This window comes from Ciona robusta, chromosome 5, assembly GCF_009617815.1.
Source record: "Ciona robusta chromosome 5, ASM961781v2".
NCBI lineage: Eukaryota > Metazoa > Chordata > Ascidiacea > Phlebobranchia > Cionidae > Ciona > Ciona robusta.
In genome coordinates, this window is record NC_143239.1 from 3,037 (window position 1) to 126,548 (window position 123,512).

General features: G+C 32.8%; 11 protein-coding genes across 19 annotated transcripts; 4 read left to right on the forward strand and 7 right to left on the reverse strand.

Annotated features, from left to right (window-relative positions):
• The first annotated feature begins 17,668 nt into the window (after window positions 1-17,668).
• Window positions 17,669-18,866, forward strand: LOC149735219 (uncharacterized). Its single transcript, XM_089877715.1, has one exon. The coding sequence runs from the start codon at window positions 17,796-17,798 to the stop codon at window positions 18,705-18,707; it is 912 nt and encodes a 303-aa protein (XP_089733841.1). The 5' UTR covers window positions 17,669-17,795; the 3' UTR covers window positions 18,708-18,866.
• Window positions 18,867-23,497: 4,631 nt separating this feature from the next.
• LOC149735220 (uncharacterized) lies at window positions 23,498-25,343 on the reverse strand. Of its 3 annotated transcripts, none has more exons than XM_089877654.1 (5): window positions 25,019-25,343; window positions 24,719-24,768; window positions 24,526-24,570; window positions 24,207-24,379; window positions 23,498-24,049 (listed from the first exon to the last, which is right to left on the reverse strand). In XM_089877654.1, the coding sequence occupies exons 1-4, from the start codon at window positions 25,341-25,343 to the stop codon at window positions 24,365-24,367; spliced, it is 435 nt and encodes a 144-aa protein (XP_089733780.1). In that variant the 3' UTR covers window positions 23,498-24,049; window positions 24,207-24,364. The 3 variants fall into 3 exon arrangements, with proteins under 3 accessions (XP_089733780.1, XP_089733779.1, XP_089733781.1); XM_089877653.1 differs by having other exon boundaries at window positions 24,207-24,407; XM_089877655.1 differs by having other exon boundaries at window positions 24,207-24,420.
• An 875-nt stretch (window positions 25,344-26,218) lies between these two features.
• Window positions 26,219-31,218, reverse strand: LOC149735221 (uncharacterized). Of its 2 annotated transcripts, XM_089877658.1 has the most exons (7): window positions 30,660-31,218; window positions 30,168-30,443; window positions 29,965-29,994; window positions 28,867-28,920; window positions 28,646-28,699; window positions 28,497-28,535; window positions 26,219-28,294 (listed from the first exon to the last, which is right to left on the reverse strand). In XM_089877658.1, the coding sequence occupies exons 2-7, from the start codon at window positions 30,257-30,259 to the stop codon at window positions 28,153-28,155; spliced, it is 411 nt and encodes a 136-aa protein (XP_089733784.1). In that variant the 5' UTR covers window positions 30,260-30,443; window positions 30,660-31,218; the 3' UTR covers window positions 26,219-28,152. The 2 variants fall into 2 exon arrangements, with proteins under 2 accessions (XP_089733784.1, XP_089733783.1); XM_089877657.1 differs by having other exon boundaries at window positions 30,168-31,218.
• A 731-nt stretch (window positions 31,219-31,949) lies between these two features.
• On the forward strand, window positions 31,950-33,643 carry LOC149735222 (uncharacterized). Of its 5 annotated transcripts, XR_016384996.1 has the most exons (4): window positions 32,030-32,170; window positions 32,894-32,969; window positions 33,037-33,152; window positions 33,253-33,424. XR_016384996.1 is itself a non-coding variant. In XM_089877651.1 (3 exons), exons 1-3 carry the CDS (start codon window positions 31,950-31,952, stop codon window positions 33,486-33,488), a joined length of 573 nt encoding a protein of 190 aa, XP_089733777.1. In that variant the 3' UTR covers window positions 33,489-33,643. The 5 variants fall into 5 exon arrangements, 2 of the variants coding, with proteins under 2 accessions (XP_089733777.1, XP_089733778.1); XM_089877651.1 differs by lacking the exon at window positions 32,894-32,969 and having other exon boundaries at window positions 31,950-32,170; window positions 33,253-33,643; XM_089877652.1 differs by lacking the exon at window positions 32,894-32,969 and having other exon boundaries at window positions 31,950-32,170; window positions 33,249-33,424.
• Window positions 33,644-43,791: 10,148 nt separating this feature from the next.
• Window positions 43,792-47,767, reverse strand: LOC149735223 (uncharacterized). Its single transcript, XM_089878601.1, has 3 exons — window positions 47,592-47,767; window positions 47,133-47,530; window positions 43,792-47,086 (listed from the first exon to the last, which is right to left on the reverse strand). The coding sequence occupies exons 2-3, from the start codon at window positions 47,430-47,432 to the stop codon at window positions 46,622-46,624; spliced, it is 765 nt and encodes a 254-aa protein (XP_089734727.1). The 5' UTR covers window positions 47,433-47,530; window positions 47,592-47,767; the 3' UTR covers window positions 43,792-46,621.
• Window positions 47,768-48,072: 305 nt separating this feature from the next.
• Window positions 48,073-49,938, reverse strand: LOC149735224 (uncharacterized). Its single transcript, XM_089878602.1, has one exon. The coding sequence runs from the start codon at window positions 49,936-49,938 to the stop codon at window positions 48,073-48,075; it is 1,866 nt and encodes a 621-aa protein (XP_089734728.1).
• Window positions 49,939-50,165: 227 nt separating this feature from the next.
• On the reverse strand, window positions 50,166-51,406 carry LOC149735225 (uncharacterized). The gene is made up of 2 exons (XM_089878639.1): window positions 50,921-51,406; window positions 50,166-50,873 (listed from the first exon to the last, which is right to left on the reverse strand). The coding sequence occupies exons 1-2, from the start codon at window positions 51,404-51,406 to the stop codon at window positions 50,166-50,168; spliced, it is 1,194 nt and encodes a 397-aa protein (XP_089734765.1).
• Window positions 51,407-66,020: 14,614 nt separating this feature from the next.
• LOC149735226 (methionyl-tRNA formyltransferase, mitochondrial-like) lies at window positions 66,021-68,756 on the forward strand. The gene is made up of 3 exons (XM_089878642.1): window positions 66,021-66,922; window positions 66,980-67,264; window positions 68,112-68,756. The coding sequence occupies exons 1-3, from the start codon at window positions 66,773-66,775 to the stop codon at window positions 68,685-68,687; spliced, it is 1,011 nt and encodes a 336-aa protein (XP_089734768.1). The 5' UTR covers window positions 66,021-66,772; the 3' UTR covers window positions 68,688-68,756.
• LOC149735227 (outer mitochondrial transmembrane helix translocase-like) lies at window positions 68,684-72,240 on the reverse strand. Its single transcript, XM_089878640.1, has 8 exons — window positions 71,969-72,240; window positions 71,677-71,776; window positions 71,373-71,501; window positions 71,203-71,294; window positions 70,766-70,893; window positions 69,804-69,981; window positions 69,337-69,509; window positions 68,684-68,985 (listed from the first exon to the last, which is right to left on the reverse strand). The coding sequence occupies exons 1-8, from the start codon at window positions 72,152-72,154 to the stop codon at window positions 68,850-68,852; spliced, it is 1,122 nt and encodes a 373-aa protein (XP_089734766.1). The 5' UTR covers window positions 72,155-72,240; the 3' UTR covers window positions 68,684-68,849.
• Window positions 72,241-85,428: 13,188 nt separating this feature from the next.
• On the forward strand, window positions 85,429-99,892 carry LOC149735228 (beta-1,4-galactosyltransferase 7-like). Its single transcript, XM_089878643.1, has 7 exons — window positions 85,429-85,659; window positions 92,632-92,805; window positions 94,382-94,508; window positions 97,078-97,176; window positions 97,373-97,456; window positions 98,428-98,532; window positions 99,353-99,892. Exons 1-7 carry the CDS (start codon window positions 85,508-85,510, stop codon window positions 99,509-99,511), a joined length of 900 nt encoding a protein of 299 aa, XP_089734769.1. The 5' UTR covers window positions 85,429-85,507; the 3' UTR covers window positions 99,512-99,892.
• A 356-nt stretch (window positions 99,893-100,248) lies between these two features.
• Window positions 100,249-110,243, reverse strand: LOC149735229 (RING finger protein 145-like). 2 transcript variants are annotated; one of them, XM_089878638.1, is made up of 7 exons: window positions 109,048-110,243; window positions 108,554-108,615; window positions 103,742-103,860; window positions 102,562-102,716; window positions 101,919-102,160; window positions 100,627-100,796; window positions 100,249-100,430 (listed from the first exon to the last, which is right to left on the reverse strand). In XM_089878638.1, the coding sequence occupies exons 1-7, from the start codon at window positions 109,992-109,994 to the stop codon at window positions 100,407-100,409; spliced, it is 1,719 nt and encodes a 572-aa protein (XP_089734764.1). In that variant the 5' UTR covers window positions 109,995-110,243; the 3' UTR covers window positions 100,249-100,406. The 2 variants fall into 2 exon arrangements, with proteins under 2 accessions (XP_089734764.1, XP_089734763.1); XM_089878637.1 differs by having other exon boundaries at window positions 100,249-100,410; window positions 109,048-110,230.
• Window positions 110,244-123,512: the final 13,269 nt, after the last annotated feature.

Below are 123,512 nucleotides of genomic sequence, written 5' to 3' on the forward strand. Positions count from 1 at the left end.
TTCCCAAAGGAATTCAAAAAAATGTTTTAATTAAAATTGTACAGTTACTTGTTTTAAACAATAAAAAAATTAAATTTGGTTAAAAAAAAATTTTTAACATTAGTTTTTACAACAATTTTTTTTTTTGCAAACTTTTTTTAAAAAAATTTTAAGTTCATAATGGTACAACTACAATTTTTATGCAAAAAAACAAAAAAAAAATCATTTTTTCATGTTTCCCAAAGGAATTCAAAAAAATGTTTTAATTAAAATTGTACAGTTACTTGTTTTAAACAATAAAAAAATTAAATTTTGTTAAAAAAAATATGTAATATTAGTTTTTACAACAATTTTTTTTTGCAAAATTTTTTCAAAACAATTTTAAGTTTATAACGGCGCAACTACAATTTTTATGCAAAAAAAACGAAAAAAAATCAATTTTTTCATGTTTCTCAAAGAAATTCAAAAAAACATTTTATTACAACTGTACAGTTACTTGTGTTAAACAATAAAAAAATTAAATTTAAAAAAAAAAAATTTAACATTAGTTTTTACAACAATTTTTTTTTGCAAATTTTTTTCAAAAAAATATTAAGTTTATAACGGTACAACTACAATTTTTATGCAATCAAACAAAAAAAATCAATTTTTTCAAGTTTCCCCAAGGAATTTAAATGAATGTTTTAATTAAAACTGTACACTTACTTGTTTTAAACAATAAAAAAATTAAATTTTATTTAAAAAATATTGTAACATTAGTTTTTACAACAATTTTTTTTTTTTGCAAAATTTTTTCTAAAAAATTTTAAGTTTATAACGGTGCAACTACAATTTTTATGCAAAAAACAAAAAAAATCAATTTTTTCATGTTTCCCAAAGGAATTCAAAAAAATGTTTTAATTAAAATTGTACAGTTACTTGTTTTAAACAATAAAAAAATTAAATTTTGTTAAAAAAAATATGTAATATTAGTTTTTACAACAATTTTTTTTTTGCAAAATTTTTTCAAAACAATTTTAAGTTTATAACGGCGCAACTACAATTTTTATGCAAAAAAAACGAAAAAAAATCAATTTTTTCATGTTTCTCAAAGAAATTCAAAAAAACATTTTATTACAACTGTACAGTTACTTGTGTTAAACAATAAAAAAATTAAATTTAAAAAAAAAAAATTTAACATTAGTTTTTACAACAATTTTTTTTTTGCAAATTTTTTTCAAAAAAATATTAAGTTTATAACGGTACAACTACAATTTTTATGCAATCAAACAAAAAAAATCAATTTTTTCAAGTTTCCCCAAGGAATTTAAATGAATGTTTTAATTAAAACTGTACACTTACTTGTTTTAAACAATAAAAAAATTAAATTTTATTTAAAAAATATTGTAACATTAGTTTTTACAACAATTTTTTTTTTTGCAAAATTTTTTCAAAAAAATTTTAAGTTTATAACGGTGCAACTACAATTTTTATGCAAAAAACAAAAAACCTTTTTTTTTATGTTTTCCAAAGAAATTCAAAAAAATGTTTTAATTAGAACTGTACAGTTACTTGTTTTAAACAATAAAAAAATTAAATTTTCAAAAAAAAAAATTTTTAACATTACTTTTTACAACATTTTTTTTTGGGCAATTTTTTTTCAAAAAAATATTAAGTTTATAACGGTGCAACTACAATTTTTATGCAAAAAACAAAAAAATCAATTTTTTCAGGTTTCCCCAAGGAATTTAAAAGAATGTTTTAATTAAAACTGTACACTTACTTGTTTTAAACAATAAAAAAATTAAATTTTATTTAAAAAATATTGTAACATTAGTTTTTACAACAATTTTTTTTTTTGCAAAATTTTTTCAAAAAAATTTTAAGTTTATAACGGTGCAACTACAATTTTTATGCAAAAAACAAAAAACCTTTTTTTTTTATGTTTTCCAAAGAAATTCAAAAAAATGTTTTAATTAGAACTGTACAGTTACTTGTTTTAATCAATAAAAAAATTAAATTTAAAAAAAAAAAATTTGAACATTACTTTTTACATTTTTTTATCGCAAATTTTTTTCAAAAAAATATTAAGTTTATAACGAACAACTACAATTTTTATGCAAAAAAAACAAAAAAAATCATTTTTTCAGGTTTCCCAAAGGAAATCAAAAAACTGTTTTAATTAAAACTGTACAGTTACTTGTTTTAAACAATAAAAAAATTAAATTTAAAAAAAAAAAATTTTTAACATTAGTTTTTACAACCATTTTTCTTTTTTTGCAAAATTTTTTCAAAAAAATATTAAGTTTATAACGGTACAACTACAATTTTTATGCAAAAAAACAAAAAAATCAATTTTTTAGGTTTCCCCAAGGTGTTTAAAATAATGTTTTAATTAAAACTGTTCAGTTACTTGTTTTAAACAATAAAAAAATTAAATTTTATTAAAAAAATATTGTAACATTATTTTTTACAACAATTTTTTTTTTTGCAAAATTTTTTCAAAAATTTTTTAAGTTTATAACGGTGCAACTACAATCTTTATGCAAAAAAAAAAAATTTTTTTCATGTTTTCCAAAGAAATTCAAAAAAATGTTTTAATTAGAACTGTACAGTTACTTGCTTAAAACAATAAAAAAATTAAATTTAAAAAAAAAAAATTTTTAACATTACTTTTTACATTTTTTTTGCAAAATTTTTTCAAATCAATTTTACGTTTATAACGGCGCAACTACAACTTTTATGCAAAAAAACAAAACAAAATCAATTTTTTCATGTTTCACAAAGGAATTCAAAAAAATGTTTTATTACAACTGTACAGTTACTTGTTTGAAACAATAAAAAATTAAATTAAAAAAAAAAAAATTTTAACATTAGTTTTTACAACAATTTTTTTTTTGCAAATTTTCTTCAAAAAAATATTAATTTTATAACGGTACAACTACAATTTTTATGCAAAAAAACAAAAAACAATTTTTTTTATGTTTTCCAAAGAAATTCAAAAAAATGTTTTTATTAAAACTGTACAGTTACTTGTTTTAAACAATAAAAAAATTAAATTTTGATCAAAAAAAATTTTTAACATTAGTATTTACAACAATTTTTTTTTTTTTTTGCAAAATTTTTTTAACAAATTTTAAGTTTATAATGGTACAACTACAATTTTTATGCAAAAAAACAAAAAAAATCATTTTTTTCATGTTTCCCAAAGGAATTCAAAAAAATGTTTTAATTAAAATTGTACAGTTACTTGTTTTAAACAATAAAAAAATTAAATTTGGTTAAAAAAAATTTTTTAACATTAGTTTTTAAAACAAATTTTTTTTTTTGCAAACTTTTTTTAAAAAAATTTTAAGTTCATAATGGTACAACTACAATTTTTATGCAAAAAAACAAAAAAAATCATTTTTTTCATGTTTCCCAAAGGAATTCAAAAAAATGTTTTAATTAAAATTGTACAGTTACTTGTTTTAAACAATAAAAAAATTAAATTTTGTTAAAAAAAATATGTAATATTAGTTTTTACAACAATTTTTTTTTGCAAAATTTTTTCAAAACAATTTTAAGTTTATAACGGCGCAACTACAATTTTTATGCAAAAAAAACGAAAAAAAAATCAATTTTTTTATGTTTCCCAAAGAAATTCCAAAAAACATTTTATTACAACTGTACAGTTACTTGTGTTAAACAATAAAAAAATTAAATTTAAAAAAAAAAAAAATTAACATTAGTTTTTACAACATTTTTTTTTTTTGCAAATTTTTTTCAAAAAAATATTAAGTTTATAATGGTACAACTACAATTTTTATGCAATCAAACAAAAAAAATCAATTTTTTCAAGTTTTCCCAAGGAATTTAAATGAATGTTTTAATTAAAACTGTACACTTACTTGTTTTAAACAATAAAAAAATTAAATTTTATTTAAAAAATATTGTAACATTAGTTTTTACAACAATTTTTTTTTTTTGCAAAATTTTTTCAAAAAAATTTTAAGTTTATAACGGTGCAACTACAATTTTTATGCAAAAAACAAAAAAACTTTTTTTTTTATGTTTTCCAAAGAAATTCAAAAAAATGTTTTAATTAGAACTGTACAGTTACTTGTTTTAAACAATAAAAAAATTAAATTTAAAAAAAAAAAAATTTTAACATTACTTTTTACAACATTTTTTTTTGGCAATTTTTTTTCAAAAAAATATTAAGTTTATAACGGTACAACTACAATTTTTATGCAAAAAAACGAAAAACAATTTTTTTTTATGTATTCCAAAGAAATTCAAAAAAATGTTTTAATTAGAACTGTACAGTTACTTGTTTTAATCAATAAAAAAATTAAATTTAAAAAAAAAAAAATTGAACATTACTTTTTACATTTTTTTATCGCAAATTTTTTTCAAAAAAATATTAAGTTTATTACGAACAACTACAATTTTTATGCAAAAAAAACAAAAAAAAACATTTTTTCAGGTTTCCCAAAGGAAATCAAAAAACTGTTTTGATTAAAACTGTACAGTTACTTGTTTTAAACAATAAAAAAATTAAATTTAAAAAAAAAAAAATTTTAACATTAGTTTTTACAACCATTTTTCTTTTTTTGCAAAATTTTTTCAAAAAAATATTAAGTTTATAACGGTGCAACTACAATTTTTATGCAAAAAAATAAAAAAATCAATTTTTCAGGTTTCCCCAAGGTGTTTAAAATAATGTTTTAATTAAAACTGTTCAGTTACTTGTTTTAAACAATAAAAAAATTAAATTTTATTAAAAAAATATTGTAACATTATTTTTTACAACAATTTTTTTTTTTTGCAAAATTTTTTCAAAAAATTTTTAAGTTTATAGGGTGCAACTACAATCTTTATGCAAAAAAAAAAAATTTGTTTCATGTTTTCCAAAGAAATTCAAAAAAATGTTTTAATTAGAACTGTACAGTTACTTGCTTAAAACAATAAAAAAATTAAATTTAAAAAAAAAAATTTTTAACATTACTTTTTACATTTTTTTTGCAAAATTTTTTCAAATCAATTTTACGTTTATAACGGCGCAACTACAACTTTAATGCAAAAAAACAAAATAAAATCAATTTTTTCATGTTTCCCAAAGGAATTCAAAAAATGTTTTATTACAACTGTACAGTTACTTGTTTGAAACAATAAAAAATTAAATTTAAAAAAAAAAAATTTTAACATTAGTTTTTACAACAATTTTTTTTTTTGCAAATTTTCTTCAAAAAAATATTAAGTTTATAACGGTACAACTACAATTTTTATGCAAAAAAACAGAAAACAATTTTTTTTTTATGTTTTCCAAAGAAATTCAAAAAAATGTTTTAATTAGAACTGCACAGTTATTTGTTTTAAACAATAAAAAGAATTAAATTTAAAAAAAAAAATTTTAACATTACTTTTTACATTTTTGTTTTCGCAAATTTTTTTCAAAAAAATATTAAGTTTATAACGGTACAACTACAATTTTTATGCAAAAAAACAAAAAAAATTCAATTTTCCAGGTTTCCCAAAGGAAATCAAAAAACTGTTTTAATTAAAACTGTACAGTTACTTGTCTAAAACAATAAAAAAATTAAGTTTTAAAAAAAAAAAATTTAACATTAATTTTTACAACCATTTTTCTTTTTTTGCAAAATTTTTTCATAAAATTTTTAAGTTTATAACGGTGCAATTACAATCTTTATGCAAAAAAAAAAATTTTTTTTTATGTTTTCCAAAGAAATTCAAAAAAATGTTTTAATTAGAACTGTACAGTTACTTGTCTAAAACAATAAAAAAATTAAGTTTTAAAAAAAAAAAATTTTAACATTACTTTTTACATTTTTTTTTCTTGCAAATTTTTTTTTAAAAAATATTAAGTTTATAACGGTACAACTACAATTTTTATGCAAAAAAAACAAAAAAAATCAATTTTTCATGTTTTCCAAAGGAATTTAAAAAATGTTTTAATTAAAACTGTTCAGTTATTTGTTTTAAACAATAAAAAAATCAAATTTTGTTAAAAAAAATGTAATATTAGTTTTTACAACAATTTTTTTTTGCAAAATTTTTTCAAATCAATTTTACGTTTATAACGGCGCAACTACAACTTTTATGCAAAAAAACAAAATAAAATCAATTTATTCATGTTTCCCAAAGGAATTCAAAAAATGTTTTATTACAACTGTACAGTTACTTGTTTGAAACAATAAAAAATTAAATTTAAAAAAAAAAAAATTTTAACATTAGTTTTTACAACAATTTTTTTTTTTGCAAATTTTCTTCAAAAAAATATTAAGTTTATAACGGTACAACTACAATTTTTATGCAAAAAAACAGAAAACAATTTTTTTTTATGTTTTCCAAAGAAATTCAAAAAAATGTTTTAATTAGAACTGTACAGTTACTTGTTTTAAACAATAAAAAGAATTAAATTTAAAAAAAAAAATTTTAACATTACTTTTTACATTTTTGTTTTCGCAAATTTTTTTCAAAAAAATATTAAGTTTATAACGGTACAACTACAATTTTTATGCAAAAAAACAAAAAAAAATCAATTTTCCAGGTTTCCCAAAGGAAATCAAAAAACTGTTTTAATTAAAACTGTACAGTTACTTGTTTTAAACAATAAAAAAATTAAATTAAAAAAAAAAAAAAATTTAACATTAATTTTTACAACCATTTTTCTTTTTTTGCAAAATTTTTTCATAAAATTTTTAAGTTTATAACGGTGCAATTACAATCTTTATGCAAAAAAAAAATTTTTTTTTTATGTTTTTCAAAGAAATTCAAAAAAATGTTTTAATTAGAACTGTACAGTTACTTGTCTAAAACAATAAAAAAAATTAAGTTTTAAAAAAAAAAATTTTAACATTACTTTTTACATTTTTTTTTCTTGCAAATTTTTTTCAAAAAAATATTAAGTTTATAACGGTACAACTACAATTTTTATGCAAAAAAATCAAAAAAAATCAATTTTTCATGTTTTCCAAAGGAATTTAAAAAATGTTTTAATTAAAACTGTTCAGTTACTTGTTTTAAACAATAAAAAAAAAAATTTTATTAAAAAAAAATTTGTAACATTACTTTTTACAACAATTTCTCTTTTTTTTTGCAAATTTTTTTTTAAAAAATTTTAAGTTTAAAGCGGTACAACTACGATTTTTATGCACAAAAACAAAAAAAAATCAATTTTTTCATGTTTTCCAAAGGAATTCAAAAAATGTTTTAATTAAAACTTTACAGTTATTTGTTTTAAACAATAAAAAAATCAAATTTTGTTAAAAAAAAATGTAATATTAGTTTTTACAACAATTTTTTTTTGCAAAATTTTTTCAAATCAATTTTAAGTTTATAACGGCGCAACTACAATTTTTTTGCAAAAAAACAAAAAAAAAATCAATTTTTTCATGTTTCCCAAAGGAATTCAAAAAAATGTTTTATTACAACTGCACAGTTACTTGTTTTGAACAATAAAAAAATTAAATTAAAAAAAAAAAACTTTTTAACATTAGTTTTTACAACAATTTTTTTTTTTGCAAAATTTTTTCAAAAAAATTTTAAGTTTATAACGGTGCAACTACAATTCTTATGCACAAAAACAAAAAAAAATGTTTTATGTTTTCCAAAGCAATTCAAAAAAATGTTTTAATTAAAACTGTACAGTTACTTGTTATAAACAATAAAAAAAAAAATTTATAAAAAAAAAATTGTTAACATTAGTTTTTACAACATTTTTTTTTTTGCAAATTTTTTTCAAAAAAATATTAAGTTCATAACGGTAAAACTATAATTTTTATGCACAAAAACAAAAAAAATCAATTTTTTCAAGTTTTCCAAAGGAATTCAAAAAATGTTTTAATTAAAACTTTACAGTTATTTGTTTTAAACAATAAAAAAATCAAATTTTGTTAAAAAAAAATGTAATATTAGTTTTTACAACAATTTTTTTTTGCAAAATTTTTTCAAATCAATTTTAAGTTTATAACGGCGCAACTACAATTTTTTTGCAAAAAAACAAAAAAAAAATCAATTTTTTCATGTTTCCCAAAGGAATTCAAAAAAATGTTTTATTACAACTGTACAGTTACTTGTTTTGAACAATAAAAAAATTAAATTAAAAAAAAAAAACTTTTTAACATTAGTTTTTACAACAATTTTTTTTTTTGCAAAATTTTTTCAAAAAAATTTTAAGTTTATAACGGTGCAACTACAATTCTTATGCACAAAAACAAAAAAAAATGTTTTATGTTTCCCAAAGCAATTCAAAAAAATGTTTTAATTAGTACTGTACAGTTACTTGTTTTAAACAATAAAAAAATTAAATTTAAAAAAAAAAAAATTTAACATTACTTTTTACAACAATTTTTTTTTTTTGCAAAATTTTTTCAAAAAAATATAAAGTTTATAACGGTACAACTACAATTTTTATGCAAAGAAACAAAAAAAAACAATTTTTTCAGGTTTCCCAAGGGAATTCAAAAAACTGTTTTAATTAAAATTGTACCATTACTTGTTTTAAACAATAAAAAAATTAAATTTTATTAAAAAAAATTGTTAACATTACTTTTTACAACAATTTTTTTTTTTTGCAAATTTTTTTCAAAAAAATATTAAGTTTATAACGGTACAACTACAATTTTTATGCAAAAAAACGAAAAAAAAATCATTTTTTTAGGTTTTCCAAAGTAAATCAAAAAACTGTTTTAATTAAAATTGTACAGTTACTTATTTTAAACAATAAAAAAATTAAATTTAAAAAAAAAAAATTTAACATTAGTTTTTACAACCATTTTTCTTTTTTTGCAGAAATCAAAAAACTGTTTTAATTAAAACTGTACAGTTACTTGTTTTAAACAATAAAAAAAATAAATTTAAAAAAAAAAAATTTAACATTAGTTTTTACAACCATTTTTTTTTGCAAATTTTTTTTTAAAAAATATTAAGTTCATAACGGTACAACAACAATTTTTTATGAAAAAAACAAAAAAAAATCTATTTTTTCAGGTTTCCCTAAGGAATTCTATGTTTTAATTAAAACTGTACAGTTACTTGTTTTAAACAATAAAAAAAAAATTTTATAAAAAAAAAATTTTTAACATTAGTTTTTACAACATATTTTTTTTTGCAAATTTTTTTAAAAAAAATATTAAGTTCATAACGGTTCAACTACAATTTTTATGCAAAAAAACAAAAGAAAATCAATTTTTTCACGTTTCCCAAAGGAATTCAAAAAAATGTTTTAATTAAAACTGTACAGTTACTTGTTTTAAACAATAAAAAAAAAAAAATTTATTAAACAAAATTTTTAACATTAGTTTGTACAACATTTTTTTTTTGCAAATTTTTTTCAAAAAAATATTAAGTTCATAACGGTACAACTACAATTTTTATGCAAAAAAAACAAAAAAAAATCAATTTTTTCATGTTTCCCAAAGGAATTAAAAAAAATGTTTTAATTAAAACTGTATAGTTACTGGTTTTAAACAATAAAAAAAACTAAATTTTATTAAAAAAAAATTTTTAACATTAGTTTTTACAACATTTTTTTTTTTTTTGCAAAGTTTTATTAAAAATGTTTCAAGTTTAAAAGGTACAACCACAATTTTTTTGCAAAAAAACAAAAAAAAATCATTTTTTCATGTTTTCCATAGGAATTTAAAAAAATTTTTTAATTAAACCTGTACAGTTACTTGTTTTAAACAATAAAAAAAATACATTTCATTAAAAAAAATATTGTAACATTAGTTTTTACAACAATTTTATTTTTTTTGCAAATTTATTTCAAAAAAAATTTAAGTTTATAACGGTGCAACTACAATTTTTATGCAAAAAAAACAAAAAAAAAAACAATTTTTTCATGTTTCGGAAAGGAATTCAAAAAAACATTTTAATTAAAACTGTACAGTTACTTGTTTTAAACAATAAAAAAAAAAAAAATTTTTAAAAAAAATTTTTAACATTGGTTTTTACAACAATTCTTTTTTTTGCAAACTTTTTTTTAAAAAATATTAAGTTTATAACGGTACAACCACAATTTTTATGAAAAACACACACAAAAATTAAATTTTTTAAGGTTTCCCCAAGGAATTCAAAAAAATGTTTTAATTAAAAATGTACAGTTACTTGATTTAAACAATAAAAAAATTTAATTTTACTAAAAAAAATTTTTTAACATTAGTTTTTACAACATTTTTTTTTTTTTTGCAAAATTTTTTAAAAAAAATATTAAGTTCATAACGGTACAACTACAATTTTTATGCAAAAAAATAAAAAAAATCATTTTTTTCATGTTTTCCAAAGGAATTCAAAAAAATGTTTTAATTAAAACTGTACAGTTAATTGTTTTAAACAATAAAAAAATTAAATTTTATTAAAAAAAAATTTTTAACATTAGTTTTTACAACATTTTTTTTTTTTTTTGCAAAGTTTTATTAAAAATGTTTCAAGTTTAAAAGGTACAACCACAATTTTTTTGCAAAAACCAAAAAAAAATCATTTTTTCATGTTTTCCATAGGAATTTAAAAAAATTTTTCAATTAAAACTGTACAGTTAGTTGTTTTAAACAATAAAAAAAAAAAATTATTAAAAACGAATTTGTAACATTACTTTTTACAACAATTTTTTTTTTTTTGCACAATTTTTTTTAAAAACTTTTAAGTTTATAACGGTACAATACATTTTTTTATGCAAAAAAAACAAAAAAAAATCATTTTTTTCATGTTTTTTAAAGAAATTCAAAAAAATGTTTTAATTAAAACTGTACAGTTACTTGTTTTAAACAATAAAAAAAAAAATTTATAAAAAAAAAATTGTTAACATTAGTTTTTACAACATTTTTTTTTTTGCAAATTTTTTTCAAAAAAATATTAAGTTCATAACGGTAAAACTATAATTTTTATGCACAAAAACAAAAAAAATCACTTTTTTTATGTTTCCCAAAAAAATTCAAAAAAATGTTTTAATTAAAACTGTACAGTTACTTGTTTTAAACAATAAAAAAATTCAATTTTATTAAAAAAAAATTTTTAACATTAGTTTTTACAACAATTTTTTTTTTTTTTGCAAAATTTTTTCAAAAAAATTTTAAGTTTATAACGGTGCAACTACAATTTTTATGCAAAAAAACAAAAACAAATTTTTTCATGTTTTTCAAAGGAATTCAAAAAAATGTTTTAATTAAAACTGTACAGTTACTTGTTTTAAACAATAAAAAAAATTAATTTAAAAAAAAAAATTTTTTAACATTAGTTTTTAAAACAATTTTTTTTTTTTGAAAATTGTTTTCAAAAAAATATTAAGTTTATAACGGTACAACTACAATTTTTATGAAAAAAACAAAAAAAAACAATTTTTTCAGGTTTTCTCAAGGAATTCAAAAAATGTTTTAATTAAAAATGTACAGTTACTTGTTTTAAACAATAAAAAAATTAAATTTTACTAAAAAAAACTTTGTAACATTAGTTTTTACAACATTTTTGTTTTTTTTGCACAATTTTTTTTAAAAATTTTTAAGTTTATAAAGGTACAACTAAATTTAATTAAAATTGTACAGTTACTTGTTTTGAACAATAAAAAATTAAATTTTATTAAAAAAAAATTTGTAACATTACTTTTTACAACAATTTTTTTTTTTGCACAATTTTTTTTTTTTAAATTTTAAGTTCATAACGGTACAACTACAATTTTTATGCAAAAAAACAAAAAAAATCAATTTTTTCATGTTTCCCAAAGGAATTCAATTAAATGTTTTAATTAAAACTGTACAGTTACTTGTTTTAAACAATAAAAAAATTAGAGTTTATTAAAAAAAAATTTTTACCATTAGCTTTTACAACATTTTTTTTTGCAAATTTTTTTAAATAAATATTAAGTTCAAAACGGTAAAACTACAATTTTTATGCAAAAAAATAAAAAAAAATCATTTTTTTCATGTTTCCCAAAGGAATTTAAAACATTTTTTAATTAAAACTGTACAGTTACTTGTTTTAAACAATAAAAAAAAAAAATTATTAAAAAAAAAATTGTAACATTACTTTTTACAACAATTTTTTTTTTTTTTTTGCAAAAAATTTTTTTAAACATTTTAAGTTTATAACGGTACTACTACGATTTTTATGCAAAAAAACAAAAAAATGAATTTTTTCAGGTTTCCCCAAGGAATTTAAAAGAATGTCTTAATTAAAACTGTACAGTTACTTGTTTTAAACAATAAAAAAATTAAATTTTATTAAAAAAAATATTGTAACATTAGTTTTTACAACAATTTTTTTTTTTGCAAATTTTTTTTTTTTTATTTTAAGTTCATAATGGTACAACTACAATTTTTATGCACAAAAACAAAAAAAAATCAATTTTTTCATGTTTTTCAAAGGAATTCAGAAAACTGTTTTAATTAAAACTGAACAGTTACTTGTTTTAAACAATAAAAAAATTAAATTTTTAAAAAAAAAATTTTTAACATTAGTTTTTACAACAATTTTTTTTTTTTGCAAAATGTTTTCAAAAAAATATTAAGTTTATAACGGTACAACTACAATTTTTATGAAAAAAACAAAAAAAAATCATTTTTTTCAGGTTTTCCAAAGGAATTAAAAAAATGTTTTAATTAAAAATGTACAGTTACTTGTTTTAAACAATAAAAAAATAAAATTTTACTAAAAAAAAATTTTAACATTAGTTTTTACAACATTTTTTTTTTTTTTTGCAAAGTTTTTTCAAAAAAATATTAAGTTCATAACGGTACAACTACTTTTTTTTATGCAAAAAAACAAAAGAAAATCAATTTTTTCACGTTTCCCAAAGGAATTCAAAAAAATGTTTTAATTAAAACTGTACAGTTACTTGTTTTAAACAATAAAAAAATTAAATTTTATTAAAAAAAAATTGTTAACATTACTTTTTACAACAATTTTTTTTTGCAAATTTTTTTCAAAAAAATATTAAGTTTATAAAGGTACAACTACAATTTTTATGCAAAAAAACAAAAAAAATCAATTTTTTCATGTTTTTCAAAGAAATTCAAAAAAATATTTTTTTTAAATCTGTACAGTTACTTGTTTTAAACAATAAAAAAATTAAACTTAAAAAAAAAAAAATTTTTAACATTAGTTTTTACAACAATTTTTTTTTTTGCAAATTGTTTTTAAAAAAATATTAAATTTATAACGGTACAACTACAATTTTTATGAAAAAAACCAAAAAAAAACAATTTTTTCAGGTTTTCCCAAGGAATTCAAAAAATGTTTTAATTAAAAATGTACAGTTACTTGTTTTAAACAATAAAAAAATTAAATTTTACTAAAAAAAAATTTTTAACATTAGTTTTTACAACATTTTTTTTTTTTTTGCAAAGTTTTTTCAAAAAAATATTAAGTTCATAACGGTACAACTACGATTTTTATGCAAAAAAAACAAAAAATAAATTCTTTTCATGTTTTCCATGGGAATTCAAAAAATGTTTTAATTAAAACTGTACAGTTACTTGTTTGAAACAATAAAAAAATTAAATTTTATTAAAAAAAAAATTTTAACATTAGTTTGTACAACATTTTTTTTTTGCAAATTTTTTTCAAAAAAATATTAAGTTCATAACGGTACAACTACAATTTTTATGCAAAAAAAACAAAAAAAAATCAATTTTTTCATGTTTCCCAAAGGAATTAAAAAAAATGTTTTAATTAAAACTGTATAGTTACTGGTTTTAAACAATAAAAAAACTAAATTTTATTAAAAAAAAATTTTTAACATTAGTTTTTACAACATTTTTTTTTTTTTTTGCAAAGTTTTATTAAAAATGTTTCAAGTTTAAAAGGTACAACCACAATTTTTTTGCAAAAAAACAAAAAAAAATCATTTTTTCATGTTTTCCATAGGAATTTAAAAAAATTTTTTAATTAAAACTGTACAGTTACTTGTTTTAAACAATAAAAAAAAAAAATTTATTAAAAACGAATTTGTAACATTACTTTTTACAACAATTTTTTTTTTTTGCACAATTTTTTTTAAAAAAATATTAAGTTCAAAACGGTACAACTACAATTTTTATGCAAAAAAACAAAAAAAATCAATTTTTTCAGGTTTCTAAAAGGAATTCAAAAAAATGTTTTAAATAAAATTGTACAGTTACTTGTTTTAAACAATAAAAAAATTAAATTTTATAAAAAAAAATTGTTAACATTAGTTTTTACAACATTTTTTTTTGCAAATTTTTTTCAAAAAAATATTAAGTTCATAACGGTACAACTACAATTTTTATGCAAAGAAACAAAAAAAATCAATTTTTTCATGTTTCCCAAAGGAATTCAAAAAAATGTTTTAATTAAAACTGTACAGTTACTGGTTTTAAACGGTAAAAAAAACTAAATTTTTTTTAAACAAATTTTTAACATTAGTTTTTACAACATTTTTTTTTTTTGCAAAGTTTTATTAAAAATATTTCAAGTTCAAAAGGTACAACCACAATTTTTATGCAAAAAAACAAAAAAAAATCAATTTTGTCATGTTTCCCTAAGGAATTCAAAAAATGTTTTAATTAAAACTGTACAGTTACTTGTTTTAAACAATAAAAAAATTTAATTTTACTAAAAAAAAATTTTTAACATTAGTTTTTACAACATTTTTTTTTTTTTTGCAAAATTTTTTTAAAAAAATATTAAGTTCATAACGGTACAACTACAATTTTTATGCAAAAAAATAAAAAAAATCATTTTTTTCATGTTTTTCAAAGGAATTCAAAAAAATGTTTTAATTAAAACTGTACAGTTAGTTGTTTTAAACAATAAAAAAATTAAATTTTATTAAAAAAGATGTTTAACATTAGTTTTTACAACATTTTTTTTTTGCAAAGTTTTTTCAAAAATATTTTAGGTTCAAAACGGTACAACTAAAATTTTTATGCAAAGAAACAAAAAAAAATCAATTTTTTCATGTTTCCCAAAGGAATTCTAAAAAACGTTTTAATTAAAACTGTACAGTTACTGGTTTTAAACGGTAAAAAAAACTAAATTTAAAAAAAAAAAATTTTTAACATTAGTTTTTACAACATTTTTTTTTTTTTGCAAAGTTTTATTAAAAATATTTTAAGTTCAAAAGGTACAACCACAATTTTTATGAAAAAAAACAAAAAAAAATCAATTTTGTCATGTTTCCCTAAGGAATTCAAAAAATGTTTTAATTAAAACTGTACAGATACTTCTTTTAAACAATAAAAAATTTAAATTTTATTAAAAAAATTTTTTTAACATTAGTTTTTACAACATTTTTTTTTTTTTGCAAAGTTTTTTCAAAAATATTTCAAGTTCAAAACGGTAAAACTACAATTTTTATGCAAAAAAAACAAAAAAAATCATTTTTTTTTTATGTTTTTCAAAGGAATTTAAAAAAAAAATTTAATTAAAATTGTACAGTTACTTGTTTTGAACAATAAAAAATTAAATTTTATTAAAAAAAAATTTGTAACATTACTTTTTACAACAATTTTTTTTTTTGCACAATTTTTTTTTTTTAAATTTTAAGTTCATAACGGTACAACTACAATTTTTATGCAAAAAAACAAAAAAAATCAATTTTTTCATGTTTCCCAAAGGAATTCAATTAAATGTTTTAATTAAAACTGTACAGTTACTTGTTTTAAACAATAAAAAAATTAGAGTTTATTAAAAAAAAATTTTTACCATTAGCTTTTACAACATTTTTTTTTGCAAATTTTTTTAAATAAATATTAAGTTCAAAACGGTAAAACTACAATTTTTATGCAAAAAAATAAAAAAAAATCATTTTTTTCATGTTTCCCAAAGGAATTTAAAACATTTTTTAATTAAAACTGTACAGTTACTTGTTTTAAACAATAAAAAAAAAAATTATTAAAAAAAAAATTGTAACATTACTTTTTACAACAATTTTTTTTTTTTTTTTGCAAAAAATTTTTTTAAACATTTTAAGTTTATAACGGTACTACTACGATTTTTATGCAAAAAAACAAAAAAATCAATTTTTTCAGGTTTCCCCAAGGAATTTAAAAGAATGTCTTAATTAAAACTGTACAGTTACTTGTTTTAAACAATAAAAAAATTAAATTTTATTAAAAAAAATATTGTAACATTAGTTTTTACAACAATTTTTTTTTTTGCAAATTTTTTTTTTTTTATTTTAAGTTCATAATGGTACAACTACAATTTTTATGCACAAAAACAAAAAAAAATCAATTTTTTCATGTTTTTCAAAGGAATTCAGAAAACTGTTTTAATTAAAACTGAACAGTTACTTGTTTTAAACAATAAAAAAATTAAATTTTTAAAAAAAAAAATTTTTAACATTAGTTTTTACAACAATTTTTTTTTTTTGCAAAATGTTTTCAAAAAAATATTAAGTTTATAACGGTACAACTACAATTTTTATGAAAAAAAACAAAAAAAATCATTTTTTTCAGGTTTTCCAAAGGAATTAAAAAAATGTTTTAATTAAAAATGTACAGTTACTTGTTTTAAACAATAAAAAAATAAAATTTTACTAAAAAAAAATTTTAACATTAGTTTTTACAACATTTTTTTTTTTTTTGCAAAGTTTTTTCAAAAAAATATTAAGTTCATAACGGTACAACTACTTTTTTTTATGCAAAAAAACAAAAGAAAATCAATTTTTTCACGTTTCCCAAAGGAATTCAAAAAAATGTTTTAATTAAAACTGTACAGTTACTTGTTTTAAACAATAAAAAAATTAAATTTTATTAAAAAAAAATTGTTAACATTACTTTTTACAACAATTTTTTTTTGCAAATTTTTTTCAAAAAAATATTAAGTTTATAACGGTACAACTACAATTTTTATGCAAAAAAAAACAAAAAAAATCAATTTTTTCAGGTTTCCCATTGTAACGGGCAGAAACAAAACAAATCACCAGAAACAAATAGTCAGAAACGAAAATTTTGTTTCTCAATAAATCTTTTTGTTTCTAGAGCATTTAAATTTAATTGTCGGTAGTTGGCAGCATGGAGCTATTTTGAAAAAAAAAATAAATTTTACTCGGTCGCTCAATAAAGAACGCTGGGTTATATTTTGTCCATACTGAAATGTGTAACTGATTCATATCGTTGTTAAACCACGATTGTTCCATTTCACACACCTATTTACAGCCAACATGTTGTGAACAATAGCCTCACTCTAAATTTTAATTAAATTTGTCGTTGCGGATGCCAAGGCGCGTCTTAAACTTCGCTGGTCATGCGCTGGTCTTTTAGTTCATTTCAGTGTGAGCTCTGTAGCGGTAAGTTTATTTTAATTTGGTTGTTATATGTTTTAAGTTCCAATTTAACCGTTTTATTTTCTATTTGAATTAGCCGTACAGAGTGCCAACATTGTTTCGTCAGTAATTAAAAAACGCTGCTTTAAAACTAGCATTCTGTCCTTGTGTTAGATTTTTGTGCAGCTGCGTGTCATCGTTTATGTCTGCATTACAGCTGATTTCTAAAGTACATGTCGTGCAATAAATGTTTTTGGGCTTGTTTGTTTAAATTGGGGCTTTGGCTTGATGTGACTGCCTAATCGGTTACAAAGTTACATCGTTTATAACCGTGCGGGTAATTATTTTTATTACACTTTTATCAACCTCATAAGACTATTTGACAATTACACTTCAGCCTTTCGAATTCCAACGTCCTACAGAGGTCGCCCTCATCAGGGTAAATAATAGTGATCACACGTAGTACGGCGTAGACATCCTGGGATGGGTACCTATACCATTTCCTGACCTTTTAATAACCGAATTTCTGCAACATAACCATGGATCAGTAGATAAAATAGTTCAAAAGACCGACAGAGATGGGCTTAAAACCGGCGTAAGGATAGCAGTAATGAAAAAAGAGGACCTGATGAAGCACCCAATACCAAGCTATATCTCAATAAATAATATGGAGTTTTACGTCACTTACAATGGGCAAACAGTAACCTGTAAATATTGTAAAGAACCTGGGCACAAACAAGCCGAATGCTCCAAAAGATTGCAGGATTACCCAAGATTAGAACATAAAACAAAACAAAGTGATAAAGATCAACTCACTGGCACTACAGTCGACGATATTCTTCCGCGTGACGTCACATCTACGCCTAAGGAGAAGGTGCGCGGCAGTCTAGATCGAGACTCACCAAGCCTCGAGGTAATGCCTACAGCAAATCATCCGAGAGAAGCAGTACTTGCTGAGAATATAGAGGCAAGTAGCAAGTCGGGTCAAGTGAAATCTAGACCAAAAAGGCCACTATCGAGCCCGGAAGAGTGTAACAAAGCCAAGATGCACTCTGTCAGTCTCAGTGAAACAAAACTCCCTGTGAGCTGTCTGAAGTGCAAAAATGAAGGATTGTCCACAGAGAATGCTACGTCATACCACTGTTGGGGTTGCTCGCAGGAGTTTGTCGTGGCTCGCACTTGTTGCTCAAATGACTTGTTTCTGGAATCAATGGAAGTAGAAGATACAACCTGCCCTTTATGCCAGAGGAGATTGAAGAAGATGGCTTGCTGCAACACCTTTCAACCAGAGTCTCGGTTGGACGACGGCTGCTACGAGTGCGTCACTTGTCAAAGGTATTCTAGACTTTGTAAATGTTCAAATTTTAGCTGTTTCGGCAATAGAAATACCAGTAAAGCTTGCAAAAACATTGCGTGTAAAAGTAAGCTAATTAACTGTGAATGCGGGAAGCGGTATATCGAAGAACTTGACGACGAACCATTTGTATGTCCTTGTGGTTGTGTTTATAGATGTGAAGCGTAACTATTGATTTAGCAAATCTGGACGACTTTTATTTTAACTTTTTAATGTCACTTAATATTGCTATTTATAATGTGGCTGGTTTGCGGGATAGCAAAAAGCGCAAAGCAGTGTTCAACTTTATCCGAGGTAAAAAACTTAATTTCACATTTCTACAAGAAACACACGGCTGTGCAGTCTCTAATAGGCTATGGGAAATGGAATGGGGAGGACAAATTCTTTGGGCTAATGGGTCAAACAGAAGTAGAGGGGTGGCGATACTTTGCGATAAAAAAACTTCTTACACTTTGGGAAGCACTAATGCAGACCCAGAGGGAAGATATATAACCGCTGAAATTCGAATAGAATCTCGAACGCTGCTGCTGGCAAACATATACGCCCCTAACAGAGATGACCCGATATTTTTTGAAGATTTATTCCAAACAGTTTCTCGCACGATAACCAGCGCAGATATAATTTTAGGCGGTGATTTCAATCTTACACTTGACCCGCACTTAGATAGACATAATCCAAACGCCGAAAGAAACCATAATGCGCGAGAGACTGTCCTGGAGCACATGCAAACTCTTGGACTAGAAGACGCGTTTCGATTAAAAAACTGTAACCTTAAACAATTTACTCGCTACCAATCTAATCCATATTCAGCCGGTCGAATTGATTTGTTCCTACTATCCCAACAACTCGTGCCAAAGTTAAGTAATTGCGTTATTCGTCCAAGCATTAGATCTGATCACAGTCTTGTGATACTGTCCCTGCGTTTATCCCCTATTAACAGAGGGAAGGGTTTGTGGAAACTTAATAACTCGTTACTGCAAGATGAAGCGTCAGTTACTAAAATACGGAAACTAATCAGGGACTTTGGCGCAACCAATCCTCGCGGACATGTCAATGCTCATGTTCGATGGGACACTTTAAAGTGTGTGGTTCGTGGAGAATTCATTAAACTAAGCGCACAATATAGAAAATCGATACAGAAGACTCAGACGAAACTAGAAAATAAACTAGCCTCTGTAGAATCCGAAGTCACCGATGCTGGGTCCAACCCAGATGAAAGTCTTCTGGAGCGTAGACAACAACTGCGTAACGAACTGGATTGTTTAATTGAACATCGCACACATGGCGCTATAATAAGAAGTCGTGCGCGCTGGGCCGAGAGTGGTGAAAAATGCTCCAAATTTTTTTTAAACTTAGAAAAACGTAACTCTGAGAAAAAAACGATATGGCGTCTTAAAAAGTCAAACACCGTGCTAACCGACCAATTGGAATTAATTAATGAACTCCGTACTTTTTATAAAAATCTATATGATCCAGGGCCGCAACCGATACCAATATCCGATATCGCCAATCACTTAAACTCGCTATCGCTACCAAGACTTAGCCATGACGACGCTCTCAATCTTGAGCAACCTATAAGAGTAGAAGAAATACACTCAATTATAACGTCCATGCCTAATAATAAAACGCCCGGGAACGACGGACTCACAGCAGAGTTTTACAAAACCTTTTGGCCGGATATTAAAGTATTCCTTATCGACTCGATTCGACGCACTGAAGCTACAGGCATGTTGTCGAATTCCCAGACCGAAGGCGTAATAACACTGATTCCGAAAGAAGGTAAAGATCCGTTGCTTGCTACAAATTACCGACCTATCACGCTCCTCAACGTTGATTACAAAATATTTTCTAAAATAATTAACTCAAGAATTAAATCCACGTTACCTGAGCTAATACATCCAAATCAAAATGGCTTTATGAAAGGGCGTTTCATTGGTGATAACATAAGACTGTTGTTTGACGTAATCGACTACTGTGACTCAGAAAACATCCCAGGAACGGTGGTCAGCCTCGATTTTTTTAAAGCCTTTGACACGTTAACCTTTAACTATATACATGAAATGGTAAAAAACTGGGGTTTTCCGAAGTACATACAAAAATGGATCAACATTTTTTACAATAATCCGCGGTGCGCAGTAGCAAATAACGGGCATGTGTCTCCCCTGTTTAGGGTCGGAAGAGGTTGTAGGCAAGGAGATCCAATATCTCCTTCACTTTTTGTTCTTGCCATTGAAACGTTAGCTGCAGAAATTCGTGCAGCTGACTTTAAAGGTATTGAAGTCAACGGCAATCAGATCAAAGTATCGCTCTTTGCAGATGACACCGTTATATTTACAGACGGCACGCAGAAAAGCTTTGACAGTATCTTTAAAATTTTACATGGGTTTGGGGTTAAATCTGGTTGCACAATTAACCTTCAAAAATCTCAAGCGTTTCACATCGGTAGCAAACGAAAGTGTTTAAGCAGGCCAATGTCGGGCCAGGGACTTAGGTGGCCTCAAGATCATATGAAATACTTGGGCATTGAATTTCCTATTCAAAATGAAAGCGATAAAAATTTAATAAAATCCAATTTAACAAAGCCGCTAAATAAGATTGCAACTCTTCTAAACATTTGGTCAGGCAGAGCCCTTACATTGCTCGGAAAGATTACGGTCGTGAAATCTCTAATAATCCCGATACTAACATATAAGGTAAGCGTGCTTCCAATACCAATCCCGACACAAATTATAAAGTCCTTAAACACGAGAATTTTTCGGTTCGTTTGGGGATCAAAATGGGAACGAATAAAAAGAAAAACGCTGTGCCAAGAGATAAAACGGGGAGGTGCAAGCATGATCGACATTGAAGCTTACACTCTAGCCCTACAGTCCAAGTGGTTAAAATTTCTCATAAATCCAGCATATGAGTCATCGTGGAAACTTATTGAATCCCGTTACTTTAACTCAGAGATCTTACTGGCTACATTACTATCAACTATACGTGAAACGTCCGTCGAATTCAAACGAATGTTACCGATCCGATCGTTACGAACCACCTTACTAACGATTAAACGTATTTATAACTGTGGAGCGTTGGGCGAGAAAATTAATAGCAATAGATGTTTATGGTTAAACGCAAAAGTTAAGTGTCGCTCTCATCCGTTTTTCATCCAAGAGTTTGCAAGTGCCGGGATAATAAACTACTGCCAAATAATCAATGAAGTGGGTAACTATATGAGCTATTCAGAAATTGTCGAAAAATATAGGGTGAAAGACAGTAATACCGATTATAAATGTTACAACGAACTAATAAAATCTATACCAGACAGTTGGGACAAGGGTAATGTCGAGATAGAGAATCATGCCGCTGACGCAGCAAAACTGCTAGATGGGGTTAAAGAACTTAAAGCAACAAACTCGATTTACCGAGAAATAACTGGCGCATTTAAAGATCCGAACCCCAAAACACAACAAAAATGGGCCTTAATAGTGGGATACATTGAAAATTGGGAGAAAGTGTATTTAAGAAATTATTTCTGCACAGTCGAAACAAGATTACGGTCATTTCAAATAAAACTACAAAACCACGGTATCGTAACTAATGAACTACTATTTAAATTGGGATTTAAAGACAATGACAGCTGTGTTTACTGTAGAGATGAAACTGAAACGATAATCCATGCTTTTTATAATTGTCCAAAAGTTAAAGACTATTGGTATAAAGTTGAAAACTGGATTTGCGCAAGGGTCCGTAGACCATTTTGCTTTCACGTAAAACACTTTTTATTCGGTGTTAATGATGTTCTTGTGAACTGCTTATTGTTGTGTGCTCGATTTTGTATTTATCGCTGTAGAGTGCAGGAGAAAATTCCCGTAGTAAAAATTTTTGTTCATGAAGTGGAAAGGATCCAAGCCACTGAATATCAAATAGCCAAAATACGTGGTCTTACTTCCACACATTTTATGAAATGGGGTGCAGCCGTTTGTTAATGTTGTTACTACAATCGTACTGTTGTTCGTAATTTTTATTGCAATAAAAAAAAAAAAAAAAAAAAAAAAAAAAAAATAGTACGGCGTAGAAAATAAAACAAAGAAAAAAAGTTTTAAAAGCAGGCATGTTACAACCTTATGAAACCAAACACGCGAAAAACAATGATTGGCCCCGAATCTCTGAACAAGTGGCTGCAATACACTGAAAGTATTTTGATGTAAATTCAGAAACAAAAATTATTTTACAGTAACAAAAATATTGTTTTTGGTTGTGTTTTTGTTTCTACAAAGTTTTTTTAAAACTCGGAAACAAAAACCATTTTCCAGAATCGAAAATGTTGTTTTCTGCACACTTTTTCGTTTCTACAATGTATTTTTATTTCAGAAACGAAAATACTGTTTCCCAAACGCGTTTTTGTTTCGACAATGTATTTTAATTTTAAAAACAAAAATCGTTTTACAGACATAAAATATTGTTTCCCGAAAGCGTTTTTGTTTCTAGAATGTAGGCTATCTTAGTTTCAGAAACAAAAAATATTTTACAAAAACAAATATATTGTTTCCCGAAAGCGTTTTTGTTTCTATAATATATTTTAGTTTCAGAAACGAAAATCAGTTTTCAGAAACAAAAATGTTGCTTCCCCAACGCGTTTTTGTTAATAAAATGTATTTTACTTTCAGAAATGAAAATCTTTTTTCAGAATCGACATTATTTTCCGAATGCACTTTCCGTTCTGCAATAATTCAGAAACAAAATTATTTAACAGAAACGAAATTATTGTTTTCCGAACACGTTTTTGTTTTTACAATGTATTGTAAATTCAGAAACAAAAGTCTTATTCCAGAAACGAAAATATTGTTTCCCAAACTCGTTTTTGTTTCTACAATGTATTATCAACGCAGAAACGAAAGTTATTTTACATAAACGAAAATATCGTTTTCCGAACGCGCGTTTTGTTTCTATAATACATTCTGAAATAAAAATCATTTTTAAAAACGAAATTTTAATATCAAAACGAACACAATTGAAGTAACTTAAACTAACAGAAGTGAAATTTATGTTGAAGCGGGCAAGACAGGGTACTGCATGAGTGTACAGTTAATAATCGTACAGGAATATATTAACGCAAATTATAGTAGGGTGGGGAAAGATGGGGCACCTTTTTATTCGATTTGCTCGTCCCATTTTGGAATAAACAAGTACATTCAAAGAATTATAGAACCGTATTTTCACGACTCCCATAGACTGTTAATTGTTTAAAACACGATCAGGATATTTAGATAATATGTGTCATTGCTGTCCCATCTTCCCCAACCGTACTACATAACATTGTTTTTGTTCTATTGTATACATTTTTTATTTTTTTCAAAGTCAGAAAAGAAAATTGTGTTATGCCTTGCTTGTGACATATTGGAAATTAAAACGCTTGAAGAATGGTGGTTATAAATGTTTTCTCCTCTTTTTAACAAGCTTCAGAGGAGAAGAGTGTACTTCCTCTGGTTCAGATTCAGCATTCCTCGTTGTTTTTTGGGGAGTATCTGTAAATTTACGAAAATAAGTAAACAGTTTAGAATCATTATTGTGAATATTTGCCTTATTAACTATGTTTTATCTACCTTCTGAAACTGAAATTTAAAGTATTAAAGAATACTTTAAAAACATTGCATAAAGCTACAATAATAATACAAAGCATACATGGTAATGAAACCGGTTCCGCAGCATAAAAGCACCCGTTGTATGGCCACCTTGCCTTGTATGGTTGGCCGAATATGACATCATCTAGTGATCGTATGTGTTTATGCTCCATAGTTCTTACATCACGAGTCCGAAAAATATCGCGAACTTCACCATCTTCAACGAAGATTACTCTAATGCATTTTGATTTTGAAGATTTATCTTAACAACAGTGCTGGAAATGTATTAAATTACTTTTGGAATGAAGTTAGTTAACTGTACACAAATAAAATTATAGTGCAATACACTGGATCACATTTAAACACTAGTCAGTACTAACCAATCTCCGCATTTTTCTTTGATGAAACGATATCATCAGCAGTCTCTGTATAGAAAATGTAAATTAGCATTTTAGAAAACACTATAAAAGTGATACAATGCCATTTATAAAACCAATAATTTTATCATTGAACTTTAAAAAAACAGAAAATGGATGTTTCTTTTGGTTGTAATTGGTTGTAAACTTTACTTACCATCACCGTCCTCTCTATTATCGCTTGTTCAGACAACACATCTTTGGACTCTGTAAAACAAACAAGTATGCATTTCAATAACAACGCATATAGAGACAATAATATTAACAGATGGGTGGGGTTAATACCAAACTGAAGGGTGGGGTTAATACCAAATTGAAGGCGGAACAGAAATTAAACATCATTATGAAATTCAATGAATAAGACTATACTCATTTATGAATATGTTTAATTACAAAATAAAATAAGTTAATCATAAAATGTGTATAGCGGATAACATGAGCCAATCAACTTACTAACCAGTTGCAAGTTTCTCCAAAATATTTCTGCCCTTTTCAACCAGCTCATGTGGATGGGATATATGATACACTTTTTCGGCCATCTGTAAAGAGTGTCCTTCTGCTCTGGCAATAGCAAGCTGTACGTCTTTTGGTTGTTTGGAAACAAAAGAAGTTATCAATTTTCTGACATCTGTAACATTTACACTTTTTCCAATGAACACTTTCTTGATAGTTTTGTTCCAAACTTTGTCAAATTCAGAAGAGTCCATTTTTTCATTTCCATTTAGAAAAAAAAAAGCGTTATCACCAGATTCATCTGACTGTTGTTTATAGTTCCACACCATCTTGGATGCAGCTTGCAGATCAATGAATTCATTTTCACTTATTACTAAACATGCATAATCCCGCTTTTCCTTTTGGTTTTTTATGTATATGCTGTAGTTCCCTTGATTTGTTTTTCCGCTGTTTTTAGCTCCTGACAAGTTAAACCGGTAAGAACAGAAGATCGGCAACCAACCCAGCAGATGATACGTACAAATATGTCGCCACACACCCGTTCTAGATCTATTTTAGTAGGGTTAGGCAACTTGTTCTTTCTCAATTCACTAATTTCTTGTGAATGTATTTTTTCATATTCCTGAACTGCTTTGAATGGTAGAGGAAGCCCAGAAAGTTTTTTCCCGCTCAATTGCTTAACAAACTGTTGACGTTTCTCTTTTTTGGAACGCTGACGCATTAACCATGATTCCACATATTTTATTAATTTTCTTACAGATTCCATAAGAAAACTGGAGTCTTCCACATCTACAAATTGTAGAAAATGTTTTAATGTGGCTAAGTAAGCATACTTTGTCCCATCTTTACCACTGCCTGTCAGATTCTGTTCAAGCCTCTGGTAAACACCCTCAGGATTCTCTATATCTTCCTTATCAGGTATCATGATCTCTACCTGCTTTCTGTATGTTTTTGACTTACCTGCAGTCACAGGATTTCGTTTCCCAACACCCATTGTTTGCAGTTTTGCTTCATAATCATCAAGGATGGAGTTGTATTTAAGAGCTTCTGTATCACAACTTTCTTTCATTTTTTTAAAGGTCTCACTTTTCACATCAATATCTGGGAGCCTTTTAAGACAATGCTGCTTCAATGATTTCACAGTGAATTGGCAAATGCTACATGTGAAACCTTTATAGTTTTCATACTGCCTCTTCTTTTCTGCTTTTAACTTACTATCATACAATAAAAAACTCTTCGACTTAACCTTATGGTGATTGGCAAAATGTGTAGTGACATTATAAAACGTCATTGGACAATGTGGACAATTTCTCAACTTCCTGCAATAAACAACATTTAAAATTTTACTTATGAATAGAATTATACAATTTCTATGGGCTATGTCATACATTCTAAGTTTCAGTGTAATTAAACAATAATTCCACATGCTGCAACAGAAATAAATAGTGGCAAATCAAAGCCTATTACAAACTCTGTTTTTAAAGGTAATTAAACATAAATTGCTTATTAATGGAAACAACAACCAAAATACAATACATGCATTATATAGTTACCGATGATGGTGTACATGCATTATATAGTTACGGATGATGGTATAAATGCATTATATAGTTACCGATGATGGTATATATGCATTATATAGTTACAAATGACGATATACATGCGTTATATAGTTACCGATGATGTTATATATGCTATCTATAGTTACAAGTGACGGTGTACATGCATTATATGGTTGCAGTCCTTATGGATGATGGTATATAACAAAAAATATAGTTACGGATGGTGGTAAACATGCTTTATATAGTTATGGATGGTAGTTTATATGGAATAAATACTTACAGTCAGCAGGATGGGGAAAGATAGGACACATGTTAATTCTATCTGCTCGTACAATTTGGCAGTAAACAAAAAACATTCACCCTAATCAGGATATCGGATATTATGTGCCAAACGTGGCCCATCTTCCCCCACCCTACCATATATGTATTATAAAGTTACAGATGGCGGAGGATAAATGCCATCTGACCCTATTGCTTGACAGTATCAAAGCATGATAACAGCTTCAAATTCTAAACGTTATCACAGGGTAGTCGATACATTGGGTATACTTTTTTGATGGTTTATGTATACATGCAAATAGGCATACTTATATTTAAAGTGAATGTTTTTTTAAATTGCATACTGCGGGGCAAGAAAAATCGACATCTGTCATTATAGCTAATTTTTAAATTAAACTTTCAAAATTTTAAAAAGAACAACTACAGTTTGAAAACGAAATATCAGCACAAACATTAATGGAAATTTACTAACCGTTGAGTATATGTACATTGCTTGTGCATAAAAGTTAAAACTTATAGCAGAGTGAAGGAAAACAGGACACTTCCTGCAATGATCTGTAACTATATAATGCATATATACCAATACCATCATCCGTAACTATATAGTTCATGAATTATATAGATACTCAAAGGTTAGTCAATTCCCATTAATGTTTGCGCTGTAGTTGGTATCTTTATCCGTACTTTTACGCATCACCTTAGTCAAAGCCAAATTTGAAATAACATGTCCTGTGGTTAATCATTTCTCAATGTAATCAATGCTTCTCTTATCTCTTATAATTTCTCACCAAGTTTACTCAACTACTATTTTGAACTAACTCCATTAAAAACTAAAAATACTTTCTATATAAGACTGGAACAAAGGTGAAAGGCCTAAATGATTTATACTATATAAACTTAAGGCTGTTTAAAATACAAAGAACATCCTGCTAAACTAAATTAAGTAACATAATAAAAAATATTTTTAAATCCGATTTTTAGCCTGATTAACAATTTAGAATTTACCAAAGACTGCACAACTTCAGGCAGTTGGAAAAGTGGTCGTTCGGCAATTAAAAAACTTGTAAATTAAATACCTGATAAATTTAGCTATAATAAGAAATTACAGTATAGGGTACTCGAACATAAAGCATGCGCAATATGCTTATGGCAATTGTCCCTATGTTAAACTTTAGTAAAATAATAAAATGAGTTTTTTTGTCACTTTTTAACTCTATGAGTAATTTCTTTGTTGGACGAAGGTTGCTTTTGTAACACCAAGTTCCCCATTTTGGCAAGCTTGACTATAAGTCTGTACTTATAATAAAAATATTTTGAAATTAATTTTTACACCCAAAAGTCGATTAGGCCTATATGTACAGATACTGATATACATGATTGACAAACCTAACCTGCCACTCTTCGATCTTTTTGTCTTGGTAATTTTGGCACTGGCAGCACTAAAAAAAAATGTTTCTTTTTACTACATACACATATGATACTACATGTACAGAAAAGGAACTAAGGTAAATTATAATTTGTGTTTAAATATTCCTTACTTACCTGGATTTAAGAATATTAATATATTTGTTCTTATGTTCAAAGAAATATTAAATGAATAGCATTTAGAAGCAATAAACAAAATCTGAAAACAATATTTACCATGTGCTTAACTTCGCTTCTGTTTTTTCATCAGGGTTCCTACAACAAAAAAGTCTTATTGCCTGCGCTTTGCACTGTATGTATTGAGACTGAGTAAAACATAAAAAAACACACAAGTCATCAAAAATTAGCATCCACAACAGACTTACGACAATGATGTACTTGAATTGGTCATTTGATCCGGAGAAATATCATTGAAAAGTCTAAAAACATAAGACTAAAGCTTCAATAAACGAGATCATTCATGAGGCATATGCATATCATAAATTAAATCAAGTAAAACAAATATAATCATTCGAATACTTTTATTTTCATGTGCGAGGCAAATATTTGATAGTGAATAATTCCAAAACATATTAAACTTTCTTACTCTTGTATACTGGATGTCAAATATTGCAAAATTTCATTGACCCTCTTGATTTTTCTGGAACATATCACAAGTATTTAGTGCAAAAGTTTGCATAAAAAATAAAGGCAGTAAAAGGCAACAGAAAGTTAAGCAGCCTTTGCATGACTGTTTGGTATGGTGAAAAGGCCCCGTTTACTGGATTGAAGTGTCAATGCATCCACCATTACTGGCAAAGTTTTTTTAAATTTTATTAACCCTTTGTTTTTGTAAACTTGCTTAAAATTAGACGTATCCAACAACTGTCTTTTTTTCTGTTTTTATTTTTTTTTCTTCCCCAATCAATATTAACATTGTGATAAAATTAATTTTAAAGTGGTGTATGTAAATTATTTTAATCTAGTTAATGATTTAATTGATTATAAAGGTAACCAATTATCAAATCAGATGTTTTGCAACTTTGCCCACATTTTCTGATAATGCAGTTTATGTTTTAGGTTAAGACTGTTTCGTTACAGGTCACTTTTATAGGTATGTTGCTGAATTTAGTTTAGATAAAGTCAAGATGTCATTTTAGATTTTCAAAGGCCTTTATAATTTAGTTAAATCAATTGTAATGCTTTGGTCACTTCTTGTGCTTTATAAAGAATTTGAAACTTGTTTTTAGTCTAATAAATGTTATTTGTGGGTATGCTTATGTTCAAAAAGAAGTAGTGAAGTAAAAATGATAAACTATAAAAAAAGGCTTTAGAACAAGGCTGTTAAAAGTATGTAGGAGAAGTTGAGGTTTCTGAGAAAATATAGACTGCATAACACCTAAGTTGTATGACTAATATTTGTATTATTACCATGTACTTCCATTATTAATTTTTTTCTTTTAGATTAAGGTAAGTTGATTTTGAAAACAATGTTTTTTTTGCGCCGCGAATGTTTTTTGTTACTACAAAGCCCAAAGCCTGAGAAATAAGAAACACCTGGAGAACAAAAAAACATTTTTTTAGTTTATTACTGGAGGAGGAAATCGAAATTTTATGTTTTCTGTTTTTTATTACCCCACTTGACTTAATTATTTATTTTTTAATAATCTCAACAAAATTATCACAGTACATGGCATACGCTTACCTTTCGGTAGAAAATGGTTCATAACTTGAACTGCAAAGAAAGAAACTTATACTAATTATACCACATGGCCCAATATCCTATATACTTATAATATGGGTATAGCCTATATAATGATTAAAATGCAGAGATGTTTATCCCAGATTACTTTTGGAATTATTTAAATAATGTACAAACTTCTAACTTTAAAACCCAAACAAGCCTACCTGTAACTGCAACCTGGTCCATCTTCCAAGTTATAAGCATTTGTACTGAAATAAATCAAGAATAAAGAAAAGCAAAACAAGATTTTCAACATTACCAAAATAAACTAAATGACCGTTCAAGAAAAACAAAATCATGTCAGAAGCTAATAAATTGACTGCTAAACTTACAGCCAATGATGACTTACATCTCAACTTCTAAAATGACAAACTAACCTGCTTGACTTTGTATTTGAACTACAAGGTAATGGACTTAATTTTCTCTTCCGGACCTTCGTTCTATAAAAGGTAGCCTATCAATTTTAGGCAAAATATTTTACACAAAAAAAAATATATATATAATATATATCTGTTATAAAAAATTAAACTAATATAGATTTTGTAAATTCAAACATGTTATAACAATAAAAGTTAATAAAGAGTGAATTTTTAAAATGGAGGTTAGTAGGTAGGCTATACCAGAGTACTCTGGGCTATACTGTTTACATTTCATACCTATTTTCCTTCCAATCAGGCAAGTCGTATTCATCAGACGTTGTGCTGATTGATTCGTGCCTACTTTAAATTATATTTTTGTTAATTGTAGATAGTGTCTTGATGGACAATAAAGTTTCGTCTAAAAAAGTCTTTACAATATGCTTCTTCAACGTAATTCGCCGGGATCGGGAAGTCAAATTATTGTTTTATTGACGAACGATAGCATTAGGTAAATGTACACGCTATATAATAGCACATGCATGCTATACCATAAAGGAAAGTTTTGCAATGTTTTCGGTAAATATATAGCTATGTTGTCCGTAAGCTTGTATGACATGAAGGATTGTAAAAGTTGTAAATTCGGACGTATTATGTTTTACGTGCGTCTGTCACCCAAGCTACCAAATCTTGTTATAAAGCGTATTACTAACCATCACCACATAGAAACGGTTGTTAAAGCTGCGATCTAATGTTTTATGTTCGTCGCGTGTTCGTAATTATCAGCTACGAATTCGATGGAGTAACAAACATTGCCGTGCTGCACTTTGGTCATTTTGCGCTTAATTGTTACGTCTTATTGTAACATAACTATAAACTATGACGTTTTATTACGTAACAATCGGGAGGAATGTGCCCACTGCCCAACGAACCACGGGATCGAAACATCATGTATTAGCGTCACATTTTTACGCTCTGCGCCGGCGTAGGAAATAAAAGAAGACGCATGCGGTAGCATACAATTTAACACATCACAAGCGAAGCAATCGTTGTGAATTTATTCTCGTGAAAAATGACGTAATGAAACTCTGGTTCTCGTGCGGTGCCGACAAAGATGTTTTTTGGCTTCTGTCCAAGCTCAGCCGGGAAGATACTTTGTAATAATATATATTACAATTTGCGTTGGTTTCAATTTACTGAGCGTCGCTCCTCGCTCTTATATTTGCACCAATTAAAATTCACATAAACGCAATATACCTACATTCAAAGTTTAAACTATTCTTGGTTGCTGCATAGTACTCTAAACACTAGTAGGACAACGCTTGGCAATTGTTTGTTTGTTCTTTAATGACGTAATTTTTGGTCACGCATGAGTGGCTAGGTTAAGGCGGTTTTGTTTCTGATCGAATCAATTGAGCTGTGTGTATCGTGAATATTTATTTGGTTTGTACAAAATTACCTGGTAAGTGAATTCGGCAAAATGCTATGGTAAAAGCTTTTGTTAAATGTTATGTTTTAATTAAAATGCTTTATTAAATAGTGGATTGATATTTAAATAAGCTAAGCAACTTTTATATAAACTTTTCAAAAATGCCTGCTACCCACTGCGCTGTTCCTGGCTGCAACTGGTCGTACCACTTGGGTAAACGAACGAATGAAACCCGAAGTATCTTCACTGTAAGAAGACCTTCTTTTATAAAAGTCCCAACCGAAGCTGAACATCACACAATGTTAACAATTTTTTTGTTGAGTATGCGGTGTTCCACAAAGGCTAGTGGCGATAAAATAAAAGAAATGTTACACAAAGAATCGTAAGTAAAACTGTTGTAAAGTAAAAATATACCTATGTTTTTTATTACTGTAGTCTATTCATTATTTAATAAATGTTTTCATTACCCATTCAAATAGTACCGTCAAGTTTGCGCGAACAAATTATGGCATAGTTTTACATAACACTTTAAAGTTAATACCAAGCTTAGTATAATTTTTCAGAGCTGGTATTTGTGAAGCACATTTTTTGAAAGAGCACGTTATCAGAACCAGTGCCCGTTCAAAGTTAAAAGTAGGTGCAAGGCCATGTTTGAATCTCCCGAAGCAGTCCTCGTTTTCTCAGCCTTGCAGAAAAGAACCATGCTTGCGAAAGGCATTACCACAGAAATTGAGGCATAAAAATATTAGTGACCTTCAAAAGTCAATAAATAATCTGAATGCTGAAGGTTTGTAGACATATATATGTGTAACAGTAAGGTTAAGTTGATATAACAGAGCAATTGTCAATGAAGTGCTGTTCAGATTATCAGTTTTTTTATAAAGCTCTCACAGTTTCAAGGATGTGTAGAAATTGAGTACAGATCATAATAATAATCAGTATGGTCTAATGGAAACCTTGTAAAAGAAGATAAAAATTAACCCAAAGTACAGGCAAAATGTCAGAAAAAAGGTTTAAATTTTCCAAATTGTAATTGCTGTGTGTGATTAATGATAATACATCTTTAAACCGGAAGTATCAGTAGCCTAATATCATTCTTTAACAGGGGATTGGATCTTTTATAATTGGAAAGATAATCTTGTTGGGGAGTTAAAGGGAGATTATCTTATTCCTTTGATTAGGTTAGTAAACCGCTATTATCAGTAATAAAATATTTTTTTGTTAATTTCCATATTTCTTGCCTTATAGGGTGACATTTTCTCCAGATGCCACAATTGAGGAAGTTTTATATGGGGGCTGGCATGTTCCATTGGATAGATTAAACATTGGAAACCCCCGATATGAAACCCTCTACTCAATTTCAGGTCAGTATTTTATTGTTAGTTTGTAACTTTTTGTTTTAAAAATTAGCTTAGCAGCATGTGCATTTGTCAGTTGATTTTTAAAATACTCTTTTGCAGAAAGGCACACCTTTGGATATCGTTCCAACAACTTGGCTGACTGATGGGTTTGTCGGTACAGCGTCAATTAAAGTTTCCCCGGCAGATGTCAGAGACAAACCAGCTTCCACTAACTGTACAATATCATTAGGCCCTGCTTGCATGACATCGCTACATTCTGTCACAGTTGCACTTTCTTCCTCAACAAAATCCGTCAAAACTAGTTGTTGTATCGCATCCTCAGAAATACTCTCCCAATAATTTTCTGCCATCGCTATATAATTCACCTTATTTCTATTTAATTATCCTAATAAATACAAAATGTTTTGATATTCGCTATATACTTTTTTGTATCCAAAACTGAAACTTATATAAACATTACTGAACACAATAAATTATACTTGCGATTGCTTAAATTGGTGCAGGAACAGCTTACAAATGACTCAGGGAACTACATTTTCTTGGTATTAACCAACAATCACGTATTATACAATAATAACTTTTCTTAAACGCGTTTATTCTTAATTGGTTGGTTTGCCAGTCAGTCACTCTTCCTGTCTCATATACCGGTAAATATTATTAGAATTACACTGTATAAAAAAGATTCTCTTCAGAAGCAAGCGATATTCCATAACTAAAACCTCACTACGCAACTCTGCAATATCAATCATTTCGAGATTTATTACGTAACTCACTACAAAAAAATTAGCAAGACATTACTATAACCAACGCTGATACAATATATTACAATAAGACGACAGTATAATGGCGCTTCTAAAATCATATCCTAGTCACTCATGCGTGACGATTGTCTCGTTGTCCTACTACTGTTTTAGAGTACTATGGTTGCTGGCTTAAAATATGTCGGGATTTATCAAAGGCATTATGACGTAATCATCTTTGCATTTTTAATCCACGATGAACCTGCGTAAAACTTTTCAGTTGTTTCTGCCGATTGGATACGTCGTTTTAAAAAATGTAATATCATTTTAAATTCACCGCATCAAGGTTCCTTGTGACATGATTTGTGTCAAAATTGGTATAGTGGGTGTTAGGAAAATGCATTTTTTTAATATTTCCACGAACCGTTCCATCATTTTAGCTATTCGCGGTGTTCTCGCAGGGTAAACGATATACGATTAAAATAGAGCGCACGTTTATGTCGTCAATACTGAACTAAGAAACCAAAGAGTATATTGTTGGCCGAACGTAAGAAGGTTAATTTTAATATAATAGGATTTGTTTCTATTAAAAAAATCCGGACGTTTTTCGACGATCCGGACGGTGACATTATCACCGAAAAAGGGGTATTTTTACAACCCTGGACCTGTATAATAAACGCGTCTTTTGCGTTTATGTCGCATGTTAACTTAAGAATTTTGATTGGAAAGTAAAAATACAAATTTCAATGTCTGTATTGTAACAAACATTGTGTTTAGCCACACAAATTTTTTGACTGTATTTTATATTGTGTTCTCGAAAACAAACTATATAAGCAACAACGGGCTTATATCATAATAGGGATTAAGTAACAATTAAATTACTGTGGCACAGTAGAAACTGATGCATTGATTATTTGTCACAATAGCCATTATTGCATTCGGCTTGTTGGATTGAAGTTTAACGATTATTAAACATTTGTCTTCGTAACTTAAAATTGGGCTTATCAAGATCGCCGTTAGGACAAAAAGTAAACGTAATGAATTCAGCTGTTTATTAGACGAGAATTTGACAACCTGATGTCACGTCAAAGGTCAAATTTACAAATTGGTAATACTGCCGCTAGTGACCGGTGAAAATTTTGGTCTCAAAATGTTCCGTACGTCTTCCTGATACCCGCTGTATATTTTTTTTTGAAAAAACTCGAGCATTTGTGTTAAAAATTAACTTTGAAAGAGCGCAAAAACGTTCTGCGTCACCGTAACTCGCCTGACTTGCGTAACGTTAACGATTTATTACGTCACAATAGGAATATGTTACGTTACAGTAGTGACATATTACGTACGTTAGAGCAGGTTATAATCCTGATTTTGCACCGTTTTATGCTAGGGAAAACCCTAAGCCATAATTCTTAACCCAACCATAACCCCTACTTTCAACCCCCCAAAAAACCTAACAAATTACGTAATCTGTAATGTAGAAAACGAACGTGGTGATTCGCATTCTATGTCGTAATAATCTAACCTTTGACGGCTCGTGTGGAAAATACGGTGACGCGGCACGATTTCGCGCATTTTCAAAGTTAATCTTCGATACGAACGCTCGAGTTTAAAAAAATATATATACAGCGGGTTACGGGTATCAGGAAGACGTAAGAACACTTTAAGACCAACATTTTCACTGGTTACCAGCGGCAGTATTACCCTGTTCGTTTAATAAAACGAGTTTAAAATCAATAAGTGTTAGAGTCGTTAAGCGCGCATGCTAAGGGAAGAGCTGTAGCCCTCGCGTTTGGTATACGACCCTTGGTATACGTGGGTCAATTTGGTATTCAACCAAGATGGAACAGCTTTATTATTAAGTTTAACAGAAAAGTCATAACCTACAAAATACTATATATAACTTACGTGGGTAATCCTTTAGCTGGTGGCCACCTAAAATTTTGGTTTAAAAATGTTTCTTGGGTCTTACTGATACTTACTGTGAAACTTTTTTTGGAAGACTCGGGCGTTTATGTCGAAAATTAACTTTGAAAATGCGCGAAATCGTGCTGCGTCACCGTGTTTTCTACAGGAGCCGTTATGAATTAAACCAAGGTTGGATTATTACGTCATAGAATGAGTATTGTTACGTTTGATTTCCACGTTACAACAGTGGGAAATAACAAGGCTATAACGTCTTTTAAAGGGCCTAAACACACCCCACGTTACTTTTATTTTTTATGGTAAATTCATAAAGCGACTGTTTTATTGATTCCAAAAATACTTTGCTTATTAAAATTGGTCCAGTATAGGCGTAGATATTCGTCCTCAAACAGTGATCTCTAGCGCTACTCTTTTTTTACTACGAGCTTCGTGATTGTGACGTAGGAACGTACTAGTCACGTGACTGATTCATTCGTAAAAGCGAAACCTGCGTTTTTTTTGTGCTTTTTTGCGTTTTTTTTTTGTTCTCTCGTTTTTCGCTAAAAACACTGCCTCTCGCCTTTCTCAGTGTTTCTGAATGAGAGCGGCCACGCTTCAACAATTTTGTGACGTGTTTGTCACGTGGGTAGTACACTTCTCAATTTTTTCGCCACGCAACTTTCAAATCAGTTTTATGAATTTCACGGTGTTTGAGCTGGAATATCTTTGGTTATACAAAACCGATTAAAACAAGTAAGGTGTCGTTGGAATTAGAAAAACACACTCTATCTATTAAAGCGATGTACATTTGAGTGTGTTTAGGCCCTTTAACATACGTAATATACCACTATTGTGACGTAACAGACCACGATTGTAACGTAACAAATCGTTAACTTTACGCAAATCAGACGAACTACGGTGACGAAGCATGTTTTCGCGCATTTTTAAAGTTAATTTTGACACGAACGCCCGACTTAAAAAAAACTATATAGCAGGTATCAGTGAGGACTATAGAACATTTTGAAACCAAAATTTCAGGTGGCCACCAGCTAAAGGATTACCACTTACGTTGGTTCAAACTCAGATATTGACACTTCATCCAAACTTTCGGGTGATGCATCACTTGTTGTAATGGTCTTACAATCAGACATAGTAGCTCCTGTATCTATTTAATCGAAATTTATATTCAGCAAATTTTCATTCACTTTCGGCCTAGCAAGCAGTTTAGTACAAGAGTCGCAGAAACTAAAATGAAAGTTGAGTTTGACACTGATTGCAGTGATTGGTTGTTCAGTTTGCTCCTACTCATTTGGTTTCTCTTATTTAACGTCATCACGTCTCAACGCTCGCAATGCAGTACTCCGTACAGTTTATAAGCAAACAGAAAATTACGATAATAAAATTCGCTTTATTGTCTTAAATTAATAATGCATGATAATTATATTCGTTTGCGGTGCTGATGTATTTAAGGTTCATTTCATTTGACATTTTGTCACTGCATAAAGATACATTAATCAAAGCCAACATTTTAAACTTAACAATAAACCTTACAACACAAGTCATATTGATGAATAACATGGGACAGCTAAACAAGCTACTTCATATCGGGGTATAAACGTTTAAATCGCATTGGTAAATGTCCGGTTTTGAAGGTTATAACGGTTTTACCCATTATAGAGGTGAAGCATTTACGTCATAAACACTCTCTTTCAACAGACACACATGTTGAAATTATGAGGGAGAAAAATTCCGTTTCTCTCTTTTTTATAATGTTTTATCACACAGCAAAGTTACATTGGTTCGTATGTTAGGGCAGTGCTCTTCAACCGGTGTGCACGGTGCACCTAGGGTGCACCAAAATAAGCCAGGGGGTACACCAGAACAAAAGGGTATACAAGGGTGCATCACAAACTTCAACAATTTTCAGCAATAATATTCAGTTTTGAACATTTTTAACAAACTTAGCCACTTTCCTACAGTTTTTTTTATATGAATTCTATATCTTGTTTCACTGGTAATCGAGAAACGTCATGAGTTTTACGTTAAAACAATCAGGGGTGCATGAGTTTGTCGCAACAACTTTAGGGGTTCAACAACCCAAAAAAGGTTGAAGAGCACTGTGTTAGGGCAATCATTTATTGACATGTCAAAAAAGCCAAAATTGTTTTTAAAATCCTTTTTTTCAAACTGCATTGTCGTGGTGCAGTAGAAGTTGCGTTGTCAGTGAACTTTTCATTTTACATGTACACTTTGTAGCTTATTTTATACTGTAGTGTAGTACATGGTGCAATCATAATTCATAAAGTGAGATTATTAGGTTGATATTATGTGATGCTCAATACGCATAAAAAAGTATAAAAAAAGAAAACTAGTAAAAAATATTAAAAAAATCGCCTATTTTAAAAAAAAATATTTCTACAAAAATGCGTTATTTACCTACTTATTTTTTCCAACGTTACAATTTGTCAAAATTCGTTATTTAATGTCATATGTTTTAATTTATGTCAATTCTGGATTATACCAATTTTTATTTTACGTTTCGATTCTGCAATATACCAATCGTCATGTTGCTCTTTCACATATTGGGCCTGTGGTTCAATCGTTTTACACTTTGTAAACATTACAACACAAGTCATCGTGTGACAGAACATGACAAAGCTGGACAAGCGACATTAATTGTACCTGATTATAAACCTAATACAACTAACTCCCCTCGGTGCATATGATGTTCAACAATTTATTACACAAGATCAGTACCAAAATGCAGTTCTCTAATGATTAAAAACTAAATTCACAAAACCTAGATTAAAATCTAAACTCGCAGAACAGGACAAGCCAAGTGCCGTAAATGCCCTTACATTAAAATCGCGTTTAACAATACTAAAAAATGTCTAGAGTAATAAAATTGGTGTTTTACTAAACGTTTACCCTTTATAAATACATAGTAGGATGGGGAAAGATGGGACACTTTGTCAGACGAGCCATTTTTTAATCTTCTTTTTACGAAACTCCATTTAATGATAATCAGAAACATTACAAAACTATTCTACAGAAATATCACGACATTTTAAATCGCGTCAAAGCCAATTACCAATGTTGAATATTAAAAAAAATATGTTAAATAGAAACAGTTTTTTTGACGAGATAAAAAATGCAAAATAGTAAGGTGCCAATTTTAAATGCTCACTATAAACCAAAGTTGAGCCGATGAAATCTTGTAGTTAGCGAGTGTGAACGCTTAAACCAGTTTCATGGTTCATAAAAAAAACACTTAAATATCTCGTGAAGTTTGTTTTTGTCTAGTAAAACTAGTTTTCGTTTTTTTAAAAAAAAGGATATAAACATGAGGAAAATAGGTATTTCAATTTTGTGTCCCATATAGCCCCACATTGCAGTTTAGGTCTTATTGTCAAGCCCAAAATATTTGCTTTTAATTTAATAATTTATACCGCATGGGAAATTCAAATATAACAAACTGATTGAATAACTGGATAATATATGAAAAACATGATCAAAATTCAATCACTTTTACTTGGACATAATTTATGAAATGTGGCTTGTGAGAAAAATATGCATTTGTAGGATACAACATTTATACATATGTTCGAACAATACCCATTATCCATTAAACAACACCAGTCTTTCATACATTAATATACCGACAAAATGTTTATTTCCCGAACAAAAACGTGTTCGGGAAACAATATTTTGTTTCTGGAATATGATTTTTGTTTTTGCTTTTACAATACATTGTAGAAACAAAAACGCGTTTGGGAAACAATATTTTCGTTTCTGTAAAATAACTTTTGTTTCTGAATTTAAATTAAATTGTAGAAACAAAAACGCGTTTTAAAAACAATAATTTCGTTTCTGCAATATGATTTTTGTTTCTGCCTTTACAATACATGGTAGAAACAAACACGCGGCTGGAAAACAAAATTTTTGTTTCTGTAAAAATATTTTGTTTCTCAATTTAAATAACATTGCAGAAAAAAAAACACGTTGGGAAACAATAATTTCGTTTCTGTAAAATAACATTTGTTTCTGAATTTAAATTAAATTGTAGAAACAAAAAAGCGTTTTGGAAACAAAATTTTTGTTTCAGTAAAATTAATTTTGTTTCTGATTTTACAATACATTGTAGAAACAAAAACATGTTCGATAAGCAAAAATTTCGTTTCCGAACAAACATTTTTGTTTCTGAATTTATAATACATTGTAAAAACAAAAACGTGTTCGCGAAACAATAATTTCGTTTCTGTAAAATAACTTTTGTTTCTGAATTTCAATTAAATTGTAGAAACAAAAGCGCGTTTTGGAAACAAAATTTTTGTTTCTGTAAAATTATTTTTGTTTCTGATTTTACAATACATTGTAGAAACAAAAACGTGTTCGATAAGCAATAATTTCGTTTTCGAACAAACATTTTTGTTTCTGAATTTATAATACATTGTAGAAACAAAAACGTGTTCGGTAAACATTATTTTCGTTTTTGGAATATGATTTTTAATTCTCTATTCAAATTACATTGCATAAACAAAAACAAGTTTCGGAAACAATAATTTTGTTTTTGGAATATGATTTTTGTTTCTTTTTTAATATACATTGAAGAAACAAAAACGCGTTTGGGAGACAAAATTTTTGTTTCTGTAAAATTATTTTTGTTTCTTAATTTAAATTACATTGTAGAAACACAATCACGTTTGGGAAACAATAATTTCGTTTCTGGAATATGATTTTTGTTTCTGAATTTACAATACATTGTAGAAACAAAAACGAGTTTCGGAAACAATAATTTTGTTTTTGGAATATGATTTTTGTTTCTTTTTTAATATACATTGAAGAAACAAAAACGCGTTTGGGAGACAAAATTTTTGTTTCTGTAAAATTATTTTTGTTTCTTAATTTAAATTACATTGTAGAAACAAAATCACGTTTGGGAAACAATAATTTCGTTTCTGGAATATGATTTTTGTTTCTGAATTTACAATACATTGTAGAAACAAGAACGAGTTCGGTAAACATTATTTTCGATTCTGGAATATGATTTTTGTTTCTCTATTCAAATTACATTGCAGAAACAAAAACAAGTTTCGGAAACAATAATTTCGTTTCTGGAATATGATTTTTGTTTCTGAATTTATAATACATTGTAGAAACAAAAACGTGTTCGGTAAACATTATTTTCGTTTCTGGAATATGATTTTTGTTTCTCTATTCAAATTACATTGCAGAAACAAAAAACGAGTTTCGGAAACAATACTTTCGTTTCTGGAATATGATTTTTGTTTCTGCTTTTAAAATACACTGTAGAAAAAAAAGCGCGTTTGAAAAACAAAATTTTTGTTTCTGTAAAATTAATTTTGTTTCTCAATTTAAATTACATTGTAGAAACAAAAACTCGTTTGGGAAACAATAATTTCGTTTCTGGAATAAGATTTTTGTTTCTGAATTTACAATACATTGCAGAAACAAAAACGAGTTTCGGAAACAATAATTTCGTTTCTGGAATATGATTTTTGCTTCTGCTTTTACAATACATTGTAGAAACAAAAACTCGTTTGGGAAACAAATTTTTTGTTTCTGTAAAATTATTTTTGTTTCTCAATTTAAATTACAATGTAGAAACAAAAACTCGTTTGGGAAACAATAATTTCGTTTCTGAAATATGTTTTTTGTTTCTGCCTTTACAATACATTGTAGAATCAAAAACGAGTTTGGGAAACAATAATTTCGTTTCTGGAATATGGTTTTTGTTTCTGCCTTTACAATACATTGTAGAAATAAAAACGAGTTTGGGAACTAATAATTTCGTTTCTGGAATATGATTTTTGTTTCTGCCTTTACAATACATTGTAGAAAGAAAAACGCGTTTGGGAAACAATAATTTTGTTTCTGAAATATGATTTTTGTTTCTGCCTTTACAATACATTGTAGAAACAATAACGAGTTTGGGAAACAATAATTTCGTTTCTGGAATATGATTTTTGTTTCTGCCTTTACAATACATTGTAGAAACAAAAACGCGATCGCGAAACATTAATTTCGTTTCTGGAATATGATTTTTGTTTCTGAATTTACAATACATTGTAGAAACAAAAAGGTGTTCGGAAAACAATAATTTCGTTTCTGTAAAATAACTTTTGTTTCTGAATTTAAATTAAATTGTAGAAACAAAAACGCGTTCGGGAGACAATAATTTCGTTTCTGAAATATAGTTTTTGTTTCTGCCATTACAATACATTGTAGAAACAAAAAAGCGTTTGGGAAACAGAATTTTTGTTTCCGTAAAATTATTTTTGTTTCTCAATTTAAATTACATTGTAGAAACAAAAACGCGTTTGGGAAACAATAATTTCGTTTCTGGAATATGATTTTTGTTTCTGCCTTTACAATACATTGTAGAAACAAAAACGAGTTTGGGAAAGAATAATTTCGTTTCTGGAATATGATTTTTGTTTCTGCCTTTACAATACATTGTAGAAACAAAAACGCGTTTGGGAAACAATAATTTCGTTTCTGGAATATGATTTTTGTTTCTGCCTTTACAATACTTTGTGGAAACAAAAACGAGTGCGAGAAACATTAATTTCGTTTCTGGAATATGATTTTTGTTTCTGCCTTTACAATACATTTTAGAAACAAAAACGTGTTCGAGAAACATTAATTTCGTTTCTTGAATATGATTTTTGTTTCTGAATTTGGAATACATTTTAGAAACAAAAACGCATTCGAGAAACAATAATTTCGTTTCTGGAATATGGTTTTTGTTTCTGAATTTACAATACATTTTAGAAATAAAAACGCATTCGGGAAACAATAATTTCGTTTCTGGAATATGGTTTTTGTTTCTGCCTTTACAATACATTGTAGAAACAAAAACGCGTTTGGGAAACAATAATTTCGTTTCTGAAATATGATTTTTGTTTCTGCCTTTACAATACATTGTAGAAACAAAAACGAGTTCGAGAAACATTAATTTCGTTTCTTGAATATGATTTTTGTTTCTGCCTTTACAATACATTGTAGAAACAAAAACGCGTTCGAGAAACAATAATTTCGTTTCTGGAATATGATTTTTGTTTCTGAATTTACAATACATTGCAGAAACAAAAACGCATTCGGGAAACAATAATTTCGTTTCTGGAATATGGTTTTTGTTTCTGCCTTTACAATACATTGTAGAAACAAAAACGCGTTTGGGAAACAATAATTTCGTTTCTGGAATATGATTTTTGTTTCTGCCTTTACAATACTTTGTAGAAACAAAAACGAGTTCGAGAAACATTAATTTCGTTTCTGAAATATGATTTTTGTTTCTGCCTTTACAAAACATTGTAGAAACAAAAACGCGTTCGAGAAACATTAATTTCGTTTCTTGAATATGATTTTTTGTTTCTCAATTTAAATTACATTGTAGAAACAAAAACGCGTTTGGGAAACATAACTTCGTTTCTGGAATATGATTTTTGTTTCTGCCTTTACAATACATTGTAGAAACAAAAACGCGTTTGGGAAACAATAATTTCGTTTCTGGAATATGATTTTTGTTTCTGCCTTCACAATACATTGTAGAAACAAAAACGCGTTTGGGAAACAATAATTTCGTTTCTGGAATATGATGTTTGTTTCTGCCTTTACAATACATTGTAGAAACAAAAACGCGATCGGGAAACATTAATTTCTTTTCTGGAATATGATTTTTGTTTCTGAATTTACAATACATTGTAGAAACAAAAATGTGTTCGGGAAACAATAATTTCGTTTTTGTTAAATAATAACTTTTGTTTCTGAATTTAAATTAAATTGTAGAAACAAAAACGCGTTTGGGAAACAATAATTTCGTTTCTGTAAAATAACTTTTGTTTCTGAAATTAAATTAAATTGTAGAAACAAAAACGTGTTCGAGAAGCAATGATTTCGTTTCCGGACAAACATTTTTGTTTCCGAATTTATAATACATTGTAGAAACAAAGACGCGTTGGTCAAACAATATTTTTCCTTTCTCTAAAATAATTTTTGTTTCTTAGTTCTTTGTAGGAATAAACACACATTTAGAAAATCTGGAATTTATTTCTGGGACAAAGAGATATAAAGGGCGCATTATTCAATACCATTGCTCTTAAACATCGATTTTTTGTTTTTTAGAAGTGTAATATTCACCAGCAAATGATGTTTACTAAAAAGCTTTATATTTTGTAACAAATCTTTACGCTCAGCAATAAATGACACCGGTCTGCGGCGAGTCTTTACAGTGAGAGTTAGTTTTCTTATTAATCTGCATTATATTTAATAAAGTTGAAATATGTGGGTTACAATTTAATGGTGTGTAATAATGAACCTAAATTTGCATAATGTTTGGCATTATTTTTCACCAGGACCATTTTAAGTGTTTTTGTTGAACCGAGGATCAAATGCACGAAAATTGACTCAATATCAACACCTAGTGTTAGAAACATTTTTTTTGTTTCGGAAACGAAAAATCGAATACATGATTTGTTTCTAGGTTATAGGCGAATTTTTAAATTATTGCTTCTGGAAACGAAAGCAACCAAAAATTTCGTTTCTGATTACGGAACAAATGTCGAATTTTTTGTTTCCAGAAACGAAAATTGCAAAAAAGAAACGAAAAAACGCTCTAAGAAACGAAATGAGAAACAAAAAAAGAAAACCCCATGCCAAAAGATAGGCCGGCCATTCCCAAAGGAATTCAAAAAACTGTTTTAATAAAAACTGTACAGTCACTTGTTTTAAACAATAAAAAAATTAAATTTTATAAAAAAAAATTGTTAACATTAGTTTTTACAACATTTTTTTTTTGCAAATTTTTTTCAAAATAATATTAAGTTCATAACGGTACAACTACAATTTTTATGCAAAAAAACAAAAAAAAATCATTTTTTTTGTTTCCCAAAGGAATTCAAAAAAATGTTTTAATTAAAACTGTACAGTTACTTGTTTTAAACAATAAAAAAATTAAATTTTATTAAAAAAAAATTTGTAACATTACTTTTTACAACAATTTATTTTTTTTGCAAACATTTTTTAAAAAATTTTCAAGTTCATAACGGTACAACTACAATTTTTATGCAAAAAAACAAAAAAAAACAATTTTTTCATGTTTTCCAAAGGAATTCAAAAAATGTTTTAATTAAAACTGTACAGTTACTTGTTTTAAACAATAAAAAATCAAAATTTCATTAAAAAATGATGTAACATTAGTTTTTACAACAATTTTTTTTTTTTGCAAAATTTTTTCAAAAAAATTTTAAGTTTATAACTGTGCAACTACAATTTTTATGCAAAAAAAAATCAATTTTTTCAGGGTTCCCAAAGGAATTCAAAAAAATGTTTTAATTAAAACTGTACAGTTACTTGCTTTAACATTAGTTATTACAACAATTTTTTTTTTTGCAAAATTTTTTCGAAAAAATTTTAAGTTTATAACAGTACAACTACAATTTTTATGCAAAAAAAACAAAAAAAAATCAAATTTTTCATGTTTTCCAAATGAATTCAAAAAAATGTTTTAATTAAAACTGTACAGTTACTTGTTTTAAACAATAAAAAAATTAAATTTTATTAAAACAAAATTTTAACATTAGTTTTTACAACAATTTTTTTTTGCAAAAATTTTTGGGAAAATATTTTAAGTTCATAACAGTACAACTACAATTTTTATGCAAAAAAAACAAAAATAAAATCAATTTTTTCATGTTTTCCAAAGGAATTCCAAAAAATGTTTTAAATAAAACTGTACAAGTACTTGTTTTAAACAATAAAAAAAATAAATTTTATTAAAAAAAAATTTTTTAACATTAGTTTTTACAACAATTTTTTTTTTGCGAAATTTGTTTAACAAAATTTTAAGTTAATAACAGTACAACTGCAATTTTTATGCAAAAAAAACAAAAAAAATCAATTTTTTTTATGTTTTCCAAAGGAATTCAAAAAAATGTTTTAATTAAAACTGTAGAGTTACTTGTTTTAACATTAGTTATTACAACAATTTTTTTTTTTGCAAAATTTTTTCGAAAAAATTTTAAGTGTATAACAGTACAACTACAATTTTTGTGCAAAAAAAACAAAAAAAATTAATTTATTCATGTTTCCCAAAGGAATTCAAAAAAATGTTTTAATTAAAACTGTACAGTTACTTGTTTTAAACAATAAAAAAAAAATATTAAAAAAAAATTGTTAACTATAGTTTTTACAACAATTTTTTTTTTTTTGCAAAAAAACAAAAAAAAACAATTTTTCCATGTTTCCCAATGGAATTCAAAAAATGTTTTAATTAAAACTGTACAGTTACTTGTTTTAAACAATAAAAAAATTAAATTTTATTAAAAAAAATATTAAACATTAGTTTTTACAACATTTTTTTTTGCAAAATTTTTTTGAAGAAATTTTAAGTTCATAACAGTACAACTACAATTTTTATGAAAAAAATACAAAAAAAATCAATTGTTTCATGTTTCCCAAGGGAATTCAAAAAAATGTTTTAATTAAAACTGTATAGTTACTTGTTTTAAACAATAAAAAAATTACATTTTTTTTTTTTAAATATTAAACATTAGTTTTTACAACAATTTGTTTTTTTTTGCAAAATTTTTTCGAATAAATTTTAAGTTCATAACAGTACAACTACAATTTTTATGCAAAAAAAAACAAAAAAAAATAATTTTTTCATGTTTCCCAAAGGAATTCAAAAAAAATATTTTAATTAAATCTGTACAGTTACTTGTTTTAAACAATAAAAAAAAATTCAAAATAAACAAGGCAAGTAAAACCCGATCAAAAGCGAAAAATAAAAGGCAAAATAGTGGAAAACTATTTGATACGAGGTAGTATCATCTTCTTGATATTAATGTTGGGCAAAATTTTTTGGTACCACTTGTCCTCGCAAACATCTAGCAGATTCGCAGGTGGCTGTTCCACGAACGTGACATTATAACATTCTGCTATCGGCGGTTTTCTGGCGAATATGTGCCTGCATACATAATGATGAAGGAGTGCAGTCCCGTCATTGACCTCGATAGCATCAAATGATTCCCACCCGCTCCTTTGCGCTGTCCAGCGGATAGAGAATTTATTCTTGGTTTGGCCTATATATTGACTATCGCAAAATTTGCAAGTGGCCACGTATTTGTCGTAGCATTTGCAGTTGAGCGTTTGTGTAAGACGAAACGTACCTCGTGGAGTAGAAAGTTGCGTGTTGGGGGCGACCATGCTTGTTTCTGCTGGCCGTGCATGCCACAAAGGGCACAGTGGCCACATGGATACGAACCGGGAAATTTAAAATTATCCTTCCCATGCGCAATACGCTTGTAGTTAGTCAATAGATTTTGGAGGTTTGGTGGTTTTCTGTAACGAGAGCCCTGGGCTGCAATTGCCTCTCCTTATTTGATAAATTGACTAGGTGTGGGAAGCTCGTAGCCCAAACCAGTATTGTGGTATGTTCCTTGGTATTTGAAGATTTGTTGAACTGGTGCTTCCAAGTTTCAGCTTGTCTTAGAAAATCGGTGATTAAATCTTTAGGGAAGCATGATGCTAACGCCTTAGATTCAAGTCGGCGCAAACTGTCACTGAAATCACTGTATCTTTGATTAAGTCGTCGCAGTCGAAGGGCCTCTGAAAACATAATTATAACCGCCAAGCTTCTATGACAGTTAATTTTCTTTTATTGTTGCCGCATTAGACAACGCATCTCTTTTGATTTGTTTATTAACGGATGGTTTTCTGTATAACAAAATAAGAACGATTAAATAACGCAACGTTAAAGGAACAACAAAGTACTTACACACTGTTTGCGGCTATTAATATGATACCATCATTTAGAATTTAATAACTTATACATCTGGAATAGGAAATAATAATTGGTGAAACGATAAACTTAAAGCGACTATATAAAGCTTGCTGTAAACTAAACGTGCATACTAAACTTAAAGTGAATGCAACTACAACTAAAGGACGTATAGGAAAGCAAGGAAGTAGGCCGAACCCGAGTGATGCGGGCGGCGCTGATTGGCTAGACGTTAGAGCACACAAACTTAAAGGCACATAAACTAAAACTTAAACGCACGAACACAAATACAGCACGCTTCATTGAACTTACATACGATTAACGGTAAATCAAATGCGGGTAACAAAGTAGGTTCGAACTTAAAGTTAACTAAACATATTCACGTATATCTTGCGATAACACACCCGCCCCATTAAGGTCATAAGCTTAATCGAAATATCGCAAGGAAACAGAATGCATCATAAAGGAGAAGGAAAGTTTATACGAGATCAGTAGATAACAAACACAACTTTGTTATTGGTCTCTCTAGAGTAGAATGTTGTGTTTTGACGCGAGCGGATCGAACTAGTCCGTGATCGTCTGGAAAAACCGCGATTATGCGACCGATTACCCATGAGCCACGGGGCTGACCGTGATCGATTATTAAGACAATATAGTCCAGTTTTAAGTTCGATTTTACATCGGTCCATTTCGCTCGTTGTTGCAGTAGGGGTAGATATTCTTTCTGCCATCGGCGCCAGAACACATCGGCCAGGTATTGTGTCTGCCTCCATCGCTTTCGACTGAGTGTGTCATCCTTATTGAACACTCCCTGTGGTAGGCTTTTCCCTGGTTTCATTAGCAGGAGATGGCTTGGTGTTAATGCTTCCGCATCACGAACATCATCCGATACGGTGGTTATTGGTTGGTTGTTTAGAATAGCTTCTGCTTCGCACATTAGTGTCAGAAGACTTTCGTCGGTTATTGTTTGTTCTTTGACCAGCGAAAGCAAAATTTTTCGAACGCTTTGAATGACTCTTTCCCACACTCCACCAGAGTGAGATGATGTGGGTGTATTGAACGTCCATTTGATTTTTCTCTGCAATAAAAAATTGTTTATTTGGTAGTGATTCCATTCTTCGATGGATTGTTTCGGCTCACGTTCACCACCGACTAGGTTTGTTCCGTTGTCAGACCTTAGTTCTGTAACATGTCCTCTGCGTGAGATGAAACGTCGTAGCGCTTGAATAAACGAGTTTGTGTCTAGTGTATGGGCTATTTCGAAGTGTACCGCTCGGATTGCAAGACAGGTAAATACGACGCCGTACCTTTTTACTCTGCTCCTTCCTTGTTTTACGAAGAAAGGTCCGAAGTGGTCGACGCCCGCACAGGAGAAAGCCGGCTTGTTTGGTGTAATGCGATCGGTGGGTAGGTCTGCCATTTTTTGATGAAGTGCTTTACCGCTTCTTTTTCGACACATAAAGCATCTGGACAGGATAGAACGTACGCTTGAATTTGCTCGTAGGATCCAAAATCGTTCTCGAAGGACACTCAGTACGTGTTCTCTTCCGGAATGGCCCGATACTGTATGTGCGTTTTTAATGAGCAACTTTGCCGTGTGTGAGTTTCGTGGTATAATAATTTGATGCTTAGCATTGTAATTAATCGGGGCCTTGTCAATTCTTCCTCCGACGCACAATAAACCTTCGCGTAGAATGGGGTCCAGTTTGCTTAATGGGGTCGACATCTTGATTGGTCGGTTATATTCAATGCACGATATTTCATCGGCGAACGTTTGTCTCTGCAGCACCTGGAAGATTGCATTCTCTGCGATAGTCAGTTCTTCCACGGTCATTGCTTCTATTACGGGCTTAGAATTTACTTGAACTGTTGTTGCCGGTAGTTTTAGCTTTGCCTTGGATTGTAACCGTCGTTTAAGTCGCAATAACCATGCTATGGTTCTTGTGAATTTGGTCCAGCTAGAGTATTTATTGAAAAGGTGGTGAATCGGATCTTCGTTAATGGGTGCGGTAAGCAAGGCCATGGATATTCGAGACCTCTTTACTTCGTCGTCTTCTTCGCTGACATTCAGAAAGTCTGGTTGTGCGGGCCAATTCGTTTCTGATTTCCAGAGGAAATCTGGTCCAGTTAACCATCGTTTGTTGTTAAGGAACTCCTTCGCGTTAAGTCCTCGCGACAGGTCGTCGGCTGGGTTAAGCTTTGTAGGAATATACTTCCATTGATCCACGTTAGTTTTGTCTTTAACTACGGAAATACGATTTGCCACGTATGTGTGAAAGCTCTTGGTTTCGTTTTGTAGATACCGCAGGACAGTCGCACTATCTGTCCAATACACCGACGGCATTGTTAATATGTCGAGACTCTGCTGAAGCATGGAATCGAGGGTGGTGGAGACGGGTGCCGCGGTAAGCTCCAGGCGCGGTATTGTCATCGGCTTAACTGGGGCCAGTCGTGTCTTTTCGCATCCGAAGCTGCAGTGAACTTCTCCTTTACTGTTCACGCATCTTATGTACGAGACGGCACCGTACGCTTCCGTGGACGCGTCTGAAAAATGATGCAGTTGGGCCTGCGTTATTTTTTTCCGAATCCTGTTGGCTTTAGGCAACGGGGTATGTGGAAGTTAGCGAGACCTCGCAGTTCCGCTAACCAGTTCGACCATCGGAGCCTTGCTTTGATTGGAATTGGTTCGTCCCACAGTTGCTTCAGCTTGCATAGCGTTTGCAGAAGGACCTTGGCTGGTTGGACGACCGGGGCGCCAAAGCCTAGAGGATCGTACATTGAATTTACGATGGATAGGATTCCTCGCCGGGTACAAGGTTTGTCCTTTAGACGTATTTTAAAACAAAGGGAATCGCCTTCTACGTTCCACTGGAGGCCAAGGGCTCTCTTGACGGGCAGCGTTTGTTTTTCTAAATCTAGCCCCTTGACGCTACTTGTTTGTTCAGCGTGTGGAATAGCGTTTATGACTTCCCGCGAGTTACTAATCCATTTAGTGATCCGAAATCCGCCTCTCGATAGTAAGTGCTGTAAATTGTTTACCATGTCGATCGCAGTTGCAGAGTTTGGAAGGGCCTTTAGGCAATCGTCTACATAGAAGTTTCTCTGTACCGTTTCGGCGACGTCCGCTGGATATTCGTCTGCGTGGTCAGAGGCGGTTGTCCTCAAAGCGAAGTTGGCACAACTAGGCGAACAGACCGTTCCGAAGAGGTAGACCGTCATTCTGTAGTCCAGCAATTGTCCGTCCAGGTCACCGTTTTCCCACCAGAGAAAACGAAATAGGTCTCTGTGCTTCTCCGGGACTCGACCCACCAGAGAAAACGAAATAGGTCTCTGTGCTTCTCCGGGACTCGTACCTGATGAAACATTGATTTAATATCTCCCATTATGGCTATATTGTTTTGGCGGAATCGTTGAAGGACCTCAAACAAGGAATTAGTTAGATTGGGTCCAGGTAGAAGGTTATCGTTTAAGGATGTGCCCTTAAACTTAGCAGAGCAGTCGAATACCACTCGAAGCTTCCCTGGTTTCTCGGGATGATAAACTCCATGATGTGGTACGTACCAGGTTGTGCGGTCTGTCGGCTTAATAATTGTAACTTTCTCTGCATATCCGCTATGCAACATGTCGTCGATGGCGGTCTTGTAGTCGCTGAAGAACGTTTGGTTTCGGGTGAACTTACGTTTAAGGCTGTTGGCTCGTTGCTCTGCTTGGGCTCGATTTGGTGGCATTTTTAAGTCGACGTTTTTGAGAGGTGGTGCGATCTCGTAATAGCCATCCGGTAGGTGACGTAGTGAGTTTTTAACCAGGTTCATGAATTGTTGATCGATTCTAGACAGCTCTTGCTTCGCATTTTGATGACAATCCTGTATATCTGCACACAGAGAACATATATTTTCCGTATGCAATTTTAAAGAAAATGTTTTTACTGTTGTTGGGCGTTTGCTGGGGCAGTTAAACACCCATCCGATTGACGTTCTTAGCGCGTAATAGTCTTTATCGCTTGCGACGACTTGTTTTGGTTGTAGAATTTTCGGATTGTCGTTTCCAATTAGCAACGTTACTTCCGCGTTTATGTTCGGGATATCGATAAAAACTGAATTCCGGGAACATAGCTATGTCGTCCTGATGTGCCATGTCGTCCTTCGTCACAGGTAGTTCTTTGGTTGAATACATAGGGTTAACAGTTATACGTACGTTTTCGTCGAGATCAGCGATTTTCAAGTGTTTTATCAACATGACGGTTTGGTTGCGCAGTTTTCTGTTTATTGTGGTTGTACTTATCCGGATTGGTGGTCCAGTGATACCGAGGTCGGAAAGAGGCGAACTGGTTATGAAGGATGAATTGCTACCTAGATCTAGGAACGCGTGCGTAACGATCGTTTTACCGGAACGCGGGTGACGCACCTTTACTGGGAGAATTGGCAGAAGAGCTCTCATTGGTTTATGCCCTTTGATGGCGGACGTCGTTGTATGGTGGCTCTCGAAACGTATTGGACGTTCTGGCTCTGCATTGTGGAGATCGGGCATAGGATGAAGCAGGGTTGTATGGGCTTTAGTGCAACCGGGTTTTTTGCAAGGGTTTATCCGTCGACAGTGGGAAGCCGTATGTCCACGTTGTAGGCAAGCTATGCGCAACATTTTCTCAATGACGAATGAAAGGCGATCGCTGTAGCATAAGTTTCGAAATTTCCAGCACTGATTAAGGAAATGTGGTGCGTGACACATCTGGCATTCCGTATTAGTTACCTCTGTAGCAAAGGACTTGGGGGATTGAGATGACGTACGTTGAAGGGAAGTGCGTTTCTCGTATCTTGATGGAGTGTACATGTAGTTGGTTGCTTCTCTTTTGTTTTCTTCGTAACGAAGCTGGCGAGGTGGTCTATACTTATTTCCGTCATTTTAGTAAACAATATATCGTCGGCCACGGATTCCCAGGAGGTTTGCCATTGTGTGGGCAACCGACGTAGTATTTTTTCGATAATGTCCATACTGTCCATTTTATGGAGGTAGTTGATCCCTGCTAATGTACATGTGCATGCCGTGAGTTTTGCGGAGAACTCGATTAACCCATGCTTATCTGTCAAACGCAGGGTAGGTCCGAAAATAACTTTGTCCATACATGCTCTTGCTATCTGGAATTTTTGTCCGAACGTTTGCTGAAGTAGATCTCTTGCCCTTTGGTATCCTTCATTGCGTGGCATGTGTTGGCATCCTTGAACCAGGAGACCGGCACTACCTTTAGTGTATTTGGCGAGAAAGAACAGCTTTTGTTTGTCGTCGGATAGTTTGTTGGCGACTATCGTATCGAACGCGTCTATAAAGTTGCAATATTCTGATGGATCGCCTTCGAACGATGGTGGTTCTTGTGCGGGTAACCTGGAACATAGACTTGTGAGGATGGCGTTGTCGACCGGCGGTGGAGCGGATTCGACTGCTATTGGACGCGTTGGTTTTGCTGGGCATGCAAGCATGGATGATGAGGTGTTTGGTGCCCGATGCTTCGTCGATTCGCCCAAATTGTGGGAGTTGTCTTTCAGGCAGCTCATTTCCGCCGCCGTTTCAGCGATTTCTGCCTTTAAGAGCGATTCCCGTTTCCGGTGTCTGTACGTAAGCTCTTGCTCCTCCATGCGGCGTTGGCGTGCGAAGTTTTCTGCCTCTATTTGTTGTTTTCGGCTCAATTTCTCTTCCTCGAAATCGAGGCGCAGTTTTATTTGCAACTCTTCCAATCTGTTTAGTTGTTGTTCAGTTTCGGCCCGCGCGATTAGAGCAGCGCGTTTCTCTTCTGTGCTCACCAGCGTGGTCTTTGAAGGTAAGCTGGTGCGACTGTTGGAATGTTGACTGCCTGCGTGTGGCGGTTCGTCGACGTCGGAGTTTGACATCCTTTTCAAACGCTGTTTTGTCCGGACTGTTATGTTAGATTGCAGTTCATCGACCGTTTCAGGAGGGTCGGTAAAACTTGCTGCAAGCATAGGTGAATTTGATGCAGCTTCTCCGATTTGGTTTCTTGTTGAATCCATAATGATGGGTCTTCTAAAGCCCAGTTTAAAACTGTATAACCGCCAAGCTTCTATGACAGTTAATTTTCTTTTAGTGTTGCCGCATTAGACAACGCATCCCTTTTGATTTGTTTATTAACGGATGGTTTTCTGTATAACAAAAAAAGAAAGATTAAATAAACGCAACGTTAAAGGAACAACAAAGTACTTACAAACTGTTTGCGGCTATTAATATGATACCATCATTTAGGATTTAATAACTTATACATCTGGAATAGGAAAGAATAATTGGTAAAACGATAAACTTAAAGCGAATATATAAAGCTGGCTGTAAACTAAACGTGCATACTAAACTTAAAGTCAATGCAACTACAACTAAAGGACGTATAGGAAAGCAAGGAAGTAGGCCGAACCCGAGTGATGCGGGCGGCGCTGATTGGCTAGACGTTAGAGCACACAAACTTAAAGGCACATAAACAAAACTTAAACGCACGAAAACAAATACAGCACGCTTCATTGAACTTACATACGATTAACGGTAAATCAAATGCGGGTAACAAAGTAGGTTCGAACTTAAAGTTAACTAAACATATTCACGTATATCTTGCGATAACAATAATAGATCAGAAGGTGGCTCGCGGGTGATGTGAGGAGCCATGTAGATACAGTCTTTGTGACGCAGTGGCTTTTGTGTAATTGCGCGTGATGAAATTAAATAGTGACATTGGGTCAATGACATGGTCCACATCCAGAAATTCAACACGTCCGCCACATTCCTTTGTATTAGTTTTACGAAATGTGAGTTGAAGGCCATACCTTTGAAAAGTTTCTTTAAGGGTCGACTCGATTTCCGCAGTGGTACCATCTCTAAACGATATGAATAAGATGTCATCTATATATCTTTTGAATACTTCAGCCTTTTTTAGAGCTGGACAAGCAGATAATAAAATGAAGTGCACAGCTATGTTGGCCAGTGAGACGGAGTTGTTATCGCCAGTGACAATCCCCTTTTTCTGATTGTAAAATGTATCGTTATGCCTAAACACGACATTCTCAATACAAAACATGGTTAGTTCGACAACGGCACTGATACCACGTGATGGGAAAGTGGAATGATTGCGAAGTGCGCAGTACAATGCTTCTCTAATGAGGTTCCGTTCCAGGTTGGGATATATAGCTGTAACATCTCCCGCCACAATATGGAGTGTGGATTCTTTTAACCTGCCCTGGATGTGTTCAGCTTCCCGTTCTTTTTTTAGAGTTAAAACTTTTTTAAATTTAGTTTGCAAAAAAAAATTGTTGGAAAAACTAATGTAAAAAATTTTTTTTCAATGAAATTTTAATTTTTTTATTGCTTAATACAAGTAACTGTACAGTTTTAATTAAAACATTTTTTTGAATTCCTTCGAGAAATATGAAAAAAATGATCTTTTTTTCTGCATAAAAAGTATTTGTACTGTTTTAAAGGTAATTTTTTTTAAATTTAGTTTGCAAAAATAAAATGTTGTAAAAACTAATGTAAAACAATTTTTTTTAACAAAATTTTTATTTTTTTATTGCTTAAAGCAAGTAACTGTACAGTTTTAATAAAAACATTTTTTGAATTCCTTTCGGAAATATGAAAGTTTTTTATTGTTTTTTTTTTGCATAATAAAATGTAATTGTTTTATTTTAAAGGTAATTTTTTTCAAATTTAGTTTGCAAAAGAAAAATTGTGTTTGCAAAGGAAAAAACTAATGCAAAAAAAATGTTTTAACATGCCACGCGCGACTGTTTAATTTACCGTAATGCCAATGGGCCTTTCTAATTCTGCAGTCACATTTCAAAATCTTAAGCGAATCGTATTAACATGTATGGAATGGAAGGGAGTGTTGGCCTTTCTGGACGATATCGTTGTGTATGGACGCAATTTCGGTGAACATTTAAAACGATTATATGAAGTGCTTAACCGAATCGAAGAGAATGTTCGATTTCTTGGACACATTGGCTCTAAAGATGGCATAGCCTGTGATCCGGACAAGATTGCAGCTGTAGCTTCGTGGCCGGTACCCAGATCAGTGAAACAGGTACGTCATTTTGTTGGTTTGACTTCATATTATCGGAAGTTTGTGAAGGATTGCGCAGAAACTGCCACACCGTTGCATAAACTTACAGAGAAAGGTCACAAGTACGAATGGTCAGACGAATGTCAACAGTCATTTTCCACTCTAAAAGATATGCTGGTTTTAGCTCCTATACTGCAATACCCTAACTTTTCTCGTTCTTTCATAGTGGACACAGATGCTTCTGACCACGCCCTATGATGCGTGCTTGGACAAGTCGTCGACGGGAAAGAATATGTGGTAGCATATGGAAGCAGGACATTCACAAAAGCAGAACGACACTACTCTACCAGGCGAAAGGAGTTACTCGCAGTACTCTTTGCAACACAACTATTTGAATGCTATCTTTTAGGCCGGAAGTTTACACTACGAACAGATCACGCATTACTCCGATGGCTATGGAAATCTCGGGAAATCTACGCGCAATGTGCCCGTTGCGGGTAGACTACTTGACCCAATTCAACTTCGAGATTGTACATCCCCCAGGAGTCAAACACAAGAACAAAGTAAATTGTTTCAGGAGTTCGTCCAACTCATGGGGAGTAATAAAACTCGCAGCACGGCTTATTAAAACAATTGCCATAATCCAAAACTACGTTCAAAAGGACGAGAAGGGATGCATTGTTAGCCGTGGTAGCCGCTTACAATTCAAGTAAGCATGAAAGCACTGGCGTCGCACCTCATTTTCTGTTGAAAGGTCGAACACGTGTCTCTCAGCAGACTTTATGAATCCGTCACTAAACCACACAGCCGGAAAAATTCAGAAGACTTGCCAGCGCAACTATCATTGGCAAAAGAAGTAGTTCGCGAGAAGCTAGAACAGCAACGGGAACGAATGGGGAATCAATATAACAAAAAGAAATATGAAGTCGAAATGATTCTCGGTGACGTAGTTTTGTTAACTAACCCAGCGGTGCCGGTTGGAAAATGCAAAAAAATTAATCTACCATACAAAGGCCTCTTTTAGATCATCAAACATCATGGCCCAGTCAACTACGTCATACAAGATAGCGACGGCAAACAACAAACTATACACTACAACAGGCTTAAGCCCACAACGGTTCCTTGGAAAAGTTGAGCAAACAGAAATAAAACAGTTGCGACGAGACGCAACCATCACCGCGACCACTGTCGTCAATACCCTATACTGGGGCCATGTATTAAGTCACACGGCGGAACCTTTGACGAGTGATGTGCGCGACGACGAGCGCGATGATGAGCACGATAATGAGCACGATAATGAGCACGATAATGAGCACGATAATGAGCACGATAATGAGCACGATAATGAGCACGATAATGAGCACGATAATGAGCACGATAATGAGCAAGATAATGAGCACGATAATGAGCACGATAATGAGCACGATGATGGGCACGATGATGAGCACGATGATGAGCACGATGATAAGCACGATGATGAGCACGATGATGAGCACGATGATGAGCACGATGGTGAGCACGATGATGAGCACGATGAACAAAATGATGAACACTACAGAAACGTCGGACATCGTCATGTTCAGTCTGTAGTGGACAATGAGGATGCTGCAGACGCCAGGGGAGCTAGCCTTGGTGCTGATGATGGGACCTGTTCCGAAAGCACAACTGGCGCACGGCCGGTACGTGTGTAACGCAAATCAACACGCTACCCGGATGATGTTTTTTGTTTATAATTTTTGTTGTGTATTGTTTAAAAATCTTCCAGGAGTATGATCATTATGAGTGGGAGAGTGTGACGTATTGTTTCTTCTAGCGTTAAACGGTTTGGGCTTTTGTGTGTAGTTTGCTGTAGCGTTCTTCTGTATTGTTTCCTAGTTTTTCTTTCGTTTTGTGTTTGGCTTTTGTGTTGAATTGATACGACTCGCGCTTGTTAACCTCTAAGCATAATTGGTCGTCGTGGAGCGAGTGGGCCTTTTTCTTCTGTTTCACTTACATCTGCCCTACTATTGCATAATATTAGCAGTTCTCGTTGTGTGTATGGTGCAGTAACGTTGCGTTGGTGTATTGGGTTACCGTGGTTAGAACGTTGTTGTATTTGGTTACTGTGGTCAAGACTTTATAATGTGTTCGAGCGTTATTCTTACAGTTTTGTTATAATGACTTGTAATAAATTCCGCGAATCTGACCCTGAGCAGTCGAAAGTAGCAACCAAAAATCAAGACTGGCTGATAAAAATCAAAACAACGAAATGGAATCAATACCTAAAGTTTCAAGGAAACGCCAGGAAAAAAAGTCCAGATGAAACTAACCTCCACCAAGCAAAGTCGTTAAGTCTCAGCGAACTCCAAATACCAGTTTTCTGTCCTAAATGTAAGGAAGAGGGCTATGTGAAAGACCAAAACACAAACTTCTTTTGCTGGAAATCTTCATCGGATTGTAAGATTGCGACAGCGTGCTGCAACGAAAACGACAAATTTCTCGACCCGGACAAGGAGATGACAACTAACTGCTCCACTTTTCGCCTACCAATGAGAAATATGCTCTGCTGTCATATATTTCAACCGGAGTTTCAGACTAATGAAGGAACACTTAAATGCATACAGTGCAAAATGTATTCAATGTCTTGTATATGTAAAACAGTAAGTTCTATTCTAAAACGAACCATGACATCTAACTGTGTTAATAATGCCTGCAATGCTACATTAGTCTGTAGCTGCGGGAAGAAAAAAGAACGTGTCAGATTATGGAACTAGACAAACCGTATCATTGCGAATGTGGTTTTGAATACGAGTATGATATTTATATAGGTATCGAACGTATTTAAATGCCTCTTAGTTTAATCACATACAATGTAGCAGGGTTGCAAAACCCTCGAAAACGACGCAGTATTTTTTACTTTTTACGCCAGAAAAGTTCGATATTTTTTGTCTGCAAGAAACGCACACAACTGCATCATGTCTCAGGCTTAGAATTGGGTGGAGAAATCTTAGCCTCACATGGATTAACAAAAAGTAAACGAGTCGCGGTTTTGTTTTCAAAAAAAACTGTCTTATTAAAATCAAGACGTATGTGTCGATAACTTCGGACGATATATAATCATAAAACTTGAAATAACTGACCAGCGGTTAGCGTTTTGTAATGTTTATAGACAAAACCAAGATAGCCCTCAGTTTTACGGCAACCTATTTACGCTATTAACAAAAAGACAAGCGGAAAGCGGGATAGAAAACTGTATTATAGCCGGTGACTTTAACTGTGTCTTTAATGATAAATTAGACAAATCCGGCGGGAGAGATAAACACGGGAACCGGCGCGCAAAAACTACCATATTGGAGGCAATGGATAACTTCGAGCTATACGACGTGTTCCGCGTCAAATAATCAAACTCTAAGCAATACACCCGCATGCAAAAACGCCCGCACACGGCAAGTCGGCTTAACTTTTTTCTCGTCACAAGCGAAATATTACAAAAGACCACCCAAATCCAAATTGTCCCAACCACGCAGTCGGGCCACTGTATCGTCAAACTTGTACTCAACCTTGATAAAATACCCAGGGGTAGAGGCTACTGGAAAATGAATGCGTCACTGTTAGAAGATGCCAAATTCGTCAAAAACACTAAAAAGTGAATCGCGGAATTTCTGATAAACAACGGTAATGGTGCCGTATCCCCCAGGTCCTCTGCTGGGAAGCACTAAAATATCATATACGGAGTTATATCATGAAAAACGCATCCAAAAATAACAGAAAAATAAAAGCTTAATGACAGACAAATCTAGAAAATAAACTCGCGGATCTTCAAAACCTATCCCACCGCGCCCAGCCTCACGATGAGTGCACGATGGGTAAAATTGTACGAACTCAAGAACAGTACGACGATATTATCGAAGGCCATAGTAATAAGAACGTAATAGTCCAAAGAAGAGTTCGAACTCAAGGACGGTACGACGATATTAACGAAAGCCATAGTAAGAGCGCAATAGTCCGAAGCAGAGTTCGATGAGCAGAATATGGGGGTAAAAATAACGCCTAATTTTTAAATCTCGAAAAACGCAAAATGGAAAAAGGGCGATTATTAGACTAAATTCAAATGCAAATATAGAGACTGACCAGCAGGCTATTTTACGGCGCCTAAAAGAATATTTGAAAACCCTGTATAGTGCAAGTAAGAACCCGTGTTGCACTAGCAAAAGTAAAATAAAAGAGTATACAAACAGTTTAATGTATCCAAGACTCGATGCAGAAAAAGCAAAAAAATGTGACGGTAAACTGACCGTCGGCAAATGCTACGAAGCGCTAAAGAGCATGCAAAACAACAAATCTACCGGATTAGATCGTTTTTCGGCGGAATTCTACAAAGTATTTTGGAAACCCGGGGATATTTTCCGGCCACCCGGGGATGAAGTAAGTTACATTCTTACATTCTTTCTTCTTCTTTGTTTACATTCAATTTTGAATCAATGGGGAAGAAATTTCAGGCTGTAACCAAACCCTGGCTGGCAAGGTCACTTTCACTACTTCTTCTTTGTTTACATTCAATTTTGAATCAATGGGGAAGAAATTTCAGGCTGTAACCAAACCCTGGCTGGCAAGGTCACTTTCACTACTAGGGCGAGTGACGATTATTAAAACCCTAGCGATACCAAACCTACTTTACAAACAACTTAGCGTGTTGCCGGTCAGTCTACCCAAACATTTTTTTAAAGAAATTAATAGAAAACTATTTACATTTTTGTGGGGCTCCTACTGGGAAAAGTAGGAAGAAAAACACCATACAGTATAATAAATGAGGGTGGTCTGGAAATGATAGACCTGGAGGCGTACGCAAAATCAATACGTTTCTCGTAGTTACGAACACTACTAGATATAAATTTTGAATCGCATTGGAAAAATATTGAAACTAAAATTACTTCTCTGAATGCCATGATTTGTGTAGCCGCCTCCGATTTAATACTAACGCATAAGGAAATCACTAAACACACGCCTCTCTCGAAATTCTGGTAATTGATCGAACTATGGAGAGAATGGGTTAACCACAGGACAAAATTTACAATTGCGCTATATGGCTAAACAAAATAGTTCTTTTTAAACCGAAACCGATCGCGTATGAAAATTTTATAAAATCTGGTATACTAATGTACCAACAAATCATAAACAACCACTCGAACTATTGCAGCTTTAAACAGTTATGCGAAAAGTATACGTTGACAAACAACAATCAAAACTACGCGGACTACCAGCGTTTTATTGCAGCCATTCCAACAACTTGGGAAACTTACACGGCGGACAGACCGGACCGAGTAAATGCCATTGACAGACTAATGATGGGGTTACGCGACAATTTGCCAGCCAAAACCGCATACGAATATTGTGTATCTCGCAACAACAGCCGACCAAACAACAAAACAAATGTAACCTTACAACGGGGACCTCTGAACTAGTCAGAAATCAACAAAAACTTACACGACTATACGTTCGAATCGAAGCTGCGCTCCTTTCAAATTAAAATTAATTTGAGAGCCATTGTCCTAACCGATTATTGAGATCGATGTGTGCCCTTTTTACGGTGTAAACAAAGAAACAATAAACCATCTATTTTGTGAATGTAAATGTGTCCAGGTATACTGGAAAAGCGTCAGTGCCTGGATGGACAGTGTTTTGTGCCACAAAACTATTATAAGCAATACCGTAAAGCTGTTCGGAATTCACAATGACTGTCTTGAAAGATGTGTTTTAAATTTAAAAAATTGCATGCTTGTAGCGGCCAGATTTGTTATATAGTACAATGGGGGAAGATAGGACACTTAAGCACCTATTGCCAAATATTTCCAATATCAAAATAGATGACGGTTTTTGTACCATCATTCCTTTATTAAGTGACACCAATTTAATAAAATATAATATAACACACGAGGAGTTATTTAACTATCCGCACAGCAAGTGAAGTTTTACAAATTCGAAAACACACAGGATAAGATGGGACAGTTTGAAATCATTGTTAATTTTGATTATTAAGTGTATTTATAAATAGGAATATATACGTAAATAACACGAAATAATACTGTGCGCTTTAAAAATTAAGTTTAAACATTCTTTTTCTTACCCTACTCCGGCTTACTGCTATAGTTTTTTAACATGTAACCTATACATTATATTATTGCATAACAATTGGTATATTTTGAACGACAATGAGTAATGTTCGAAAATCAATGGATAAATATTGTACCCAACAAGTGTATTTGAACTTGTAATAACAGAAAATTAATTATAACTATTAATAAAGTTTTTATTTTTTGCTACAAATTGGGTATTACTATATACTCTGTTTTTGGCACAAGCCATTTCTTATAAATTATCACCAAGTGCAAATGACCAAATTTCGAATATATTTTCAAAATATTATCTTTTTATTATATCAGTATCTTATAGTTGAAAATCCTCTGAGGTTTAAATTACTAAATTAAAAGCAAATCTTTAAAAGTTTGACAATGAAAACATACAAAACTACATAGTGGGGGAAGATGGGACTCTAAATTAAAATATATTTACATTAGCAGTATTCTGCAACTTGTAGTTAACCTACCGAGTTTAACAGGCTGTGACAGTTTCTTTGGCATGTAACCTTCATATATATAACGTTAAACCGATATTTTTTTGTTGTTTTATCTCAAATTAAAGTCATATTGACCTCTGCCTATTTTCTTCATGCTTATATCTCAGTGTTTTTTTACAAAACTAAAACTAGTTTTATGAGACAAAATCAAACTGTACGAAATATTCAAGGTTGTTTTATGAAGCCATAAAACTAGTTTAATCGTTCGCACTGGCAACTAAACAAATCCATTGGCTTTAGTATGATTTAGCGAGCATTAAAAAATAGCACCTTACTATTTCACATTTTTTTACCTGTTCAAAGTAGGCTGTTACTATTTTACATATTTTTTTAATCTTTAAAAACAGTAATCAGCTTTGACGGGCGTTTTAAAAAGTCGTGATAATACTGTCGACTAATTCTGTAACCTTTTTTTCCTGATTATCATTAAATGAGGGTCCGTAAAAAGAAAATTAAAAAAGTCCCGTCTAACAAAGTGTCCCATCTTCCCCCACCCTACTATAAGTTCTTATCTTCGCAATTCTTACTTATAATTTACTTCGCATGTGTCGCACCCAACCCATTCGTCCTGCCTCCCGGTTGCACCACTGGGGTCATCCCACTTTCCACATACAGCGCACACTTCAAATGTTATGCTGCGTGCCACATGGAGCCTTTCGCCAGGAACGATTTTTGCCCCTCTACGCTTTCTCGGCGCATTTTCTCCCCTGTTTTTCTTTAGCATGCCAATAAGACATTCGTTTAGAATTTCATTTGTGTTAGAACCGGAATTGGAGGTACCGGGTATATTTTTTAAGACTTCTTGTCTATCACAAGGATAAAGACCACATGATTTGAATCCGGACTTTAAATTTTTTTTAATATTTGGTTGAATCAGATGGCACAGCCGACTTAGCAGTATACGGGAACATGTTCCTTTGGAAACCCGCCCACATTTTGGCTTTCCCTTCTCCAGTTAGATAAAATTTGGCGCCAAACTCGTTTCATTGGGCCGAAAACCGAAACATCCAGTGGCTGCATTAAGTTCGTTGCATTCGGAGGTAAACATGTAAAATAAATGTTATTTTCTTCCGAAAGTTTTATAACTTCGGGTGAAAAGTGAGACGACAAATTATCTCCGATCAAAACTTTTAAACCGGGAATACCATCGACCGAAGGAAGAAAGCAGCGCTTAAACCACTTCAAAAATGTCGTGGAGTCAAACCAGCCAGTTTCGGTTGCACCATAGACCGAACCAATTGGCCCACCAGTCGTCCAGCCTTCGTAGGTATATTTCGCTTTGTAAACGACCATTGGCGGCAACTTGTGACCTGACGCAGAGCCGCACCACATAAGCGAAATTGCTGCTTTGGACGACTCACGAACGTTCTGCACCCTTCGAGTTCCTCTTCGGACGAACACCTTCTTTGCCCCCGGGTCATTTGTTAAGTTAGTTTCATCGAAGTTAAAAATATTGCTTGGTGAGACAGTTAGAAGTGTTGGTTCCAATTGGTCAAAAAATATATTTATTATTTCCTCATTTACACTGGCTCTGGTTTGTTTTAAGTTGGCCGCCAAACGGGGAGATAAATTATTACGCTTAATAAAATTATGTAGCCATTTATCACCTGGACCGTTAATCGGCGAAGTTGATTTGGAATTGACAACCGCCTTTGCCATTTGCTTTATTTCCAAACCACCGAGTGGATAACCCCATTCTGCCACCTTTTGTACCACCGTTGCTATATCGGCCTCCGTTTTTTGATCAAATAGTGATGGTCTGCCAATGGGTTTCGGATGATTTTTTCTTTATCGCGTCGTGAAGGGTAGATTTTTTAATATGAAATTTGTTTTCTGCTTTGTTGTACGACATGCCTTGTTGGATAGCGGACTTTGCAGTTTCCAAATTTTCTTTGTTCAATTCATTGTAAGGACGTTTCGGGGACATTGTTATTTTAGATTAGTAATAATGTACGGAATTTACGGAACTTCGATAAAAAATGTTCAGGTATTGTAATTTTTCCCGCCCAAATACAAACTAATGGAGCAGGAACTCGATATTTTATATTTGGTTTTAAATATTTTTTAAACATCAGATTCGAATAGTAATGTCGTGTATACAACGGTGCTAGTGAGGAATCCTCCCCCCCTTGCCTATAGAAAAAACGAGAGACTAAAAAAAGACAAAAGAAAATCATTAGACCGTAACGGTATTTCCCCATAAAAATCACATATTAGTAAATATATCATATATTATTAAATATCCCGGGTTATGGTACACCTGGAGCAGCAATCTTGGTGTCGTTGGAAAGAAGAAGCGACACTTCAATTACGTATCAAAAAATATATTAAATAATCAAAGTACTTTTGGTTGGGTGGACCGTCAAAGTTGACCCGCGATAAAATACAAAAATCGTTGATAAAAATAACAAAATTTTGACACACATTGATGTATAGCAACATGCAAAACATATTAAAAAATTGGGGTAATACCGCACCTAGTTTTTGATTTATTAATACTTTCGCAACACCTACTTTTAACGTATTATTCATAGACGCTGCACCTAGTGAAGTCGACTCCCCCCCGCCGAAGGAAAGAAACTACTTCTCTTTGAAATTCAATATCTCGAGTTATAGTAAGGCTAAAATAGCAATCTTGGTGTCGTTGGAAAGACGAAGCGACACTTCAATTACGTATCAAAAAATATATTAAATAATCAAAGTACTTTTGGTTATGTGTGCCGTCAAAGTTGACCCGCGATAAAATACAAAAATCGTTGATAAAAGTTAACAAAATTTTGACACACGTTGATGTATAGCAACATGCAAAACATATTAAATAATTGGGGTAATACCGCCCCTAGTTTTTGATTTATTAATACTTTCGCAACACCTATTTTTAACGTATTATTCATAGACCGATTCCATCGTCGCGGCACCTAGTAAAGTCGACTCCCCCCCGCCGAAGGAAAGAAACTACTTCTCTTTGAAATTTAATATCTCAAGTTATAGAAAGGCTAAAATAGCAATCTTGGTGTCGTTGGAAAGAAGAAGCGACACTTCAATTACGTATCAAAAAATATATTAAATAATCAGAGTACTTTTAGTTGGAGGGGCCGTCAAACTTTATCAAAACTTTGACGGCCCACCTAACCAAAAGTACTTTAATAATTAAATTTATTTTTTGATACGTAATTGAAGTGTCGCTTATTCTTTCCAACGACACCAAGATTGCTATTTTAGCCTTACTATAACTCGAGATATTAAATTTCAAAGAGAAGTAGTTTCTTTCCTTCGGCGGGGGGGAGTCGACTTCACTAGGTGCAGCGACGATGGAATCGGTCTATGAATAATACGTTAAAAGTAGGTGTTGCGAAAGTATTAATAAATCAAAAACTAGGGGCGGTATTACCCCAATTTTTTAATATGTTTTGCATGTTGCTATACATCAACGTGTGTCAAAATTTTGTTAACTTTTATCAACGATTTTTGTATTTTATCGCGGGTCAACTTTGACGGCCCACATAACCAAAAGTACTTTGATTATTTAATATATTTTTTGATACGTAATTGAAGTGTCGCTTCTTCTTTCCAACGACACCAAGATTGCTGCTGCAGGTGTACCATAACCCGGGATATTTAATAATATATGATATATTTACTAATATATGATTTTTATGGGGAAATACCGTTACGGTCTAATGATTTTCTTTTTTCTTTTTTTAGTCTCTGGTTTTTTCTATAGGCAAAAGGGGGAGGATTCCTCACTAGCACCGCTGACTGAATGTGTGAATCTGCCATTTTTTATATACTATATATGTTTACTTTTGTACAAAAGAAATGCCATTCCTGTTTTAGCTGTTGAATGTGGTAGATCAATTGTCCGGTAATACTGCCGCTGGTGACCAGTGAAAATTTTGGTCTCAAAATGTTCCTTGCGTCTTCCTGATACTCGCTGTATATTTTTTTTTAAAAAAACTCGGGCGCTCGTGTCGAAAATTAACTTTGAAAATGCGCAAAAACATGCTCCGTCACCGTAATTCGCCTGACTTGCGTAAGGTTAACGATATATTACGTCACAATAGCGAATGTTACGTTACAGTAGTGACATATTACCAACGTTACAGCACGTTTAAACTTGTTTTTCGTACTGTTTTCAGCTAGGGAAAACCCTAACCCCTACTTTTAACCCGCAACCCCTAAATCCCCCAAAAATCTAACAAATTACGTAATCTGTAACGTAGAAAAACGTGGTAATTCGCATTCTATGACGTCATAATCTAACCTTTGTTTAATCCATGCCGGTTCGTGTGGAAAATGCGGTGACGCAGTACGATTTCGCGCATTTTCAAATTTAATTTTCGACACGAACGCCCGAGTTTTTTCCAAAAAAAATTATACAGCGGGTATCAGGGAGACGTAAGAAACATTTTGAGACCAAAAATTTCACTGGTCACCAGCGGCAGTATTACCCAATTGTCCTTTAATATAAAAAATACAAAATTTACACCTTAGTTTGATTGTGTTGCTTAAGAAATTAGCCGTATGAACTTTGTCAAACAATTTAGGAAATACACTACAATTAAACAGCCGCCATACAAAATTCTTTTTTTTGGAAGCGATTGTTTTTCTTTGGTCACTCTTAAGAAGCTGCACAATGCTTATATCAACGGAAGCCTTATTACAAAGTTGGAGGTGATATGAAAACATTAAATATATTGAAATTGTTTAAGTAGACGAAATATCTTGTAGGTGATGTGTCTTCCTCATTCAAAAATAAGGAAATCGGTGGTTCATGAATTTGCTACAAACCATCAAATTCCAATTTATTATTGGGGTAACTTTGAATTTGGTGGAGAGTTTGACTTGGGTGTGGTTGTCTCTTTTGGCAAAATGATGCCACAGAGAATAATCGATTCTTTTTCACTTGGAATGTTAAATGTTCATGGTAGTTTATTGCCGCAATTGCGAGGGTCATCTCCAGTATCACGTGCAATCCAAGGAGGTATTACTTCCACCGGAGTTTCCATCTTTCAGGTTTTTAGTTAATTAGCCTAAAACTAAATTTCTGTTAAAATCTTAAATGTTGTTATATCATTGTCGCCAAACATAGGAATCATCATTGGAAATAATTTGCTCTGCTTGTGATTATAGAAACCTAAAGGCAGGGTCTGCTTACAATTTACCAAGTGTGCGACTTGGTTGTCTTATGTTATATATTAAAGACAGACAGGGTTGCGAATTAATATATATAATTAAAAAATAAAACAATGTCTATGTTTTGTTTGTTTTTTTCAAGGTACGTTTAGACCACATTTGAGCATCTCTACCTATATACAAGTTTTGATTTTTTGTTGGTATCATGTTCCTTTAAAGCAGTGGTTCTTAAACTTGTTTGTATACTTTACCCTTTTAACAAAGATGCTTATCAGATTTACCTCCAATATGTAATATGGCGCTCATTTATTAAAAGCAAAAACAGGTAATTACAGCAGTTATATTTGCGACGGATGTGCTAGCTTTTTGGCAACGAGTTGTTTAACGTCTGGTAAAGTACTATAATTGGCACAATTTTTGTCCCGTCAACTGATGTGGATTTTGATTTAAGGCTTATTTACCCCTTAAATGCGATGAATTTACCCCAGTTTAAGAAATGCTGCTTTAAAGCTTTGAACCTAATATGGAGTTGCACAGTGAGAGCTCTTTGTAGTTACCAAACCTAAGGTTGCAAGGTGCCAGTGGACACACCTACCCTGAACTCTAGGATAAAATTCATTTTATGATAGTGTGTTTAAATGTCCCTGCCTCCCATGCCTTTAAAGAGGCAATGTTCATTGCTCTTACCACAGTACTATGCAACCTATTACCTAAAAACTGTTTGTAGATTAAATCAGATGGATTTGATCACGGAAAAATATTGTCCTATAGTTCACCTGTGGTTATTGATGATCATGTGAATTCAGATGAGCTGACACAAAAACTTGCATATATCGGTGCAGATTTGTGTCTTGAGGTTTTATGGAATTTTCCAGAAAGAATCGCCAACGCAAAAGAACAAGATAGAAAGCTTATTTCATATGCTCCCAAAATAAATGTTCAGGAAACTTTTATTAACTGGGAATCTATGACACCAGAAACAATACTTAAGAATTTTCGGGCATTTGGTTATCAGAAAGATTATTTTCTACGTTGTGAATATAATGGCCAAATGATTAAGTTTCTTCAACTTTCTTCTTGTACTGTAGAACAGACGGCCTTTGTAAGTGGGAATTGTCCACCAGGCATGGTTTCTTACCATAAGCCTAGTAAAACATTGTTGGTAAAATGTTGCTCTGGACATGTGGCTTGTACTAAATTACTTTATGGCAAAATTTTATCATCAGCCGATTTTTATAACGGTTTTTGGCAAAAGGTAAAAAAACAAGGTAAAAATGTTCAATTTCTTTCCAACAAGTATTAAGTTGAATTGTTCTTGGTTTATTTTCGAGGAAGTTTAACTGATGTAATAAACATTTAATTTTTAATGTTGGTTGTTTGAAGCATTTTGTATAAAATACAATTAACTTGATCAGTAGCGAGAAGATAAATCAACATTCTCCGAATGTGATTCTAGTCGAAGACATCAAACATCTCGCCCATGTTTACCAAGTACGTCAGGAAACAGGTATGGAACTTCTGAACCTTTACTCTGTTGCATTACTTTGGAAGCTTGTACCAAATCATTCATACATACTGAACGTAGAGTATCTGAATCAGCACTAAATAAAACAAGATCACTCAGACAAAATAATGTGTACTTGCGCAAGAAAATTAACAGCAACTTAACTAGTGATCACTAATCGGCTTGTCTAAATTGTCAGCCATGCCATATATAGATATAAAATATATATCCACTAAGTTCCATGTGTGGTTGACACGAGGTGCATGTAACAGACCATGCGACTGTCATTTTCTAGCATGTGATGATAACGCAAAATATATGTGAGCTTTAGAGAGAGCTTATATATGGCTTAGTTCAGACATACTGGTATTGCAATCTAAAACTATCTTAATAAAAACCTTGTGTAGAAACTGAAAGAAAAATTAACACCGATAAACAAACACAGTACCCGCTTTGAATATGCTCGTGTACCCGGGCCACTGATGCGTGACGACACATCTCTCTGATGTCACTTCCACTAAATCCATTTAATGATTCCGAAAGTAATTCAAGATCAACATCATCAGAAACATCTTCAACTTCAAGAACGATTGATAAAATATTCGCTCGTTGTTTTAAATCCTGCACAACATTTATACTTTACTAATGTATGTAACCTAGTAAACCTACTGATAGTACACATTGCACACAACATAAAAAATGATGGTGGTTACATGGTTTGGACGAGTGTGGGTTGCGACAAAGGCCTCAAAGTTAAACAGTCGTAGTAGCAGCTTCCATAAAAAATGAATGCCATAACTGCAACGAAGGCAAAATTTTATATGCATTAAAACTGTGAGAGCCTAATAGTAGCCTTGGTATTAAGCTTTCATGAATTCTAGGAACTGGGATCATATTCTGTTTTTTTATTTTTACCGGCATTGGTACGTTGAGTTTGATTGGCATCCTTCTAAGAATTGCTTGATCGATTTGCTGTGGCCGATTCGTGGCTCCCATCACCATAACCTGACTTTCATTATCCGAAGCAAGCCCATCCCATAGACTCATGAAGGTTGCTTTCATCATCGCAGTCACTTCATGATCACGATCCGAACTAGTGATGAAAATTTTCACTTACTAAAACTCACATTATACGGTTATCTGACAAATAAGATATAGAGAAACTTGTATAAGAATCGATATAACCCCATCAAATATATACCACGGTTACAATCCCCTTTTGGTTTGCACCGTAGTTTCTGAGGAAAAAAGTCAAACTTTATAATTGGTGTAAAATTACTCCTAACTTAGCTGAATCTAATTTAAAATCGTACCATTCTAGAGTTATCATCACTTTTATTTGCGCCGATGACAGCAAAGGTACTTTTTAGCCAACACCTATTTCTTACAATATAAACAGCATACACACCTTTTTTGGGCAATACTCTAAATTGACCAAAGATGCTTAACATTCCTTATTTTTGCCCTTATTCGTTTCGCAAAATGTGATTGTTAAGATAATAATAGTTAAAAATTATTAATCAACCTATCACTGTTACATCCCTTGGGTTATGCTAAAATATAAGAATTGTCTAGTTTGTAACTAATAATGCCTGTATCTGAAAATCACTTGCACGCTTTGGTACGATGCTTAACATTTAAATACTTTGTGCAAAAGAAGCTGTATCATTGAAGCCATGCTTGTTACATTAAAATTGATTAAAAAATCTTTAGGCTTTTTGAGATTTTTTTCCACCAAAAGGAGTTTATTAGCACTTTTTGTTACATCTTAAGAGAGTAAGCACTTAAGTCAGAACCACCCATGAATGGTGGAAATTTAAGCTTCTATAATTTGAAAATAGTTCTTTTTTAATCATAATTATTTAAAACAACAATACCGCATTTGAAGGAAGGCATCAATCTCATCAATAAAAATAATTGCAGGTTGTAATTTATGCGCCAATGAGAACACAGCTGCTGCAAGTTTTTGCGACTCTCCATACCATTTGTCAGTTAATTGTTGAACCTATGATGTAAGAATATGGTATTTGGTGTGGCTACAAAACATAATGTTACACGGTGTACATAGGCACTATGCTATATATTTATTCTCAAGTAGTGAAAAAAAACCCGAGTCAATAGTTGGGGACCTATTTTACACCTTTGTGTCCACTTAATTACCCAGTATGAAACTTCTTTTTTGTTTACTTTTTAACACATACAGCAAATTGTTCAATGAGCTTTAAAATGCGTAAAACACTTTTAAATATGGTGCTATGGTGCTGGTGTAATTGTAAAACAAAACCACAGTAAAATATATTCTTTAACAACTCACTTCAATGTTGATAAAAGCACAACCAGCTTCTCTTGCGGTTGCTTTGGCAATCATTGTTTTTCCACACCCTGGTGGCCCGTACAATAAGATACCTGTTGCAGCTCCATTATTTAAAGTCTTACTACAATGTATTTTAAAAACTATTTTTTATAACGGTACTTTCTACTAACCTTTTGGGGGGAGGAACAGCTTACATTGACGAAATATATCACGTTTATGAAACGGTAGAATGACGGTTTCTTTTATTTGCTCAACAATATAATCCAGTCCTCCAATCTGATTCCATGAAACAGGAATATCTTAAAAAGTTCATATTTTGTTAGATTAGGATTTACATTAAACAGCGCTAAATCTAAACTCCTTAAGAATATTGACTAGTATAAACATTCTACCTGTTTTAGTACCAGTTTTCAACATACCCAACAACAAAACAGTAAATTCCAAAAATCATAGATATGCCAAACCCATGTTTACCTTTAGGGATTATGAGTTGTGAAGCAATGTTTAATTCATACTCTGTGAGGTTTAAATCAGTAATGTTATGCTTGCCCAGCAATTTCAACAACGCTTGTGCCTAAAATATAAGTGAAATTATTTAAATATTACATGAAATGTGTGAGTTTGCCAACCATCATACAGGTGAACCACACAGGCAGAATTCTTTTTCATCAATTATTTAAACAAATTTCAGTTCAGCACTTTATAATTTAAAGCATTTTAAGAAAATAAGTTAAGAAATCAACAGTAAATATTTTACAAAATTAACCTTTTCTTCACTTGCTTTCTTTTGTTTCTTTGTTGGGTCAAGGATACCTAATACTTTATCCACATACTTATAGAGAAAGTAGCCAGCAGCCCCAGTAAACACCAACCGAACTATTAACCCTATTAGTTGAGATTTGCTGGTCACTTCAGCATCTTCAAAACCTCTAACTTCCAGTTTGACCCCCATAACTTCAAACAATGTGTATAATATCTAATATGTTTACAGGATCATTCTGTTCTTATCAAACCTTCCATGATCAAAGTTACTAGTTAGTACAGACAGACCAAGTTAGGAAACAGAGTGTAAAACTATAAAACAATGAGTCTTGCTGGGTATCAATAATTTACTGACGGTGGATGCTGCGGGTGCCGATTGCTGACGCTAAGTTACTGACGCGCGGATTTACGGATGTGCGGATGAATGTGTAAAACAAATTTACTGACGCACTTACAGAGGATGGAACAGAACCAAAAAAAACTTACTGATGGTGGTATACATGCATTATACAGTTACTGATAGTGGTATATATGCATTCTCGGCACCATGGCATAGTGGCTAGCGCGCCTGTCTGTAACCCAGAAGTAATGGGTTCAATGCCCAACGATGCTATCATTGTGGCGTATCGGTATGTGTTCTTGGGCAAGACACTTAACACAATTGCTCCAACCCAGTGGTCCCTAATGGGTTGTCCAAATATAAATGAATTATACAACGTCACGTTAGGAAACGGCGCGTATGTCCGCCATTACGCAGCCCACAGAGCATGAATCGCCTATACAAATGCATGGTCGGAGTGTGTTTATTTGGTTCTTGTGAGTTAAAAAGCTAGAAAGATAAGATACAAAGCTAGAAAACACTTATATCGGTTGTTTTAACATTTAAAATATAAGTTCTAATATAAATCTTGTTATATAATTGTGACGAGCCCCCTGGTGGTGGTGTGTATCGTAAGTTTTATCGTCCCTCCGTTTGTGTTCACACCGGATTGGCTGTGTTTATGTGTTTATCGCTACAAGTATGGGAATACAAACATCCCTAATATCTAGAAATTGTTCCTTATAATTTGTATATATTTACGGCTTACGGATCCATATAAAATCAATGCTTACCGTTAAACCTAATACAAGAGATCTCAGATCTAATGAATGAACACGTTTTAAACTAATTAGCATAAGATAGTAGAGTCGGGGAAGATGGGACACCTGTAACACCTGTAACACATATTACCCAAATAGCCTGATCGTGTTTTAAACAATTAACAACGGTCTGTGGAAGTCGTGAAGATACGGTTTTATAATTCATTAAATGTTCTTTGTTTACTACCAAATGAAAAGAGAAAACAAAATGAAAAGGTGTCCCATCTACCCCCACCCTGCTATATTAGTTAATCCTTTTACTACAACGGTCGACTGGGCTCGATCAAAAACAAATCTGAAGTAACCAACGACACGGGTTCTATTCGCCATTGGTGACTGTGGAGCACTAGGCAGAATGTATTTATACATGTATTAAAGGGCCTAAACACACCCCACGTCACTTTTTTTTTTTTTTATGGTAAATTCATAAAGCGACCGTTTTATTGATTCCAAAAATACTTTGCTTATTAAAATTGGTCCAGTATAGGCGAAGATATTCGTCCTCAAACAGTGATCTCTAGCGCTATCCTTTTTTTACTACGAGCTTCGTGATTGTGACGTAGGAACGTACTAGTCACGTGACTGATTCATTCATTAAAGCGAAACCTGCGTTTTTTTTGTGCTTTTTTGCGTTTTTTTAGTTCTCTCGTTTTTCGCTGAAAATACTGCCTCTCGCCTTTCTGAATGAGAGCGGCCACGCTTCAACAATTTTGTGACGTGATTTGTCACGTGGGTAGTACACTTCTCAATTTTTTTCGCCACGCAACTTTCAAATCAGTTTTTTGAATTTTACGGTGTTTGAGCTGGAATATCTTTGGTTATACAGAACCGATTAAAACAAGTAAGGTGTCGTTGGAATTAGAAAAACACACTCTATCGATTAAAGCGAAGTACATTTGGGGTGTGTTTAGGCCCTTTAACTAATGAAACTTATGACGTATGAGGATTGAGTGATTGGTAAAGAATATGTGTAAATACGCTTTGTACAACTCCTGTACCATGTGTTTATTGTAAACTTACACTAGTTAACGTTGTCGTCGCTTAAAAACGTTTGTTTTCATGGATTTTGACAAACCGTAATCACGCAGTAATTAGGTAACGTTAGAAGTTAATATTAATCATATGATGTTGAATTAAAAATAATGTATCAATTACGATTAATGATAATACGGTATAAGAGTAGTGCATTTAATGCGTCCCCACTTAAATGCTAATAGTTTGATTCAGTCGTAAATCGTTGTGTGGATTTCTTATCTTATATAACACGTCGTTCCCCGCCAAACTCCAGACAGTGTTTCCGCTATGTAAAGTGCATGAGGAAAGTAATCGTTAATTAATCGCTCATCGTGCGGTTTTAAATCTGAAAATTTTGTCTCAAAATTATAAATATATATATATTACGATTTAATTTCAATCAAGAGATTAAAGAAAAATGCTAGAATTAAGAATTAGGATAAGTGCGGAAAATAATCGCCCTATCAGCAACAACAACAACAAAGCCAAGAACAACTGTTCGACGAAAAAGGATCTATATGACCACTACCATGTTAAAAAAGGATCTATATGACCACTACGTGCTCAAAAACACTTGGTTTGATTTTTTGACGTTATTAATTAGCATGACGGGTGGAGAAAAAATCTTTTTTTCCGTATACAACCACCCCTCTCTCTCTCTCTCTCTCTCTCTCTTTTATTGCTAATGGAATATTTTCACATATCATCATGTAGCCTATAGTTCTATCAATATCAAGTAAAATTTTCAACGTAATATCTGAAATGCCTAAGGCACGTACGTCTTAACGGAGGTAAACCACAGCTCACGACATTTGTAAGCACTGTATCACTTTTACTGTTGATTAAGTTTGTCTTGTTTTTTTTTGTGTATGGATGCCTTTGTAATGTATATGTATCGTATGCTTTGTTACTACAAGTCTACCATATATGAAAATACCGGTACGACCGACAGTGCACTGTGTTGTACTCATGTACTGTATAGTATAGTCTGTATACTAGTTTTTATTTTGTTTAGGTACTTTTTTTTAGGATGCAGTAATTTGTTAGAGCATTAGGTATAGTTGAACCATCATGTTAAGAAGCAACTCTCACAATTTTGAAAGGATTTCCACTTTGTATGGAAGCATGGCGTTATTTCTAACAGTCGTGCACAATGTGTTTCTGTTATATTACGTGGAGATGTTTGTTACTGTTTACAAAATTGACAAAGCATCATTTTGGATTGGAGAGGTAACCATGGTTTGTGATTTATGTTATGGAGTAATCTTGCTAAGGTTAAACTAAAGCCAGCAGGATGAATTAAGCGTTGTTTTGTTGTTTGTGCAATCAATTGATTTGTAGTGAATAATCAGAAGTTATACAGTTATTGTGTATAACATTTAAAACAGTTTATATTATTTACATGTCTTGTATAATGTGTATATACATTCAGTTTCTTACATGAATAATCATCAGTTCCAATATCTTAGCCAAAACATATTAGGGTTTTTTTTGGTGTGGAATTCAACGATGCCCCGAACTACCGCCCCGTCCCCACGCACCGTGTTCCTTGTGAGTAATTATTTTCACTAATCCAGGGACGGGGCCATGAACTGAACTATGTCTGCACGCTGCCCCGCCTAGTCTCGGCCACAAATAAATAGTCAAGCCGGGGCGTACTACCAATTGATTCGGATATGGCGGGGCCCATCACGCGCCTCCGCCCCCACACACAAATCGCTTTTAAACTCTTCGGTTCCCCAACCACTACAACAAAGCGAGCGGCCCCTCTTAGATTCAGTTTTAAAATTTTAAATCAGTGCACTCAAATTTTACGTGTTGTGTTTTTTGTATTTTTTCCCACAGATTTTGTATTTTTATATTATATTTTATATACACAACACTATTTTTATACACTACCTTGCACTGTCCCACTTTTTGTAATTATCACTTTTTACCTTTTATGCCGCTCGCTGAGCTCCTTGCACGGATGACCAGACAAACTTTTATAAAATTATAACATTGTTTTAATTGTCGCGGGGTATCAGTGGCGCCCCCTTGCGGCCGTGAAAGCCCTTTTCACCTTAATTCGCCCCTTAGTCCAAATTTTTCCCCATTGCCTGTAAAAGTGCGTTGCCGTCGACTCTAACTCGTCCTTTTTACCGCCTCTCTGTTACTGAACTATGACCAGCTTGGCTGTTGAAGTCGGCTTTAATTCGCCGGCTTCACATTATATTTTTTTGTTGGGTAGTCTGTTTTTTTTCATATATAAAACCATTCGGCTTAAAATCACCAATCCCCATCATCCTCCCTGGTCACCCAATGAAACATCTCTTTTTAGTCAAATATTTTTTCGGATTACCCCTCCCAAATTGTCATATAGTTTAACACCCCGTTTGCCAAGTTGGTCTTTTCCCCATCCCCTCCTGTCCTTCCGGTAATCCCATAACATTTTATTCTTAATTCGGCCCCATAAGTAGTGCAATCTTAAGACGAAGTCCCCAGAGGCCCGGTCCCCCCTTCTTTGTCATGGACCGGGCCAGCCCCCTATTACTTACAACATACCACTATTTTATTTTTTCTTTTCTTTTATTAGTATTTATTTATATTGCCGCCCAACTGCCGTGTCGTGGCGCAGGGGGGTTCCCTCTGTCGGCCCAGTGGACGACCGTCTAAAAAACAGGCACAGGCAGCAGGCATTTATCACCCGGTACCTCCGGGTACCGGAGGCTGGTTTTCAGCGCACTGTACGTGATGGCCAATTTTATTTATTGCTTTTTATCCGCGTCGTGGTGTTTGCGTGGATGCATTAATAAAAGATGAACCCCACTAACGTGTTCAAAAATGTGACCGTTGAATAATTCAAGTGCGGTTCTTGTTCAGTAAATAATCGCGATTCTAGCGCGAAAAAATGTATAGCGCCACCAAAGTACAGCCAGAGCCATAGAAATACCGAGTAGTCCAACCCATTGTTACGTAAAACACAAATTGAACGGCAATTTGGGTCCAAAATAACACAGTAGGTATAGGGAAAATGTATTTTTTTCGGTAAATTACAGAAAAACTTGGGCCTAAAATCAAATTTAAAGGTTGAAAAATGTAAAAAACATGTGTTATTTGTTTTCTGTGTCAAAAAAAGTCAAAAATTAGAATTAGAAGCGGTTGATTTGTGTAGGAACATTGCATGTTATTTCTTAATACTGCACCAATATTTCGCAATATTGCATCATGTCATGTACTCGTGACAAACTATCCATCATTTTAACAAGGCCAGCATTCAAAGCTATAAGCTGCGCCGAAAGTATTTTATCAGATGTTGATGAACGAGCTATGTGCACGCGATGGTGACGCAGGAGCACAAAATAGCGCATCAAATCACCCTTCTAAACGACAACGATGGCGATCATCGGCGAAGTTCTCGGAACGATAAAACGCCCACGGCCAATGCACTTATCGGACACTCCTTGGACGAACATTTGAGCTCTTACACAAAAGAGAAGCGGTCACAGATGACGAAAGCATGTGACGTCAGCTCCCAAACACTATAAAAGACTTGACGATTCAATCAGAAAACGGGTCAACCGGTCAACAAGTCATTCAGTCACTGCATGCAGCACGTGAGTGCTATGCAGTGCACTGAAAGACGATGCAGACTCAGCAAAGACCAACCAGAGTTCATCAGTCAAGGAGAACTTATATCCTAACCACTGACTATACAAGTGGTTAGGCGTTCGAGTTTCTTATCGTGATTGTATATTGCATCAGTATCGCCCTTGTGTTAATAACCGTGGTAATAAATAATCAACAAACCAGTTATTGCTTGGTTAGTTAACCTTAATCAAGGAGCAGAATTAGACTTAGCGGCAAGTCTCAGAACACGCAGCCACGCTAGCCGATCTCACATCGCTAGTCGCTAAACGCCTGCAATCAACATCCGGCTTAAAGGACCTTTCTGACGTCACAGTCACAGCAAGGGACAGAGCCGCCGCCGCAGATTGGTGACCCCGACGTGTATTTCAAACGTGTATTGCAAAATTATTAAAGAAGAACGCCTTGCGGCGCACGAAATTTTTTTGCAATATACAAGAAGAAACGCCTTGCGGCGTACGAACGAAATACGCAACGAGCTACTTCAGAACAATTCCTAGCTCAGCCAACGAGCTATCTACATCTGTCAAGATCAACTTCTCAATAATTCCCTGCGGAATTATCGAACATTTTCAAAATCAATTACGGATTAAAAACCCTAAAGACTCGACGACAAACAAGACAAGGCCGCGATTGATTCAATCAGCAGAAACTACCGTCAGTACAAGAGATGTATTTCAACATCGACTCTGAAAAATATTGCCGCCGGGCAACGAGCGACCATCGCCGGCCGATCAATGCCGACAATCCTTCGATGCATCATAGATCGCACAAGTCAATGAACCTGAATAACTGATATACCAACACATTCACGGTATTTTATCGTATCACTTACTAATAAGTTTTAACATTAATGTCATTATTTTTCCCACTTTACTTGTACCAACAAGTTTACAATTTTTAAACGATACAATTATCTCCATTGGTTATACCTGTAGTTACTATAGCACCAATGATACCACACCAGCCTATCTTATCATGACACCTTTGTTGCTACTTTATTTTACCCGTTCCTACTGCATGGCGTTTTACTTCGCCGCGGGTACGTTTATAATTTTATTTACACAACAGAGCTAGCAACGTTTACCGTCTGTATCACTATGGCTAATACGCCAATCATCCTACGGCCACGCTGCCAGGATTCCTACTGAGGCCACGATGCCCATTACCCCTATGGCAACATGCCAATTATCCTTGAGGCTACAATGCCCAATGTCTCTCTGAAAAACGTTAATATGCTGCTCTATATACGTAATATATTTTGTAAACCGAGTAAAACGAACGTCGTTTATTTCGGTGTTAGATAGATTTGTGCTGAAGTTGTGGATCTAAGAGTGACTTGGTCTTCATGTTATGCCTACAGAGTATAAATTTCCTTCCGTTTCGCCCTTAGCAACAACTTTTTTTTCATTATTTTTTGTTGTGGGTATAGATATGTAGGAACATTGCATGTTATTTCTTAATACTGCACCAATATTTCGCAATATTGCATCATGTCATGTACTCGTGACAAACTATCCATCATTTTAACAAGGCCAGCATTCAAAGCTATAAGCTGCGCCGAAAGTATTTTATCAGATGTTGATGAACGAGCTATGTGCACGCGATGGTGACGCAGGAGCACAAAATAGCGCATCAAATCACCCTTCTAAACGACAACGATGGCGATCATCGGCGAAGTTCTCGGAACGATAAAACGCCCACGGCCAATGCACTTATCGGACACTCCTTGGACGAACATTTGAGCTCTTACACAAAAGAGAAGCGGTCACAGATGACGAAAGCATGTGACGTCAGCTCCCAAACACTATAAAAGACTTGACGATTTAATCAGAAAACGGGTCAACCGGTCAACAAGTCATTCAGTCACTGCATGCAGCACGTGAGTGCTATGCAGTGCACTGAAAGACGATGCAGACTCAGCAAAGACCAACCAGAGTTCATCAGTCAAGGAGAACTTATATCCTAACCACTGACTATACAAGTGGTTAGGCGTTCGAGTTTCTTATCGTGATTGTATATTGCATCAGTATCGCCCTTGTGTTAATAACCGTGGTAATAAATAATCAACAAACCAGTTATTGCTTGGTTAGTTAACCTTAATCAAGGAGCAGAATTAGACTTAGCGGCAAGTCTCAGAACACGCAGCCACGCTAGCCGATCTCACATCGCTAGTCGCTAAACGCCTGCAATCAACATCCGGCTTAAAGGACCTTTCTGACGTCACAGTCACAGCAAGGGACAGAGCCGCCGCCGCAATTTTCGACATTTTAGTCATTTAATGCGGCTAAATTTATACATTTTTTTCTAAAAAATGTTTGGTAAGGTAAATAGAAGCTGTTTTACACCTTCCCACAATAGGAAAACACAAACAAAACTTAACAAGTTCGTTTAAACCCTTTGTCAAAGTCACCACTTTCGCTCTATTGTGGACACACATAGACGGCAGTTGGACTACTCGGTGTTTATACGACTCTGAGTACAGCGTAAGACGAACATATACAGCTACTACCGCTTCTGCAACTTCATTCACCAGATAAAAATTGTACCGCTACCACTAGCGGCGCACCATGCCAACTCAATCTTCTATTATTCGCATGGAGAAACGAACAATCGCTATAACATAGGAAGACTGACTGAATGGTGGGATACTTGTCCCCTTCGAGAGTCAGAGATATATCTAAAAATGGCTTTAAAAAATGTACCAGTGTCTCCACAACAAGCCAATCAATTCCATCCAATCTTTCTTGAAGACCACCACTGCTCATTAGAGATATGATGTCTGACTTATTTTTTAACACAGATTCCAGCATAGTGTATGTTGAATTCCATCTAGTTTCATTGCTTTGCTTGATACTTGTGTTTAATTTCAGATTTAATCCAGATTTCTTGTAGTATGCCGCCAGCTTTTTAACTTCCACGACTGTGGTTCTTATTAGTACTTCAAATGTTTCATTGGGTGACGAATCTGAAATGCTGCTGGAGGATTGTAGTTGCAGTGTATGTCGCAGTGCTGTTGCTAGCATGTGGCAACTACAGGGAATTCTGTGGAAAGACATAAGAGCATTTTTTATATTTGCCCCATTATCTGTCACAAAATATATGTGGCTTGCAAACTCTTGTACAGAAAATCCCAACATTGTGGAGATTGATTCAATAGCCTTTCTTATGTTTTCACCACTTTTTTTACCATCAGTAAATTCGGAAACTGTCAACACTTGCGACTTTAAACATCTATTAAGCATAAAATGTACTGTTAGTGACAGAAAATGACGACACTTCATGTCTGTCCACATATCAGTAGTGACTGATATAATTCCATACTCTTTGATTGCTTCTTTGATTTGTTCTACTAATATTTCTTTAATTGTTTTGGCTTTTGCATCAGCATGGCGCTTTAAAGTGTTCCTGGAAGGTAATAGGTTTTTACTGCTAAATATACCATGTTTTGCTGTAAGTTCTATGCAAGAAGTAATGAGACTTTGCAATCCTTTTCCTTCGATTGCACTAAAAGGGTGCATATCAACCGATACAAATCTTAAAGCACTAAAGCAGCTTCCTCAATCTTCTGTTTAAAAACAGCAGGAACTTTACTTGAAGTAGTAGCAAAAGATGTCATCTTTAGCTGATTAGGTCGATTGGCCGCCTTTATCTACCAAGGTGATCCTAGAATACAGATATTATAGCGGCCATTTTCGATACCTTCTACTGGTGCCACCAACCTAAAATTTGGACACTGTACTAACTAGACCCCAGCGGTACCGATTCTGAAATCAAAAATTTAAAATTCGAAAAATTATTAATTATGAATAATAATATTCGTCATAAAAACATATTTATAGAATTTTCGCACGCACCAGCTTTAAATATGTTGTAGCGCTACTAAATAGCTACAAAATGAAACATTTTTTTCTTCAAAAAAATGGGGGCTTGGGTATGAAATATTAAAAAGTATGACCAAAACTTGAATCATATAAATATCAAATTTTCAATTTTTTTTGCAAAAATATAACTTACGCATACATCTATGTTGGTCACTAACATACCATTCCCATTAAAAAAATAATTAATTTTAATTTTTTTTTAATTATGAATATTAATATTCGTCATAAAAACATATTTATAGAATTTTCGCACGCACCAGCTTGGAATATGTTATAGCGCTACGTAATAGCTACAAAATGAAACATTAATTTTTTCAAAAAAATGGGGGCTTGGGTTCAGAATACAGACAAGTATGAGTCAAATATCTCAAATCATATGAATATTAAATTTTCTAAAAATATTCGCGAAAATATAACTCACGCATACATCTATGTTGGTCACTCTCATATTATACTCATTAAAAAAATAATTAATTTTAATTTTTTTTTATTTATGAATATTAATATTCGTCATAAAAACATATTTATAGAATTTTCGCACGCACCAGCTTGGAATATGTTATAGCGCTACGTATTAGCTACAAAATGAAACATTAATTTCTTCAAAAAAATGGGGGCTTGGGTTCAGAATACAAACAAGTATGGTCATAACTCAAATCATATAAATATCAAATTTTCGATTTTTTTGCGAAAATATAACTTACGCATACATCTATGAAGGTTACTAAGGTGTCATTTCTGTCAAAAAATAATTAGTTTGAATTTTTTTTTAATTATGAATATTAATATTCGTCATAAAAACATATTTATAGAATTTTCGCACGAACCAGCTTCGAATATGTTATAGCGCTACGTATTAGCTACAAAATGAAACTTTCATTTCTTCAAAAAAAAAATGCGGGCTTGGGTTCAGAATACAGACAAGTATGGTCATAACTATAATTCATTGTTCATATATTTTATTTGCACGAACGCAAAAATTATACATATAATAAAAAATAATATAATAAACAGTAAATACGTACATTCAAATGTGATGCTTTGAATTTAAATAAAGTCTTCGACTGCCGCACTATTTACTTTATCCTATCCGTACGTAAGTATAGAAACATCGAGAATTTAAATTTTTGTTTCAATTAATACAAAAGGTTTTTTGTTCTTGAAGCCTCTAAGATTAGGGTCTTTAATTGATTGATATGCTCGATCAAATTGTATCAGACGACAATGAATGGACTAAAGGAAGGCTGATAAATTAGTTTGTTTTAGAAGTAGAGGCTCAAGGTCGCTATCGCCGTTACGATAATCTTTGCACCTCCGTTATTTAAATTGGCGAATGTGTTCATCTTTGGCATTTATAGAGTTTTAACGTTGTTAGTAAGTTCCACCAGGAAAGGAGTTTGTGCAGTTGTAATCCAAACACTTTACTCTTCTATTATTCTACAAACTGATACGATGCAGAATTAATAGAAGAGTAAAATGTGAGGAATAGTGACCAAAGATTTAGTGATCTCCTCGTTGTGTGTTCGTTGATCATCGTCGGATACCTGTAGAATATAACTGAAAACACATAGTTAGGCAGTAAACAAATTATTCAGAACAATTGATACAAAACCATTTAACGCCTATACGTTTAGCCTCACTAGGTATTTCCTCAGCGACGCAGTCAAAATGGAGCCATGTCTTGCACGTAGAACAACAACAACAACAACAACATGTTATTGCAAAACAAATGTTTAGTTACAAAAACAACTTTTGTTTTTTAAGTTTGAATAAAAAAAAGTCAATAAACGGTAAAGTGACATAAGTTATACGAATATTCTTCACAATATTTGACACCCATCCCCGCACCAAGTTAAGGAAATTAATGTTTTACTTTTTAGTTATTTAGTGGAACTATTAGATTTCCGATTTTAATTTGAAACAAGATGGTATTACTATGCTCTTATGACGTATGTTAATAGCCATATTGAAAAATCTTTGGGTGTTTTGGTGAATAAAACTTGTATAAAAAGAACCGTGGTGCAGTACATAAACTTTTCCGCATTTATTTATTTTTGTGAATGACATTTACGTCGATTTATGCGCGTATAATTTTAGCGTTCATGCAAATAAAATATATGAACAAGGAATTATAGTTATGACTCATACTTGCCTGTATTTTGAACACAAGCCCGCATTTTTTTGAAGAAATGAAAGTTTCATTTTGTAGCAAATACGTTGCGCTATAACATATTCGAAGCTGGTTCGTGCGAAAATTCTATAAATATGTTTTTATGACGAATATTAATATTCATAATTAAAAAAAATTAAAATTAATTATTTTTTTAAAGGGAATAATATGAGAGTGACCAACATAGATGTATGTGTAAGTTATATTTTTGCAAAAAAATGAAAAATTTGATATTTATATGATTTAATTTTGACCATACTTGCCTGTATTCTGAACCCAAGCCCCCATTTTTTTGAAGAAATTAAAGCTTGATTTTTTAGGTATCACGTAGCGCTATAACATATTCCAAGCTGGTGCGTGCGAAAATTCTATAAATATGTTTTTATGACGAATATTAATATTCATAATTAAAAAAAAATTAAAATTATTATTTTTTTAATGGAAAAAATATGTTAGTGACCTACACAGATGTATGCGTGAGTTATATTTTCGCGAATATTTTTAGAAAATTTAATATTCATATGATTTGAGATATTTGACTCATACTTGTCTGTATTCTGAACCCAAGCCCCTATTTTTTTGAAAAAATTAATGTTTCATTTTGTAGCTATTACGTAGCGCTATAACATATTCCAAGCTGGTGCGTGCGAAAATTCTATAAATATGTTTTTATGACGAATATTAATATTCATAATTAAAAAAAATTAAAATTAATTATTTTTTTAATGGGAATGGTATGTTAGTGACCAACATAGATGTATGCGTAAGTTATAATTTTGCCAAAAAAATTGAAAATTTGATATTTATATGATTCAAGTTATGGTCATACTTTTTAATATTTCATACCCAAGCCCCCATTTTTTTGAAGAAAAAAATGTTTTATTTTGTAGCTATTAAGTAGCGCTACAACATATTCAAAGCTGGTGCGTGCGAAAATTCTATAAATATGTTTTTATGACGAATATTAATATTCATAATTAATATTTTTCCGAATTTTAAATTTTTGATTTTAGAATCGGTACCGCTGGGGTCTAGTTAGTACAGTGTTCAAATTTTAGGTTGGTGGCACCAGTAGAAGGTATCGAAAATGGCCGCTATAATATCTGTATTCTAGGATCACCTTGGTAAAATGTGATACTTATCATAACAAATGCTACCATTGCCTTATCTTTCCCTCTTCCTTAATTAGCCATGAATGCCCACGATTAAAACTCTAAATGTTACTAAAACTCTTCTAAAGGTAACCAAACAAAGGTCTATACCCGCGAAATGTAAAACTCAGTAACATACATCTCACAAAATTAGACACATAGGTAACAGCATACCGTATTAGCACATACGATCATCAGCGTTAATACTACAGATATTTGCCCGAGCACGGATTCAGTCAAGCGTGACCTGTCTAAACCGGTTATTTGGAGATATATTTAAATATATGGTATATTAGTTAATAAAATTTGCACAAAATGTGGAAAACGTTATTGCAAATGATATGAAATCAATATCTGATTGTATAATGCATAAATTAATCTGTAAACGCCGAAAGTTGTTTGTCACGTGGTCTTCAGTTTCCTATCTATATGTTTAGGTATCTATGGTGGTACCAGTAGAAGGTATCGAAAATGGCCGCTAGAATATCTGTACTTCAGGATCACCTTGGTCAATCTAAAAAGGTTATGGTGACAATTTCGCGGGATAGATAAACGCTATGGTGAGAATATCCATTGCTCGACTTGGAATGTTATGTCTGACTGTGGTTGCTATGTACGCTATTCATATGCTGTTCCAATATCTAGAAGCCAATAAAGATAGTCGTAGTAATCATTACCGATACTCCAAAGAAGTTCAAGTTGCAAAACAGTAAGTTATTATTACATGGGACTATACAACGGGTAATCCTTTAGCTGGTGGCCACCTGAAATTTTTTATTTCAAAATGTTTCTTAGGTCTCGCGCATTTTAAAAGTTAATTTTCGACACGAACGGCCTAGTTTTTTTCCAAAAAAAATATACATTGGGTATTAGTGAGACTGAGATCTAAGGAATATTTTGAAACCAAATTTCAAGGGGCTACAGCTAAAGGATTACCTATACAACGAAGAAGATTATCTTTTTCCGCTAAGAGACGATGACAAATTCGATTCTGTATTCTATGGGGAGCAGTTATTTCACGGTTTATACACATAAGATTAAACCCCTAACACCTATTCACCAACCTTTACTCCTAACCCATAACCCCAAACTCGTGCTAATCAAACAAAAAAAAAAATAAATAAATAAAAAAAGTATTCACTATACGGGACTCGAACCCGGTAAAAATAAAACAAGAAAAGTAAACAACTGCACGCAAACCGTTACACCACAGACTTGACGACCGTAATGAGAACGAAAGAGAGTATATAACCGACCTAAAGTGTAAAGGATGTTCCAACTATTTTTTATGTATTTATAAAGATATTATTATTAATTAATTAATTTGTTTTACATTTGTTAACACTTTGTAGTGTTGCTTTGTGCGTTTTTCCGTATTTTTTAATTTAAATAATTACCGACACCTAGCGAGAATAGTGAACCTTCTTCTTCGTATAGTCCCATGTGTTATTATTTATGCCGATGGGGCAAGCTGTATAAAGCCGTAGAAACGGACAACAGTAAACGAAGGGAGAAGGGAAACTAAATACTGAAAGAAGGGAAGGTAGGCATAGGCGTCGATTATTTCACATTGTAAACCATTCTTAGGGTGGGGGGGATATCAGTGTATGCCTAACTGGGACACACGTAAAGGCTAAAATACAACGCACGTGAAGGTTAAACTACGACACACGTATAGGTTAAACTACGAGACTCGTGATGGCAGAACTACAACACGCGTGAAGGTTTAATTACAACACACATGGCGGCTAAAATATGATGCACGTGAAGTCTAAACTAGAGGCGAATGATGACTGGACTACGACGCACGCATAGGCGTCGAAACATTAAGCATTCAGACGAAAACCGGGGTGGCGAGATTGCAGTTACTACGTTTTAGGTTATGACGTCAAACGGTACGTAACTTTCTAGAAACCGCATTTTTACTGACGCGAGCCTGCGATGGCCCGTACGAAGGCTTTACAATTCGGCTAAACAAACAATAACCTGGTTAAACAGGCGATGTTACTGCATCCCTAACGTAAGCGTGTTTCATAATGAAGTAAACAAGCGCATACGATTTTCGTATTTTATAAAATAAACCATTCGCGATTACTGTCGACGAGTAAATCTCCAGTGGTTACGCTTTAACTTCTGACTAGATTTATGTTACTGTTAATTAAACATACACCAACCATTACCAACAGAACTGTTACATCACAAGCTGTATTGTGATGTCATCCATTAGCGTAAGGTCAGATGTTAAGAAATACCAACTTTGGGCGATACATTACGTCACAAATAGCATTGTAATGCAATCCATTATTGTGATTTTCGTATTGCGTAATTCCAACCCTTGATATCACAATCATATTTGTAATAGAAATAAAAATCATAGGATATTGCGCAAGCCTGCACCTGTAAGTTTGACGATCTTTTAATATGTCACAACTGCTACTGTAACGTTTAGACTTAACATGCTGCGTAACACGTAATACTAAAGTTAAACCGTCACCAATGCATACTATAAGATCGTATAAAAGGCATTTGCTTACTCCCGTTTCAACATTAATTGGACGAATTTAACCAAATTTCTAAAGAATCCACATAAAAAATGCAAATACTTCTTAATAGCTATTATGACGAAAACAATAAACGTGTAAATTGTAACATGTTGAAAAATATCGATGTATTATTGAATTGCTGTTGTGTCACAAATATTTGGCATGTCGCATGTAAGAGGTTTAAAAAAAAGACGGCTAAAAATGTGACACACGTAATGGCTAAATTCGGACCAATGTGAACGTTAAACAATGACGCATATTGAGGTTAAACAAGACGCAGGTAAAGGCTAAACAAGACGCACGAAAAGGATAAATAGGACGCTTAAAAAGGCTTAACAAGACGCACGGGAAGGTTAAAATGCGATGCATGTAAAGGCTAAAATAGGACGCACGTAAAGGCCAAATTCTGATGCACGGGAAGGTACGACATAGGTGAAGGCTAAACTAACCGCTTAATTGTTACGTCTTATTGCAACATAACTATTAACTAGGACGTTTCAATACGTAACAATCGGGAGGAATGTGCCCACTGCCCACAAACCACGAGATCGAAACATCATGTATGAGCGTCACATTTTCACGCTCTGCGCCGGCGTAGGAAATAAAGGAAGACGTGTGCGGTAGCATACAATTTAACGCATAACAAGCGAAGCAATCGTTGTGAATTTATTCTCGTGAAAAATGACGTAATGAAACTCTGGTTCTCGTGCGGTGCCGACAAAGATGTTTTTTGGCTTCTGTCCAAGCTCAGCCGGGAAGATACTTTGTAATAATATATTACAATTTGCGTTGGTTCCAATTTACTGAGCGTCGCTCCTCGCTCTTATATTTGCACCAATTAAAATTCACATAAACGCAATATACCTGCATTCAAAGTTTAAACTATTCTTGGTTGCTGGCTTAAAATATGTTGGGATTTATCAAAGGCATTATGACGTAATCATCGTTACATTTTTAATCCACGATGAACGTGCGTAAAACTTTTCAGTTGTTTCTGCGATTTGATACGTCCTTTTAATAAATGTAATATCATTTTAAATTCACCGCATAAAGGTTCCTTGTGACATGATTTGTGTCAAAATTAGTATAGTGGGTGTTAGGAAAATGCATTTTTTTAAATATTCGCACGAACCGTTCCATCATTTTAGCTATTCGCGGTGTTCTCACAGGGTAAGCGATGCGGTTAAAATAGAGCGCACGTTTATGTCGTCAATAAATACTGAACTAAGAAACCAAAGAGTATATTGTTGGCCGAACGTAAGAAAGTTTATTTTAATATAAATAGGATTTATTTCTATTAAACAAATCCGGACGTTTTTCGACAATCCGGACGTTTTTCGACAATCCTGACGTTTTTCGACAATCTGGACGGTGACATTATCACTGAAAAAGGGGTATTTTTACAATCCTGAAACAGGGTAATAAACAGCCTAAATATGTTCCAGAAGTAGCATTGTTGCATATTTACAATGTTTTCCGCAGCCAAGCAGCATATTTGTTACAAAATAGTAGGGATTCACACATACATTCATTGCATCATAATAGTGATTGTTTGACCTGGCAATTGATTACGACATAATAGCAATTCACACATTGATTATTTGCGTAATAATAGCCATTGTCCCCTTGATTATTCAGCTTGCAGATGCTTGAAAACAGGTTGGATATTTACCTTTTCACATATGCGCATACGGAAAGTATTGACAGTTTGAAAAAATACTTTATATGTGTGTAAAGCAACGCATCGATTTTAAAAAGTTAAAACCCACTGGAAGGTTACTTTGTATTATCATATTACTGTTTCGGTTCCAATTTACTGAGACTGTGTGTTAGTTTCAATTTACATTAGCGACGCTTGATGTTATAATTGAACAAATTAAAATTAGCATAATCTTAGCGCGATTTACCTGCTTTTAAAATATTCACGATTGCTGGCTTAAAGTTATATTGGAAGTAAAAAAAATACGCAAACTTTACATGTCGTATGGAAGCGCATTAAAACATAAATGTTTTCTAACAATTGTATTAGTTTATCAAAGTGGTTGTGGCGTAAACCATCGTTACATTTCAGGCGCCATGGCTAGGGATGCACATTACAGAATAATTAGGTATTCTAGGATATCCTAGAATACTTTATTTCGAATCTAGAATTCCGAATCTAGAATTTCGAATCTTTTTATATTTATAGGAAAAAATAATTTTACCCACATAAGTCAGTTTATTGACTCTTTCATACCCGCCTTGTTGGAACATGAGCTGTAAAATGATCAAAAATTGTACTATTGGGTAGTTTTTGCGTCATGAAACGTATAGCAGGTTATGAAAAGACGTTACGAAACGTTTACTCTTGAAAGTCCCACAAACACAAAAATATTTTTTTTCAAAATTAATAAGTTTCAAAAATTGTTAATATAGTATATGAGATGACGTGTAATCTCACGGATTCGAAATTCTGTAATGTGCATCTCTAGCCATGGCATAGTGGTTAGCGCGCCTGCCTGTAACCCAGAGGTAATGGGTTTAAGGCTTGACGTTGCTACCATTGTGGGCGTATGTGTCCTTGGGCAAGACACTTAACGACAATTGCTCCAATTAGCGAAACATGAAATGATCAGTATTAATCAGAATTAAGACCTGTATTCAAGATACTGCAAGTTATTATAGATAAAAAATGGTTGGTCATCAATTAGTCTATATGTTTTGATAGGTAACTCCAAATATCTTGCTTTTGTACAAAACTATGACGCACGTCGACATTAAACTACGACGCACGTAGATGTTAAACTATGACGCACATGGACGTTAAACTGCAATGCACGTGGACGTTAAACTACAACGCATGGGATGTTAAGCTACAGCGCACAGGGACGTCAAACTACAACACACGTTGAAATTAAACTACAACGCACGTGGACGTTAAACTACAACGCACATAGACGTTAAACTACAACACACATGGGCGTTAAACTACAACGCACGAGGACGTTAGACTACAACGCACATGGACGTTAAACCACAACGCATGTGGACGTTAAACTACAACGAACGTGGACGTTAAACTACAACGCACGTGGACGTTAAACTACAACACACAGGGACGTTAAACTATGACGCACGTGGACATTAAACTACAACGCACGTGGATGTTAAACTATGACGCACGTGGACGTTAAACTACAACGCACGTGGATGTTAAACTATGACGCACGTGGACGTTAAACTACGATGCATGAAGGCTAAACTACGACACGTGTAAAGGTCAAATTACTACACACGTAAAGGTCAAACTACGACGCACGCAAATGTTAAACTATGACGCACGTGAAGGCTAAACTACCACGCACGTAAAGTTCAAACTACAACACACATAAAGGTCAAGTAGGACGCTCGTCGCTTTGCATGAACGATTTATATATCACTGCTTTTTTACCGATACCGATTATCCGTAGAACGTTGACCTCTAGTACTTACGTACGGATAGGATCATAGGCGTCGATTTTTTCCTGTTGTAAACCAATCTTAGGGGGGCGAAATAAATGTCAATGTATGCTTAACTAGGATGCATGTGAAGGCTAAACTACGAGGCACGTAAAGGTTAAACTACGACGCACATGAAGGTTAAACTACGACGCACGTAAAGGCTAAACTACGACGCACGTAAAGGCTAAACTGCGACGCACGTAAAGGCTAAACTATGACGCACGTAAAGGCTAAACTATGACGCACGTGAGGGTTAAACTATGACGCACGTGATGGCTAAACTATGACGCACGTGAGGCTAAACTATGACGCACGTGAAGGCTAAACTAAGACGCACGTGAAGGCTAAACTAAGATGCACGTGAAGGCTAAACTATGACGCACGTGAGGCTAAACTACAACACATGTGAAGGCTAAACTTTGCTCATGAAAAAAACAGCTCTGCTGATATAAATACGGCACAGTTTTTTTGGTCAGCATACAAATTATTAACGAAAGCTAGTTTAAAATACTATAAAACTTGTTGGCGATCACCGAGACACCGACCGCAGTTTATAGCAACCAACACTTTCTTTTCTCCTGACAACCAACTTCCTCTTTTGAAATTACCGGGAATTTAGTGGCGGTTTAAGAATGCCTGGTTTGCAATTAATTCCCGAACATACACGTGTCGAAATACTGGTTTACATTGCTCACGTAATACGCATTCGTCACAATTCCTATTATTGCGAAATAGCTATTTATGTTACGTCACAATTGCGAATGTCTTTTATCCGTATAAATGCCGGAGTTATGATAAAATAAAGCTGTTTGTTACGTCAGAACTGCACGAATAGGTAACTTTTGTTACATTAACATTATACGATTTGTTACGCAGCCGGCGAAGTAAATAAATTCCAGACTACTAAAATATTAAGCGATATTACACTTGCAAGTTAAACGATGTTACATTGCGATAAGTGTTCCTGTCGCGTAGAAGGTCTAACTATTGCGTTAAGATACATCCCAATTAAATTGTCTTTGCGTGCTTGCCGCACTCCCACGCAGTTTCAAAACTCTACGCCAATGAACATAGATGTATGTGCAAGTTATATTTTTGCAAAAAAAAATTGAAATTTGATCTTTATATGATTCAAGTTATGATCCTACTTTTTAATATTTTACACCCAAGCCCCCTTTATTTTGAAGAAAAAAATGTTTCATTTTGTAGCTACTAGTAGCGCTATAACATATTCAAAGCTGGTTCGTGCGAAAATTCTATAAATATGTTTTTATGGCAAATATTTATATTCATAATTAATCTGTTTTCGAATTTTTAAGTTTTTATTTCGGAATCGGTACCGCTAGGGTCTAGTTAGTACAGTGTCCAAATTTTAGGTTATAGTGGCACCAGTAGAAGGTATCGAAAATGGCCCCTATAATATGTGTATTCTAGGATCACCTTGGTCCTGCACGCTTAGTGCTGGTAAATAGAGAGGTTTACAATTTATTTTCATACTGTGGCTTGTAGATTCTGGTATTTTGGTTTTAGTTTTTATGTTATTACTAAACTAAAACTATTAACATCTAGTATTCAAGAAAAAATTTTTGCTTCCATTAGTATTTTATTCAGTTTACTGCTAATTTATATAATCCTAAGTAAAAAGATTTTGTGACCAGAGGAGAAGATCAAAGTAATGGAGGAGAGTGGAAGAAGAAGAAGCTAGCAGTGATTGTTCCATTCAGAGATCGCTTTGAAGAATTGATGGAATTTGTTCCATGGATGAATAAGTTTCTTAACAAACAGAAGATACCTCACAGACTTATTGTTGTTAATCAGGTCGATTTACACAGGTTTGTCGTTTTTGTGTATGTGGGTACATATTTTTAACATAAGTTTCTTTACCAATTATTAATTCTGCTTATATATACATGCCCGAGTCAGCTCACAATCCTGATTAAGGAAGAAATACTCTCTGTATGCGCCTTATTTCATAATGTACCCATCAGGTTAATTCATGTCTTTTCCATTTGTATGCTTTAGAGCAGGGGCGGGCAACTTACGGCCCGCGACGAGATTTTGAACGGCCCACAGACAGTTTCCGGTCTTACATGATAGTGTGGCCCGCGGCCCAAATGTGCCTAACTTTCGAAAATCCAGGGTACCCTTATTGAAAATAAATATTCAATACTAACTACGACTTTCTTTCGAAAGACACTGCATATTTGCGCCAGGTATAATGGCCCTTATTTAGGTTTCAGGGTTATTATAATCGGCAGATATTTGTTATTTAGCAATAATCTTGATCGGGCAAACTTCGCAGTTGTTTTTATTTCCTGTGCTTAAAAAGCTGAATAACACACATCGTCAATGTGACTTCAGAAACGCGTAGCGGCAATACTGTTTAATCGGCGGACGCGATAAAGATTGTGAGACCTTGGAAGTGAGGCCGGCGATTAACGTATTTTCAGTTAGATGTGTGTTGCAACTGATGGAAATTTCTATAGAATATTTCGAGTGTAATAAAATACATGTTTTGAATAAATTATTTTTTCAGATGACGAGCTAGCTATGCTCCCTTGCTGTCAGTGATTTTTTTTAAATCGAGGCGTTGCTTTCGCGTGTACAAAGTATGCTTTTTGCAAACTATAGATACTTTAATGCGCATACGCGAAAAGGCAAATATCCAACCTGTTTTCAAGCAACTGCAGGCTAAATAATCAAGAGGACAACCGCTATTATGACGCAAATAATCAACCTGTGAATTGCTATTATGTCGTAATCAATTGCCAGGTCAAACAATCGCTATTATGATGCCATGAATCCACGTGTGAATCCTTACTATTTCGTAATAAACATGCTGCTTGGCTGAGGAAAACATTGTAAATAAACAGCAGTGCTACTTCTGGGACATATTTAGGTTCAATGCGTGTTTATTTTACGACGCGTCTGTTTTGTGTTGATTAATTTTTGCATATTACTCAGCGTGCTCCTACCCTGGATTTTTTTTCGCGCTGCGCGATTAATGTATCGATTCAGGAATCCGGCCCGCCAATTATTTTATTTTTCCATATCAGGCCCACCGACTGGAGAAGTTGCCCGCCCCTGCTTTAGAGAGTAGTCAGCGAAGCTTTCTTTTCAATTTTATCAGTTCAATGTGAATTTTGCTCTCTGAAAAGTAACATTTTGAAATTGCTAAAAAATTTGCCCATTGTTATGTCTTTCCTTTTACCAAAACCACATATTTTGTGCGCCTATCTCCTTGAGGATGTCATAATTGTCTAAATTGGCTCTTGTGCCAAGCTTTACGTTGAAGCTCGGTGAACCCAAGCATACAACTTTAACACTTCCCCAGTATACTTTAACTTCATTACCATGATAAAGACAAAATAGGGTCATTCATATTTTATATTAAACCCCATTCCTCAGATTTAATAGAGCAGCTTTAATCAACATTGGGTATTTAAAAACCAAAGATGAGTGCGATTATCTTGTCATGCATGATGTTGATCTGCTTCCAAATAATCCTGATCTATTATATTCGTATCCTGAACAGGTTAGTTGATTGTGTTTAGCTTAAATGACCACAAGAGCAAGTACACAAGCCTTTTAGACAGCTTCAGACAAACTAGATAATCTAACCACAAATGTATACAGAAGGGGGCAACCAATAGGCTTTTTACAGCTCCCTATCCGCATGTCGGTGCCGTGGCATAGTGGTTAGCGCACCTGCCTGTAACCCAGAGGTAATGGGTTCAAGGCTTGACGTTGCTACCATTGTGGGTGTATGTGTCCTTGGGCAAGACACTTAACGACAATTGCTCCCAAACCCAGTGGTCACTAATGGGTTGTCCAAATTATCAGCAATACATAAAAAAAATTAAAAATCCCCAAAAAATAATCAACCACAAAGTAACATAAATGGTAACTCGTAAGCTGGCACGAGGTGCTAAGCCCGTGTGATAACGACTGACTTTTTCCGGCCACGCGAGGATAAAGTAAGTTACATTCATTCATTCAAACGCACACAGCCAGAAACGCTAATTGGTACACATAGATGTTGCATTTAAATTTGTGCATTTTAAAACAATTTTATAACATAACATGTGTGCCAATTCCAGAAATGCAGCAAACCCAGTTGGCAGTTTTTAACGCTTAAACTCAATTGCACACGTGAAAAGGCAAATATTCAACATGTTTTTATGCACCCGTAGGCTCGCTATTATGATGCAATCAATTGACTTGTGAATTGCTATTGTGTTGCAATTAATTGCCAGGTGAAAGAATCACCATAAGGGTGCAAAGAATCCATGTGTGAATGTTTAGCCTATATTTTACAAACAGTTTGCCTGGCTGAAGGAAACATTGACAATATAAAGCACTGCTACTTCTCAGCACTGCAACGCATTTAAATTGTATAAACGTCTGTTTAAAGGGAGAATCTCATTTATTTTACATGCAACATTAAGAAGGCAGTGCTAATTTTATGTTGTTCATTTCAGTCGAAAAAAAGGTAGAGTTGAATAAACGTTTTCTATTTTTCAGTTCAAACGGCATCACTCTCGAGTTTTATCACTTAAAGTTTTAAATGTTAACATTACTTTTTGTTTGGCATTTTTATTTTTTACTTGATGCCAATACACATAGGCGCAGATTTTTTTAAATTGCAGAACAGGATACATTTATTATGACATCATTCGTTTTATAGATATTGGGAAAATATGATAAATGTTTTATTCACTCGCGCCAACACCTGTTTATGCTTTACCTTCCATGACAGCATTAATAATAAGGTTTTGAAACTGGCGAAATCAAGTAATCACTAACACTTTCACTGTTCGTTAAGGGTTGTTGATCATCGATATGTATAGGAACAATAATGATACCTCAAAATGCCTAAATATTGTTGATTTATACGTAGATCAATCTAGTGTTTGCAGAGTTTGTAAATCGTTTTTATGATTCACAATACAGGATTTGCCTGTCCTGTGTGTTAACAATTACTTTGATTTCTTTTTACTTTTATGAGTAGCTAAAGTTTGTTAGGAGCAAACACCTATGTCTGTAGACCTGCAGTTGTTTGTTAACATGGAAAGTTAAATGATCAAACAGATAGGACACTACAGTTAATGCTTTATTGCTGGTCTAGATTATAATTAATGTCTATCTGTATCAAAACATAGCTTGAGAGCCCTGGTTACAATTTGAGGCCTAAGATTTAAATTTTTATTGTGTATGCTTGTTACATACAAACCTATACCAACAACCTCATCCTTAAAATATATTTCAATAAACTTACTTTAGCCATTTTTGAGATATCGACAAAAGGAATGTATTTGTACACTATTTCCCTTTGTAATCATGCAACACTTAATAAAAAGCACCCCTGATGTCATAAGTAAAAATAAAAGTGTTGATGACTCCATGTTGAAAAAAATAAGCATGTTTCAGTTATTAGTAAAGCAATTAATATTCATGGTGAAGGAATGGCCAATATGCTTTTAATAAAACCATTTACACTACGTCGTAGATATATTAGTTTTGTTAATATACAAATTTTTATTAGAATAATGTTATTAGTGAAAAAATATGTTAAAATATATTTAATTTAAGATAGGAAACACCTGATTATGCTGCACATGAATTTTGGGTCTTAACCAGTATATTTTAAGGTTACCGAACTTTTACGAGCTGCTTCCTGATCTGAATTTTGTGGCTGGAACTCAATAATGACTATCTGTACACTAAGTATAAAGTTTGACTTCAGTTCCCCAAGAGGGTGATAAATACAAGTGCAACATTTAAAGTTGAGTGACACTAATTTTTATAGGAATGCATTCCATGCATTGTTGTTAGGCCATTTTATACCCTAGTAGTTGCATTTGCTAGTTTGACCCGCATTTTTTTATAAGTTGTTTTGTCTCTTTGAAACTGTGGTGGTACTTTTATTACATTTTAGCATCTCTACTTGTATACAAACTTTGATTTTTTTCATTGGTATGCCCCCTAAAGTCAGTTAGTAAGGACAAACAGATTTTAACCAGAGGTAAAGATATTTAAGAAAGTATTGTGCTTGATTGTTTGCTGTGTAGCTACCATATTCTAAACCTAAGTCTGGTACCCAGGGTCCATTCCATCTTGCTTCACCAGAGTATCATCCAATGTATCACTACAAAACCTATATTGGGGGTGTACTTATGATGAAAAATGAACACTTTTCCCTAGTAAGTCGATATTAATTTTCTTTTACAATATTAAATTAAGTATTCTAATTCCATTTATTTATACAGCAAGTGAAACTACCAGTTATATAATCCTTAAGAGGTGTGAAAGGTATTTTCTGACTGTTTGTCAAAACATTTTTTTGTCTAATATGTGTATGTTAAACTAAAGCAAATGGTGGCCAATGATTTGTTACAGTGCCGTGGAATGTCCAACAAGTTTTGGGGCTGGGGAAGGGAAGATGATGAACTTTATTTAAGATTCAAAGACAACCAGTTAACGGTAATTAACCAGGATAAACAATTCATTTTGTACAACATTTTTCTAGTATTGCCAGAACATTTTAAGGGTGGTTTGCACAAAGTATACTTAAGTTTCTGCTTGATCTTAGTTTAGCTAAATGGAGATCAAGCGAAAAACTTAAGGGGGGTTCACACTAGCGCCGATAGCTGGCAATTCGAGAGAGTCTGGCGATTTTCTGACGTCACTTTTTCCATTGCTAGCGATACAAGCGACAGAAAATTAGAAACAGTTTCTACTCTGGCGGTGTTTGCTAGCGATGAACGGCTTTGGCGCGCGTAAACTATTTCGCTACAAATTAAACAGTGAAGATAATTTTCGAGTAAATATGAATGTAAAAATGAATAGATTTTGTTGCAAGAATACTATTTTGTAAGATTAGCGTAATATTATGAAAAAATACACAATTACTTTGTGGAAAAATGATGAAATAAAGCCAAACTATATGGAATATAGAGGCAGATATAACATCAGCCAATCCCTTCATAAATTCGGCATCTGAGTAAAATTTTAACAGCCAATGTTTGCCAAACGAAATTATATTCTTTCCTGCGTATTTTTCTCTATTTTAATCGCATATTTACCCTAAAAGGGTTAAATTTATTTTCCAACTTCCCGCCAAACAGAACAAGATACCAGGCGATTTTACATTTGTGTGTGTGAATGCTTTGTCGGCAGACATTTTTACTGAGAATTGCCTTCTTCATCGAGTAATTTTCAAAAGAAATTCTCTCGACCATTGTTACGTCACACACACGGAAAAGATAAACATAGATTAGCTGAGAACCACTGATTAATACCGCTTAAGTTTTTGGCCTGATCTCCGTTTAGCTAAACTAAGATCAAGCAGAAACTTAAGTATACTTTCTGCATACCACCCTAAATATACAATGCACAATATATATATTTTTTTTTGTGGAAAGTCATGTCAACACTACTAAGTATTTCTGCAGTTGTATCGTCCCACAAAACTAACAACGGGATACGAGACATTTAAACATATTCATAACAAAAAAAGAAGGCCACGAGATTACAACAGATATGGGGAACAAAAGAAGGTGAGAAGTTACGTATTGTTGAATACACACTAAATTTATGACAACCAGGCAGAAACTCTGTACTGGAGGAAAGTTTGTATATGAATAGATATGCTTAAATGCAAACTAAAGGTACCATTAAAGTTTCCTAAAACGATAGGGCTTCTAAAACAATTGCATGAAAAAATCCGCTGGAGTAAAAAAATTTGGCTGATTAGACAATGCATGTGATAAAAAAATGCGAAAAATTGGCTATTTAGTAAAGAAGTGCTGAGTCAGCATATTATGTAGCTATGTTCAATCGAGAATTAAAACATAATAAAGTCTATGTTTTACAATTTTTTTTTTATGTAGTTTTGAAGAAGAAGCATTCATTATACCCAATCAGAAAAAAATTAAATTTTCTTTAATTTTTAAAAACTAGAAATGATCAAAGCTGAGTGATTTTTTTTACTCTAGCGGGCAAATTTACTGTTTTAAAACTCATTTTTATATAAAAGCTCATTTAGCTCATTTGTATTTTAAACTTGGATGGTAGCTTTAGGCCATATTTGAGCATATCTATTAATACACAAATTTTGATTTTTCTAACATTGTCCATGTGTGGATTTTGACCTATGTAGTAAACATACCACCCAAAAACGGTGGTGTATCAATGAAAACTTGGGAGGATTAAAGTAATTTAATTTTTGTAGTTAATTGAATTAGATTAGCTGTTCTTAAACTGGTAGCTGTGCCCCCATTGATTTTAAAATTAGAGGAAGTTTTTATGAGTGAAGTCCTGAAAAAAAAAACTGCCTCAGATTAATATTGCAGCCAATGCAAATTATTTTGTTTACAGGCCCAGTTTAAGAGGGACATGGAAACTGGTTTCGATACGATCGAATACACATTACAGTCTGAACGAACTTTAACAATTGATAATGCACAGGTTATAATATACAATGTGTTACTTGCTTGCGACAAGCAAGTTACACCTTGGTGTGATCATGTTAAGTAAAAATTTATTTTTTAATGTATTTTTTTGGCAAGTGCAGTATTTGTTTTGTTGCTTTTTGTTCAATCACTGAAGGCTACAATATAAAATAACAGATTCATGTTTATCCTTGGAGTCTTGACAGTCTTGTCAAGAGTTAAACTACTTTATAGTGCTTAGTTACATGTATTTTCTGTTATAAATACACCATATGTAGTAGCAAAGCCAGAAAAAGGTATGAACTTTGTCACAGTGCTTTACAATAATGGTCTTCACTGTTAATGTTCCGTTAGCGGCAAGATTTATTTTGTTTTGGTGTACCGAATATAGCAACTAAAATCGTTAATTTATCAACTTCATGTAATTGCAGCCAATAACACAAAACATGGTTTTAAGTAGAAAGAATCATTGTAAAATTATTTAGGATTACGGGTTGCTGAAGTGTTGTAGTATTTGAGGCTTTTTAGATGCACAATGAACAAAAAACCAATTGATCTAAACAAAACAAAAATTTAGCTGATGCTACATAAACAGGTCATTGAAAAGTAAAATAAAATGTACTGGCTACTTGGGTTGCCTAAATAACAGGCCATTTGAATAGATATGTGTAACGTTTGGTTCCATGACACACCTGCCTATATTGCACAGAGATTAGGGTGCAAGGTTTAATGAGACACAAGCTGGCGTATGTTGTAACTCAGTCTTTAAACCTTTCATTGCCCCAGGACTTTATGAAACTCTTAAATTGGGTAGTCACAAACTTTATAATAATGGTGTTTTATTGCTTATTTAAGTTAGAAAGCAACTGATTGAAACTGAGCGTAGCACAACGGACATTTATCTTGAATGTAGAACCACTTCTTAAGGCAATTCTCATGGAAATAATGTTTGCAGTGCATGACCCGTACTTCGCTCTCCATCATCTAAACATTTGGTTAAGCAACTTTAAAACCAGAAGTTTAAAGTTGCATGATTAATAAGGAGTTGTCCATGTCAACTACACAATAAACAATTACAACAACATTTCATACTTGATAACTAGCAAGCAGACATAAAGTGTGTGATTGTGAGTGTGACACTGCCATTGACCCTGTTCCTGTTACATAAGGATAAATAGGTGCCGTTTATTCATGAACTACCTGGTAACAAATTGGACATAGATCACTTTTATTCCGAAGATCTTCTTTGGTTGCTCTTGGCAGCGATTGAACTTTACAAGAAGCTTGTCTTCTCATCATCCAAATCTTCCAACCCTTTCCACCCCGTTGGACAATACAGTAATATGTGTAAGCAGCCAGCATTACAATACCTAAAGAAGTAAAAGACCGGATAGTTAAAACATAAAGTTTGTCCTTTGGTTTTATAGTGATAAAAGTAAGAGGCATTGGTAGAAAGTCAATACGGCATGCTAAACGTGCATAACAGCTGGATCAAAACTTTGTTTAGAAAGATCGTGAAATATGGCAAAATCATATATTTGTGATGTTATAAATTTAAGGAAACGAATAGGAATATAAAAATATAACGTATAATTTATCAGCACCGAAAAGCACCTCCTATGATGTAGGATTTATGTAAAATACAGAGAAGGTGAGAACAGAAAAGGATGTACATATCCTTTTAGAACCTTTTTTGTCGAACAGTTGGTGGTGCTGTTGTTCTTTGCCATGACTTTTTTTCCACACGTCTCAATTATGTTTCTTAATCAATTAATTTATTTATAAATTATATGATAGTTCTTAATGTTTTGTATTCACATAACCATTTAACAAATAGTTTCAACAAGTAAGAACGAAAGCGCCATTTTAAAACAGGTAACAATCTTAAACCAACATTAACACAAATTCAAACACCCAAAAAAAATAGGTCCCATAAAATCGTTTTCAAAGAGTCTAGGGGCAAACCGCTGCATGTTTATTAAAAGAATGATCCGGATTTGGAAAGCTTTCTCACCATACTTTAGAAATTACCATCAAATTCCATTATATAAGGATGGATAAACAAATTTAATTTTTCTTACAGGATTTTGCAAAATAAACTTTTTACCACAAAAATATTGATTTTTGAAAACTTATATACCCAGTACTTGTGCAGCTTTCAAGTTAAAATACTTACCTGCAACATAGCTTTGCATAATTAAAACACAGTTGTGTACACTCGGATTTCACATTTTGATTGCATAAACAATGGAGACAACCAGAATTTTTAAATACATGGGTACATATATGTACATTTTATTGCTGAAAACAACAGGCAAATATATCTTTTTTAAATGAGACAAAAATACATACCTTACGCTAAGAAATAACGGCACTACTGACATTTATATAAACATGTAATAGTAATACTATAACTGACAATCCCAAGGACCAAAGGGTTAAAGGCCTTTAAATAGAACAACATTACTTATCACACTGCTAATAATGGTTACCTGCTGCACTTGTCATTTCCATGTAGAAAGTCATCATAATATATCCACACATACAGAGCGTAACTATAAACTCTACAGCTCTACATGCACCTCGTATGTAAAACATGACATCATCCAAACTCTGCCATCCACGCAGTGTGTGATAGTCAATCATTAAAACCAAGTAAATTGACATTGAGCCCAGCATTAATGAGAAAGTGTTCACATAATTGTACGCAATGATGAACACCCAGAATGTTGAACTGTTGGTTATGTAAGTACGTAAATAAAATTTATCCTATGAATTATAAAAATTCTTTTATTCATTAAATATTGTGATGCCATAGTTATATACCGGTACTTGTAAAAACCACCTGCACTTATAAAAAACCACCTAGTCACCCACAAAGTAACATACGTGGTAACTTGTAAGCTGGCACGAGGTGTTAAACCTGTGTGATAACGATTATCGTTTTCCGGCCACGCAAGGATAAAGTAAGTTACATTCATTTAACCACTGGGTTGGGGCAATTGCTGTTAAGTGTCTTGCTCAAGGCCACATACGCCAATGGTAGCAGTGACAACCCTTAAAAATATTGTATGTTCGAGGCAGGCGAGCTAACCAGTTTGCAATGGCACCTGAATGTAATTTAGCACGTCCTACCTCATTGTAAAAAAGGAGATATATGATAAAACACCAGATATGAATAACAACACAGTTGCCAACATGACAGTGCGAAGATGTTTCCAAAAAGTTCCATTGTGAGCAGTCGCCAATGTCATAAGAATTGGATCAATTATATTGAAGATACTCTGAAACTATTTAAAAATATATATAAAAATTATAGAATTATGTTAATTAGTTAGCCTAATTAATTAATTATTTAATTAATGTAAATAAACAAAAGTGCTGACTTTTTATTTATTATGTTAAACTAGATTCACGAGAGTATTAGAATATAATTGCGTAAAATAAATTATACTCAGGTGGGGTAATAAAAACAGAAAACATTAACTTTCGGTTTAATAAATAAAAAAAAAATTTAGTCCAAAGGAACAATATAGAAAGATTGTAGGATTTCTATGATTATTTATTCCAAAATTTGCGGGACAATAAAAAAACAATGTTTTTAAAAGCAACTTTTCTTAATTGTTTAAATGTTTTTCTTTTGTAATTTATTACTTTTATTTAACTACTTCCTTCTAAACATAAGCTTACTCACAAATACTAGTTATTAAACCGAAAACAAAGCCATGAGTTACATAACCTATATAAAGCACAAGAAGTAATCGGAGCATTTCACTTGGTTTAACCAAATTGTAAAGGCTTTTAAAAATCTAAATGACATCTTGAATTAGTCTAAACTAAATTCAGCAACATAATAATAAAATTACCTGTAACTAAACAGTCCTAATCTAAAACATAAACTACAAAGCTAAACATTATCTACTTTTGATTGATTACCTTTAAAATCTATTAAATCATTAATTAAATTAGAACAATATACATACAGATACAATCAACTTTATTACAAAGTTAATATTGTTTGAGGTAAAAAAAGAAAACTCTTCTCCAAAAAAGTTTTTTTTACCACTTATTATAAGGCAATTTTTTGAGGAAAAAAACAAGAAAAAAAGGTATGAAAAATTTGTAAAATATGAACTTAAAATATACCAGCAGCGAGGTAAGCCAAATGGCCTTTTAACCTACAAAAGCTGTTTGTAATAAGATGATTTTTAGCGGGCTAGGAAGGGTTGTCCTTTCTTAAGTGCCCCATTGTTTTTATTACCCCGATTGACCAACTATATTAAAAAAACTTTGTAAGAAAAGTTCGTCTGCTTACTTGTGATGAAGCAATTGTGAATAAAATATAAATTAAAATAAGAAATCTTCCTTCTAGGTCTGTGTTAAGAATATCAGTGTAAAGGGACATTATAAGAAAAGTAATTCCATCAATGGTACCTGTTAAAACACAAATAAGCAAAACAATCAAATGAACAAGACATAAGTAAGATTATTTCATAATTATAAAGGCCTACCTCGTCATTTAACTTATTTAAAGCATCACTTAATTATTCGCTATTTAGAATGTGGTGAATTAAACAAAATAATTAAAGTTTTAATCCTAATATACATACATACAGTCAAGTGAGGTAATATAAACAGAAAACATAGAGGAACAATATTCATCATACCTTGATGTACAGAAAAGATTGTGAGATTCCTATGTTTATGTAAACTTTTTACTGAAATTTTGTGCATTTTTTTCCCTGACTTAAGGGTAAAAAAACAGGGGCAATAAAAAACAGGGGTTTTTAAAGAAACTTAACTTAACTACTGCATTCATGATAAGTTTATCACGAAAAACCTTTTAAAAAAAGTTTATGTTTGAACTAGTAAATTTGTGTTTTACTGAAAAAATAATTACCACAAGTTAGGATAAAAACTATGCCAAAATATTCTTTTACCCACAAAACGGGTTTGGATAAAATTTTTACGGACTGGGGGGGTTGCTCTTTCTTACCCCAAGCAAAGCTGCGATTGGACGGACACTTAATCCAATTTGAGGTATTTAAATTTACTTGTTGCGGTAACTGATTAGTATAGCAACTTGTATATTTAGTATACATTTTGATAAAATGATTCGTCTTTTTCCATTAGGTATTTTTAATCGTTGTCTCTCCTGTCCCAGAACGCTTTTTATTTTGGATTAAATACCAAGTTACTCGCAAAAAAAATCTGGTCAAGATTGTTTTGGATGCAATCAAAAATATCTTCTAGTATGTTTTGGTAAAACATTCTTCAGGCTACTTCGGTCTTCCAGTCAGGACAACTACTTTGATCTTTCACACCAGTGCACATTCAACTTGTAACTGTACCTTTAGGTTTGTTATAAATTACCAAGGGGAATACGATTTTAAATCAGTTTTGAACTTTCACAGTCACGTAATGCGCATGTTTACATATTAATATGTCGTTTTAACATGTTCCTAAATCAACCAGTAAGTTTTAATTCACCACTTGCATTCGCCCGCAGGCGCAACATTATTCGATGCTTCTCGTAATTAAGTCATTGTATATACAGGATTTAATTCAGACAAGCAGAATGTTTGTTACGAAATAATAAAGATTCACAAGTTGAATATTTACAACATGTCGATTTTCGTATTCAATTATTGCCTCACATATTCAAATATGCGAATTTATTAACGATCCAAGCAAAATGTTATCGCTGCATCGCATTCTAAACGATTTAGGGCTTTAGGCCTAATAATCAACCTAAATCTGTTCCAGAGGTATTGCTTCTTTATATTTACAATATTTCCCTCAGCCAAGCGGCATGTTTATTACGAAATAGTAAAGATTCACACGTGGATTCATTGCACCATAATAGCGATTGTTTGACCTGGCAATTGATTATGACATAATAGCAATTCACACGCTGATTATTTGCGTCATAATAACGATTGTACCCTTGATTATTTTAGCCAGCAGGAGCTTGAAAACAGGTTGGACATTTGCCTTTTTACATATGTGATCAAGTAAAGGATTGATATGTTTGCAATAAATACTTCGAACTGGGCTATGAAGCAGACGATGTTGGTAATGTTTCGTGAATTTGGTGTTAGCAATAGGAATGTGTTGAAGTTGTAAAAGCTCGATTGGCCAAGCGCCGAGATTCAACCAAAAGCTCGGCACGAGCTTATGACGTCATTAAGGAGAAAGGCGTACGAGCATACGCACCTAGTATGGGGAGGCGGGGAGGCGACGCCTCCCCGGCATTTACCGTTATGACGTCAGAAAAATGTCGCGTAAGGCAAAACGTCGCGTATTTCTCCAACCGAAAAAATGCTTCGATCGTTTTATAGACAACTTTTATTTTCCTTGCACATTGTTAAATGTTTCTTGCTACGAAAACTTATAGTCCATCTCCATTGTTGGACCAAGCGCGTTTATATGTTTTCACTATAACACGCGTCGACGGCCGTCACTTTCCGCCAAAAACTACTTTCTTTCATGTGCTGAATAGGTAAAAATGCTAATTATTAGGCTGTCTAAACAATGTACACATAGTTTCGGCAAACGGTATAACGTGACAGTATTGAATTCGCGGAGAAGTAATTCGTAATAGACGCGTTGTTATTGCATTCTCGAACAACAGATTCTTGCCCAAGATCAACAAATAGTTTGGATAGAAGGTTAAACAATTTAAACAATGGAAATAAACCTTCAAAATACTGCAACAAAACCAACCTGTCACGCAAAGGCTGTTCTTTCCGCGGTCACGAGGACCAGGATTCAAACTTATTTTAAACGTTGTATTTGACGTTGTGTCAAGTTGTATTTGATTGCTCAGACTTAATATACAACCTTCCAAAACGCAAGCTTTACTGCATTTAAATTCGGTAAAGATAGATATGAACTTTCACTTAGGCTTTTATGGCCGACGAGATGGGTGCCTCGTTATGCAGCGATAGACGCATTCTTGCAAGAATACGAAAGCGTATTAGATTGGCTGGAACAAACTTCTTAAAATTCAGAAATGGACGATCGCATCTACAAGTCTTGTATCTATTTATTTGCGCATGAAAAAGTGTTAAACATACTTTTATATACAAGTGATAAATCGAATGTTTGTAATAGTAAATCCCGTCTACGTTGCAATCCCAAGTTGTTCCTTAACAGTTGAAACATTCCGAAATTTACTTAGTGATATTGTGTCATTTTCAGTAATAGTTATGATGTCACAGCAGTTGCTTTTGTTAAGATTTTACCGCGAATGCGGGTCTCGTATATAGAGCCCGACCGATATTGCTTTTTTCAAACCGATATTTTGTAAATTTAAGTTGCCGATATCCGATACTTTAATGCACCTAGAAAACTAGACTGATTAAAACCAAAAAATCTGATAAGGCCGATAAAAATCAAACTACAGGCTTAATTATTATAATTAGTTATTAGTGAACTTGTAATTACCTAATTGGTTAATTTGTAATTTTTTCAAATAAATTTTACCTTCCTTCCATTAAACAAACATTATATTTATTAGCCAATGCAGTTTATTTGTGTATCACGTTGAGACTCAAAAAATGCGTAAGTGACCTAAAGTAACCTCGACGTTACACGCGCCTGATAAACATGACATGCGGTGGACGCCTGATCAGACGCTTCGACTTATACGCAAGATCAGCGGTTCCCAATCTTTTCTAAAAATTTTGCCTGGTGGACCCTTTGCCATTATTTTGATATTTCGCGGTCCTATAAAAATCAAAGAATGCTATAGAAAAATGCAAAAACCACACCAATGAAAGAAAAAGGAAAAACTATCAAACACGGTAAGCTGTTTAATGGGATGGGTGCACTTGTTTTGCTGCAACTAAATCAATGTTTGGTTTGGTTTTGAATCACCATCATTGCTTCATTGCGGACCCTCTGAAACTCCTCTACGGACCCCAGTTTGGAAACCGCTGCGTTAGATTGTTACGAACGAGTTGAATTAGGTATACGAACGAGTTTACGTTTATGAACAAGTTAGCGCTCTGCATTAATTCTGACGTAAGTGTGGGCAAACCTAAACATCAGGCTGGAAAATACCTTACGCGAAGGCGTTCGTTAATCTTGCTAAACTTAGCAAGAGTTTTAATCACGCCGACACACGTTAACAATTTTCCTTCGTTCAGTGTGCGTCGCATTGTAGCGAATAGCAACTTCTATTCGCTAACAACGACTAGATACTCAAAACATTTCTCAGCATAAAAGCGCAATTGTTCTATGAAGCAAACACACTTTTAAACCCAACACTTAAAGGCAATAAACCACTATTGTAATAATAATCGACGCAACAATTGCTGCTGTGTTGCAACAATCTAATTGTTACTCAATCCCGAATAATCCACGTGTGGATTGGTACCGTGTCATAACAGAAATGCGTGTTTATCTAACTTTACGTAAGACTAGTAGCATGTTGCGCAATCAAAGCTAAATTCCCAAACTCGTCCAACCGCGCACGCGACCGTAATCGCAAAGAGACAGCGACACAGCGTAATTGATGTTTCTCGTTTTTACTTTTTGTTATAAAATAGTATCGCCTCCCCGCTGATTTTGAAATCTAGGCGCCTATGCGTACGAGAATACGTTCCTTTTTGGACGAAAAGCATCGCTAGCACTTTGTATTATTTCAATATAAAAAAGTTTAGGAATTTATGTTTTTTTTATTAAAAATCAGTCTAATCAGATACGAAACATTGGGCGCTCGTGTTATACGATACCGACTGAAATTCAAGACGGCAAATTCGCGCTGACGTTGCGATTCGTGTCACGCCCAGTCACGCATCTTTTAAATCCTCTGCATATTGCCGACGTACTTTGAAAACTGTCGGCAACTGGTTGCCGACGTACTTTTATACGAGTCTTCAGGGCTGGAGGGGTGTTTAAACAGCCGCCTCTGGTTTAAAAATTGCATTTGGCAACGAATTGCAGCATTGACCCCATGTATCCCATTGTTTTATTACCCCCACTTGACTAGGCTATAAATTAAAAAATAACATTAATGTATCAAAGTAAATCTATAATATATAACCCTATATCACACTTTAATAAATAACATAATCATAATCTTATAAATACTTTAATAGGTATTTTACTATTTACTAACCAGTTAAGGGGTCGCTGACTGGATCTGGTGGGTGGTTGTGAAATGAACAATGAAGCCATGACCTGAAACATGAGGCATAGTTTATCTATAGAACAAAGTGTCTTTAACATTGAAATAAATACAAAAAAATGTTTTTTTAACAGCATACTTGTATTTGGTTATAGAGAAGTTATTACGATACCTAACGGAAACGTAATCGGCGACATGTTTATGCTCTGCTGATCAACCTAAACAGTGATGTGAAATATTCGTAAAATGCAGAACATAACAGATAAAATACTACAAGTATAAAGTCCAGTATACATGTTTTACCACAAACTAAAATTATTATTACCCACAAAGTAACATACATGGTAACTCGTAAGCTGACATAGGTCTATGAAGCAGAACAATCTGTGTTATAATTATTAAATGACTGTCGTTTTACGGCCATAAAGTAAGTTACAGCGAAACAACAGATCATTACACAACCGTAAAATTGACATTAAATTCACCTTATTATAAAATATTGCAGCTTGATGACCTCCTTCACTATGCAAACAAATCCAAACAAGTTGATGGTAGTTGTCATGCACTGAACTGCTGCCATAAACATTGTTGTTACTATATGAACATTTTTCCAGTTCACCACTTTAACATTGATGTGGTTAAACAAGTCTGTGTTCAAGTTACTAATGTTGAGTTGTTGATGAATGTTTGTGTAAGCTTGAATAAAATATCGCAGCAACCAGCAAGTAACAAGCAGATGCTGAATTTGATATTCTTCACGTGCCCATGTCAGCATAGCTTGCCATCCAAATATTGTAATTACCATTCGACATTTTAATAAAAACTGCCGGAGGTGGTTTCGTAAGATAACCAAACTGTTAAATAAACAAAATAAAAGTCCGGCAAGTGCAAAATATGACATAGTTTGTAACAAAACCACCAAAACACTTGGTTGGAAATATCCTGTTAGCCATGATAAGATCGGCCACATTACGACACCAACAAAAGGTGGTTTACGATCCCATAATTTGTATGTAAGAAGAGCAAGTGAAGTTTGTAGCAAAATGGTAGTAATGCAGGTTTCGGTATTTTTTCTACTATTCGTTACAAGAATCAACCATGATCCATTCCAAGTTGGAGAAGGTGTTAGGTTACCATAATCATCCATGTGTACAATAACTTGTGACTGAATAAGTAATTTATAAAACACACAGTGACTTGCAACCAGACATCCAGCAGCAATGCAATTTTTGTAAACTTTGATCAACAATTTTATGGGAAGAACCACAAGCAACCACGCTATGACATAAAGTACGAAATCAATATTTAGGATATCATTGAAACCAATAATGTTTTTTAGGGTAAGAGCTTCCATGTACAGGAGTTCCAACATAAACACACCGGGCAACCGAAGAATCACTCCAATCACTTTGATATTCTCATCTTCATCCATATTTTTAGGGACAGATTTACAACATTTTTACATGTTACGTTTTAATATTATTTAATATCTAGATACAAACGATAAACATTAAAGCTGTTAGGGGTGCAGTAAAAGTTTATGCTAGAACACATCTAGAGAGTAGTGTTGGGGGCGGCTAATATTGAAGTTGTTATTTGGTTCGCGCTGCACAATACATTTCTTGAATCCTCTAACATCATTATCGCCTTTCATGATAATCTTAGCACCTCCGTTATTTAAATTGGCAAATGTGTTTATTTTGGCCTTAACAGAGTTTTTAAATAACGGAGGTGCAAAGGTTATCATGAAAGGCGACAGCGACGGGTCCCTTAAAAATGTGCGGGTTGCGCGTGCTTGCGCGTGGTTGCGGATATTTTTTTGGTGCTAGTGAGGAATCCTCCCCCCTTGCCTATAGAAAAAACGAGAGACTAAAAAAGGAAAAAAGAAAATCATTGGACCGTAACGGTATTTCCCCATAAAAATCATATATTAGTAAATATATCATATATTATTAAATATCCCGGGTTATGGTACCCCTGGAGCAGCAATCTTGGTGTCGTTGGAAAGAAGAAGCGACACTTCAATTACGTATCAAAAAATATATTAAATAATCAAAGTACTTTTAGTTGGGTGGGCCGTCAAAGTTTATCAAAGTTTGACACGCAATAAAATAAAAAAATTGCCAATAAAAATTAACAAAACTTTAACACACGTTGATGTATAGCAACATGCAGAACATATTAAAAAATTGGGGTAATACCGCCACTAGTTTTTGATTTATTATTACTTTCGCATCCCCTACTTTTAGCGTATTATTCATAGACCGATTCCATCGTCGCTGCACCTAGTGAAGTCGACTCCCCCCCTCGAATAAAAGAAACTACTTCTCTTTGAACTTTAATATCTCGAGTTATAGTAAGGCTAAAATAGCAATCTTGGTGTCGTTAGAAAGAAGAAGCGACACTGCATTTACGTATCAAAAAATATATTAAATAATCAAAGTACTTTTAGTTGGGTAGGCCGTCAAAGTTGACCCGCAATAAAATACAAAAATCGTTTATAAAAATTAACAAAATTTTGACACACGTTGATATATAGCAACATGCAAAACATATTAAAAAATTGGGGTAATACCGCCACTAGTTTTTGATTTATTAATACTTTCGCAACCCCCACTTTTAGCGTATTATTCATAGACCGATTCCATCGTCGCTGCACCTAGTGAAGTCGACTCCCCCCCTCGAATAAAAGAAACTATTTCTCTTTGAAATTTAATATCTTAAGTTATAGTAAGGCTAAAATAGCAATCTTGGTGTCGTTAGAAAGAAGAAGCGACACTGCATTTACGTATTAAAAAATATATTAAATAATCAAAGTACTTTTAGTTGGGTAGGCCGTCAAAGTTGACCCGCAATAAAATACAAAAATCGTTTATAAAAATTAACAAAATTTTGACACACGTTGATGTATAGCAACATGCAGAACATATTAAAAAATTGGGGTAATACCGCCACTAGTTTTTGATTTATTAATACTTTCGCAACCCCCACTTTTAGCGTATTATTCATAGACCGATTCCATCGTCGCTGCACCTAGTGAAGTCGACTCCCCCCCTCGAATAAAAGAAACTATTTCTCTTTGAAATTTAATATCTTAAGTTATAGTAAGGCTAAAATAGCAATCTTGGTGTCGTTAGAAAGAAGAAGCGACACTGCATTTACGTATTAAAAAATATATTAAATAATCAAAGTACTTTTAGTTGGGTAGGCCGTCAAAGTTGACCCGCAATAAAATACAAAAATCGTTTATAAAAATTAACAAAATTTTAACACACGTTGATGTATAGCAACATGCAGAACATATTAAAAAATTGGGGTAATACCGCCACTAGTTTTCACTTTATTAATATTTTTGCAACCCCCACTTTTAGCGTATTATTCATAGACCGATTCCATCGTCGCTGCACCTAGTGAAGTCGACTCCCCCCCTCGAATAAAAGAAACTATTTCTCTTTGAAATTTAATATCTTAAGTTATAGTAAGGCTAAAATAGCAATCTTGGTGTCGTTAGAAAGAAGAAGCGACACTGCATTTACGTATCAAAAAATATATTAAATAATCAAAGTACTTTTAGTTGGGTAGGCCGTCAAAGTTGACCCGCAATAAAATACAAAAATCGTTTATAAAAATTAACAAAATTTTGACACACGTTGATGTATAGCAACATGCAAAACATATTAAAAAATTGGGGTAATACCGCCACTAGTTTTTGATTTATTATTACTTTCGCAATCCCACTTTTAGCGTATTATTCCTAGACCGATTCCCCCATCAACGGCCCACCAAACTAAAAGTACTTTAATTATTAAATATATTTTTTGATACGTAAATGTAGTGTCGCTTCTTCTTTCTAACGACACCGAGATTGCTATTTTAGCCTTACTATAACTTGAGATATTAAATTTCAAAGAGAAGTAGTTTCTTTTATTCGAGGGGGGGGGAGTCGACTTCACTAGGTGCAGCGACGATGGAATCGGTCTATGAATAATACGTTAAAAGTAGGTGTTGCGAAAGTATTAATAAATCAAAAACTAGAGGCGGTATTACCCCAATTTTTAATATGTTTTGCATGTTGCTATACATCAACGTGTGTTAAAATTTTGTTAATTTTTATTAACGATTTTTGTATTTTATCGCGGGTCAACTTTGACGGCCCACCCAATCAAAAGTACTTTGAATATTTAATATATTTTTTGATACGTAATTGAAGTGTCGCTTCTTCTTTCTAACGACACCAAGATTGCTATTTTAAACTTACTATAACTCGAGATATTTAATTTCAAAGAGAAGTAGTTTCATTTATTCGGCGGGGGGGAGTCGACTTCACTAGGTGCAGCGTCTATGAATAATACGTTAAAAGTAGGTGTTGCGAAAGTATTAATAAATCAAAAACTAGAGGCGGTATTACCCCAATTTTTTAATATGTTCTGCATGTTGCTATACATCAACGTGTGTTAAAATTTTGTTAATTTTTATTAACGATTTTTGTATTTTATCGCGGGTCAACTTTGACGGCCCACCCAATCAAAAGTACTTTGAATATTTAATATATTTTTTGATACGTAATTGAAGTGTCGCTTCTTTTTTTCAACGACACCAAGATTGCTGCTGCAGGTGTACCATAACCCGGGATATTTAATAATATATGATATATTTACTAATATATGATTTTTATGGGGAAATACCGTTACGGTCTAATGATTTTCTTTTTTCTTTTTTTAGTCTCTCGTTTTTTCTATAGGCAAGGGGGGGAGGATTCCTCACTAGCACCATTTTTTTAAATATAGGTCAAAATTAAAAAAGGTTGCATTTATATTATACGTCTCATTAATACCTTTCAAACGGTGCCTAAAAATTAATTCTACTTCCAGTATTTACGAAGTTATGACTAAAAATGTGATTTCTATTCCGCGTGGTTGCGGATATTTTTTTAAATATAGGTCAAAATTAAAAACGGTTGTACTTATATTACACGTCTCATTAATACCTTTCTAACGGTGCCTAAAAATTAATTACATGGGACTATACAAAGAAGACGGAAAAATTTTTCCGCTAGAGGCGGTAATTATTTAAATTAAAAAATACGGAAAAACGAACAAAACAGCACTACAAAGTGTTAATAAGTGTAAAACAAATTAATTAAATAATAAAAATACCTTTCTAAATACATAAAACACTAGTAAGAACATATTTCCCACATTAGGTCGGTTATATACGCTCTTTCGTTACGTTTAGTGTCGTCGAGTCTGTGGTGTAGCGATTTGCGTGCGGTCGTAAACTCTCTTTGTTTCATTTTTACCGGGTTCGAGTCCCGCACAGTGGAATACTTTTTTTTATATTTTTTTCAAGTTTTTTTTGTTTGGCGAGTTTGGGGTTAGGAGTTGGGGGCTGGGGGCTAGGGGTTAGGGGTTAGGGGTTAGGGGTTAGGGGTTAGGGGTTAGGGGTTAGGGGTTAGGGGTTAGGGGTTAGGGGTTAGGGGTTAGGGGTTAGTGGCTAGTGTTAGGGGTTAGGGGTTTATATCTTATGTGTATAAACCGTGAAACTAACTACTCCCCATAAAATAGAGAAACGAATTTGTCATCGCCTCCTAGCGGAAAAAAATTTCCGTTTTCTCTGTATAGCTCCATGTAAATTAATTCTACCTCCAATATTTACGAATTTATGATCAAAAATGTGATTTCTATTCCGCGTAGTTGCGGATATTTTTTTAAATATAGGTCAAAATTAAAAAGTGTTGCATTTATATTTTTCGTCTTAATAATACCATTCTAACGGTGCCTCAAAATTAATTCTACCTCCAATATTTACGAAGTTATGACCAAAATGTGATTCCTATTCCACGTGGTTGCAAATATGTTCTTAAATTTAGGTCAAAATAAAAAAGAGTTGCATGGTATATTACATAATTCTAAATCATATTATTAGCAAGGTTCCGCTCGTTAATGTGAAATGGTTGCAAGCGCCACACGTAATATGTAAACACGTCATACCATAATCACGTGATTCCTCTTTTCTGTATTGGTGGTATTACCAGTATTTAGGCCAAATTTAGCAAATTACCCAACACCCATACTTATACGTTTAAATTAATGTCCTCCTAGTGCTTACCAGTATTGCGGCGAAGGTCTTGTGGGATAAAATATACATTAGAGGGGAAGACGGGACCCTTTGGCATTTAATATCCCAATATCCTAATCGTGTTTTAAACAATTGACCATGGTATGTGGGAGTCGTTAGGATACGGTTTTATGATTCTTTGAATGTTCTTTGTTTACGGGACGAGAAAATATAAATTTAATGGGACGAGAAAATATAATAAAAATGTGTCCCATCTTTTCCTATATCAGTATATATTGATTTATCTATTCGTAACAAAGCAACGGCACTACTCGCTTACGAGTTAACACGTATGCAACTTTGTGAATAATTGTTTTTTTTGTATGGCTGACTATTTAGACAACCTGGTAGTCACTAATGGGCTGGAGCAATTCCCGCTAAGTGTCTTGCAAGAGAATTAACAAATTGTGAACAATTTTGGGTTCATATTAAATAAAATAATTGGGTACAATCCCCTAAAAATATAACAAAATATAGTACACGACGGTTAGAAGAGACAGTTTAAAACCAATGTTAATTTTGATTAATAAGTGAATTTATTATTAGGACTAGCCTATACACGTAAAAAGTACGAAATAATATACTGTATGCTTTGAAATGTCATAAATTATCCTCTACAAGTGCTGCAAGTGACTGAGTTTCGAATACATTTTCCAACTATTATCGTGTTATTATAGTAGGATGAGGGAAGATGGTATATTTCAATTTGGTGTCCCATCTTTCCCCAGATTGTAGTTTTCTAGGTTTTTATTGCCAAACTTTGAAAGGTTTGCTTTTATTTCAATATTTTTTATATCTCATGGGTGATTCAAACATTATACTGGCATAATAACAACATAATATTTGAAAAAAAATCGAAATTCAGTCATTTTCACAAATAATTCATGAGAAGTGGCTTGTCCGAAGAATAGTGTAGCAATACCCAATTTGTAGCAAAAACGTAAACTTTATTAACTCGAAACAATGATACACGACACAATAGAAGATGTTATGTCACACCTGTTACATATTTCTTAGAAGTGTCTTCAATTAATAAAGTTATGATAGTACAAATCCATGGCATCACCCAAACTTTGTCATACATTTTGAGTTAGGAAATGTTGGTTGGGCAATATGTGACTAAGCGTCCCATCGTACCCCACCGTAATATGCGGATTATGCATGTATTGTGGCGGAGAATAATGTGTTTTCATAAACTTGAAATTTCGGCGATACCTCTGTATTTAAATGTCGTCAAACATAGTTATATTATTTTTGAATTCCTTGTTATTGAGACGAATCATCTAACACGAACCCTTACCAATTTCGACCTATAGTAGGGTTGGGAAAGATGGGATACCTTTTCATTCTAGAAGTAGAATAATTTTTTAGGCACCGTTAGAAAGGTATTAATGAGACGTATAGTATAAATGCAACCCTTTTTAATTTTGACCTGTATTTAAAAAAATATCCGCAACCACGCGGAATAGAAATCACATTTTTAGTCATAACTTCGTAAATATTGGAGGTAGAATTAATTTTTAGGCACCGTTAGAATGGTATTATTAAGACGAAAAATATAAATGCAACACTTTTTAATTTTGACCTATATTTAAAAAAATATCCGCAACCACGCGCAACAACGCGCAACCACGCGCAACCACGCGCAACCACGCGCAACCACGCGCAACCACGCGCAACCCGCACATTTTAAAGGGACCCGACAGCGACCTTGAGCCTCTACTTTTAAAACAAACTAGTTTATCAGCCTTCCTTTAGTCGATTCAATATTGTCCGATACAATTGGACAGAGCATATCAATTAAAGGCCCTATAATTATAGAGGCTGCAAGAACAAAAAACCTTTTGTATTAATTGAAACAAATAAATTAAATTCTCGATGTTTCTCAGGTATACTTACGCGCGGATAGGATAAAGTAAAGGTGCTGGTGAGAAATCCTCCCCCCTTGCCTATAGAAAAAACGAGAGACTAAAAAAAAAGAAAATCATTAGACCGTCACGGTAATTTCCCATAAAAATCATATATTAATAAATATAAATAATATAAAAATTACCCCTATTAAATGACTAAAATATCACCGGTCCTTTTAATTAGTGCATGTTCGCTATGTCAATAATATTCAGTTCAGTATGTCCGCCATGTCTGCTATGTCCGCTGTGTCCGCTATGTCCGCTATGTAGTACACTATGTCCACCATGTAAGTGACCCAAATGTCACAAATTACCCGCTTCTGGGTCTTGTTTTATTAAATTGGCTTTATTTAAGAATTCGTAGGAAATTAATGCTTACTGTTGTAAACACAACCAAAAATGGCCATTGAATAATCCACAGTTAAATATTCCATCTCTACGGTGCTGAGTATAGTAAGTGCCAACTTTATTTCACCAAAGATAACTACAGTATTCTTTGATTTTACGATGTAAACTGTTCTTAGCAATTGCCGGTAGAAACTGGTAGAAACCAAAAGGCCGAGGTTGAGGAATTGGCTGATTTTTCTAAAATTCTAATATAATGTACGTGTTTGTGACGCTATTGGGCAACCTGTGTATGTTGCTGGAGGCAAATAACGTAGATATTTAATTGGGCTGGAGGACCTGAGATCTAATTTTAACCTATAAGCAATATACCAGTGCTGCTGCTGGAGGACTGGAGATAGGTAATTTTAACTTATAAACAATATGTATGCTGTTGGAGGATTGCATTGTTTTTATACGTATTGTTTATACGTTCAAATTACATCTTCAGTCCTTCACCCAGCCAGAGCCATAGAAATACCGAGTAGTCCAACCCATTGTTACGTAAAACACAAATTGAACGGCAATTTGGTTCCAAAATAACACAGTGGGTATAGGGAAAATGCATGTTTTTCGGTAAATTAGAGAAAAACTTAAGTCTAAAAACAAATTTAAAGGTTGAAAAGTGTAAAAAACAAGTGTTATTTGTTTTCTGTATCAAAAAAAGTCAAAAATGGAATTAGAAGCGGTTGATTTGTGACATTTTAGTCATTTAATGGGGGTAAATTTATATGTTTTTTCAAAAAAATGTTTGGTAATGTAAATAGAAGCTGTTTTACGCCTTTCCACAAAAGGAAATCGCAAATAAAACTTAACAAGTTCGTTTAAATTCATTGCGAAAGTCACCGCTTTTGCTCTATTTTGAACACACAAAGACGGCAGTTGGACTACTCGGTGTTTTTACGACTCTGCACCCAGCCAGAGCCATAGAAATACCGAGAAGTCCAACCCATTGTTACGTAAAAGACAAATTGAACGGCAATTTGGGTCCAAAATAACACAGTAGGTATAGGGAAAATCCTTGTTTTTCGGTAAATTACAGAAAAACTTGGGCCTAAAAACAAATTTAAAGGTTGAAAAGTGTAAAAAACATGTGTTATTTGTTTTCTGTATCAAAAAAAGTCAAAAAATGGAATTAGAAGCGGTTGATTTGTGACATTTTAGTCATTTAATGGGGGTAAATTTATATATTTTTTCAAAACAATGTTTGGTAAGGTAAATAGAAGCTGTTTTACGCCTTCCCACAAAAGGAAATCGAAAATAAAACTCAACAAGTTCGTTTAAACCCTTTGCGAAAGTCACCGCTTTTTCTCTATATTGAACACACAAAGACGGCAGTTGGACTACTCGGTGTTTATACGACTCTGCACCCAGCAGCATATACCTATTGTTTATAAGTTAAAATTACATCTCCAGTCCCTCAATCTCGGCCATTTAGTTTCTACTGTAGAAACTAAACGGCTGATGTTAGAATTTTGACAGAATTTTAGTTCCAGACAGTCTTTCCGCTATTTAAAGTACACGAGGAAAGTAATCGTTAATTAATCGCTAATCATGTGGTTTTAAATCTGAAAATTTGGTCCAAAAATTATAAATATATAGTACAATGGGGGAAGATAGGACACTTAAGCACATATTGCCAAATATTTCCAAAATCAAAATAGATGATGGTTTTTGGTTAATACCACGAATATCATTACTTTATTAATTGACAACAATTTAATAAGATATATAATAAAACACACGAGGAGTTACTTAGCGATCCGCACAACAGGTGACATTTTACAAATTTGAAAACACACAGTATAAGATTGGACAGTTTAAAATCATTGTTAATTTTGATTATTAAGTGTATTTATAAATAGGAATATACGTAAATAACACGATATAATACTGTATGCTTTGAAAAATAAGTCTAAACATTCTTTTTCTTGCCCTACTGCTATAGTTTTTAACATGTTACCTATACATTATATTATTGCATAACAATTGGTATTGTTTGTACGACAATGGATAATGTTCGAACATAAATTAACAAATATTGTATCCAACAAGTGTATATGAATTGTAATAACAGAAAATTGATAATAACTATTGATAAAGTTTTTATTTTTTGATACACATTGGGTTTTACTACTCTGTTTTTGGTACAAGCCGGTGTCGCAGAAATCTGGTTCCTCTAGAAATCTGGTTCCCACTGGCTACTTATAACTTATTTTATGAAGAATCCAGAACTTTGTTTCCGACCAAAAAAAAACAGTTGTTAGATGCGACATACTTCGTAAGTTTATGTTTAAGGATTTATCTTTTTAATAGAAATTTAAGCTGTATTTTAACTTAAACTATACATTATGACGAAAGTCGAATCTTCTTTCTGATAAAAATGTACCATGTATACGCATGCGCAGTAGCCAATGGGAACCAGATTTCTGGGGAACCAGATTTCCGCGACACCGGTTCTCATAAATTATCACCAAGTGCAAATGACCAAATTTCGAATATATTTTCAAAATATTATCTTTTTATTATATCAGTATCTTAGTTGAATATCCCCTGAGGTTTAAATTACTAAATTAAAAGCAAAATTTTAAAAGTTTGGCAATGAAAACATGCAAAACTACAATGTGTGGGAAGATAGGACTCTAAATTGAAATATATTTACATGAGGAGTATTCTGCAACTTGTAGTTAACCTACCGAATTTAACAGGCTGTGCTAGTTTCTGCCATGTAAACTTCATATATATAACGTTAAACCGATATTTTTTGTTGTTTTTATCTCAATTTAAAGTCATATAGACCCCTGCCTATTTTCTTCATGCTTATATCTCAGTGTTTTTTTTACAAAACTAAAACTAGTTTTATGAGACATAATCGGACTGTACGAAAAAATTAAGGTTGTTTCATAAAACTATGAAACTGGTTTAATCGTTTGCACACGCAAACTAAAGAAATTCTTCGGCTTTACTATGATTTAGCGAGCATTAAAAAATAGCACCTTACCATAGTACAGTGTACTATGACCTTACTATTTCGCATTTTTTACCTGTTTAAAGTATACTGTTTCTATTTTACATATTTTTTTAATATTTAAAAACGGTAATCAGCTTTGACGGGCGTTTTATAAAGTCGTGATAATACTTTCGAATAATTCCGTAACCTTATTTTCCCAATAATCATTAAATGGGGGCCCGTAAAAAGAAAACTAAAAAAAGGTCTCGTCTGAAAAAGTGTCCCATCTTCCCCCGACCTACTATATATTGCGATTTGATTTCAATCAAGAGATTAAAGAAAACTGCTAGAATTGAGAATTAGGATAAATGCGGAAAAATCGCCCTATCAACAACAACAAGAGATCATAGATCTAATGAATGAGCACGGCTTAAATTAATTAGCATAATATAGTAAGGTGGGGGAAGAGGGGACACCTTTAATACAAAATATTCAAACAGCCTGATCGTGTTTTAAACAATTAACAATAGTCTGTGGAAGTCGTGAGAATACGGTTTTATAATTCATTAAATGTTCTTTGTTTACTACCAAATGGAAAGAGAAGACTAAATAAAAAGGTGGCCCATCTTTCCCCACTCTACCATATTAATTAACCATTTTACTACAACGGTCGACTTGGCTCGATCAAAAACAGATTAGAAGTAACCAACAAAACGGGTTCTAGTAATTAGTAACTGTGGAGCAGTAGGCGGAATGCATTCATACATGCTTTATAATTTATAACTAATGAAACTTATGATGTATATGTCGTATGAGGATTGGGTAATTGGTAAAGAATATGTGTAAATACGCTTTGTACGACTTCTGTACCATGTATTGACTTGAAAACTTTCACCGGTTAACATTGTCGTCGCTTAAAAACGTTTGTTTTTATGAATTTGGACAAACCGTATTCACGCAGTAATTAGGAAGTGTTAGAAGTTAATAATAATCATATAATATTTAGTTAAATAAAGTTTCAGTTACGATAAATGATAATAAGGTATAAGAGTAGTGTTTTGATGCGCCCCCACTTAAATGGAAATAGTTTGATTCAGGCGTGAATCGTTGTGAGGATTCTATCCCAGGCATGTAATATAATAAGCGCTGTCTCGAGAAATCTGGCAACTGGATCTAGTGGCCTAACGATTATGGCGCGCGCTATCGTAGCCTAATGTCCCGGGTTCGATCCTCGCCTGCCGTATCAGCTATTTTGGATTTAATAAGGGATATAGGGACTAATACTATATACACTTATTATTTAGGTTTGCACACTAACGTAAACAAAGCCAAAAGTTACCGATTACTATGTTACCAACGGGTTCTCGATGTATTGCAGTTTACTTGACTCGCAAGCGTTATAATCATTAATTACTCATTGATTTGACGATTTTATGCGCTATGGTATATGAGAATAAGCTTAGTTGGAATTAATGTATCGAATCACGGCTTACTACTAGAGATACTACAGTTTACCATGGTCTACAAGTGCGCTGCATGTTTAAATTGGTCTTGTTATCAGTCCTGTCCGAAGAAACCTTCGTATTTTGGCTCCTGGACAAACGGACGTGACGGCAAAGTTGGTTATATACGGCAGACTGGCAGCTTGGTCCACACGGTGGAATTTACGAGAATGATTATGAGGCTCACTTGGTAAAGCATGGAAAGCGAAAAACCCTTAAAACTGAATCTAGTTACAACTATTCCGTTAAAGCCAGTTTGCTTAAACCATGTATTCTGGTAACCCCAACTTTTGTAGTTTAACTTTTCAATACATGCTTTGGTGGACAGTGGTCAATCCAAAAACAAGATTCTCTTCAAATCCACTTGATTCGGCCATTTTTATATAAATGATGATTAGGTGAATGATTTAACGTTATTTGCTGGTTGGTTGGACACTTATATGGTTTGCCAAATCAAACATCCAATGCCTTTTGAGGATAACCCTGCCCTCACAAGCAGCATTGGTTTAAGAGTTTCTAAAATGAAAGCTTTATTTCTTTCTTGTTTAATTCCGTTTTGGTGCTGTAAACTTTGTTTACGCCTTTATTATGTTTACAAGTCTTTACTTATATAATTATTATGCTGTTTGGTCGCTTCTAACGCTGCATGTAGCTATACTTGTGTAAATAATTGACCTCATTGCTAAATTCGTATGTTTTTCAATGCGTTTTTCCCATTACTGCTACCTTTTTAAAGGGCCTAAACACACCCCACGTCACTTTTATTTTTTATGGTAAATTCATAAAGCGACCGATTTATTGATTCCAAAAATACTTTGCTTATTAAAATTGGTCCAGTATAGGCGGAGATATTCGTCCTCAAACAGTGATCTCTAGCGCTATCTTTTTTTTACTACGAGCTCCGTGATTGTGACGTAGGAACGTACAAGTCACGTGACTGATTCATTCGTAAAGGCGAAACCTGCGTTTTTTTGTGCTTTTTTGTGTTTTTTTTTTGTTCTCTCGTTTTTCGCTGAAAACACTGCCTCTCGCCTTTTGAATGGGAGCGGCCACGCTTCAACAATTTTGTGACGTGATTTGTCACGTGGGTAGTACACTTCTCAAATTTTTCGCCACGCAACTTTCAAATCAGTTTTTTGAATTTCACGGTGTTTGAGCTGGAATATCTTTGGTTATACAGAACCGATTAAAACAAGTAAGGTGTCGTTGGAATTAGAAAAACACACTCTATCGATTAAAGCGAAGTACATTTGGGGTGTGTTTAGGTCCTTTAAGCAAAAACATGACGTAACAATTGAAAATAATGGTGTTTGTGACGTACAATAGGCCTTCTAATTTCAAACGTAAAATGTGAATTATCAGGCCGTATCTCTAGTAGGCCGTGATCGAATACACTCGATTAATCAATGTTAGTTCTAAATATATAATATGATTTGATTTTAATCAATAGATTAAAGAATAAATGAAATAATGAAACTTATGAGGATTGAGTGATTGAGTGATTGGTAAAGAATATGTGTATAAATACGCTTTGTACAACTCCTGTACCATGTGTTGACTTGTAAACTAACACTAGTTAACATTGTCGTCTCTTAAAAACGTTTGATTTCGTGAATTTGGATAAACCGTAATCACGCAGTAATTAGGTAATGTTAGAAGTTAATATTATTCATATGATGTTTAAATAAAAAAATGTTTCAATTAAAATAAATGATAATACGTGATAAGAGTAGTGCATTTTAAGCGTCCCCACTTAAATGATAATAGTTTGATTCAGTCGTGAATCGTGTGGATTTCAACACGTGTCGTCCCAAAAACTGCCAGACAGTGTTTCCGCTATATAAAGTGCATGAGAAAATTAATCGTTAATTGATCGTCAATCATGCGGTTTTAAATTTGAAAATTTAGTCTAAGAATTATAAATATATATTATAATTTGATTCAAATCAAGAGATTAAAGAAAAATGCTAGAATTAAGAATTGAGATAAGTGCGGAAAATAGTCTCGTAAAAAACAACAACAACAACAACTGTTTGACGAAAAAGGATCTATATGACCACTACCGTGCTCAACAACAAAGCCAAGAC

Coding starts and splice junctions, on each gene's coding strand:
- LOC149735219 (XM_089877715.1), top strand. CDS start 17,796: ATGAAAAAAGAGGACCTGATGAAGCACCCAATACCAAGCTATATCTCA.
- LOC149735220 (XM_089877653.1), bottom strand. CDS start 25,343: ATGGTGTGGAACTATAAACAACAGTCAGATGAATCTGGTGATAACGCT. Junction 24,769..25,018: donor TTTGGAGAAACTTGCAACTG/GTTAGTAAGTTG, acceptor TTTGTTTTACAG/AGTCCAAAGATGTGTTGTCT. Junction 24,408..24,525: donor AAAGAAAAATGCGGAGATTG/GTTAGTACTGAC, acceptor ACTGTTGTTAAG/ATAAATCTTCAAAATCAAAA.
- LOC149735221 (XM_089877658.1), bottom strand. CDS start 30,259: ATGTTGAAAATCTTGTTTTGCTTTTCTTTATTCTTGATTTATTTCAGT. Junction 28,700..28,866: donor TTGACATCCAGTATACAAGA/GTAAGAAAGTTT, acceptor TTATGTTTTTAG/ACTTTTCAATGATATTTCTC. Junction 28,536..28,645: donor AATTCAAGTACATCATTGTC/GTAAGTCTGTTG, acceptor TTTTTGTTGTAG/GAACCCTGATGAAAAAACAG.
- LOC149735222 (XM_089877651.1), top strand. CDS start 31,950: ATGCCTGCTACCCACTGCGCTGTTCCTGGCTGCAACTGGTCGTACCAC. Junction 32,171..33,036: donor GAAATGTTACACAAAGAATC/GTAAGTAAAACT, acceptor CTTGCCTTATAG/GGTGACATTTTCTCCAGATG. Junction 33,153..33,252: donor AACCCTCTACTCAATTTCAG/GTCAGTATTTTA, acceptor TTTTGCAGAAAG/GCACACCTTTGGATATCGTT.
- LOC149735223 (XM_089878601.1), bottom strand. CDS start 47,432: ATGTTTTCAGAGGCCCTTCGACTGCGACGACTTAATCAAAGATACAGT. Junction 47,087..47,132: donor ACCACCAAACCTCCAAAATC/TATTGACTAACT, acceptor GGATAATTTTAA/ATTTCCCGGTTCGTATCCAT.
- LOC149735224 (XM_089878602.1), bottom strand. CDS start 49,938: ATGCCGTCGGTGTATTGGACAGATAGTGCGACTGTCCTGCGGTATCTA.
- LOC149735225 (XM_089878639.1), bottom strand. CDS start 51,406: ATGAACCTGGTTAAAAACTCACTACGTCACCTACCGGATGGCTATTAC. Junction 50,874..50,920: donor TCCCGGAGAAGCACAGAGAC/CTATTTCGTTTT, acceptor AAGCACAGAGAC/CTATTTCGTTTTCTCTGGTG.
- LOC149735226 (XM_089878642.1), top strand. CDS start 66,773: ATGAACTTTGTCAAACAATTTAGGAAATACACTACAATTAAACAGCCG. Junction 66,923..66,979: donor GCCTTATTACAAAGTTGGAG/GTGATATGAAAA, acceptor AATATCTTGTAG/GTGATGTGTCTTCCTCATTC. Junction 67,265..68,111: donor CCGGAGTTTCCATCTTTCAG/GTTTTTAGTTAA, acceptor AACTGTTTGTAG/ATTAAATCAGATGGATTTGA.
- LOC149735227 (XM_089878640.1), bottom strand. CDS start 72,154: ATGGGGGTCAAACTGGAAGTTAGAGGTTTTGAAGATGCTGAAGTGACC. Junction 71,777..71,968: donor AGAAAGCAAGTGAAGAAAAG/GTTAATTTTGTA, acceptor CTTATATTTTAG/GCACAAGCGTTGTTGAAATT. Junction 71,502..71,676: donor ACAACTCATAATCCCTAAAG/GTAAACATGGGT, acceptor GAACTTTTTAAG/ATATTCCTGTTTCATGGAAT.
- LOC149735228 (XM_089878643.1), top strand. CDS start 85,508: ATGGTGAGAATATCCATTGCTCGACTTGGAATGTTATGTCTGACTGTG. Junction 92,806..94,381: donor AATCAGGTCGATTTACACAG/GTTTGTCGTTTT, acceptor CCCATTCCTCAG/ATTTAATAGAGCAGCTTTAA. Junction 98,533..99,352: donor GATATGGGGAACAAAAGAAG/GTGAGAAGTTAC, acceptor TTTTGTTTACAG/GCCCAGTTTAAGAGGGACAT.
- LOC149735229 (XM_089878637.1), bottom strand. CDS start 109,994: ATGGATGAAGATGAGAATATCAAAGTGATTGGAGTGATTCTTCGGTTG. Junction 108,616..109,047: donor CTGCAATATTTTATAATAAG/GTGAATTTAATG, acceptor CTCATGTTTCAG/GTCATGGCTTCATTGTTCAT. Junction 100,797..101,918: donor GGAAATGACAAGTGCAGCAG/GTAACCATTATT, acceptor TTACTTCTTTAG/GTATTGTAATGCTGGCTGCT.